At 42.8% G+C, this 144,179-nt stretch overlaps 2 protein-coding genes across 3 annotated transcripts; one reads left to right on the plus strand and one right to left on the minus strand.

Annotated features, from left to right (window-relative positions):
• Positions 1–4,556: 4,556 nt before the first annotated feature.
• Positions 4,557–37,106, minus strand: lgi1b (leucine-rich, glioma inactivated 1b). The gene is made up of 8 exons (XM_055646599.1): positions 36,638–37,106; positions 36,177–36,248; positions 24,307–24,378; positions 24,130–24,201; positions 18,444–18,515; positions 9,710–9,879; positions 7,691–7,855; positions 4,557–7,598 (listed from the first exon to the last, which is right to left on the minus strand). The coding sequence occupies exons 1-8, from the start codon at positions 36,829–36,831 to the stop codon at positions 6,778–6,780; spliced, it is 1,638 nt and encodes a 545-aa protein (XP_055502574.1). The 5' UTR covers positions 36,832–37,106; the 3' UTR covers positions 4,557–6,777.
• Positions 37,107–49,740: 12,634 nt separating this feature from the next.
• fra10ac1 (FRA10A associated CGG repeat 1) lies at positions 49,741–119,147 on the plus strand. Of its 2 annotated transcripts, none has more exons than XM_055646601.1 (14): positions 49,741–49,874; positions 62,619–62,689; positions 66,146–66,253; positions 68,678–68,723; positions 71,628–71,704; positions 74,361–74,444; positions 81,536–81,620; positions 81,758–81,803; positions 86,801–86,914; positions 89,731–89,773; positions 99,206–99,312; positions 103,332–103,382; positions 112,708–112,786; positions 117,760–119,147. In XM_055646601.1, exons 1-14 carry the CDS (start codon positions 49,827–49,829, stop codon positions 117,800–117,802), a joined length of 1,002 nt encoding a protein of 333 aa, XP_055502576.1. In that variant the 5' UTR covers positions 49,741–49,826; the 3' UTR covers positions 117,803–119,147. The 2 variants fall into 2 exon arrangements, with proteins under 2 accessions (XP_055502576.1, XP_055502575.1); XM_055646600.1 differs by having other exon boundaries at positions 49,764–49,874; positions 66,158–66,253.
• Positions 119,148–144,179: the final 25,032 nt, after the last annotated feature.

Raw genomic sequence — 144,179 nt, forward strand, 5'->3', positions numbered from 1 at the left:
TTGTCTTGATTCAAATCTATGTTCACTACCTTTCCCAGTAACTCCATCCTCCCTCCAATGCAACCACTACAGCATCACCTGACATTCATAAATTATGTTGAAGTTAATAAATTTGACTCAAATCGTCAATTCAGAGATGAAAAATACTCCATTATTCCTTCCGACATAAATTATATGAAATTGGGTGTTACTGACCTGGAAAATTAACCATTTAGAATTCAGAGATGAAAAATACTCCATATATTAAAATCAATTTTGAGTATGCATAAAATTTTTGAAGACCCCCCCCCCCCCCCCCCCTTTACATTGAACACATTCTGGGTTTGTCAGGACAATGGACTACCATCCATGCGGAGGGTGGAATGACTTCTTCAAAGAGGAAACTGCTTCTTTCTTGTGTCAGGTGGGGGCTATCTCACTTCACTGTAAGTGCTGCAATGAAATGCATGAAAACGATAGCTCCAGGTCAGTATTTAGGTGAACCACAATACAATATTCTGATAATGAAATGTTATCAGTTACATTTTTAGTCACAGTTTATCTCTTGTAAATGTGATTTCTTTGTTAGGAATTTGTTAATATAAGATATCAATAAATTCACTTTCACAGCAACATTGTTGATTGTGTGCACTTTAATACATGATGAAATGAGCAAATAGTTTAAAGCTTATCATAGGAATAAGTATGTTAAACAATCTTGTAGCTCCCAACGTCGCTTGCCCTCTTGTTTCCTCCCTTTCCACTGTTTTCACATGAAATTGTGAAATGATTCAATCATTCCTTAGTTGTTTGTTATTAGTGATGCCTGAAAAACCGGGAACTGGAACAGCGACCGTCAGAGTGGAACACACACACACACACACACGCACACATCGCAAAGGCGGGGGACAGGGAAAGCACGGGGAACGCTGTCTGAAATTCACACGGTGCAAAGACAAGGTGATACAGACGCACACTGCGATGAACAGGAAGGTTAAAGACGGCTAGCACAGTGTATAGTAAAGGGCCTGTCCCACCAACAAGCGATAGTAAGCATCTAATGCGACCAAACGTGGTCGCTTGAGGCGTACGGCCTCGCGGGGCCGGTCCCACTTCGATCGGCGGATGCGTATGGAGTTGTGCGGGGCTCGTCCCGACATCACGCGGGTCTCCAAAAATCTTGCACTGTCCGAAAATCCCACGGGACAACGGCCTGTCGACCAGCAGCCGTATTGAGGCCGTACGCAGCGCCTCGACGGGCGTACGCAGCGTCTTGATGGCATTGCACGATGCCCGGCGTGCCGTTGCGTGATGACGTCACCGCCCAACGCCGTGCGACGTCCAAATTCAGTCGGCCCGCCTCCTGCCCAGCTGATTGGGGAGTATGATGTCGGGACCAGCCCTGCACAACTCCATACGCCTCCGCGGTTCGAATTGGGACCAGCACCGCGAGGACGTACGCCTCAAGCGATCACGTTTGGTCACGCTAGACACATACAATTGCATGCTGGTGGGACAGGCCCTGAAGTCCTATAAAAGAGCGGGGGAGGGGGGGGGGAGGGGTAGAAGGGGGGAGAAGTGGGGGAGAAGGGGGGAGGAGGAGTGTCTGGCTTCTTAAAAGTGTCTCCAACTTTAAATAAGTCAGAGATACACAGTTGTGAAGTTAGGCGGACATTTAACATTACCGGTCGGTTATCCTTGGTTCTGAAAACTCGTGGGTTTTTTTTAAACGTAGATTAACTAAAACTACCTACGGCTACCTCGACTACCTACAACTACATGGTGACCCCACTACAACTGCACGTACGACTACAAAAATATCGATTTTCTCCATGGCGATCAATTTTTGGTTGCAGAAATATTTTCGACGTTGAAATATTTGCGGCGATCATACTGAGGCCGCGACTAGTTCCCAGAATGCGGGAACTCCTCGCGACCATGAAGGAGACTCACCAGAGACCACCAGCGAACATGTGGCGACCATGAGGCGAGCGCAGAGTCTCCTGCACTCGCCTAACAAGTCACCTAAGTGGAACAGGCCCTTAAATCCAGATTGGGTGTCATCTGGGATGTCATGGGCCTAACTCAATGAAACACCAGTGAAGGGAGGTGCCAACTTGATAACCCCAATGATATACTTCCATCTACAGGATTAGATTTTTTTTAAAGAGTTAGTTAATATGTTGACAGCTGTTTTTTTGCATACAGAGTTATTTATTGCAAGTTGGTATATTTAGTTAGATAGTTAGATAATAATTTGGCTTTGGGCTTGGTTTTCTTAGTTGAGCACTTATCCTGGAGTTTTAACACAAATACTTTGTGTTTTAATTGTAATCCAGAGCTGATTTACAGAGAAATACAGAGACGGTTCACCAGACTGATTCCTGGGATGTCAGGACCGTCTTATGAAGAAAGACTGGATAGACTTGGTTTATACTCTCTAGAATTTAGGAGATTGAGAGGGGATCTTATAGAAACTTACAAAATTCTTAAGGGGTTGGACAGGCTAGATGCAGGAAGATTGTTCCCGATGTTGGGGAAGTCCAGGACAAGGGGTCACAGCTTAAGGATAAGGGGGAAATCCTTTAAAACCAAGATGAGAAGAACTTTTTTCACACAGAGAGTGGTGAATCTCTGGAACTCTCTGCCACAGAGGGTAGTTGAGGCCAGTTCATTGGCTATATTTAAGAGGGAGTTAGATGTGGCCCTTGTGGCTAAGGGGATCAGAGGGTATGGAGAGAAGGCAGGTACGGGATACTGAGTTGGATGATCAGCCATGATCATATTGAATGGCCGTGCAGGCTCGAAGGGCCGAATGGCCTACTCCTGCACCTAATTTCTATGTTTCTATGTTTCTATGTAATTTCCAACATTCCCGGTATTCTGCATCCATAATTCAAGTTTGTATTTTTCCAAACTGATCGATGAGTGGACTAGTGGCTACGCTATTAAAGCTGCCTGTTTTTTCCAACTATAACTATCATTCTCCGCAAATTCAGATTCTGAGTGGATTTGCTTCTTTCAAAATTACACCTTAAAATCAGAAGAAGCATTTAAGATCATCAAATGTTTCAATGTACCAAAATAATCCAATTACATGGTTTACTGAGAGATGATTTCTAAATCTCACAGGAAAACATCGGTAATTATTCTGAAAGTTCAGTGTCCACTGTCTTCATTCAAAACCTTTCAACCTAACCTGTTGCCCCCGTGATTCACTTTAAAACCAAAGGATTTACAATAAATCTGAGAGTTTTGTGGTGTAAAATGCAGAATTTAAAGAAAATAATAAAAAACGTAGCACGTGAAATTATATTGCACTTTTACCTATCTATCATAACTTCAGCAGAATTCTGGAACAAAAAAAATGGTGAAATCCATCAAAGTATAAATTTCTGTTAACCAAAGAAATCTTGTAATATCCATGGACCAATAACATATGCATGCTCAGAATACTCCTCAAGATTCCATTTCAACATTTCCACAATCATTTTTTAAATTTCTTGGTAAATAGTAGTGGGAAGTTATTTCAAAGATGAAGCATTCATTCATTAATATTATCATTATTCCTTCATTATTCGTTCATTAATATTATCCATAGTGATTTCTAGTAATTGCCACGTATGGCAATGATTGAAAGAGAGAATGAAACAAAGGAAGGATATACAACACCATGTGGTTACATTGTAAATCCACTGTACGCATTTAAGGGCCTGTCCCACTTAGGCGATTTTTTCGGCGACTACCGGAGATTAAGCTGTCACCACAAGGTCGCGGGGTGACGCCTGTATGGTCGTGAGTAGTCTCCTCAAGTCGCCTAAAGAGTCGTAACATTTATTTGGTCGCCGCTGGCTTTTGAAATGTTCAAAACTTTTCGACGACTGTGGGCTTGACGTAACTTGTCTTCTCCTGTGGTAGGTGCTGTTGTAGGATGTCACCAGGATGACATTGGTTGTCGCTGGGCGCTGACTTTGGCGAATTCCATTGGCGACTACCTACGTCAACCTACGTCAACCGGCGACAGGTACCGGCGACTGAATTGTCTTCAGTTGTCGCTGACAGGATCATTGCTTGGCGTAGCTTGTCACGGGTGGACGTAGGTTGACTTTGGTTGTCACCTGTGTGGTCGGAGTGTGGTCGTAGCTTGTCATAGGTGTGGTCATAGGTGGATGTCCTTAGTCGTGACGATTGGGTCGCCAGTTGTCGGTAGCGTGATGTCGACTAGTTGGTAGGTTGTCGTAGACATTGTCGTGGGGGCGTCCAGCCGCTGCTTTTTCTGCGGCCTGCTACAACTGTGACAGTCGCTGGCTGTCGCCGAAAATATCGCCTAAGTGGGACAGGTCCTTTAGGCATATTAATAGAACGGTGTGCAACAAGTCAACACATCTTATACAAAGTGTGCTAATGAATATGTTTTATACAATGCAAGGCTAACATTCATACACTCTGCCGCTGGGGAGGACATGTCTAGTAGGATGGGATGCATAACGGGAAGAGAGGCCATGTCTAGCTTCAGTTCCTGGGAGTCAACATCTCCGATGACCTCTCCGATGACCTCAACATCAACATCTCCGATGACCTCTCTTGGACCCACAATACCTCTACTCTGATCAAGGAGGCTCATCAGCGTCTCTTCTTCCCGAGGAGACTGAAGAAGGTCCATCTGTCTCCTCAGATCCTGGTGAACTTCTACCGCTGCACCATCGAGAGCATCCTCACCAACTGCATCACAGTATGGTATGGCAACTGCTCTGTCTCCGACCGGAAGGCACTGCAGAGGGTGGTGAAAATTGCCCAACGCATCACCGGTTCCACGCTCCCCTCCATTGAGTCTGTCCAAAGCAAGCGTTGTCTGCGAAGGGCGCTCAGCATCGCCAAGGACTACTCTCACCCCAACCATGGACTGTTTACCCTCCTACCATCCGGGAGGCGCTACAGGTCTCTCCGTTGCCGAACCAGCAGGTCGAGGAACAGCTTCTTCCCGGCGGCTGTCACTCTACTCAACAACGTACCTCGGTGACTGCCAATCACCACCCTCATTATTACACTTATTATTATTTATTCAAATCATTTGCTATGTCGCTCTTCCAGGGAGATGCTAAATGCATTTCGTTGTCTCTGTACTGTACACTGACAATGACAATTAAAATTGAATCTGAATCTGAATCTGTAGGAAGGAACTGCAGATGCTGGTTTACACCGAAGATAGACACAAAATGCTGGAGTAACTCAGCAGGACAGACAACATCTCTGGAGAGAAGGAATGGATGACAACATTTAGGGTCGAGACCTTTCTTCAGACTGCGAGCCAGGGGTGAGGAAGACATGGAGATATGGAAGGGTAAGGTGTGAAAACAAGAGATCAAAAGGGACGAAGTGCAAGGAAAATGAGGAATAGATCATTGTTAGCTGAGGGGAAGTTGACAATGAGGCATACAATTATTTGGGGCATCTGTTGAATGGGATAAGGTTTTGAGGATTAGCCCTCCCGATAGTGCGTTGGGGGTAAAATTTAATTCTCCACTGTTGGGATCATTTGTCTGAAACTATTTTTATTAGCTCCTAACATCATTTTTAAATGATTCATTTTAAATGTACAATTGATGTAACCGAGCTACTAAAATTAAACAACAGGCATCAAACTAAATCTGAACATCTTTCTGTTTCTCAATGGCAGAGAACATTAGTTTCCCATCAGATCATGTAGGATACACAAAACAGAAACAGGCTGTTTGACCAACCAGTTCATGCCATTGTTTATGTTCTTCCTGAGTAACGTTCTCAATCTATCATTAATACCCCTCTATTCCATATTTCCTCATCTTCCTGTCCAGCTACCTCTTATAGGTATCCATGCTGTTCATTTCATTCACTACCAGTGATAATACGTTTCACATCCTCACCAAACAGGGCAGCACAGTGACACAGTGGTAGAGTTGCTGCCTGACAGCGCTAGAAACCCGGGTTCGATCCTGACTACAGGTTCTGTCAGTACAGAGTTTGTACGTTCTCCCTCTCACCGCATGGGTTTTCTCCGGCTGTTCCGGTTTCCTCCCACATTCCAAAGACATACAATTTGTAGGTTCATTAGCTTTGGTAAGCTGTAAATTTCTCCCTAGCATGTGTAAGTTATTGTAGGGGGGTGATTGCTGGTCGGCACGGACTCGGTGGGCTGAAGGGCCGAAAGGCCTGTTTCCGTGCTGTACCTCTAAAGTCTAAAGTCTACGGTAAACTGGGCCCCACGTGAATGCCAGGTTCAGGGTACAGGTTAAACACAAAATTCTCCCCGACATTCTCTCCCAGCATTGTGATGATCTGCTTTTGATTAAGTGGCCCACACTGGATACCGGAAACACTAAAAGATACAACATCTCATATGATATTCAGCAGCCTCTGTAAGATGTCTATGTGCATGACTGAGCTCTTTTATTCAACAGTATTTCAGACCTATGAATGCAGTCTTAGTCTATGGACTTAGATTTAGTCTTAATCATGTCTTAGCAGATCAATCCAATCAGTTACCTCAGCAAATTCCAACCAACTCTGGTGATTTTGCATAAAGGTACCAATTCAATATGCGCAGATTACTTTCAATTTTCTGAAGTTAGAAATGTTACTTAAATGCAAGGTTATTGAAAAGTAACAGAAATTAATGATTTATTTGCAGTGTTGACTACACCAGACTTTATGTTAACACAGAGCAATACAAAATCACACATGGATTTCATTAAGATAAGCATTTGTATACGTGGTTCCACAAATCTTCCCGTAAACATAAGCAGATCAAGGTCAGCTTTTTTAGATCCCACTTGTGTCAATCATAATGTGTTCATATATTTGCGTGGTTCCTTTAAAGCTTGATGCAAACAAAAACTCACGGCTGTCTGCCAACACAGAGGTGAACGCTCGTGGAGCCTGGATAAAGACGTCATTAAATTTCACAAATTGCTTTTTGTCCATGTCCCATTGAAAAATCTGGGTAAATGAATAGTCACTTCCCAGAAAGGCGTATTGCCATTCATTCATATAAAGAGGTTGCAATACCATGGAGCCTCTTGATGGGAATGTCTGTACTTCCACAAACATTGAGCCTTCCCATTTCATTACTTTAGAGTCACCAAGAAACCTTGTTAAGCAAATGTATAAGTTATCTTTCATTTTAAAATGTTTGACCGCGTGTACATCTTCTGAATCTGGGATATCGATACGCCATATAAATTCCTTCTTCCCTTTGTTCCATTGATAGACAACTGGCCGTTGGGAACTGCTTAACAAGATCAAGTGTGGGTTGTTGGCTATTTCCATGTATTCCACATCTATATCCCTGTACCAACGATGCAATAATTGATGGGAATAAAATCCATTTCCGTTCCATTTGTAGACGGTGGTGATTCCACCCTTTGAACTATCTGCAATAATGAAGAACCATTCTCCCTCTATTTCAAATGATTCAATGTCATTTGGTTTTCTTATTTTTAAGATGTCTATGTCCTGTATTTTAATAAACTTATTGGCAGAAGTATCTCGTTTATATATATAAGAGCCACCAAAGAGCTGGGCAACAATAAGAAAGAGCTGTGTCCCGACGACCAACGGCTTACAGAAAACTGTTGAAGTGCCTGTGTAGAAATCCAAAAAGAAAATCAGAAACGATGAACAGAGACCAATAATTTTGTTCCCCAATTTACAAATGACAACCAGACATCCATACCAGTGATGTTGTCGAAATTCCGAAAGACCATTTCCACGTGATCCCACTCCAAGATGCTGCAATTCCCAGCAACAGGTTGAGCAATTACTACATAAATATCGGTCATGTAATTGAAGCTTTCAATTGACATGGATTGAAATTTCAGAGTTTGGTAAGGAGCAAAATCTATGAAAAGGAAAGCAAACACCATACATTATTTGTGACTATCAAGTCAAGTCAAGGGAGTTTATTGTCATGTGTCCCAGATAGGACAATGAAATTCTTGCTTTGCTTAAGCACAACAGAATATAGTAGGCATGAATACAGAACATATCAGTGTGTCCATATACCATTATGTAAATATATTTACACACATCAATAAATAAGCAGATAGAGTGCAAATAAACAGATAATGAGCTATTAATGTCAGAGATTTGTTTCAGTGGAGTTTAATAGCCAGATGGCTGAGGGGGGGTAGTTATTTCTGAACCTGGACGTTGCAGTCTTCAGGCTCCTGTACCTTCTACCTGAAGGTAGCGGGGAGATGAGTGTGTGGCCAGGATGGTGTGGGTCCTTGATGATACTGCCAGCCATTTTGAGGCAGTAACTATGATATATTACTGAATTGCATTTCATGCATTACTGAAAATAGGAATTCTCACCACAACTAGGAATTAGATAACCATCTTAAAAAAATACTACAAGTGAAATTAAGTTTACTTTGTGATTCTGTTAAATTCCCCAGAATGTACAGCAGTTATCAATCTGGGAACAAGCGTAGGATGTGGAATGCACAAGGGAAGATCACTGGGAATTAGGGGAAGCACCAGTGCTCATCAGATAAAGTGAATGTGGGCCACATACCCAACTTCATTCTCCACAAGTATAGTCACACAACTGATAATCTACAATGCAGTTCCATGGTAACAAAACGATAGGAAAGAATTCTGGAAACAAATAAATAAAATCAAAACTGGATTTTTAAAGGCCTGTTTATTCCAAAAGTGTCGGGCTCTTCTGTGGCAAGCATGTTCAAATGGATACATCCCCACATCACACACTGGTGTTCAACAGTGGTCCACTTTCACCCCCATCACCGTAGAGGGTATAGAGGGCTCATTTAGGAAACGAAAAGCAAAGGCAAAGCAATGACAAATTCAACTCACCTCAACTCTCTTCCCTCGTAAATGACTTAAGAATCTCATTGTGGCAGGAAACACATCAGACAAACCAGCAAGATTGGCAAATATGCATGTTGATGAGACTATTTTGTTTTCTATAGTAACCTGTCTAAATGTAGGACTAGAGATGTCTGGTTCTCCAGGGACACTTCAAGTGGAGAATCTCTGGGAATTTTTCTGGTTTGTTTTTGTCTACTAATAGCAATGCTTAAAGAAATATAATCAAGTAGAATCAAATCAATAAAATGAGAACAATATTTTTCCAAAATATAGGTACCCAGCTGATGGCATCATCTGTGCTACTGGATGGGGAAGTGACCATTGGGAATCAAATCCACTACAGTGTACTCCTGTTGATCAATCTGATGGAAACATTGATCATTGCTTTGGTGGCATCCACTACCCACATCAGCCTCTCTCCCCTCATAAAAAGAGCCATAGATGGAGCCATCGACATGTAAATAGCAAATGCAATGCATCATAAAAGGTCTCAGTTTACACTGACATTTGCAATTTTCTGGTTGCATCATACCACCAATTTGGAAATTCTAACTACAACTAACTTCTAACTACAACTACTACGGGTGCTGTCTGTATGGAGTTTGTACATTCTCCCCGTGACCGTGTGGGTTTTCTCAGAGATCTTCGGTTTCCTCCCGCACTCCCAAGAAGTACAGGTATGTAGGTTAGTCGGCTTGGTGTAAGTGTAAATTGTCCCTAGTGGGTGTAGGATAGTGTTAATGTGCGGGGATCGCTGGTCGGTGTGGACTTGGTGGGCAGACGGGCCTGTTTCCACGCTGTATCTCTAAACTAAACTCTATGCCATGTACAAATATATCTAACAGTCTGATTGAGTCACCTGCAATCATGCAGTCAAATTCTTTCAGTGAGAGGTTGCTTATCTTCTTTCCCTTATACTGTACTGGACTTGCACAATAGATCTGATCAACTGTTGCATTGGTGTTCATCAACCATCCCACCAGCCATTTCAATTTGCAATCACAGTGGAATGAATTGCCGCCAAGTTCTCTGTGAAGAAAAGCAGTTTTAATTGATGACACGAGGCATATCCTATGGTTACATTTAAAGCATGATATATTCACAAAAGTAGAATATATATGTAGGTATATGTAGAATACACTACATTGTTGGGACCTAGCACCGTGGAGCGGCCTCTAACCGGATCGACCTGGGGGCTCCAGTCATGGAGTCCGCGGACTTTCCATCGTGGGGCTGGCCAGCTTCGGAGCGTGGGGAGCGGTGGTGGCGCGCGGCTGCGACCCGACTCCGGAGCTCGGAGTTTCCAGCCGCAGGCCCAGTGGACGGAGACATCGGGAGCTCACGGGTCCCTGGCGGGAGACCACTTTTCGGAGCTGCCGCAATGGCAACTTCTCCCGCCCGAGTTGCGGGGTTGAAAATGACCTGGAGCGGGACCTTACATCACCCAACGCGGCTTTTACGGCCGCAGGACTTGCCATCGCCCGCCGGGGGCTTTAACATCGGGAGAAGAATGCAACACAGGGGAGAGACAAGACTTTGCCTTCCATCACAGTGAGGAGATTCACTGTTTGTGTGAATTGTGTTGGTTGTGTGTCTTGACTTTTTTCTTTTTGTATGACTGCAGAAACCAAATTTCGTTTGAACTTCATTTGAGGTTCAAATGACAATAAATTGTATTGTATTATATTGTATCATTGTCTATAAAACATTACAAACATCTCAAGGTCATAAAAGCATATCTTTCTTTCCACTCTACTTAAAGAAAATGTGTTTTAGCATGGAAGTAATCTTTGCAAACACTAGTAATCCCTTATTGTAATGAACCATTAGGGGGGATTAGTGTCCATAATTGCCCATTGTCCGCCATAACCGAGTACGGTATTATCATTGGATGCAGTAGAATCAAAGAACTGCAGATACTAGTTAATACGCTCACAAATTGCTGGAGTAACTCAGCAGGTCAGGCAGCATCTTTGGAGAACATGGATAGGTGATGTTTTGGGTCAGGACCCATTTTACTGACTGATTCAGTCTGCTGAGTTACTCTAGCACTTTGTGTCATTTCACGTTAAGTCTCAGCATCGATGCCGTTGGTCTGCACCAGCGAGTCCTTCTTCACCCGCTGCACCAACGCCTGGTCGATGCAGCCGTTCTTACGGCTCACATTGTAGCCCCTGGCCGGCAGAGTTTTCTTTGGGCCGCCACCACCAACAGGATGCCCTCGGTCACCGTGGGGTTCCCTCCTCTCTCACCAGCTGCCGCTTCTTCCTGTCGGCTCTCGCTATGTCCACTTCCCATTCCCACCCCCCCCCCCCCCCCCCCCTGCAGTTGTTGCCATTATCCAAGGTGGAGTATGTCAGTGACTCTGGGCGAGAAGGAGGAGGTGGTGGAGTGAACAAGGGACCGAATGGACAAAGCGACGACCAACAGGAAGAGGCGGCAGCTGGTGAGAGGGAAAGGAGTCCCATGGATCCCAATCGCATTGTGTCAATGGCGGCAGCCTGAAGAAAGCCCTATCCCCAGGGACTACAACGTGAGCCACAACAACAGCCGCATCAACTGGACGGTGCAGCAGCTGGTGAAGAAGGGTTCACTGGTGCCCCTTGTGAGACCGGGGTGGCGTTAGTAGGTGCATCCGCTCTCTGTTATCAAGGGGTTGGTTAAAACGGGGGTTTACTATAATGTGCAAATTCACACTTTCATTATTCTCGCAATTTGTAATCATTATAAAAAGATTAAATGCAGGAATACATATTTTATTTTACAACTACTTCAGAAAATAATGGTTACACTGTGAATTCAGCACATCATCTGACCTCAAATCAAAGCACTCATAAGGGAGGTATTGTGGACATATTACAGTATCTTCATCCAGATGAGACATCTAATCAAGATCTTATTTCTTACTTAGGTCAATATTAGAGATCCAATGTTAGTATTTTATGAAGGTACACAAAAAAGCTGGAGAAACTCAGCAGGTGCAGCAGCATCTATGGAGCGAAGGAAATAGGCAACGTTTCGGGTCAAAACCCCGGCCCGAAACGTTGCCTATTTCCTTCGCTCCATAGATGCTGCTGCACCCGCTGAGTTTCCCCAGCTTTGCGTACCTTCGATTTTCCAGCATCTGCAGTTCCTTCTTAAACACTTAGTATTTTATGAATTGTGTGTTATTCTCACCAATTTTTATCTTTCTGTTGTATTTCCAAAGCAGACTAAATGGCCTGTCCCACTTTCACGGCCTAATTCATGACCTTTTTTACTCGTGGACATTTTTCATCAGGCTAGAAAAACGCCCCGACCTACTTGATGTCATGAGTACCTACGACTAGCATCACGACCTGTTACGACCTACCTACAACCTCTGACGACCTCCTGACAACCATGCTGCTGCGAGTATGAGTCAAGGGCAAACTCGGCAGAGGTCGTGAATTAGGTCATGAAAGTGGGACATGCCCTTATCTGGTTGGTCATCTTATTGCAGTTTGTCATAACTTGCATAGCACAAATATAACATTGTCCTCAGTTCTCAAAACCCCTTCAGGGTTACACTTGATCCCACCTGCCTATACCTGCAACATGTCTCCTTCTTATTCTTCATCAGAGCCTTAATTTCTCTCATAATCCAAGCTTCCTTATACCCTTACTGACGTGACATTCACTCTAACAGGAACATGCATGCCCTGAACTCTAGTCACTACACTTTTGAAAGCATTACACTTTCTGGATGTTCTATTTCCTCACAAACAACCTGCTCCAATCAAATTGAGTGAGTTCCCGTCAAATACCTTCAACGTTGGCCTTGCCTCAATTTAGAATTTTAACTGGCGGGCCCACCTGTCTTTATCCATAACTATCTTAAGTCTAATAGAATTGTGGTCACTGGTCCCAAAAGGCTCATCCACAAACACTTCATCCACTTGCAACGCCCAATTTCCTAAGACTAGATCAAGCGTTGCCTTCTCGTGTGTAGGACCCTCTACATATTGCCTGAGGAAATTTTCCTGAACACGTTTGACAAATTTAGCCCCGTCTAAACCATTTGCACTATTACAGTCCCAGTCTATATAGAAAATGTTGGATTATCCTTAATAGTATCTAGCAGAGCTATCTCCTGCCCCCCTTTTTGCCCTGCTGATTTCCTTCTTTAACATGTTTAAGAAAGAACTGCCAATGCTGGAAAAATCAAAGATAGGCAAAAGTGCTGGAGTAACTCAGCGGGTGAGGCAGCATCTCTGGAGAGAAGGAAAATACAACGTTTTGGGTCGAGACATCTGAAGAAAGGTCTCCACCCGAAAAGTCGCCTTCTCCTTCTCACCAGAGATGCTGCCTCACCCGCTGAGTTACTCCAGCATTTTTGTCCACCTTCCTTCTTTAACATGTTCCTTAGTTGTGAAAACTCCTCCAGGGATACACTTGATCCCAAACTACCCCTACCATGACAACCTTATTAGTCTTGCATCTGGCTGTAATCCCCTGGCACATTTGGTCTTCTAAATCCCTTTGACTATTTGGAGTGCTGTAGTACTCTCCCAACAAGATGATCATTCTTTGTTTATTTCTCAGCTCCACCCATATAGCCTCACTGGACAAACATTAGTAATGTCATTTTGGCCTACTGCCGTGCCATTCTCCTTAATCAATAAAGTAACAACTCCTCTTCTTTTACCCCCCCTCTCCATCTCTCCTGTAACATCTGTACCCTGGAACATTAGGCTGCCAGTCCTGCCCCTCTCATAACCAGGTGACAACATCCCAGCTGCACGGAGCTATCCACACCCCTTCACCTGCCTTGCCCGTCAGGCTTCTCATATTAAAATACGTGCAATTCAATACAACAGTCCTTCTTCACTCTCTGCCATGCTCCTGCCTATTCTCAACTTTCACTGAACTATCTCTCATCAGGTCCTGTAAATAACAATGAAGCAGGTGTCTTCTCTCCATTTCATAAGTATTCCTTTTGGAAGCCTCAGCTTTACAGTGCAATATTGGGCAATTAATACAAAAACAAACTTTATACACCACGTGATTGCTCAGTGCATTGCCTTGTGGATGTGTGTCATACTAAGGGAAAGTACGTTGTTCATTTGTGGAAGAAGGTACTGGCCCAGGAATTCCCCAATCATCCTTTTAATAATAATAATAATAATAATAATAATAATATCTTCTATAGTCATTGCACATCAGTGCAACGAGATTTAGTATGCAGCTTCCAACCGATGTAAAAGAAAAGAAAAATAAATAAATAAACTGTGTGACGTGACCATCTGAGGGAGACAGTCCAGGGGGGGTGGGGGGCACTCAGCAGGGCCGGTTCAGAGCCGCTATAGCTCTGGGAATGAAGCTGTTTCTGAGTCTGGAGGTTCGGGCGTAGAAGGCCTTGTAACGTCTGCCGGAGGGAAGTAGTTCGAACAGTCCGTTACAAGGGTGTGAGGAGTCTTTATGGATGCTGACGGCCTTCCTGAGGCACCGTGTGTGGTAGATGCCCTCCAAGGCTGGTAGCTGTGTCCCAATAATCCTCTGCGCTCTGTGGACGACGCGCTGAAGAGCTCTCCTCTCCGCCTCCGTGCAGCTGAGATACCACACAGAGATGCCATACGTTAATATGCTCTCTGTGGTGCAGCGGTAGAAGGTTGTCAGCAGCTGTTGGGGCAGACCAGTCTTTTTTAATGTCCTCAGGAAGAACAGTCATTGCTGTGCCTTCTTGACCAGCGCAGCGGTGTTGGTGGACCATGTGAGGTCCTCTGAAATGTGAGTGCCCAGAAACTTAAAGCTGGACACTCTCTCCACACTTTCCCCGTAAATGGAGATTGGGGCGTATTCTCCATTATGGGACCTCCTGAAGTCAATAATCAGCTCCTTGGTCTTGGAGGTGTTTAGTGACAAGTTGTTACGTGCGCACCAGTCCGCCAGGTTCTGCACCTCCGCTCTGTATTTTGTTTCATCACCGTTGGTGATCAGCCCAATCACTGTTGTGTCGTCTGCAAACTTCACGATGGTGTTGGTGTCGAATGCAGGAACACAGTCGTGAGTGAAGAGGGAGTAGAGCATGGGGCTTAGTACACAGCCCTGTGGTGTGCCGGTGCTCAGGGTGATAGTGGAGGACAGGTGCGGGCCCAGTCTCACTGCCTGCGGTCGCTCCGTCAGAAAGTTCAGGATCCAATCGCATATCGGCGAGCTGAGGCCCAGCTGGTGGAGTTTGGTGGTGAGCTTGGTGGGGATGACCGTATTGAATGCAGAGCTATAGTCAATGAAGAGCATCCTCACGTACGTGCCCTGTCTGTCCAGGTGAGTCAGGACAGTGTGAAGAGCCAGAGAGATGGCATCCTCTGTTGATCTATTTGCCCTGTATGCAAATTGATGAGAGTCCAGTGAGGCAGGGATGCTGGATTTGATGTGGGAGAGGACCAGCCTTTCGAAGCACTTCATTGGGATTGGAGTTAGGGTAGTCGTTCAGGTTGGTGACTTTAGACTTTTAAGCACTTATATTAAGTTGGCACAAAAATGCTGAGCTGTGCGAGAATTTCAGAGTCAAGATCTCGTGGCCCTTGTAAAGAAGTGCATGGTAGCATGTTTGGCCCTGTCATTGGCATTTGGAGGCTTGGGTTTTTTGGATGTGGGTTGCAGGGAGGAGTTTAGTGGTTTGCTGAAGCTTCTAATTAGCATTTACAGGTTTGATTCAGAAGCTCATTGCAAATAGGTTTTAATTCCCCAATTTGGAAAAGCATTTGATTTTTGCAAATACGCTAATCAGCAAAAAATAAGTTTGATAAAACATCAATATGGATGAAATATTTTGAAGAACATTAAACATGGCTATGTGTGTGATTTTTGTATGTGTTGAGCAACATTAAATTTGAATCATGGAGTCTTTACTTTAGACTTTAGAGGTAACAGGCCCTGTGGCCCAGCGATCTCCACCAACCACCAATAACCCCATACCCTGGCACTATCGCACAAACACTAGGGACAATTTACATCTAACAGAAGCCATTTAACCTACAGACCTGTACATTTTTGGAGTGTGGAGCATCCAGGGACACTCTGCACCCACAGCACCCGTAGTCAGGATCGAACCCGAGTGTCTCACACTGTAAGGCAGCAACTCTACCACTGTGTTGCTGTGCCACCACTCTCCTGAGCACAAAAATGGGCTCTTCACCCACTATGTCCATGCTGGCCCTTCTTTCTACACTAATTCCATTTGCCTGTATTAGATGAGACCACAGATGTTTGAGATGAAACAAAGCATGCTGTAATTACTCAGTAATATGTCCTGACATAGTCCCCTCTGCACTGGGGCAAATTGACTGCAGGTGCACAGTGGTACAGGGCTAGAGTTGCTGCCGTATAGAGCCAGAGAGATCCTGACCTCGGGTGCTGTCTGAGTGGAGTTTACACGTTCTCCCTCTGACGGTGCTTCGGTTTTTTCCCACATTCCAATGACATGCAGGTTTGTAGGTTCATTGGATTCTGCAGTATTGCCCCTAGCGTATAGAATGTGAAACTGGGATAACATAGGAGTTGTGAATCGCTGGTCGGAGTGGGCTTAGTGAGCTGAAGGGCCTGTTCCCCACTGTCGCTCTGTATTTCTACACTAAACAAAATGCTCTGTAGCACACTTTTATCCAGAAAGGGGTGGAAATGGGAAGATGTGGCCAGTGGTGGGATCCCGTTGGAGGTGGTGAAAATGGTGGAGTATTTATATGCGGCAAGCGATGGCTGATGGGGTGGAAGGTGAGGACAAGGGAGACTCTGTCCTTGTTACGAATGGGGGGAGGGGGAGCAAGAGCGGAGCTGCGGGATATCGAGGAAACCCTTGTGAGAGCCTCATTAATAATGGAAGAGGGGAACCCCATTTTCCGATATATTTCTTACATATGTACGTATGCATATGTGTGTATAAGAAGGAACTGCAGATGCTGGTTTAAACTGAAGATAGACACAAAAAACTGGAGTAACTCAGTGGGACAGGCAGCATCTCTGGTGAAAAGGAATTGGTAATGTTTTGGATTGAGACACTTCTTCAGATTGTATATACACACACACACTAAAAAAATTTCTCTCTCTCATTTATTATATTGTTTACTGTACTATGTTTACATGTTCTGTTGTACTGCTGCAAGTGAGAATTTCATTGTTCTATCTGGGACACATGACAATAAAACACTCTTGACTCTTGATACGCAAATGTTGTCAGTCTCTTCTGGATTAGCCTGTGCAATTCTCCACTTGGTCTTCAGTAAGATAAGTCCTATTACTTAACATCTAACCTTCACACACACCCACACCCACACCAACCCAGCAGCGACTTCCTCGCTGTATTGCCTTTCCCAACTTCTCCCGCCCAGTGATCTTATCACCTGACACCCCCCCCCCCCACTCTTCTACTGCCCCATCATCGACACATCCTGACTCCAAGCTGCCATCATTCCCCGAACATCATTCCTGATCCCTGACTCATCAGATGAACTGCCGCATCTGAAATTCATAAATATATTGAAAGTAGTTAAAATTATCCAATTCGGAAAAGCTGAAATAATGTAATGACATAGAAATTCCATAGTACATCAAAAGTCCACAGAAAGATTAATTCATTTAAAGGGCCTGTCCCACTTGGACGACCTAATCCACGAGTTTAGAAGACCCTAGACGAGTTGAAAAAAATGTCAAGGACATGTTGACGCGCCAAAGTAAAAGACCTTCTACTACCTCCTACGACTATGTCTACGACCTCCTATGACTAGGTCTACAACTATGTCTACGGCACCCCTCGACATCAGTCTTCCACACCTAAGACCAACTACGACGAGTGGAAAATGATCACATGATAAAATGATGTCATGTTTGCATTTTTTTTCTAGGGCCAGTTACCTACCTACGACTACTATCACGACCTACGTATGACACACCTAAGAGTAAAAAGTATCAATTTTTTCCATGCCAACCTTTTTTTTAAACTCGTGGACATTTTTTATCAGGCTGGAAAAAACACCGCAACCTACTTGAGGCCACGAGTACACGGAGACCACTCACGAGCATGAGGAAGAGTTACAAAGACCTCCTGCGACCTCGTGGCAACCATGCTACGAGTAAGGGCAAACTCGGCAGAGGTTGCCAATTAGGTCGTGAAAGTGGTACAGGGGCTTAAGTTGACACAATCAATTTTTAAAAAGTACTTGCAATTTGCAAACATTACACAGAAAGCTCCCGATCCACCGCTGGAAACATTTAACGGAAAGTTCCTGTTCCCTCACTGGAACCTATGTCGGAACACACCATACTTGCCAGTTTGATCAGTTGTATGGGATTTCAGGATTTCCGCATTCATAAACATGCCTGCACAGGAGTCCTGACCTTCACACCTACCCACACCAACAAGAAGGGTTCTAATCTGTAGTGTCATCTATCCCTGTTCTCTAGAGATGCTGCTTGACCCACTGAGTTACTCCACAACATTGAGTCCTGAATTTCCTTTTGGTTACAAAGCTACAATATGTAACCACAAAACTGCCTGCTCTTTCTGCAAACTATTCTTCAAATCATTCAGCACTAAAACAATGCACAACGTTTTACAAGGCACCAATAGTTCTTACACGTTGGTTAATGCATCCAGGTCTTTAAATAACTCTTTAGGAAGTGTTTGAAGGTTATTATTCGCCAAACTTCTGTTGAAAGCAAAAAAAAAGTAAAAGACAAATATTAGTAAGCTATAATTCTTGAACTATTACCTTATTTATTTTCCTTCTACATCTATAAAAATAACTATGTAGGAAAGTGTGCATAGACTTTATTTTGTATCATTGTGTGAAGATAAATTGCATATTCTGAATTGAATAAGTTCAATTATAATGTCTATTTGCATGCTCCTGAGATAAAGTCGTTTATCAGTTCCAATGAAGGCTTATCTCAGAATGGCTGGATAAATACATTTACAGAAGATCTGATTGTCCAGTCCATGTCATAAGGGAGTACTTAGGTCACACCTTAGATTAATAACAGGCAGAGGAACGCGAGTTATCTCATAAAAGTAAGATTGTTGATTTATGAGTAAGAGTACAAATTTCACTGTTGAGCTACCAACATATCCACTCAGATGACGCCCATGATGCTACAGTGGGCAAGGAATTAATATTATCTTAACTGTAGAGAACAGATTTTAACCAAAGCACAGCCTCAAGAAATAGAGCATTTGTGTCTTAAATTAGCTTAAATTAATAATGTCAGAGAAGAGGCTGATTACTGATACCTTTCCGTGTTTATCCGGCACGTGTCCATTTAATGTGTCAAGAGTATGTGCTCATTTGTATTGCACGGCCAAAATATGAGATTCATTTTTGGTCATATTACAATGACAACATAATTGATGGCAGAAATTAAAATGTTAGTGATTAATACAATAGTGATAATACTCACAATAGTGAAAAGGGCATTGATTCTGCTAAGTTCGGAAATAGTGTATTACAATATAAACTACTCAGCTGATGACGATAAATGGATGATAATTGGGAAAAGTCTTATTATCAGCTGAATCCTTACTATCAGACACCTCCAAGTAATCTTTGCAGTGTTATGCAGATCCAAAACAAATTGACAATCAAAAAGTAATTGAAAATTCATATGCTGCAAATCGCAAATAAAAACGGAATTCTGGATATACTCTGCGCGTCAGGTAGCATCTGTGAAAGTGAAACAGTTAATGGTTCAGACATAAAGGGCCTGTCCCACTTGGGTGTCATTTGTGTGTCATGCAGTTGGTGCGCGAAGCATTTGTGAATCCCCAAATCCTGGGGACCGTACGTCACCTCCTACGTCACTGCCTATGTCACCATGCAGCATGCGAGCGTAATGCAGGCCATGCGTGGATCACATGCGTGTCACAACCCGCGCGCCGTGCGTCATGACGTGTAAATGATGTTGTGTAAACGACGCATCCAAGTGGGGCAGGCCCTTAACTCTTCATCAGAACTGTTCTGGTGATCGTTCTGGAATCTAAAGTGTTAACTCTGCTGTTCATTCTTCAGATGCTACATGAGATGCTAAGATTGTAAGGGGGGTGGGGGGGGGGATCCTATGCAGCACTGAGGCAGGTGAGAGGCCGGAGGTCGGTATGGATGGTGATGAAAGGAAGCTCAGTGGACAGAATAGGCAGGAGCATGACAGGGTGCAAGAAAGGACTGTTGGTTTGAATTACACTTAATTTAACATGAGAGGCCTAACAGGTAACGAGGATGAGCTCAGGGCGTGGATAGGTTCTTACGACGAGGAAGTTGTAGCCATTATAAAGGCCTAGTAAAGAGGAACAGGATTGGCAGCTTAATGTTACAGGGTACAGATACTGCAGGAGAGATAGAGGAGGGGGTAGAAGAGGAGGGGTGTTGCTTTATTGATTCAGAAGGATGTCACAGCAGTAGTCCGAGATGACAATACTGATGGTTCATCCAGGATATATGGGTGCAGCAGAGGAATAAAAACGGAATTATCATCTTGTTGGGAGTGTACTGCAGGCCATAAATAGTAGTAATTGGAAGAGTAAATTAGAATTACTCAAATTAGAATTAGAAGGGTAAAAATAATGGCCCTGTCCCACAGTACGAGTTCATTCCATGAGCTCTCCCGAGTTTAAAAAAACCAAACTCGTGGTAAGCACGGAGAATGAACGTAGCGGTACGTCGGAGCTCGGGGACGTCTCTTAGCAGCTCGTAACGCTAACAGCAGGTACGCGGGAAGACTCGCTAACGGCAGGTAAGCACGGGAAGACTTGTGAAGATTTTTCAACATGTTGAAAAATGTCCACGTGAGCCCCGAGTACCGACGAGTGGCCATTACCGTAAATCTCCAAGTTCGAATCAGGGCAAACTCGGGAGAGCTCTTGGAATGAACTTGTACCGTGGGACAGGGCTTTAAATATGCCAGGAGATTGCAGCCCGATGCAGGACTAATAAGGTAGTAATTGTAGAGGATTTTAACTTTCCCATTGACTGGGAATGTCATAGTGCAAAAGATTTAGACATGGCAGAATTTGACAAATGTATTCAGAAAAGTTTCCTCAGGCAATAGGCAGAGGGCCCAACATGGGAGAGGGCAAGGCTTGATCTTGTCTTAGGAAATTGGTAAGTGCAAGTGGCTGAATGGTTCATGGATGAGTCTTTGGGGACCAGCAACCACTGTTCTATTAGGTTTAAGATAGTTATGGATAAAGACAGGGTGGGCCCACAAGTTAAAATTCTATATAAGGGCAAGGCCAACTGTGAAGGTATTAGACAGGAACTCACTCAAGTCGATTGGAGGCAGTTGTTTGCAGAAAAAGAAACAGTGGGATGCGTTTTAAAAATGTGTTGACAAGAGTTCAGGACATGCATGTTCCTGTTAGAGTGAAGTGCAAGGCACGTGAACATAAGGAAGCTTGGATGACGAGAGAAATTGAAGCTCTGGTCAAGAATAAGAAAGAGTCATGGGACAGGGATAGGCAGCTGGGATCAAGTGTATGTGTGGGAAGGAACTGCAGATGCTGGCTTAAATCGAAGATAGATACAAAAAGCTGGAGTAACTCAGCGGGATAGGCAGCATCTCTGGAGAGAAGGAATGGGTGATGTTTCGGATCTGAAGAAGGGTCTCGACCCAAAACGCCACTCCAGAGATGCTGCCTGTCTCACTCAGTTACTCCAGCTTTTTGTGTCTATCTTTGGGATCAAGTGTATCCCTGGAGGAGTTTTGAGAACTGAGGAGCCTTCTAAAGAAGGAAGTTAGGAAGGCCAAAAGGGGGCAGGAGACAGCTGTGGCAGATAATATTAAGGAAAATCCAAAGAGATTTCATAAGTACATTAAGGGGAGAAGGTAGCCAGAGGGAGAATAGGGCCCTTCGAGAACCAAAGCGGTCGCCTCTGTGTGGAGCCACAGGAGATGGGCAAGGTCCTCAATGAGTATTTCTCCTCTGTTTTTACTGTAGAGAAATCATGAACCTAAGGGCAGTCAGGATTATGGTCGAGAAGGTGCCGAAAATCCTAACACGTATGGAGGTAGACAAATCTCTCTGGCCTGGTCAAATATACCCGAGGACACTGTGGGAAGCCAGAGGAGAAATTGCTAGTGCCCTGGCTTGGATTTATGAGTCATCATTAGATACATGTGAGGTGCTGGAAGTCTGGAGGGTGGCAAATGTTGTGCCTCTATTTAAGAAGGGCTGCAAGGATAAGCCTGGAAATTATAGGCCACGGAGTCTAACATCTGTGATCGGAAAGTTACTAGAGAGTATTCTGAAGGATAAGGTATACATGAATTTAGATAGTCAAGGGCTGATTTAGGGGCGGTCAGCATGGTTTTGTATGTGGGAGATCATGTCTCACGAATTTGATTGAGTTATTTGAAGGTGTGATCAATAAAGTTTGAGGGCGGAGCTGTAGACATTGTGTAAAGGGATTACAGCAAGGCATTTGACACGGTTCCGCATGGTAGGCTGCTCTGGAAGGTTGGGATCCAAAGAGAGCTCGCCGACTGGATAGAAAATTGGCTTCACGGAAGAATGCAGATGGTGACGATGCAAGGTTGTTTTTCAAACTGGAGGCCAGTGATTAGTGGTGTGCTTCGAAGATCGATGGTGGGCCTATTGCCTTATATATGTTTTATATCAACAATTTGGATGGAAACATACAAGGCATGATTACAAGTTTGCAAATGACACTAAAGTGGGTGGTATTGTAGATGGCGAAGTTGGTTATTGAAGGTTACAGCAGGGTCTTGATCATTTGGGCAAGTGGGCTGAGGAATGGTTAATGGTGTTTAATGTAGATACATGTCAGGTGTAACGTACATGGGTAGGAAAGGTTTAGAGGGATATGGGCCAAACATGGGCAGGTGGAACTAGTGAAGATGCGGCACCTTGGTCAGCATGGGCAAGCTGGGACGAAGGGCCTATTTCCATGCTGTATGACTCTATGACACTTGGAGTGTTTTCAGCATTTTTGTTTTTATGTTAGCATGATGTGCACTACTCTTTTATGTTATTTTAGTTTAATATTGAACGGAAAGTAGGTGATTTTAACAATGCAGAGTTCCCTCAGCGATCCATGGAAATATTAGTTTAGAACAGGAATATTAATATCATGAGATCCGAGCAGGAAGTGAGAGCTGATCTATGCTGACATGTACAAATGGAGGAAATAAACGGGAGAATGTAGTTGATGACAAAAAATAGGCTAAGTGGCTTCCTTCCAAAAATGTAAGAAATATTCAGTTCAGTTTAGTTTATTATTGTCATGTGTTAAATCGCTGCAAATGGTTAATTGCATCTTGTTAACATACATTGAAGAAGTCACTTTCAGGGTGATTAAATATCATTAGGTAATTAAGTAAAAGGCAAGAGTTCTTAGGTAAAAAACAGAAACGCCGAGGATAATGAAATAATTTGTTATTAATAAACAAAGCAGTAATATTGCAATTAATATTATTATAATAATAACATTGCAATTATTGCCTAATAACAGCAATGATTTTGTATTTTTAATATGTTTTGTTTACTTTAGTTTAGAGATACAGCATGGAAACAGGCCCTTCTGCCCACCGAGTCCACACCAACCAATGATCCCCACACACTAATGCTATCTACACACACTAGGGACAATTTACAATTATACCAAGCCAATTAACTTACAAACCTGTACATCTTTGGAGTGTGAGAGGAAACTGGAGATCCCGGAGAAAACCCACACAGGTCATGGGGAGAACGTACAAACTGTGTACAGACAGCACCCAAAGTCAGGGTCGAACCCGGGTCTCTGGCGCTGTAAAGCAGCAACTCTACTGCTGTGCCACTGTGCACCAATTTGCTGATAAACAGTCAGTAATTAGTTTGCATGGACACCATCATCTCTTTGAAACCTAACCATCATTCTGACTTCTGATTGCCCAAAATGTTAATTACCTGACATTACTCTTTATATCCCTGCCTGATTTGCAGAATATTTCCTGCACTATTTTGATCTTTTTTTTCTGGATTTCCTGCATCTGCAGATGTTATTTTTGATTATTGTTTAATTCACTGGCATATCTCTTTCAATAATGACCACCTTGAAGAAGTTGTGCCAAACAGCCCAATTCTGTGTGTACAAACTACGATTCCATATTCAAGATATTTCTTGAATCATTGATCTAATTCATTGTCCAATTCCTTTCTGTCTCTGTCCTCACCAGGATAACCCGAGGACATTTTGCTTCTTCTTTGAACAATTCTACAATTAAACTTACCTGGCTGTTAAACTGATTCATTAGCAGTAACATACTTACAAATGAGTAAGGGATCCGAGACCTCGAAGAGCATAGCTTGAAATGGATTGTATTTCATTGTTCTCTATAAAACTACAGAAAAAAATATTTATTACGGTACGTGGGTGATTACAAATAATCACATAATCTGGGGTGTCTAATTTTATTTATTAATAGAAAGATTCGGCATTTACTTACAGATATTTGAGATGATCAACACCCTTGAATGCATCATTGGCAATCAAATAAAATGAGTTTGAAGTGAACAAACTGTCAAAATAAACAATTTATTAAAGTTTACAAACCATTATAGCTCAATATAATTCATAACATTATTATTACTGCCTTAATGTTATATTGACCAATTTACTGTTGATGTTTCGGGTGTCACGACCTGAAACGTCACCTATTTCCTTCGCTCCACAGATGCCGCCTCACCCACTGAGTTTCTCCAGCATTTTTGTCTACCTTCGATTTTCCAGCATCTGCAGTTCCTTCTTAAACAAATTACTGTTGATGACAAGGTCCACCTTTGGAAATATGGCAGTATATTTTTAAAAAAGGGACGTGTATGATTTTCATATTAAGGTAATGACGAAGCAGTTAAATGTGGTTTACACTTCGCTTGACATTAATAATTTGAGATTGCAACCTTCATGTGGTCCGCCCTGTTTCGACGAATGCAATCAACCCCGTGTGCACAATCAAATAAGATCAAATAGAACAAGTTGTCCGACAATTTTAGGCTGTGCACGCCATACGCAAGAAGAAGAAGAATTTGGGTATTGTGAATCTTCATTCCTTTTCTTTAATTCCCAAGTTAACGTCGTGTTTCTTGATTTGTGCAGCCAATCACAAGGAGATTCCAGAGTTCAGTTATATACTTTGTCAATAGTAAGGTTAATTTAATATTTAAGATTATTAGTACAAGAAGGAATTGAAATACAATGGCCAAAGCAAGGATGTGTAATGAGGACAAAGGTGATTAATGGTAAAGATAGACACAAAAGCTGGAGTAACTCAGTGGGTCAGGCAGCATCTCTGGAGAGAAGGAATAGTGATGTTTCAAGTCGACACCCTTTATTAGACTGTGAGTCAAGGAAGGGGTTACTAGAGATATGGGAAGGTACTGGACAAAGCAGAGCCTGAATTGATGACTCGGGGAAGGTGGAGCCCACAATGGTCCACAACGAAGGATACAAAGGGTGAAATTAACAAGAGGACTAGACTTGGGGAGGGGTAGAATGAGAGGGAAAGCATGGGTTACTTGAAGTTAGAGAAATCAATATTCATGCTGCTGGGTTGCAAGTGGCCCGAGCGAAATATGAGGTGGTGTTCCTCCAATTTGTGTGTAGCCTCACTCTGACAGTGCAGGAGGTCTAGGACAGAATGGTCATTATGGGATTGGGAAGGGAAGTTAAAATGTTTGGCAACTGGCAGATCGCGTAAGCCAAGGCGGACTGAGTGCAGGTGTTCAGCGAACAGGTCGTACAATCTCCGCTTGGTCTTGCCGATATAACATGGTCGTATGGATTCGGAACGGGCTTACTGATAGAAGGCAGGGGGTTGTGGTGAAAGGACAATGTTTAGGCTGGAGGTCCGTGATTAGTGTTTTATACAGAGAGTGCTGAGTGCCTGGAACTCACTGCCAGGGTTGGTGGTTGAAGCAGATGCATTAGTTGCATTTAAACATAGGTCAGGAGGACGCATTATTGGCAACAATGATGAATACAAGATTCAACTGTCAGCTCCTTATGCCAGTTTACCCACTAAACAAAATTCAGATTCATTTCTGGTTTCTGGAGAGAGAGACAGATTGCATTTTGCATTGATCTTTGATCATTCTGCTAGAGCATCACCACTACATCGAGAGAATCAGTCTTCAAGTCTGTTGTCTATGGATATGCGGGTAATAGAGGGATACGTATTTTGTGCAGGTAGATGTGATAGTCTTGGCATCGTGTTCAGCATGGACATTGTGGGCCGAAAGGCCTGTTCCGGTGCTGTACTGTTTTATATTCTATGACAACAGGCAATATTAAACTGAATCCACAAGTATTCATAGCCTCAGTGATTCTAATATTAATGTTAGAGATTGGTGTTGGGAAATATTGGGTTAATGAAAGACCCAAAAAGGTAGAGGACCTGGTTAATGTATTAAATGAAATTGTGAATCAGAAAGAAGCAAGGATAAAGATGGCAAGGTTATGGAACCTTAGATATCAAAGTGATTGTAGGAAAAGGAAACATACAGTATGTAGGGTTTAAAAAGCAGAAATGAGACGGAGTATCAAGACATTTAAAGCAAACAAGAAATAAAGCCCCGTCCCACTTTCACGACCTAATTGGTGACCTCTGCCGAATTTGCCCTAGACTCGTACTCGCAGCATGGTGGCCACGAGTTCGTAGGAGGTCGTAGGTCACTCTTCTTCATGCTCGTGAGTGGTCTCTGCGTACTCGTGGTCTCAAGTAGGTCGCGGCGGTTTTTCCAGCCTGATAACAAATGTCCATGAGTAAAAAAATGTTGGCATGGAAAAAATTGATACTTTTTACTCGTAGGTAGATCATAGTAGGTCATGATGGTAGTCGTAGATAGTCGTGGGGAGTCGTAGGTCAGTAACTGGCCCGAGAAAGAAAATGCAAACATGACATCATTTTATCAAGTGATCATTTTCCACTCGTAGCTAGTCGTAGTTTGGTCTTAGGTGTGGAAGACTGAGGTCAAGAGGGGTCATAGGAGTTCGTAGACAGGTCGTAGGAGGTCTTTTACTTCGGTGAGTCAGCACGACTTTGACATTTTTTACAACTCGTCTAGGGTCGTCTAAACTCATGGATTAGATCGTCCAAGTGGGACAGGCCCTTAACTCAACTGGGCAATTAGAAGGGCCAAATGGAGCCATGAAATGTCATTGATGAGTTGGATCAAGGAAATCCCAAGGATTTTTGCACGTACTTGATTTTTATACATGCATTAAAAACAAGAGGATAACCAAGGAGCACATAGGTCTATGCGCAAGAAGGAAGTTTAATCCGAAAATAGACAAAAAAAGCTGGAGTAACTCAGCGGGACAGGCAGCATCTCTGGAGAAAAGGAATGGGTGACATTTCGGGTCGAGACCCTTTTATTCAGACTGGTTAGGGATAGGGGAAACGAGATATAGAAGGTGTTGTGGAGAGATGGAGGGTTATGGTCTGAGCGCAGGTATATGGGACTAGGGGAGATGATGTGTTCGGCACGGACTAGAAGCCATCGAGATGGCCTGTTTTCCCGTGCTGTAAATGAGTTATATGGTGTGATTATTGGGTTATATGGGAGGGATTTCGGGTCGAGAGGGAATTCAGACTGGCTACCTGAAGTGAGAGAAATCGCACTATACCACTGTTGTGTAGAGAAATGAACACCCAAGAAAGATATGAAAAAAGTTCCTCCAATTTGCATTTAAGCCTCACTCTGACAATGGAGGAGACCAAGGACAGAAGGCCTGTGTAGTAGGGAGAAAATGGAGAATTAAAGTAGCAACCGTGAGATGGGTGGGGGCAGGTTGATAGGGAGAGAGGGAATGATCGGCTAGTCTGAAGTTTGGTCTGGCACACTTACCACTGAGTCTATCTTGAACCCAAGAGAAACAGTAGATGAGGTTCCTCCAGGTTCAAGTTTAGCCTCTGCCTCACTCTGAAAGGGACTGTCGAGTCTAGGTAGAAAGTCGAGGGGGGAGGTGTAGCGAAGGGATTGCAGAATTTGCGTGTCCAGCAACTGGGAGGTACAGGGGGTCCAGGGGGTTTGGGTGGGAAGGGATGAGTTAACGAAGGGAGTTACGGAGGGGAACGGTCTCTGCGTTTGACAGAAAGGGGCGGAGATGTATAAGAGTCCACATCTTGAACTAGTGGATACAGGGGTCCCGTTGGAGGAGGCGGAAAGTTCTGCCTCAGGATTAAAGTGTTGGAGTCCCTGCGATGGCTGATGGGATGGAAGGTAAGGACTAGGGGGACTCCGTCTCTGTTGCGACTAGGGGGAGGGGGAGCAAGAGCGGAGCTGCGGGTACCGAGGAGACATGAATGAAGGCCTCATCTATGATGGGAGAGGGAAACCCCCCATTGGGAAAGAATGAGGACACCAGAAACATACGAAAATAGGTCTCTGCGGTAGGCCAATCGGGGCGGAGCCTGGGAAAATGTCAATATGTGGCATGGCTGATCATCCAACTGGAAATCCTTTGGAGGATTCTCTCCAAACCCCCTGATGGCTGATGGGATGGAAAGGGCCACAGGGGGACTCCCTCTTAAATATAGCCAATGGGAGGGGGAGCAACTACCTTCTGCGGCAGAGAATTCATGAGATTCACCACTCTCTGTGTGGGAAAGCGTTTTCCCCATCTCGTCCTAAAGAGATTTCCCCATCTCCTTAAACTGTGACCTGCTATGCGGCATAGACGGAGGAATTGGGAGTAAGGAATAGAGTCTTTGCAGGAAGCAGGGTGGGAAGAAGTGTAGTCAAGATAATTGTGGGAGTCAATTGGTTTGTAATAGACTTCAATCAATAGTCTATTTCTTGTGATGGAGACTGTGAGATCAAGAAAGAGAAGGGAGGTGTCGGAGATGGTCCAAGTATATTTGAGTACAAGATGAAAATTAGTGGTGAAGTTGATGAAGTCCATGAGTTCTGCTAGGGTGCAGAAAATAGCACCGATGCAGTCACCAATGTAACGGAGATAGAGTTCGGGGATGGGGCCAGTGTACGCCTGGAACAAGGATTGTTCAATGTACCCTACAAAGAGGCAGGCATAGCTGGGGCCCATGTGGGTGCCCATAGCCTTAGGCTTGGAGGAAGTGGGAGGAGTCAAAGGAGAATTTGTTGAGGGTGGGGACCAGCTCCGCTAAGCGGAGTAGAGTGTTAGCGGAGGGAAACTGGATCGTTCTGTGGTCGAGGAAGAAACGGAGGGCTTTAAGTCCTTGCTGGTGGGGGAAGGAGGAGTAGAGTGACTGAAAGTCCATAATAAAGATGGGGGAGTGGGGGCTCGGAAAGCAGGTCATTAAAGAGACGAAGGGCGTGTGAGGTATCTTGGACAGAGATTGGACCAGGGGGGGGGGGGGATAGGATAGAGTCGAGGTACGTGGAAATCATTTCCGTGGGACAGGAGCAGGCGGCAACAATGGGTCTGCCAGGGCAGTTGTGCTTGTGGATTTTGGGGAGAAGGTAAAAACGGGCTAGGCAGGACTGGGAAACGATGAGGTTGGAGGCTGTGGAAGGCAGACAGCCAGAAGTGATTAAATCAGTAACGGTGTTTGAGATTAAGGCCTGGTGCTCGTCTGTAGGATCATGGTCCAAGGATAAGTAGGAGGAGGTGTCTGAGAGTGCCAGACTACCACGGCACCCCCCTTGTTGGCGGGTTTGATTATAATGTCAGGTTTGCTACAGAGTGAGTGGAGGGTTGTACGTTCAGAGGGGGCGAGGTTGGAGTAAGTAAGGAGAGTGGAAAAGTTTGATGTCACGCCGGCAGTTAGAAATAAAGAGGTCTAGAGAGGGTAGAAGGCCGTTCTGGGGAGTCTAAGCGGAGGGGGGCCGGTGGAGGCGTGAGTAGGAGTCATCACTGGGTGGTGAGGACTCTTTCCCATAGAAAAAGGCACGGAAACGAAGACGACGGAAGAAAAGTTCTACATCGTTGCGGCGTTCCCTCTCTCTCTATCCCTCCCACACCCAAATCACACTTTCTTCTCATTTTTACCCCACAAACAGCTTACAACGCGTTTCCTTTATCATCGTTACTTTTTTGCATATCTTTCGTTCTTTATCTCTCCACATCACCGTCTATATCTCTCGTTTCCCTTATCCCGTACCAGTCTGAAGAAGGTTCTCAAGCCAAAACATCACCCATTCCTTCTCTCCGGAGATGCTGCCTGTCCCACTGAGTTACTCCAGCTTTTTGTGTCTATCTTCGAGCACACAGGAATGGTCAAAGATAAAAGAGGGTATTCATGCTTGGAGACAGAGGATGTAGGCGAGGTACTAAATAAGAACATTACATCTGGTTTCACCACGGAGAAGGACAGTGCATCACCGTGGGGAATACTAATATGCTAGGGCAGTTTGAGGTCAAGAAGGAGGTGGTGTTGGTGTTCTTGAAGTGCATTAAGGTGGATAAATCCTCAGGGCCGATGGGATCTATCCCATGTTAAGAGAGGAAAGTGAGGAGATTGCAGGGATCTTTGTATCTTTTCTAGCTGTAGTCGAGGACCTGGAGAACCACAGAGCAGTCAATGTTGTTCCTTTGTTAAAGAGGGGGAAGTAAGGTTGATCCAGGAAATTTAAGGCCAACGAGTTTCTTGTCAGTGGTAGGGAAACTAATGGACAGGATTCTTCAGGATAGCATTTACTCTCACTTGGAAGAGACTGGGTTAATTAGGGGACAGTCGTCACACCTTTGTCCAAGGCAGGTCATGGCTTACCAACATGATTTATTAAGAAGGTGACAAAGGTGAGAGTAGGGTAGGGCAGTGGATGTTGTCTACAGCCCTGTTTGCAGAGAAGGTTCACCAGACTGATTCCTGGGATGTCAGGACTTTCATATGAAGAAAGATTGGATAGACTCTGCTTGTACTTGCTAGAATTTAGGAGATTGAGGGGGGATCTTATAGAAACTTACAAAATTCTTAAGAGGTTGGACAGGCTAGATGCAGGAAGATTGTTCCCGATGTTGGGGAAGTCCAGGACAAGGGGTCACAGTTTAAGGATGAGGGGGAAATCTTTTAGGACCGAGATGAGAAAAACATTTTTCACACAGAGAGTGGTGAATCTGTGGAATTCTCTGCCACAGAAGGTAGTTGAGGCCAGTTCATTGGCTATATTTAAGAGGGAGTTAGATGATGCCCTTGTGGCTCAAGGGATCAGGGGGTATGGAGAGAAGGCAGGTACGGGACGCTGAGTTGGATGATCAGCCATGATCATAATGAATGGTGGTGCAGGCTCGAAGGGCCGAATGGCCTACACCTGCACCTATTTTCTATGTTTCTATGTCTACCTGATGATATAGGTAAGGTATTTGATGGAGTTTCTCATGGTAGGCTGAGTCAGAAGATTAAGATCACAGTGACTTGGTTGTTTGGATTCCACAGTGATTTGGATATTTGGATTCAGAAATGGCATACTCATAAAATACAGAGGACTGAGGTGGAAGGATGCTATTCTGGTTGGAGGACAATGACCAGTGAAGTTCTGTCGGAATCTGCACTGGGACCTCTGTTGTTTGTGATCTATAGTGTAATGTGAAGAGAATTGTGAAATACTTTACCATTAAATGCACAAAATTGTAGCAAGAGGAAAAGCAAGGCATACAAGGTTCAATAAAATGTAACGGGGTGGAAGCAAATTAAAATTGTGTAGATAATGGATACAAGGGTCGCACTCTATGTTTATTCCATGTTTCACTTATTGCTCGCTGTTTGCAAAATTCACGCTGCCTGCTCATTGTAATTATTTCATCACCCAGAAAGAGATGTATTGCTTCAGCAGATGACCTAATCTAGTGATTGGCTGGCAGCAGTTCAGGATAACTTGGACAGTTTAAAGCTATGCTGCATTTCTTAAAGAGGAGTTGCACTATGTTCTGGAAATCATTCTGGAAATTATAGTAATTTTGTGGAATAGTTTAGATTACTTTAGAGACACAGCACGGAAACAGGCCCTTCGGCCCACCGGGTCCGCGACGACCAGCGATCCCCGCACATTAACACTATCCTACACCCACTAGGGCCAATTTTTACATTTACCAAGCCAAATGACCTAGAAATCTGTACGTCTTTGGAATGTTGGAGGAAAGCGAAGATCTTGGAGGTCAAGGGGAGAACGTGCAAACTCCGTACAGACAGCACCCGTAGTTGGGATCGAACCCGGGTCTCCGGCGCTGCATTCGCTGTAAGGCAGCAACTCTACCGCTGCGCCACTGTGACTCCCTAATAGTCTTCCAAAACATGATCAAAAGGACAGTGGGAGGGGACAATTATGTTGATGTATGTCAGGGGTCAAGCTGCAAGGAAGTCAATGCAGAATGCAGTATACGATGAATGCACACACATGGTCAAAGTCAGAAAATCCAACTCCAAATACCATAACTATCGACTGCTACACAAGCCTTGTGTACTACTCCTACCCCACAACAGAAACCTGCATCAGTCGCTTTCTAATAATCCTTCTCAGATATTCATATGCTCCGTCATATCCCCTTGCATATTTCATACATACTTCAGACCTTACTTCTATCATTTCCTTGGCCTGCCACTTTGCTGTGGTAAAGCTCGTATATACTAAAGACAATCAGGTAGAATCACATGTGACAAGAAGGTACCAAACAAAATTCAGCCCAGCACTGATCTGAAGGACAAAAAACAATGGTGAAGGCTGCAAGGGTCACCTTTGCCACCAGGTACACACACCTTCTATGTCAAATCTTGTGTGGTCATTGGTATGAACAGCTCCCCAAACCAAACTATTCATGAGCAGGTTTCTTTCACAAGATTCTTCTTCTTGCGTATGACGTGCACAGCCTAATGTTGTACGACAATTGTTCTATTTGATCTTATTTGATTGTGCACGCGTGGAAACAGGGCGGACCACGTGAAGGTTGCAATCTACCACCTTTCACAGGATTGATTTGACAATAATAGAGGGGTTTGCAGAGGGGAAGAAGATTAGACTTTATTGCCTTCCATCACAGTGAGGAATCTGCGGTGGTGGGTGTTTGTTAACTTTTATGTAGTTGTGTGTCTTGTTGCTTTTTTCAGTATGGCTGTATGGTAATTAGCACATCACTGTACCTTAATTGGTACACGTGACAATAAAAGACCTTTGAAACCTTTGAACACTTTAGACGAGAAAGGAAAAACTTCATTTAGCTTAATTTAACTGGCAAACTAGAGAATGAGAACAGAATTGCCTGTGGCAACTTGCCTGCTGCAGCAGACACCGCTGTTGGATATTCAATAACAATGACATCAGAATACAAGTGTAAGAAGGAACTGCAGATGCTGGTTTAAATCGATGGTAGACACAAAATGCTGGAGTAACTCAGCGCGTGAGGCAGCATCTCTGGAGAGAAGGAATGGGTGACGTTTCGGGTCGAGAACCTTCTTCAGACTGATGTCAGGGGAGGGGGCGGGACAAAGATAGAATGTAGGCAGAGACATTAAGACTAGTGGGAGAACTGGGAAGAGGAAGGGGATGGAGAGAGAAAGTAAGGGCTATTTGAAGTTAGAGAAGTCAATGTTCATACCGCTGGGGTGTAAACTACCCAAGCGAAATATGAGGTGCTGTTCCTCCAATTATAACAGATTTTTAGTTTAAAGCTGGCAATTGCATCTCCTTTGTACACCTGCAATGTTTAGGCCACCAACAGAAAATATCCAAAAAACCTGCTTTGCCACAACAACATTTAATTTGGAAGCTCGTCAACAAAAGCTGAGAGGATTGCACCCAAAGAGTTGTGGATCTGTGGAACTCTCTGCCACAGAAGGCAGTGGAGGCTAATTCATTGGATTTTTTTCAAAATAGAGTTAGATATAGCTGTGTAGGAAGGAACTGCAGATGCTGGTTTAAATCGAAGGCAGACACAAAATGCTGGAGTAACTCAGCGGGACAGACAGCATTTCTGGAGAGAAGGAATGGGTGACGTTTCGGGTAGAGACCTTCAGATATAGATATAGATTTAGATATCGCTCTTGGGGTTAGCAGAATCAAGGGATATGGGGAGCAAACAGGAATGGGGTACTGATTTTGGATGACCAGCCATGATCATATTGACATACTGACATGGCTCGAATGGCCGAATCCTGCACCTATTTTCTATGTTTCTACATTTCTAACAAGAGACCCCTCAAGATAACCATTAAGAGATGCAGCTGAAATCACAAACTTGGGGGTAGGAGCCATGAGCAAGGCTTCAGAAAATGGGGGATACTTTTGGGGAAAATTGTCATGCCCTGGTCACAGACAAATACCAGAAAACAACACAGTCAAGGGTATCAAACAGCCGGCAACATTAATCTGCATTTTAGTTCTATCTGGTTTCACCAAAATAAGTAATCCTTCTCAGAACTGTTTTTACTGGAATCCTTGTTCAGGGCAACTGTCCGCCAGCATGTGAAGTCAGGCTGAATCTATTAACATTTCTCTGGAAGGCATCCCAATAGCATTCATTTTGATCTCTGTTTCCTTTCCCATTTGGTGTGTTCAAAATATACCAACCCTTCAGGGTGGTATAGATTTCACAACCTTGGATTGCTCAAGTAGATCAAGCAGATAACCATGTTTAACCTGATCTCGGTTTCAACTTTCCACAGCATTGGGCATGTGTTCAAACACCATATATGAATTAAACCCTTCAGGGTGTAGCATAGATTTCACGACCTTGGATTGCTCAAGTAGATCAAGCAGATAACCATGTTTAACCTGTGAATTTTGACACGGAGGCCAAAATACAACTTGGCACAGCATAAAGGCATCAGTACTGCTGCCAGAACACCAGATATGAATTAACCCGTGCGATGCACTGTATGTGTAGCTGTTGGAGAAGGCAGGTACGGGATACTGAGTTGGATGATCAGCCATGATCATATTGAATGACCATGGACTGAGTTTGGATGATCAGCCATGAGAATGGCGTGCAGGCTCGAAGGGCCGACCCCCTGCACCTAATTTCTATGTTTCTAACCCTTCCAATAATGACACATGCTTTCAATAGGTGCATTGTTCATCACAGCGATGTTCATATCATTGTGAATGTCGCTCTGTCTGCAGCTCGCTGGCAAGGAAGCATGATTTTCTAAAATTCTAGCAATAGAAAACATCCAGAAGCTAGTTTTAGAATAATATATGATGAATCGTAATATGTAGCAGGTATCTCCTGCTGCAGGAAGGTAACAGGATGTGGGCATCCTAGTATTAAGCTGCTGCTGTCAAAGTGGTCTACAGGCAGCTCTGAAGTTGGACTTATGGCTGGAATTCCTGGAAGATACGGGAAGACATCCGTACTGCAAGTTGGATGCCACTGTTCAATGGAGAGGCTCAGACAGAACAAGTGCTCACTGAATTCTCTGGTGCATATGACCTCCTGCTGAAAGCCCTAATCGTCCTCCTTCACCTTCTCCTCGGAAGGATAACTCTGATCTCATTCTTCATATCAACGTTCAGTAGCCAGGGTATAATAAAATGTTTTTTTTTTAGTTCCGCATCATGTAACAAAAAGGAATTACAAGTATCTAATTTGCAAAATTAAAAATTGGCAGATTCAACATTACTATTTGACATAAAGTATAATTTTGGTAGAATTAAATTTCCAAACGTTGTGATCATTTCCATTAAAGAATGTTTCAAAAAAACAAAGAAATATTTTAGCAATAACAGAAATGATTGAACAATTTCATTTTAATAGATTAAAATTTAAGGGTTTTATACACATTATTTTAATTTCAATTATTGCAATATATTAAAATGTCCTTTTGATGATGAAGGTAAATTAAATTGAATGACTATTTATAAAGTCTGCATTTCAAACAACCTGTTATTATGTAGAACCTTTACTATGGCAAGTTGTTCCAAGAGGTTTTACAAATAAATAATAAAGAATAAATGGATGCTAAGCCAATAGAGGGCAATATTATGACACTCAAGAAATGGTTAGGCAAAGAAAAAGCTTAATTACTACTATGCTTTGCAGCCTCTATACACCTCAGACAGCGGGCATTTTTTGTGTAACCTTGTTGAGAGGATATGGGTAACCAACAACAATTCTACAATTGCAAAGTATGTATTTTTCATATTGCACCTTTTTTCATTATTAAATCACTAGTTTGCAAACTAGCATTAACATTCATTACTCTCTAGGCATGATATCATAATGTCAGACGCTACACTTTCACCTAATCAACAGATAGAAAGAAAACATAGCCCTTATTTGAAACATTTCTACCTGTTGGTGCCACATAACTGGACAGTCACACAGTCACTCATTTTCATTCTCAAAGAACTGAGATACATTTTTGAATGACACAAAAAATCATGAAATAAGAACCAATCTCACAGAAGCTGGAGCGACTTTATATTCACAAAGCTTCTTTGTGGAATTTCACTGAAAGCGGAATTCATGAAAGACCTAAAAACAAAATGAGCTGACATGAGCTCAAATCAAATGGAGATGCATTATAACCAATAAATGTCTACTTTCTCATCATTTATATATATATTTTTTTAATTTGTGCACAAGCTCAAATAAAACATGATATGACAATTATAATAATGTGTGTTCTATTATTCCACATTGTTTTAAAATAAATGTTAATTATTTTAATTTAGAATGTATTCTAGATTACATCAACTGAATCAAAAAGCTAGGTTTATTCCAAAACACATACAAACTCTAGTGCCAGGGATTATAATTTTCTAGATATCATTTAAAAGTTGAATACATCTGTAGATAGAACACAATTATTTACATTTTCAGATTAGTCAAACTATTGCTTGATCTGGTGAAATAATACTTACAAATTAATAATTTCTGGGGGGAAACTCGGAGGAATCGATTTCCCATGGTCACACTGGGCTGTTTCTTCTATACATATACAACTTACAGGACATTTAACTGGTCTAGGTCTTCTTGCACCTATTTTTGAAAAAAACAAACTCAGCATCCAGACTAACAAAGCAAATCGTCCTGCAATTTTACTAGCATCTCCCATTATGAATCCTTTCAGCACAATGACCGTGGTTAAAATTCCTGAACAATTTAAACAATTCTTGGTGCTTTTGTGCCTTGCTTTCTTCCTCAGTATTTTGATCAAGCAGCAATGGTTGCACAATCTACTGAGCACATATTGAACTCAAGAAAACTCGCTTGTTGCTTGTTTGGCACAATGTATTCCATTCAAATGGCTTCTTTCCTCATAGCTTATAGGACTTTCCTTTTACAACTCCTTTCATATAAAACCAGTTCTGTACACATGCAAAAAATAGCCTTTATCTCAGCCAATGTATTTGGCCAGACCACTCCCAGCTAATGTGTTAGTCCAAAACTCTGGCATGGATCACAACAATAATAATTAAGCGCTTAAAGTAAGTTTCAAATCTTAAATTACCAAGACAAAATTATTGTAAACCAAAATGTGATAGGTTTTTAAATCTTCTCAAACACAAAAGGTTGTTTTAGTATTTACTTAAAACAATGATTAACAATGATATATTCACTTTGCCTAAGTACATTGAACAGACAAATCCGGTGCAAAGAAGGATGAGCAATAGCCATCACACCAAAATGTAACATTTCTCCTTTTTCTTGACTGTTTGCTATTTTCTACTACCAGTAAATAGGTCAACAGACAAATCTTGAAAGACATTGTGACCCGCTTTAAAAATTATTCCAGCATGTCTGGTAATGAGAGGGATGTTCATCTTGATCACACCTATGGCTTGAATTTAACTTACAAACTGATTCAGTAAAGTGTGGTAAACTGCTAGCAATGAAAACTTAAAAGAATAGATTTTACTGCTGGTTAAAACTGCAGCTCTGTCTTAAACAGATAGATAGTGCCTTTCAATAGGAACCTTGCTCTGAAAGGGGGGGGGGGGGGAAGGGGGGGGGGGAGGGGGGGGGAAGAAGGAGAGAAGGGGGGGGGGAAGGAGAGAGAGGGGGGGGGGGGGAGAGGAGTCTATGTCCATACAAAATTCCTGGTATTTCTCTGCATGTTTCAATACTTTATATATATATGTGTAAGTCTTGAAGTTAGTATCTCCACCATCAATTGCCCAACTGTTATTCTTTGCTGCGTGCCCCATGAGTGCAAAACATTATAAAAACTCTCCATCATTTTAGAGTTATAGGGGGATATGGTGCGCAAAAAAGCAATTCAACCCAACTTGCTCAAAATTTGCCACTCAGGCTCCTATTAAATCTCCCCCCTCCCGCCGCCATCTTAAACCTATGTCCTCTGGTTCTTGATTTCCCCATTCTGGCTAAAAGACTCTATTTACCAAATCTATTCCTCTCATACACATTTATAAGATCACCCCTCATCCACCTGCGCTCCAAGGAATAAGGTCCTAGCACGCTCCACCTCTTCCTATAGTACTGGCCCTCAAGTCCTGGCAAAATCCTCATGAATCCTCCCTGCACCCTTTCCAGCTTAACAACATCCTTCCCATAATAGGGTGATCAAAACTGAACGCAATACTCTGAATGTGGCCTCACCAATGTCTTGTTCAATTGTAATATGACCTCCCAACATACTCAATACTGACTGATGAAGGTCAATGTGCCAAAAGCCTTCTGACCACACTATATATCCATGATGCCACTTTCAAGGAACCATGCACCTGCACTCCTACACTCCAGAGCCCTGCCATTCAGGGTGAAGTGTAGGTCCTGCCCTGGTTAGACTTCCCAAAAGGCAACACCTCGTATTTCCCTGTAGTAAATTCCAACAAACTTTCCTCAGCCCATCTGCCCAATCGATGAAGATCCTGCTGTCATATTTGACAACCATTTTCACTATCTGCAAAACCACCACTTTAGCTCCAATTTTCTCCATTATTTATATGCATTTTGGTTAAATCTATTAATCATTTAAGTGTGCATTTACACTTTTAATATATTTTGTTTATAAAGTATTTTACGTTTAATTTTCAAGTTTTTAACTGTTTTGGAATATCAGAGAATTGAAAAAAATGTTGGCAGCATTAACAGATGACAAATCAGGATGCGTGCCTTTGCCATCTATCAAATGCTTCCAGAATAGTTTCATGGTTTGCACTTCACGCATTATTTTAATATAGAAAAGGTAAGGTTGAGAAAACAGGAACACTCAAGCAAGTCTTGGCAGTGGTTCCAACTCTGGAAAAAGTTGGGTCAACAAACCTTGCCATGTTACTGTTTTAACAACAATAATGTGGAAAGTTCAGCTGCTGGAATGAGGGTATGACTGGCCTGAAGAGAGTAACTGTGAAGTTGTTCAACATTCCCACATGGGAATTGCATGACTGGATTGCACCCAAAACAGAGAAAACTCCCTTTCACAGATGTTATTCACTTACGCAAAATTATCTGCAAATATAATTGCATTTAATCCACTTAGCGGTTTTATAAAATTCAATTCACGAATAATTATCCTCTTCTTTTTGCCTTTTTGGTTTAAATTATTGTGTTAGTGATACGTTTGATATATGCTGCTCAGGGTGTTTAATGACAATGTACCGCTTCTCGGAGAACAGGACATCTTATAGCATGCAATTCCTAAGAAGATCCACTAATATGTTTGAATCAGTATAACCACATCAGTACAATGCAGAAGATTTTATTTTTTTTTAAGTTAATATAACTTTATTTAGTTTGCTGAGACATTTTACACTGCAGCAATGAGAAGCAATGCAGAACACTGATTTGTATTGCATTATTGTTATTTAACTGAGGCAAAACCATTTTTAAACAAATACACGAAAAGAAAATAATGTGGATAAAACACACAAGGTATTGGGGTTGCAAATGTGCCCACTAAGATTAAATAAGTTGAGATGAAATTTTATTAGCAACACAACAACAGGAGTAGACTTTTCTTTTTAACTCTTTCAGGCTGCTTCAAGATCTAGTGTTTAAGAAGGAACTGCAGATGCTGGAAAATCGAAGGTGGACAAAAGTGCTGGAGAAACTCAGCAGGTGCAGCAGCATCTATGATGCGAAGGAAATAGGCAACGTTTCAGGCCGAAACGTTGCCTATTTCCTTTCCTCCATAGATGCTGCTGCACCCGCTGAGTTCCTCCAGCACTTTTGTCTACCTGCTTCAAGATCTACCCTGGCCACTCCTTTCTTCAACATACTGGGAGGTGTTAGGAGCTTGACAGCCCAGATAGTTGCTTCCCCTATGCTATCAGACTGCTGAACCAATTTCACTCTTTCACGCCCTTTCCTGCTGCAGATTGCAGTACAATACTTGCACCATTCTGCCGTTTTACTCTCATCGTTGTATTAATTGGTGTAGTTATCATTACCGCGTATGCGGTTTACTGTATGTGAACAAGGAATTTCATTCCGCTCAGGTATATTTGACAATCAGTTAGTCTGAACAAGATCACAAATAATGTGTAACCAAAACGATGTATAACTTATTTTGCCCCTTTCCCTTAATAACTCAGGTTAATAAAAATCTACCAAATCTCAGTATTTTTGGCCAGTTAGAGGAATGATGAAATCATCTGGAGCTGTTGCATGTGTTTCCTAACATTAACTCGGAAAGGTGTACCTCTAAATTAAAAATATATATATATTTTCTACCTACTCATCAATTCCCCTTAATTCTCTATCAATTTAAAATCGTTTGATGAAATCACTTAATCACATAAATTCCACAGAAAATAATTAGATTAACAGTGCATCAGAGCAGGGTTTGCCCCAGAGACATTTAAGGGCCTGTCCCACTTACGCGACTTTTCAACGGACTGTCTGCCATCTTCAAGCTCGGGGGCACTTGCCTGAATAATCGCGAGCTGGACAGACAGACAGACAGTCAGCACTGAACACACACACAAACACATTACAGAGGCGTGGGCCAGGGAAAGACGGGGAGCGCTGTCTGACATTCACACAGTGCATAGCCATGGTGATACCCGTGATGAACAGGAAGGTTAAAGACAGCTGTCACAGTGTAGGTAAGTCCTTTAACAGAGCGGGGAGGAGGGAGGGAGGGGAGAGAAAGGAGGGAGAAGGGGAGAGAGAGGGGGGGGGGGGGGGGGGAGAGAAAGAGTGGAGACATTTTTAAGAAGTCAGACAACTTTTAAAAAGTCAGAGATACACAGCTGTGAAGTTTAGCGGGCATTTAACATTACCGGTCGGTTTTCCTTGGTTCTGAAAACTTGTGCTTACATTTGTTTTTCTCACAATGAATCAATTAAAATGCCCGGTCAGCAAAGGACTACCTATAATGACATGGCGACCCCACTACCACTGCACTACGAGTCAAAAGTATCGATTTTCTCCATCCCGCCCAATTTTTACTTGCAGAACAATTTTCCGCGAATAGTAACCACTATGTGGGAACTCCTCTCAACCATGAAGGAGACTTACCAGAGACCACCTATGACCATGTGTCGACCATGCTGTGCCTAAACTCGCCAATAAGGTCGCCGTAGTGGGACAGGCCCTTTAGCCTCTTTAACCTGTTCCACTGTAACTTCTATCTTCTGGCACTCTATCTCCTGGAGAATATAGATCTCAGAATTAGTAGTTTTGATAATTTCCTATTTTATTAACATTAACATGAGTTAGGAGCAGGAGCTATGAGCAGTTCTGGGCCCCATATCTAAGGAGGGATGTGCTGGCATTGTAGTGGGTGCAGAGGAGGTTTACGAGAATGATCCTGGGCCATGATAAATGGGTTAATGTATGATGAGTCTTTGAAGGCACTGGGCCTGTACTCGCTGAAGTTTAGAAGGATGAGGGGGAACCACATTAAAACTCTGAGGTTTTTGTCAGTCTCCCTACCTGCTTTCACTACCTGCAACCTCCAGCAACCATCTGCAACCTCCGGGAACCGCATGGAAACCTTGGGTGGGGCCCAAAGTCTCCAGAGGTTTCTGTTCAGGTTTCCTAAGTGGGACAGGGGCATTGGGATAAGATTTAGGTTTATTATTGTTAGGTTTACTAAGGTACAGTGAAATGCTTTGTTTCCCATGCCATCCAAACAGATCAGATAATAAACATACATAAATACAATCAAGTCAATCTCAAGTGTAATAGATGGAGTAAAGGGGAAGAGTGCATCATATAATTCTCAGCATTGAAGCACGCCAGTTCCATACACAAAATCCAATGTCCTCACTGGCGAAGAGGTGAATCAGACAGCACCCTGGTTTATGGAAGGACTGTTCAGAAGCATGATAACAGAGGTGAAGAAGCTACACCTGAGCCTGGTAGTACACACTTTTTCAAGCTTCTGTACCTTCTGCAGGATGGGAGCAGGGAGAAGAGGAATGACTGGGGTGGGCCAGGGTGGTCTTTAATTATGTTGGCAGCTTTTTCCAAGGCAGCGTGAAGCGTAGATGGAGTCAATCCTTGGTGGCAAATCTGTCTATGTGATGGACTGGGCTACATCTACAACTCTCTGCAATTTCTTCGGTGTTGGACACAATTGTTCCCAAGCCAAATTGTGATGCAGCCCGACCGTATGCTTTCCATGGTGCATCTGTAGACTTTTGTAAGAGTCATTGGAGACATGCCGAATTTCCTTAGTCTCCTCAGGAAGTTGAGACATTGGTGTGTCTTCTTGGCCCTCGCATCAATGTGGTTGTTCTACGACAGATGATTTGTAATATTAATGCTAAAAACCTTGAAGCTCTCGTTCATTTCCATTTCCGTACCATTGATGTTGATTGAGGCATTTACTCTCGGAAGTTGATAACTAGCTCCTTCATCTTGCTGATATTGTGAGAGAGGTTATTGCCCTGACAACACATTATTACATTCTCCATCTCCTTCCTGTACTCTGTACTCTAAAAGACATTGGGCTAAGTACTGTTTGTGGATAGGAAAGGTTTAGAAGCCTACGGGACAAACATAGGCCAATGAAACTAGCTTAGATGGGGTGTCTTGGGCAGTATGGACAAGTTAGGTGAAAGGGTCTATTTCCGTTCTGTCAGACACAATGGCACTATGTACTCCCGGATGCCACTTGTCAGAAAATTTGGAACTCCGCATATTTCCAGAGATCTAGGACCATCCATTCGCATGGAACTGTGGAATTCCACTGGCAACCCATTGCGGTACTTTGCATAAAGGAAAGTACAGACTTTATTCATTCATGCAAAGTCAGCAGCCGATCTGCACTCTAACATTTCCCACTGAACTACGGGATAAAGAACAGCAATGACAGATATTTAGTGTTATTTATATGATTTGCATCACACAGCCAAGTAAATTGTTCTGCAAAAGTATTACTGGGCTGTCTTTCCCTCTCAGCCTGCTGATCACAATGCTTCCACATTCCGCTTTTGAAAGAAGCATGTATGATTTTTGCTCTTATCCCTAATGAGTGCTCTGGATTGAATAATGCAAACAGAATAATGTTGGAAACACTCTGCAGATCAGGAAGCAACTGTAGAAAAAGGTACCCCAATCAATGATTCCGATGAAGATCTTTTTGTCAGAACTGGGAAAGAGAGAAAATACAAGTTGGTTTAAGTTGCAGACAAGGTGGTTAAGGAATAGATCCCTTTCTTATCTTCTCTATAACTTACAACACAATTGTACTGAAGAGGGGTCTTTGACCTTAGCTGTTTCTCTTTTCACAGATGCTGCCTCACTACAGAACTTTTTATGAAATGACTTTTTACCAGCTTCAGCAGCTTTTTAATTAAACAGCCTGGTAAGCTTGTTTAAACTGTCTGCTTCATCTCTATGAGGATACTGATTCCGTTCCTCCTGAATCTTCCGTTTCTGCAAATCAATAAGAAGCTGTTTAATGCCCAAGTCTTCTGCAAGATTGGAACATTCTGCTGAATGTCATGGTCATGTGTATCCCTGGTGAACAAACCGGATAGAAGACATAAAAGGTGCTCATCGTCTGGGCCATGTCTGCCAATGAGGCTTTTCTTCTTAAGTCCTTTGCATGTCCCAGATTTTCTTCCTGAGGAACATCAGCATATCAATTCTGATCATATGTATAGTCGGTTTCTTCTGTTCTCCTGAAAAGGAACCCTATCAATCATAGATCATATAATCAGATAATGATCCACACAAATTGTACTTAGATGGTAGTGGAAGGGAGTGGATTCAATTAAGCAGTTCCTTGACCGATACAGTGTCGAAACAGGCTCTTCGGCCAAACTTGCCCACACACCGGCCAACATGTCCCAGCTATACTAGTCTCACCTGCCCGCGTTTGGTCAATATCCCTCCAAACTTGTCCTAATCATGGACCTCTCTGTTTCTTAAACTTTGGGATATTCCCAACCTCAACTACCTCCTCTGCCAACGTGTTCCGTGCATCCACCACCCTTTGTGTGAAAAGGTTATCACTCAGAATCTTTTAAAATCTTTTCCTCTTCTTCTCAAACCTATGTCCTATGATTTACCGACTCTGGGCAAGAGAATCTATGCATCTACCCAATCTATTCCTCTCATGATTTTGTATACCCACTATAAGATCACCCCTCATCTTCCTGAGTTCCAAGGAATAGAGTCCATTAGCCATTCAATAAACCAATCATTAAATTCTATCAACCATTCCTCAGCCCACTTAGCCAATCAATCAAGATCCTGCTGCAATTTTTCACAACCATCTTCACTATCTGTATGTTCTCATCCAAACCATTGATATAGATGACAACCAGTAACAGGCCCAGCATCGAACCCCGAGGCACACACACCACTAGTCACAGGCCTCCAATCCGAGAAGCAACCTTCCACCATCACCCTCTGCGTCCTTCCATGAAGCCACTTTTCTATCCATTCAGCTATCTCTCCTTGGATCCCAAGCAATCAAACCTTACAGAGCAGCCTACCATGCGGAACCTTGTCCAATGCTTGGCTGAAGTCCATATATACATCTACAGCTCTGCCCTCATCGACCTTTTTGGTTATGTCTTCAAAAAACAATCAGATTTGTGAGAATATACAAGAAATGGTTGGTAAGTTTTCAGATGACACGGAAGTGGGTGGTATCGTAGAAAGTGAAAATGGTTATCAAAAATTACAGGAGGATCTTGATCGGCTGGGAAAATGTACTGAGGAATGACCAAAGGAGTTCAAAGGAAGATGAGTGCAAGGAGTTGCACTTTGGGAAGTCAAACCTGGGAAGAATCTTCACATTGAATGGCAGGGCCCTGGGGAGTGTTGTAGAGTAGAGGAATAGACAATAGGTGCGGGAGTAGGCCATTCAATGTGATCATGGCTGATCATCCACAATCAGTACCACGTTCCTGCCTTCTCCCCATATCCCATGACTCTGCTATCTTTAAGAGCCCTATCCAGCTCTCTTGAAAGTATCCTGAGAACTGGCCTCCACCACCCTCTGAGGCAGAGAATTCCACAGACTCACAACTCTCTGTGGGAAAAAGTGTTTCTTCATCTCCATTCTAAATGGCTTGCCCCTTATTCTTAAACTGTGGCTCCTGGCTCTGGACTCCCCCAATATCGGGAACATGTTTCCTGCCTCTGGCGTGTCCAAACCCTTGATAATCTTATGTTTCAATAAGATCACCTCTCTTCCTTCTAAATTCCAGGGTATACAAGCCCAGCCACTCCATTCTCTCAGCATATGACAGTCCCGCCATCCTGGGAAGAAACCTTGTGAACCTACGCTGCACTCCCTCAATAGCAAGAATGTCCTTCCTCAAATTTGGGGACCAAAACTGCACACAATACTCCAGGTGTGGTCTCACCAGGGCCCTGTACGACTGCAGATGGACTTCTTTATTCCTATACTCAACTGCTCTTGTTATGAAGGCCAACATGCCATTCGCTTTCTTCACTGCCTGCTGTACCTGGATGCTTACTTTCATTGACTGATGAACAAGGACCCCCCAGATCCCGTTGTACTTCCCCTTTTCCCAACTTGACTCCATTTAGATTAGGGGTGGGAGATTGCAACCTTCACGTGGTCCGCCCTGTTTCGACAAATGCAATCAACCTGATGTGCACAATCAAATAAGATCAAATAGAACAAGTTGTCCTACACCACTCACCCGTTCCCCCAACGCAAGCCTTTCCCCCAATGCAATATTGCACCACTCACGCATAGCCCCCAACTACGCAGGCGCGACTCATTCCTCCTCATCCCCCAGCACTCCCTCCTCCTCTTCACCATCCCTCTTCAATCCCTAGAGAGGGAGGGGTGGTGGAGAGGGGCAGAGAGGGAGGGGGAGGGCTGTAGAGGGAGAGGGAGGGTAGAGAGGGAGAGGGCCCTGGTCACGGCCCCATCCCAAGTCTCGGGCTCGGCCCACACTCCAGCACCACCCTCCCCACCGAGCGTCGCTCCTCGTTCACCACAAGTGCTGGAGTGCCCCACCCTCCCAGTGTGTCCCGTCCTACTTTGCGAGTGCATTGTGACGTCACTCATTTTGTTTCCCGAAATGGGCGAGTTTTCGGGCTGTTTTTAAAACTTTAAACGATTAAAAACTTAGGAAATATAGGTGGGAATGAGAAGGCTGTGGCCTACCGTTTGGAAGAAAATAGGAATTAACCAGATTGACATGCACACAGAGCCACAAACAAGACGAAAACATTTAGTATTATAGAGATATCCCAGATAGAACAATTAAGTTGTTACTTGCAGCAGCACAACAGAATATGTAAACATAGTACACTGTTAATATAATAAATTAGAAAAAATATATAATAAATGAGAAAGAGGTTGTGGAACTGGAACCAATATCAGGCACATACACTATGACCAACAATGTCCCAGCCCAGCCTCTGGCTGTTTGAAGTAGAGTGAAGATCAACAGCTTAAATTGGGTAGAGTGATTGTGATAAACTGGGCATCAATGATTCCTGCAATTTTGGATGCTTCTGCGTTTAAAATAATGTGCCATACACCTAAAAGCACTGGAGAGCTGCCAATGCTATTTTGGCAAAATCTTCTAAAACCACTGGCAAGATAAACAACCAACCTCAGTTTCAACTCTCTGGCCAGAGGCAACATTCAGAGCATTGAGGCTGCAATTATGCCAAGTCAGTTCAGATGAAGAAGTTGTGTTGCTTTCTGTCCAAAGTGGTTTCCTGATGTTGGGGGAGTCTAGAACCAGGGGTCACAGTGTCAGAATAGGGGTAGGTCATTTAGGAATGTGATGAGGAAAAACATTTTCACCCAGAGTTGTGAATCTGTGGAATTCTCTGCCTTAGAAGGCAGTGGAGGTCAATTCACTGGAAGCTTTCGAGAGTTAGATTTAACTCTAGGGCTAAAGGAAGCAAAGGATATGGGGAGAAAGCAGGAAAGGGATACTGATAGATGCTGCTGCACCCGCTGAGTTTCTCCAGCATTTTTGTGTACCAAGGGATACTGATTATGGATTATCAGCCATGATCATAATGGAAGGCGGTGCTGGCTTGATCTGAAGATCTTTCCTGGTCCTGATGCAATTATAAAGAAGGCACATCAGCGCCTCTACTTCCTGAGATTACGGAGAGTCGGTATGTCAAGGAGGACTCTCTACAACTTCTACAGATGCACAGTAGAGAGCATACAGACTGGCTGCGTCGTGGCTTGGTTCGGCAACTTGAACGTCCAGGAGCGGGGAAAAATGCAGAAAGTTGTGACCACTGCCCAGTTCATTATCGGCTCTGACCTCCCCACCATCGAAGGGATCTATCGCAGTCGCAGCCACAAAAAGGCTGCCAAGATCATCAAAGACCCACACCATCCTGGCCAAAGATTATAGAGCAGAGCTCCTCTAGTATCTTTGATCCTGGCCACACACTCATCTCTCCGCTGCCATCAGGAAGAAGGTACAGGAGCATGAAATCCGGAACATCCAGGTTAAGGAACAGCCATCAGGCTATTTAACACATCAACCAAGCTCTGAACAATAACAGCCTATTATTACTATTGCACTTTGTTTATTTATTGTGTATATAGTCTATAGTATATAGACACACTGAACGTTTATCTCATGTTCTGTATTACGTTTACATATTCTGTTGTGCTGCAGCAATCAAGAATTTCATTGTCCTATCTGGGACACATGACATGAAACTCTCTTGACTGGACCGAATGGCCCACTCCTGCATCTATTGTTCGATGTTTCTACAGATGTTGGCTGATATTCTAAGATATTCCTACACACATTTTTTTATGTAGGTGGGGGGGGGGGGGGGGTCTCCATTTCCAGCATCTGCAAGTTTTGTTGTTTTATTTTGGGCGCTCGGTGAGATAATTTTTTGCCGGTCGTTGGACAACGGCCGCTCGCGCGCTCCCGCTCCCTGTGGACCAACGGCCGCTCGCGCGCTCCTGCTCCCTGTGGACCAACGGTCGCTCGCGCGCTCCCGACACTGGACAACGGCCGCTCGCGCGCTCCCGCTCCCTGTGGACCAACGGCCGCTCGCGCGCTCCCGCTCCCTGTGGACCAACGGTCGCTCGCGCGCTCCTGACACTGGAAAACGGCCGCTCGTGCACGCGCTCCCTGTGGACCAATGGCCGCTCCCGCGCTCCTGACACTGGACCAACGGCCGCTCCCGCTCTTCTGACACTGGACCAACGGCCACTCCCGCGCTCCCGACACTGGGACCAACGGCTGCTGCCCGACACTGGACCAACGGCCGCTCTCGCGCGCTCCTGACACTGGACCAACGGCTGCTCCCGACACTGGACCAACGGCTGCTCCCGACACTGGACCAACGGCCGCTCGCGCGCTCCCGACCCTGGACCAACCCAACGGCCACTCCCGACACTGGACCAACGGCCGCTCCCGCGCTCCCGACACTGGACCAACGGCCGCTCTCCGACACTGGACCAACGGCTGCTCCCCCGCTCTCCCGACACTGGACCAACGGCCGCTCCCGACACTGGACCAACGGCTGCTCCCGACACTGGACCAACGGCCCTACTCCCGACACTGGACCAACGGCCGCTCGCGCGGGCGCTCCCGCACACTGGACCAACGGCCGCTCCCGACACTGGACCAACGGCCCGCTCGCGCGCTCCCGACACTGGACCAACGGCCGCTCCCGACACTGGACCAACGGCCGCTCGCGCGCGCTCCCCCGACACTGGACCAACGGCCGCTCCCGACACTGGACCAATGGCCGCTCGAGCGCTCCTGACATTGGACCAACGGCCCGCTCCCGCGCTCCTGACACTGGACCAACGGCCGCTCCCGCGCTCCTGACACTGGACCAACGGCCGCTCCCGCGCGCTCCTGACACTGGACCAACGGCCGCTCCCGCGCTCCCGACACTGGACCAACGGCCGCTCCCGCGCTCCTGACACTGGACCAACGGCCGCTCCCGCGCTCCTGACACTGGACCAACGGCCGCTCCCGCGCGCTCCTGACACTGGACCAACGGCCGCTCCCGCGCGCTCCTGACACTGGACCAACGGCCGCTCCCGCGCTCCCGACACTGGACAACGGTCGCTCGCGCGCTCCTGACACTGGACAACGGTCGCTCGCGCGCTCCTGACACTGGACAACGGCCGCTCGTGCGCTCCTGACACTGGACCAACGGCCGCTCGTGCACGCGCTCCCTGTGGACCAACGGCCGCTCGCGCGCTCCTGACACTGGACAACGGCCGCTCGCGCGCTCCCGACACTAGACAACGGCCGCTCGCGCGCTCCCGACACTGGAAAACGGCCGCTCGCGCGCTCCCGCTCCCTGTGGACCAACGGCCGCTCGCGCGCTCACGACATGTGGACAACGGCCGCTCGCGCGCTCCTGACACTGGAAAACGGCCGCTCGCGCGCTCCCGACACTGGACCAACGGCCGCTCGCGCGCTCCCGCTCCCTGTGGACCAACGGCCGCTCACGCGCGCGCGCGCTCCCGACACTGGAAAACGGCCGCTCGCGCGCTCCCGACACTGGACCAACGGCCGCTCGCGCGCTCCCGACACTGGACCAACGGCCGCTCGCGCGCTCCCGACACTGGACCAATGGCCGCTCGCTGGGCGGGTGACAAACTGCGCGCGCGCTCCCGCGCCCCAACGTCGCTGCCGTGTGACGTTAGCGGCCGCGCAGGCCGGCCGGGCGGGCGGGGGAAGGATGCAAGGAAGGATGAGCGGCCGCGGGCCCAAGTTGGATCTTGTTCAGGTCTGGAGACTTACATCGGTTTCAGGGGGTGGGAAGGGAAGGGTGCACCCAAGTAATCCCGTGAAATGAACCAGAGGATGACACGTTGAACAATGACGGGTGGTGCCCGTCCTAAGGGTGCGATTCAGCAGAGGCTTGATTAAATTCCCGGCGTCATTCCCTACAGAAATAGGCCCACAGTGGCCCATTACATTATATTGTATTAACGATAGCCACAAACATGCTGGAGTAACTCAGCGGGACAGGCAGCATCTCTGGAGAGGAGTGGGTGACGCTTCTTCAGAGCCTTCTCTCCAGAGATGCTGCCTGTCCCGCTGAGTTACTCCAGCATGTTGTGTCTATCTGCAGTGTAAACCAGCATCTGCAGTTCTTTCCTGCACATTTGGATTAATTCAATTTACCAGCACTTTGTCCGTAACCTCTGCCCTGTACTCGACTAGTTCTCGGTGCAAATGCCAACCTCTCAGACATCGCATTCCAGACTCCAACCATCCTCTGGGTAAAAAAATAATAATCTTATTTCCCCACTAAACCTCTTACCTCGATTCTATGTCCTTTGGTTTTAGACTATACAATTGAGAAAAGTGTCCTATCCTATCAATGGATCTCATAAATGTGTGTATCTCTATCTCATCCCTCCTTTGCTCCAAGTAAAACAAAGCTAGTTTTCCCACAAAGACGCAAGAGACTGCAGTTGTAATCCCGAGCAACAAAGTGCTGGAAGAACTCGAGACACAAGAGATGTTACAAAATTTTGAGATTTAAAAAATCAAGCCTGCAATTTATCCCATCAGATAAAGCATAACAATAAGTTTAATTTGACACCTAATTCACTTTCATATCTCAAGTAATAAAAAAGTTATGGCCATTTTCATACTCGGAAATTAGCATCTTGTTCCCTATTGATTTTCTATGGACATAACAAAAAAGCTGTGATTGTGGACAGTCAAAAGCCCATAACCTTCTTAAAAATTAAGAGAACTGAATGAAATTTTCAGTTATCATAGATTGAAGCATTCTGAAACAAATATAAAATAATCTTACTTGGATGACCTGAAATTAAAGCATATAATTAGTTAGTTACCCAATTGTAGCTAATTTCAAACTTCAATTACTAGTCTAAACATCTATCCATTTCTTAATAAATGATTAACATTTTTAAATAGCCCAAGTGTCCAAATAATATTCACAATAAAACATGATTTTTAAATCTCATTTACATCAATTTATAGGCCAAATGGAAGGAATTTAGCGTTCATTTGCTGTAAATTAAAGTCAATTTAAATCGGCTTTCTAGTGGGTTCCTGTGAACGCGCTGGTTTAGAACGTTCACATTGCGCTGGATTTGTGCCCTCAAGTGCCCAGAAAAATACTGCGGGATATAAAGAGCCCAAAATGAACTACTCGCTATAGAAAACTTTATATTACAGGGTTATATACAAGCCCCATTTAATGTAAAAATAAGGTACATACCTTTAATTGTTTGCTTTATAAAACCCTGGGGCTGCGAGAGGTTGCGGAGTGAGAGAGTGATTTTTAAACTACTATAAATATTATACAAGGCCATAAAAACTAATAATACCTTTTGCGACGGGGTCTTTCAGCGATTTTCCGTTAATGATTTACTAGGCTGAACATTTTCGATTGGAACAGCCTAGTAAAAATGGCGTTTTAAACCCGCCCCCTCTAAACAGCGCCAAAATCACACACACGGGGTAGGGCAGATGCTCAGCCACGATTCAGGTAGGTTTTGTAACATACCTACAAGAGACCGTAGTTACTGGAATCTTGACAAAAAAACAACAAGGAACTCAGCAGATCAGGTGACATCTGTGAAGGGAATGGACAGGCAATGTTTATGGTAGTGACTCTTCATCTTTTTCTGAACTTTTTCCCTCCATAGATACTGCCTGACTTAATAAGTTCCTCCAGCATCATGTTTTTGCTGGTCTTTCCAGTTTCTTATGACTGAACCTCAGTACCACCCGGGTGATTTTTCTCTATCCTCTCCTGTGCACTCTTCTTTGAGGTGACAGTCAGAACTGCAGATAGTACACTCGCTATGGCCAACCAATGTTTTCTAAAATTCTACAGTAGCATCCCTGCTCTTTCCTCTGCTCTGGCTAATGAAAGCCAGCACACTGTAAGCCTTCATCACCTTATTACTGATGCTGCTATCTTTACAGACTTTTGGTCCTCCGTTCCACAATATTCCCTGCTATTCACTGTATGTCTTAGCCTGATTAGTCCTGCTTAAGCACATCATCTCATACTTACGAAGATTCCTTTTCCTTTCAATCTCGTTTTGCTCTGCCCATTTTACCAACATTTTATCATCTTTAGCCCAAGGTCATCTTCCACACATTCAACAAGACCACTATCTTATGTCATCTTTTGAGCTTACTAATTTCTACCTACATATGTATGTAACAAATAGTCAGTCACAGCACTATTCCCTGTGATAGACTTCTGTTCGCAGGACAGCCCTCCACCATTGCTTGCATTTATTTTATTATAAAGCTGGATATTTTAATTATCAAGTAGGATCCAAATAAAATGCTGTAAACTCTCAGCAGGCAGGTAGCATTTGTGGAAAGAGAAGTTGTTAATCTTTCAGGTCGACTTTGTCACAATTGGGAATGAGAGCAAAGCAAGTTAGTTGTGCAGGAAGGAACAGCAGATGCAGGTTTAAACTGAAGATGGACACAAAAAGCTGGAGCAACTCAACGGTGCCAGATAGCATCTCTGGAGAAAAGGAATGGTTGACGTTTTGGGTCGAGACCCTTATTCAGACTGAGTCAGGGGAAAGGGAAACGAGAGATATAGACGGTGATGTAGAGAGAGATACAGAACAAATTAATGACAGATATGCTTGTAACCATCCCCCATTAACCTGACAAGTTTCCCATGTGGAAATCTTTGAAGGATACTGAAAACGTATATCGACAACATCAATCACATTGCCCTATTCCTAACCAACGTCCCCCCAATGGAAACACCAGCTGAAGCTTGCCTCCAGATGTGGAAGAACAGACTAGCCACTGTCCCCATTTCCACCAAGATGCATATACCAGCAGCAGCGCGCTTACCACCAGGTGCTGATGAACACTGGCAGAAATGGAGATGTCTCAACCGACTGCGAACTGGGGTCGGGCGGTCAAGGGTGACAATGCACAAATGGGGCTACATCGAGGGTACAACAACCTGTGATTGTGGCACACAGACCCAGACAATGCAACACCTACTGCAATGCCTTCTTGCATATGGCGTGCACAGCCTAAAGTTGTAAGACAACTTGTTCTATTTGATCTTCTGTTTGTGCACACCAAGTTGATTGCATTCGTCGAAACAGGGTGGACCACATGAAGGTTGCAATCTCCCACCCCACTGCAATGCCCATTGCTGGATAATCCATGTACTACTGCAGACCTTGCACTTAACACTCCAATAGCGCAATGATGTGTACAGCAGTGGCAAGCCACTATCTAGCATAAGGACATGAAAGAAGAAGATTGCATTCAACATTCCTTCTTTAAAAAAAAAATTGTCAGACATGGGGCACCCCCCCCCCACCACCACCACTTCAGAAGTCCTTAGTGAATGAAAACCAATAAACAGCATATGCAGCAAAACTGAAATGAAAACAGAAAATAATGGAAACACAAAGTAGTTGAGGCAACATCTATGGAAAGAGAAACAGTTAACTTTTCAGGTTTGAGACCCTTTCTCAGCAAGCTCCTCCCTGCCCCCCCCAGAGAATCCTGAGATATGTCTCATTAAAGGGACTGTCCAACTTGGATGACCTAATCCACGAGTTTAAAAGACACGAGACGAAAAAAATGTCAAGGTCGTGTTGACTCGCCGAAGTAAAAGACCTCCTACGACTATGTCTACGACCCCCCCTCGACCTCAATCTTCCACACCTAAGACTAGCTACGAGTGGAAATTGTCACATGTTAAAACAATGTCATGTTTGCAATTTTTTTCTCGGGTCAGTTACCGACCTACGACTACCATCACGACCTACCGCCGACCTACCTACGAGTGAAAAGTATCAATTTTTTCCATGCCTACCTTTTTATTTTACTCGTGGACATTTTTTATTAGGCAGGAAAAAACACCGCAACTTACTTGAGGCCACGAGTACGCAGAGACCACCCACAAGCATGAGGAAGAGTGACCTACGACCTTGTGGCGACCATGCTGAGAGTATGAGTCAAGGGCAAACTCGGCGAGGTCGCCAATTAGGTCGTGAAAATGGGACGGGCTTAACTGGATATTGATCCACCATTAACCCTGTGAAGGTATCTAATATAGAAACATAGAAAATAGGTGCCGGAGTAGGCCATTCGGCCCTTCAAGCCTGCACTGCAATTCAATATGATCATGGCTGATCATCCAACTGAGTATCCTGTACCTGCCTTCTCTCCATAACCCCTGATCCCTTTAGCCACAAGGGCCACATCTAACTCCCTCTTAAATATAGCCAATGAACTGGCCTCAACTACCTTCTGTGGCAGAGAATTCCAGAGATTCACCACTCTGTGTGAAAAGTGTTTTCCTCATCTCGGTCCTAAAAGATTTCCCCCTTATCCTTAAACTGTGACCCCTTGTTCTGGACTTCCCCAACATCGGGAACAATCTTCCTGCATCTAGCTTGTCCAACCCCTTAAGAATTTTGTAAGTTTCTATAAGATCAGGCCACTGGAGATAGGGGGCGAGGAGGTGGAGAGGGTGCCTAGTTTTAAATTTCTGGGGATCAACATCAGTGAGGATCTTAAATGGTCTGTGAACTCTGCTATAGTTGTAAAAAAGGCGCAACAGAGACTACTTCCTTAGAACACTGAGGAAGGCCCATCTGTCTGCTAAACTGCTGGAGTTTTTCTACCGCTGTTCGGTAGAAAGCATACTGACTTACTGCATAACTGCCTGGTTTGGGAACTGTTCAGCAGCTGACAGAGCAGCTCTCCAGAGGGTGATAAAAACTGCCCAGGGTATCATTGGACTCCCCCTGCCCCCTCTGGAGGACATTTACCACTCCAGATGCCGCAGCAGGACCTTTGATATCGTGAAAGACATTACACATCCTTGTCACCACCTTTTCACACTGCTGCCCTCAGGAAAAAGGTACAGGTCGCTAAAGTCACGCACTGCCAGACTCAAGAACAGCTTTTACCCATCAGCAAACTTGGAACTGAACTCGGTCTCGGGAGCAGGTTATGGGGAAGGAGGTGGGAGGTGGGAGACAGTGTTAATTTATGTAAATGTGAATCCATGGGTGGGTTTGGGAAGGGAGGGAGTTTAAAAAGTATGAGTATGTGAATGTTTGAAGTTCTTTTAAATGGAGAGACACAGTAATCTCGTTGTATGTGACACATGCAATGACAATAAAGCGTTCTGATTCTGATTCTGAAGATCCCCCCTCAATCTTCTAAATTCTAGCGAGTACAAACCGAGTCTATCCAGTCTTTCTTCATATGAAAGTCCCGACATCCCAGGAATCAGTCTGGTGAACCTTCTCTGTACTCCCTCTATGGCAAGAATGTCCTTCCTCAGATTAGGAGACCAAAACTGTACACAATACTCCAGGTGTGGTCTCACCAAGACCCTGTACAACTACAGTAGAACCTCCCTGCTCCTATACTCAAATCCTTTTGCTATGAATGCTAACATACCATTTGCCTTCTTCACTGCCTGCTGCACCTGCATGCCTACTTTTAATGACTGGTGTACCATGACACCCAGGTCTCGTTGCATCTCCCCCTTTCCTAATCGGCCACCATTCAGTTAACAGTCTACTTTCCTGTTTTTGCCACCAAAGTGGATAACCTCACATTTATTCACATTATACTGCATCTGCCATGCATTTGCCCACTCACCCAGCCTATCCAAGTCGCCTTGCAGCCTCCACACAGCTAACACTGCCCCCCAGCTTTATGTCATCCGCAAATTTGGAGATGTTGCATTCAATTCCCTCGTCCAAATCATTAATATATATCGTAAAAAGAGGGGGTCACAGCACTGAGCCTTGCGGTACCCCACTAGTCACTGCCTGCCATTGTGAAAAGGACCCGTTTACTCCTACTCTTTGCTTCCTGTCTGCCAGCCAGTTCTCTCTCCACATCAATACTGAACCCCCAATACCGTGTGCTTTAAGTTTGTATACTAATCTCTTATGTGCAACCTTGTCGAAAGCCTTTTGAAAGTCCAGATATAACACATCCACTGGTTCTCCCTTATCCACTCTACTAGTTACATCCTCGAAAAATTCTACAAGATTCGTCAGACATGATTTACCTTTCATGAATCCATGCTGACTTTGTCCAATGATTTCACCACTTTCCAAATTTGCCCCGTTTTCTCTCCCCCTCCCTTTTTAAAAAGTGGGGTTACATTAGCTACCCTCCAACTCTCAGAAACTACTCCAGAATCTAAAGAGTTTTGAAAAATTATCACTAATGCATCCACTATTTCTGGGGCTACTTCCTTAAGTACTCTGGGATGCAGCCTATCTGGCCTTGGGGATTTATCGGCCTTTAATCCATTCAATTTACCTGTCTTGTTACACCACTTCCCGGCTAACCTGGATTTCACTCAGTTCCTCCATCTCATTTTACCCCCGGTCCCCTGCTATTTCCGGCAGATTATTTATGTCTTCCTTAGTGAAGACAGAACCAAAGTAGTTATTCAATTGGTCTGCCATGTCCTTGTTCCCCATGATCAATTCACCTGTTTCTGATTGCAAGGGACCTACATTTGTTTTAACTAATCTTTTTCTCTTCACATATCTATAAAAGCTTTTGCAGTCAGTTTTTATGTTCCCTGCCAGTTTTCTTTCATAATCTATTTTCCCTTTCCTAATTAAGCCCTTTGTCCTCCTCTGCTGGACTGAATTTCTCCCAGTCCTCTGGTAGGCTGCTTTTTCTGGCTAATTTGTACACTTCATCTTTTGTTTTGATACTATCCCGGATTGCCCTTGTTATCCACGGATGCACGACATTCCCCAATTCATTTTTTTGCCAAACTGAGATGAACAATTGTTGTAGTTCATCCATGCAGTCTTTAAATGCCTTCCATTGCATATCCACCATCAACCCATTAAGAATCAATTGCCAGTCTATCTTGGCCAATTCACATCTCATACCCTCAAAGTTACCTTTCTTTAAGTTCAGGACCCTTGTTTCTGAATTAACAATGTCACTCTCCATCCTAATGAAGAACTCAACCATATTATAGTCACAAAAAAGCTGGAGAAACTCAGCGGGTGCAGCAGCATCTATGGAGCGAAGGAAATAGGCAACGTTTCGGGCCGAAACCCTTCTTCAGACTGATCGGGGGCGGGGGTGGGCAGGGACAAGAAAGGAAAAAGGAGGAGGAGCCCGAAGGCTGGGGGATGGGAGGAGACAGCAGGGGGGCTGAGGAAGGGGAGGAGACAGCAAGGACTAACAAAATTGGGAGAATTCGATTTTCATGCCCCCAGGATGCAGACTCCCCAAACGGAATATGAGGTGCTGTTCCTCCAATTTCCGGTGCTGCTCGCTGTGGCCATGGAGGAGACCCAGGACAGAGAGGCCGGAGACGGAGTGGGAGGGGTAGTTGAAGTGCTGAGCAACTCCCCCTCCCACTCCTTATGGTCACTCTTGCCCAAGGGGCCACGCACAACAAGACTGCTAACTAACCCTTCCTCATTACTCAATACCCAATCTAGAATGGCCTGCTCTCTCATTGGTTCCTCTACAATTTGGTTTAGAAAACTACCCCACATATATTCCAAGAAATCCTCTTCCTCAGCACCCTTGCCAATTTGATTCACCCAATCTATATGTAGATTGAAGTCACCCATTATAACTGTTTTACCTTTGTTGCACGCATTTCTAATTTCCTGTTTGATGCCATATCCAACTCCGCTACTACTGTTTGGTGGCCTGTATATAACTCCCACTAGCGTTTTTCTGCCCCGAAGTGTTTCGCAGCACTACCCATATCGATTCCACATCCTCCAAGCTAATGTTCTTCCTTTCTATTGCGTTAATCTGCTCTCTAACCAGCAAAGCTACCCCACCTCCTTTCCCTTTCTGTCTATCCCTCCTGATTATTGAATATCCCTGGATGTTCAGCTCCCAGCCTTGGTCACCCTGGAGCCATGTCTCCGTGGTCCCAACTATATCATAGTCATTAATAGCTATCTGCACATTCAACTGATCCACCTTATTACGAATGCTCCTTGCATTGAGACACAAAGCCTTCAGGCTTGTTTTTACAACACTCTTACCCCTTATACAATTATGTTGAAAAGTGGCCCTTTTTGATTTTTGCCCTGGTTTTGTCTGCCTGCCACTTTTACTTTTCACCTTGCTACCTATTGCTTCTACCCTCATTTTACACCCCTCTGTCTCTCCGCTCACACATTTAAGAAACCCTTTCCCTTTAACTCCATCCACAACTATCCTATTTGACACCCCACTCCCCTTATTCAGTTTAAAACCACCCGTGTAGCAGTGACAAACCTGCCTGACAGAATGCTGGTCCCCCACCTGTTAAGATGCAATCCGTCCTTTTTGTACAGTTCCCCCTTACTCCAAAACAGATCCCAGTGATCTAAGAATCTAAATCCCTGCCTCGTGCACCAGTTCCACAGCCACACATTTAGGTCCCGTATCTCCCTGTTCCTGCTCTCGCCAGCACGAAGAACTGGAAGCAAACCGGAGATAACAACCCTGGAGGTCCTGTTTTTCAGCATTTTTCCGAGCTCTCTAAAGTCACGCTGCAGAATATTCATCCCCTTCTTTCCGACATCATTTGTGCCGACATGCACTATGACTTCCGGCTGTTCACCTTCACCCTTGAGGATTTTCTGCACTCTGTCCGTGACATCCTGGATCCTGGCACCAGGAAGGCAGCACACCATCCTCGAATCCCGTCTGTTGCCGCAGAAACCCTTGTCCGTACCTCTCACAATGGAGTCTCCCATTACAATGGCGTTGCCTGACTTTGGCCTATTTGGTTTTGGCTCAACATCCCTATTTGCATCGCAAGCCAATCCGCCGCTCGGTGTAACAACGTCTTCGGTCCCGACAGCTTCTAAGTGGGTGAACCTGGTCACAAGAGGTACAACACCCGGGGATGTTTGCATTCCATGCTTCCCTCCCTTTCTCACCGTCTCCCACCTGCTCTCTTCCAGTACCTTAGGTGTAACAATCCTGCTGTAGGACTTGTCGAGGAACGACTCAGTATCTCGGACGAACCAGAGGTCATCCACTTGCTTCTCTAGTTCCCCAACACGGTCCTTCAGGAGCTCTACCTGGATGCACTTCTCAAATTTGTAGCAGCCAGAGGCACCAGCAGTGTCCTTGACCTCCCACATACTGCAAGCATCACACTGAATCAGCTTGCCTGACATCTCCTTCTTTCGTCTCTCCCTCTCCAGTGTTTTGGTAAGCCTCCTCTCCTCAGCCTCCTCGCCGAAGACTCTCAAGCCAAAGACTCACACTTTTCTCACAGGGCACTCGAGCCAAAGACTCACACTTTTCTCACAGGGCACTTCCCTCACAAGGCCGCTCACTCACTGCCTCTCCCTTATAGCCGTCTTGCTTATATTGACTGATAATTTGCATAATTTACCAATTTACAAACCAAATTCCTCAGTTTTCAACTGTTTTCACCCCTCTGACTCACTTCTCTCCTCCCACTTGGGCTAGAGCCAATCAGTGTTTTCTCTTGCTAATCTTCTCCTGCTGTTGCTTCCAAATCTACAGCAGCTCTGAGTCCCCAAATATCCCCATTTTAATGATAACTTCCAGAATTAATAATGTTCCAGAATTTAAAAAATGCCATTCCTTCAATTGTCCAACTACATTGTCTTTTTTAGCTAATTCAGATGTGAAGTATTCATTTCAGTTGGAGAGCATGCAACAAAAGCTTTTCATTGTACCTTGCTTCGTGTGACAATAAACTAAACTGAAATTGAACCTCAAAAAGTTTCACATACATTGTCCCTGATAGGCCATCTTCTTTTCCTGGTTGTCCTCTTAAAATACTAATAAATGCTCTTGGATTTTCCGTAATCTTGCACACCAGTGCTATTTTTTGCCCTCTCTTTACCCTCCTATCTTTGAGTCCCATATACATTGTCTGCATTCCTTTTAAATGACTCCCTTGTTGAATGGAAATTTAACCTGTAAATAACTATTCCAAGTCTACCTTTTAAAGCATTTATCAGCAAGACACTGTTGAGGAGGAAAATAATTGCTTACTTTTGAGAGATAAATCTAATTATGCATTTGTTCTTAGTTAAAAATTGCTTGTCACATTTGTGAACCATTTCTAGTGATTGAACTATCTGATGCAGGGTATTGCCTAAGCGTAAAACCTAAAGGTGCTCATCACGTCATACCGCCTTTGTAAATAAAAACAAGAGTTTTGTTTTGGGCTATCAAACTCTTCTGATCAGGGCTTACGTGATCTCCCAGTTGCTAAACACTTTAACTCACCCTCCTATTTCCCACACTGACCTTTCTGTCTTGGGCCTCCTCCACTGTCAGAGCGAGGCCAATGCAAATTGGAGGAACTGCAGCTCATATTTCACTTGGGCAGCTTACAACCTAGCAGTATGCATTTTGATTACTCTAACTTCAAGTAACCCTTACATCCCCTCTCTCTCTGTCCCTCACCCACCCTCGTCATTGTACTAGTTTTACTGTCATCCTGGTGAGTTTCATTGTCTATAACTCCACAGCTAACAATGGACCCTTTCCTTGATCATCATGACTTTTTTGCATATCTTTCATTCATTTCTTCTATATCTCTCTATATCACTGTCTAATTCTCTTGTTTCCCTTTCCCCTGACACAATTACAAGAAGGGTCTCGACCTGAAACATCTTTTCTCCAGAGATGCTGCCTGACCGACTGAGTTATTTCAATTTTTTGAGTCTACGGTTTAAACCAGTAAGAAATGAAATTAATGCACACGTGGGATTAGTAGGCTGGCTCATAGCTGGTTCGAAGGGCCGAATGGCCTCCTTCTGCACCTATTTTCTATGTATAAACATTTGGAATAGTCACCGTGGGCCAAATAGCCCGTTTGCATGTTGTATTACTGACTGAGAGAGAGTTAAATCTTTGACTTTGAGACAATGAGCAGAGTTGACGGCAAGGTTGTTCAGTGCACAATAGTGTGAGCCAGGTGAATAAAGGTGTAGGTGGTCTGGTTGGACCTCTGTTACAACAGCTTGACTAAAAAGCCCCTAGATAAATGATTATAGGATTGGTGAAAAATCAGCTTATCGTCCTTAGATTAAGCTAACACAAGTTTATGGATTTATTATTGTAATTTATTTTAGATCGTTTGAGGATCTTTATAATTTGGTGTTAAAGGGTGGCATTGAGGATCGGTCACATGGCGATGCGGATCATTCACAAAACAGGGAGCTCATATTAGAATTATACAAAACAATAGTTAGGTTGCTGCTGGAGTCCGGATACTATTACAGGAAAGATGCAATAATACTAGAAAGAGTGCAGAGATGATTTATGAGAATGTTAGCAAGACTAGAGAATTATAGTTATGAGGTGAGACTGACTAGGCTGGTTTTGTTTTCTTTAGGTCAAAAAAATCTTGGGGTAAATTTAATTGAGGTTTAAATTGTGTTTAAGAGATCTCAAATGCAAATAAATCACCCTTGGGAACCATAAATGGAAAGGGTTTGTTTCCCTTGGGGAAAATGGTTGCTAATTAAGGGATATAAATTTAAGTTGATTGGTAAATGAATTAGTGGGAAGTTGAGAAAAAAACATTACGGCAAAAGGTTGGGAAAGGTGGTGGGACAAAAACCTTCATCATGTTTAAAAGGTGCCTGGATGAGCACATGAAGAGCAGGATGGAGACAAAAAGCTGTAGTAACTCAGCAGGTCAGACAGTATATCTGGAGAAAACAAATAGATGATGTTTCTGAAGAAGGGTCTCGACCTGAAACATCACAAATTCCTTTTCTCCAGAGATGCTGTCTGACCCGCTGAATTACTCCAGCTTTTGGTGTCTATCTTCGGTTGAAACCAGCATCTACAGTTCCTTCCTACACATGAAGAGCAGGAATATGCAGTACTATGAACTGCGAGAACGAAAGTGGGATCAATCAAAAAAACTTCAATTTGCTCAGTATGGACTATGCAGTATATTTTAATTATTCTGAACTCTAGATAATATTAAAACTCTGTGGCTGGCTGGCTGTGTGTGTGTGTGTGTTTCTGCCTGACTTGTGGGTGCCAGCCTTTGATTTGTTGCTACGCCAACACCACACCCAGAAACGCCAAGATTTTTTCCATTTCGGTAGAGATTTCACTTTTCATTCCAAGTATCCACTCATTAAATTTTGTCATGTTTATGTACACATTTTTAATAAAATCCTTCTCCCCCCCCCCCCCCCCACTCACTCATTTTGTCGCCTCCTGCTGGCCAGCGACCATAACGGCTGCTGGCGCCCGCCTCTCACCTCAAAGACGCCATTTAAAAACAGCCGCACTGCTGAGTGCTGGAATCTTATGTTCGGGAATGGCTTGAGTTGGAGGACCACGTCTCCCGTGGGGGTTACGGGTAGGGAACGGCTGCGTTGGGGGAGCAGACCCAACCGGTCTGCTCTTGGTCTAGTATATCTCTAAAACTTAAGTACATGATCAATAAAAAATTAAAGTCCTGAAGTTAGATGGGCATGTTTATTCTATAGTTATTATTTCCTTTTGTCCATAGGAGCGTGGTTATGATTCAGAATTCAGTGAGGATGAACATGAAGCAGAGACATCTAACTGTAAAAGTCAAAGGTAAGGTTTATTTGCCCTTTGTCCAAAACATCACAGTATAAGAAATACTTCCTCTGGAACTGTTTATTTTTTGATTATTTTAATTATGAGCAAACAAATACTTTAATTTGAGATACAATTTCAAATTAAAAGTTTGACATAAATCAGGTCATATGCAGGTTACCTAAAGTTATCTAAGGTACGTTATATCCTTTCCGCCAAAAAGCAAGAAGATACATTTCTACCTATATTGAAAGAAATTAAGAAATTGAAAGAAAGCAATAAAGAGCATAATAATATCAGAAAACAAGGGTAGAAAGGATGAAAAATAGTTATATGCATGTGTGTAGGATGTTTATTTTGAACTGTGGCTTGGGTTTGGGGAATAAAAAGAAATGACAATAAGCGAATTCGGTATTACAACTGCGCATGCTCAGGTCATGGGGCATTCGGGATAAACATTCTCGCCAGCTGAGCTACTGTGTGTGTATGGACCTGCGCTTCATACGTATTTTCCAGTTTTGCTTCTTCGAAGTAAGAAAATACTGCTTTCAAAACTATTAACCAGAGGTATTTATGGTTCATTTGTACAAAACTACGATGATTTTGGTGGTTTTATTGCTTTATGCTTCGGTGAGTGAGCGAGATTGTGACGATGAATAACAACCATTTTTTATTGTTTTTGTTTTTGGTGGGGGGGGGGAGAATGAAATGAAATGTATCAAATCTAAGACTATCAGTAGATAATATGAAAAGTATTGTGGGGTTTTCACCTCTTACTATACTAGTCCACGGCCACGGGCTGTATGCACGTTTGTTGACTTCTGAATGAGTTCTGCATGTACAGGAACATGTGTAGGTAAAGTTGTGTAGTACAAAACTTAGTCACGAGTCTCCTGACTAATCACGTCTCTTCTGATTCCCATTACATTGGATAATTTTAATCAGTACTAGACTATGTGCAGACACATTGGGTCTGCTCCCCCAACGCTATATTCCACCACGCACCCGATCCCCCAACACAACCCGTTCCCCCAACGCAATATTCCACCAACTGCATAGTCGCGGCTCTTTTCCCCTCATCCCCCAGCACTCCCTCCCCTCTTCATCCTCCCTCTTTCCCCTCTCCCAATCCCTCCCTCACCTCTCCCTCCCTCTCCTTTCCCCTACCCTCAGTCACTCCTTCTCTCCCTCCATAACTCCTCTCCCATCCCTACCCCCTCCTATCCCTCTATCCCCCCACTCTCCCTCCTCACCTCCCCAGGATCTTTCCCCTCTCCTCCTCCCCTCCCCCAATCCCTCCCTCACTTCTCCCCCTCTCCTTTCCCCTACCCCCAGTCCAGACACATGCCGTGAGTAATTACTCAGGGTAGGCAGTCAGTCGGCTTCCAAAAAATCTTAAACCGCGCATGCGCAGATTGTTCTCCTCTCCGTAAGCTCTCAGTCGACTTTTATAAAGTCTTCAAAAGCCATATCACTTAATAAAGTACCGTATTTCCCGGCAATGAAGACTCACCTGCGTCGAAGACACACCCCCATTTTGAGTTGCTAAATTTTGAAAGAAGGCTGGCAGGACATAGAATTTCTCACGCTCAAAAAAATAAAAAATTAAAATAAAGAAAGTAACAATTCAATTTGCCCAAGGCTTCCAAATCTTCTTCATTCTGAATTACTGAATGGGTGGGGGGTGGAGGGTGACGGCAGGTGGAGAGATGGTGGGAACAGACGCTGTCCTGTTATCCATCGCCCGCTGACCCGCTCTTGAGCTGGTTGCTGGCATGATCCCCGACCCCCTCCTTCTCAACGCTCCTGCCCTCCCGCAACTTTACCCCTGGCCAGACTCCCCACATGCTGTGAAAGGAACTCTTATTCCCCCACCCCCCCCCCTCCCCACCGGCACTGTCATTTTTACACCGCTTCCCACTTTACAGCCGCTTCCCATCAGCTGCCAGCAATGAGGGATAGACTTGGCTATCCCTCAGTATAGCAACGTTGTTCTTGATGTTGCTGCACTGAGGGATAGCCAAGTCTATCTTTCTTGGCTAACAACCCAACCTTCGGCCTCCAAGACGCAGGTACATTTTCGTGCCCTATTTTTGGCTTGACCCTACCACCAGTGAATGAAGAAGTAACTTTTGCAATTTACCCGGCAACAGCTGCAGTAAGCAGAGTGAACATCATCAGATATGGGATGAAAGAAGACTTCTTTCAGCCGTCTAGCATTAAAATAGCTATTGGCCTTCCCTTCTTTGTAGTTGCTAAGCATGCGAGACTTCAGTGAAGTAGCTGGCTGGTTAACCTCAACATAACTGGCAAGATGATTTGACAGGTCGACGATGGATGTGGGAGGTCAGCAGTTTAGTCCTTTAGGCTCTCCAAGCCACCCATCTTTCAGTTTGCTCATGGGATTGGGAAGAATTTTGTCTCCACATTTCAAGAGTTCCTCGTATTGATCAGCATGACGACGTTTTTCTTCACCGGCAGTCGGTAGCATGGGCTTCTTCATGTACAATGCAGCGTATGCAAGAGCAGCGAGTTTGTGTTTTCATCCCGTCTTTTTCAACCCCCTGTCCGCTAAAAAATGCTTCAAAGCTTCGACGTTTTATTGCAGAAATTCATTCAGTGTCATATCGTCGTAATTTGGGTCAGCCATTACCAATATAAGGTTCAAAGAGGACAAAAACTCAGACCGAAAATGTACACACAGTTTATGCAATGCTGCGTTTGCTTTTTTAAAATCCCGAATTACTTGACAAATCCCATGATTCCTTGTGTTTATCGAGATACCGAACTCACTTGTACTATTCAAGAGTAGAAGGGAGATGGAAGATAAACCTCTTTGGTATATTCGTGGGAGGAGGGGGAGAAGAGGCAAGTGAATATTTATGAAGGTTCAGCTTATTATGGTACAGAGATGGAATAGACATCTGAAAATAGAGTGATTAGTACTTTTAATTTGACAATATTTATGTTGCATCTATTTCATGCATAAAGTGCCTATCATATAGCTAAATGTCCCAATGTACTTCAAGAAAGGTTATTGGGCAAATTTTGGCAGCTTATTTTATGTAAACTGATTAAAGTCAGAGTAGTACAGCATAGAACAGATCTTTGGCCCACCGTGTCTATGCCAATCATCATGCCTTTCTCTACTTATACCACAGGTCTTATATTAAATCCATATCTCTCCACGTCTTCCTCATTTATGTGCCATCCAGTCTGTTTAAGACCTTAGTGTTTGTCCAATAGAAAAGAGTATTTTTAAGCAATGCATTTTTCATTTAACACTTTTAAGGGTATAAATAAATATGAATAAATTAGTAGTGATGGTTTTCTCTTAAGGTACACCTCAAATATTAATGGTGATTTGTACCATTTGTTTAGTATTGATAGTTTTGATTTTAATTTGTTGATTTTAATGCCATTGTTTTTTTTGCTAATCATTGTGATGTTCTAAATAGTTTAACATGTATGCAGTTTCAATTCCAGGACAAGAAATGATGCTGCGGCATTTAAAAAGCCGTTCCAAAAGGAGAAATACACCCAATTACCCCACAAGCAACTTGCAGCTAATGAATGCGACAGGTAAAACTTTTGTTGAGAATTCTGACAAAAAGTACATTTTTAATTCATGTTTTTGCTTCAACACTTTTTAGGAAAGGAGGGAGAGGGAAAGCAGGGAATTATAGACCAGTTAGCCTGAAATCGGTGCTGGGGAAGATGCTGGAGTCGATTATTAAAGATGTAATAGTAGCACATTTGGATAGCAGTAACAGGATCGGTCCAAGTCAGCCTGGATATATGAAGGGCAAATCATGCTTGACTAATCTTCTGGAATTTTTTGAGGATGTAACAAGTAAAATGGACAAGGGAGAGCCAGTGGATGTAGTGTACCTCGACTTTCAGAAAGCCTTTGGTAAGGTCCCACACAGGAGATTAGTGGGGGAAATTAGATCACATGGTATTGTGGGTAAGGTATTGACATGGATAGAAAATTGGTTGGCAGACAGGAAACAAAGAGTAGGGATTAATGGGTCCCTTTCAGAATGGCAGGCAGTGACTAGTGGGGTACCGCAAACTCGGTGCTGGTACTGCAGCTATTTACAATATACATTAATGATTTAGATGAAGGAATTAAAAGTAACATTAGCAAATTTGCAGATGACAAAAAGCTGGGTGGCAGTGTGAACTCTGGAGAGGATGCTATGAGGATGCAGGTTGACTTGGACAGGTTGGGTGAGAGGGCAGATGCATGGCAGATGCAGTATAATGTAGATAAATGTGAGGTTATCCGCTTTGATGGCAAGAACAGGAAGGCAGATTATTATCTGAATGGTGTCAGGTTAAGCCCCTGTCCCACTTACGTGTCCTTGGCACGATAATTACACGACCTCGTCGTCGCGTTGAGGCGGGACGGTCCCGCGAAGGTCGCAAGCGTCATCATGCGCCCGCACAGCCGTCTGGAGTGTGTGACGTCATTTGAAGATGGACACAAAATGCAGGAGTAACTCAGCAGGACCGGCAGCATCTCTGGAGAGAAGCAATGGGTGACGTTTCGGGTCGAGTCTCTTCTTCTGTCTGAAAGAAGGGTCTTGACCCGAAACATCATCCATTCCTTCTCTCCAGAAATACTGAGTTACTCCTGCATTTTTTGTCTATCTTCAATTTTCTTGGCCCCGCTCTGGGAGTAGAAGTGGGAGCGGATCCGGACCCGCAAAGGCCGTGAGCCCCAGGCCGAGTTCAATGATCGTTTGCCTTCTTCTGCTGCTGTTGGAGGTGAGACGTTGCCTCGCGCCAGGGTCTTGGGCCTGTCCCACTTTGGCCGTCAGTTACGCGACAAGCCGGTGGCGCGCAAAGATTTTGTTCTGTACAAAATCCCGGAGCTCCGCGCGATACCGTGCACAGCTCCATAACCCTCCGCGCTTCTCAGTGAGACCAGCCCCGCGCAGCCACACGATGCCCATGCACCTCAACGCGACGGCGAAGTCGCGCCATTTGTGTGCCAAGGACATGTAAGTGGGACAGGGCCTTTAGGAAAAGGGGAAGTACAACGAGACCTGGTTGGCCTTGCACATCAGTCCCTGAAAGTAAGCATGCAGGTACAGCAGGTAGTGTTGGCCTTCATAACAAGAGGAATTGAGTATAGGATGTGGGGGCCGATTCACTGGATGCATTCAAAAGAGAGTAGATAGAACTCTTAGGGCTAGCGGAATCAAGGGATATGGGGAGAAGGCAGGAACGGGGTACTGATTGTGGATGATCAGCCATGATCACATTGAATGGTGGTGCTGGCTCAAAGGGCCAATGGCCTACTCCTGCACCTATAGTCCATGTATCTATGTAACAAATTATTTGAATTTGAAAAAACTGCTTTTGCCTTCAACAAACGAACTAAAAGAGCATTTAATAAGTATGCAGCATTTGAACTTTACCAGACACTTGTAACCCTTGCAATAAATTGTGCGAATCTAACATTTGATCATTTGGTCAAATCAGGAACCAGACCTAAGTTGAGAGGATCGGTCAAGCGGGTGACGGAATTGGTTGAGTTACAGGTAATGGCTTCTGCACTTTTTGTAGGTAAGATCAAGGGTAGCATCTGTTTTACAAGCCGGAATTAACCTGATACAGTGGAAGGCTCCATGAATCACTGCAGCCCCTCTGTTCCTAAGTTGTAATATCATCGGACAAAAGGTGAAGAACAATTTGTGGAGTTCAGGTCATGGGCATTATTGCAGCTGGATGTGAAGATTCTGTGGCTCTTTATTACAAAGCAGGGAGCACTTGGTTTTGGATTATAAGTCATACCGAACAAATATAAATGGCTGTGTGTGAGGCATTAAAGTGCACAAATTGCCCGACATATTTGCTGATTATACCCTATGTTGATTAAGAAGCATTTTTGGATATCACGAGAATGTGAAAAGCACTAAGTAAACTTTCGTTTGCTATTTATACTTTATCCAGATATATTATCTGTAATTCATTAAATTTTATTTTCTTTAAAAGGGAAGAAGCAAGAAATCGGCGTTACCATCTTATTGCTATGGATGCTGTATCCTTTAAATCAAAATTCATGGTAGTGAAAGGCGAAACAGCTGAAGAAGTTTACCTTTAAAATTCAACTAACAGAAAATGCATTGATCTTTCATATTATGGCTGTTTACATCAAAAATATTTCTTCAAAATATAATTTAAATTGTAATTAATCTATAGATACTATAAAAGGTCTATAAAACATAAGACTGACTCAACATTAGAAATGGGATTATTATTCCACAATTTTATAGAATTTCATAAAACAGTGGTGAAAGACGGAAAATTTATTGTGCGATTCCAGCAAGACTGTAAAGGAGAAAGCATATAGATAGTCCCATGCTTGAGTTTTCTAAACCTGTAAAGTTTCCAGTTGAGAGAAACACCTGAGATTGACTATTTTATGACCTTGCCAAAGACTGAGAAAGTAACTTTCAATTCAACTTTGTGAGGACTCAAGGTATGGAGTTGCACTATTCATCATGGAAGCAACAGAGAAGAAAGATTCAAACACGGTTACTGTTCTATCACTGAACTCCATCTGGAGTCCATCAGTGAAGCCCAGTTTTGCTGGATTGCCTCTCTGATCCAATGCCAGGTTCCAATACTTTATTCAATGGCAATTCCAAGTATACTAATAAGGAACTTTTATTGTTTAATGTATTTCACTCTGATTTAAATGTTTCAATTACCTGCTAATGAGGATGCTTTTTAACTAGCCTTTCAAAATTCTGTTTTAAATTGCTATTAATTTCAACAGTTTTTAAATCCCCTGGATCTCAGAAGCCAAAGCTCCATCCCAAGTGTTGCCTTGTCGGGGCATTCTGGGTGGGTCCTCCGCAGGACCCACCCAGTACATGATAACATCTCGTGGTCTGGCCTAGTGAGAGAAGCACTCGTCATCTGAAGAAGAGAGTGCAAGAGGGCAGGTACTGCAGGGAGAGGGTCAGATCCAGCACGATTTGCTATTTTATAAATAGTATAAAAGAACATTAGTTTACCAGTGATATGGGGCGAGAAGAATGGAAATAGAAACTCCATCTTCCATCTTAAGGCCATAATATTAATTTTATCATTATAATTCAAATATGATTCATAGTCTGAACAATGAATTTGCTGCTTTTGAACATTCGATTTGCTATAAAAGCTCTGCAATGTCAATCTTCTCACAGTTGATGCTGGCATGAAGGTTTAGATTGTTACTTAGATACCTTGAGTACAACTTTTGTTTATTGTCAAAGACCTGGGTTTGATTATAAGGAACAGGATAAAGGAATACTGGTTTAATAATTGGATTGAAATATTGCAGAATCCAGATGTTTTTCAAACACAGATGTGAATCATATCCTTGGATTTGCTGTTATGGAAAAAAAAATTGGAACCGTTGCTGGAAATCTATTATCCTTCTGACTTTGAACTAACGGTGGAACAACAGTTCCAGATTTTCAGCTGCAACATGCGAGAGTTTCATGGAAATATGGGACAGACATTGGCAGCACAATATCCACTTTCACAACTATAAGCATCTGATTGCACAACACTTAACAATTTACTAGTGGAGTGAAAGAAACCTATTGCAGAAAACAATAGCCAGAATAAAAACAGAAAATGCTGGATATACTCAGCAGGTTAGGCCACATCTGTGGGAAGAGAAACAGCCAACACCTTAGATCAAAGACTCCTCATCAGAACTGGTAACTTTGCCAGTCCTGACAAAGAGCATTCAACCTGAGACATTGGCTCTGTTTCTCTTACCACTGATGCAGCCTGACCTGCTGAATGTTTCCTGAATTTTCAGTTCAAACTTTAGATTTCCAGAATCTGCGTTTTTTTTTAATTTTCAAAACTCAGAAGTGATAGTGGTGCCACTGAACCAAGGCAAGCACTTCATTCAGAGGTGTATATTACTACCTATCAAAATCATACTTATGTGGGGGAAGGGGAGGGGGGGAAGATGAAAGGAAGAGGCGGAGACAGTATGCTGTGGGAGAGCTGGGAAGGGGAGGGGAAGGAGGGAGAAAGCAAGGACTATCTGAAATTGGAGAAGTCAATAGACAATAGGTGCAGGAGTAGGCCATTCGGCCCTTTGAGCCAGCACCACCATTCAATGTGATCATGGCTGATCAACCCCAATCAGTACCGCTTTCCTGCCTTCTCCCCATATCCCCTGATTCTGCTATTTTTAAGAGCCCTATCTAGCTCTCTCTTGAAAGCATCCAGAGAACCGGCCTCCACGCCCTCTGAGGCAGAGAATTCCACAGACTCACCACTCTCTGTGAGAAAAAGTGTTTCTTCGTCTCCGTTTTAAATGGCTTACTCCTTATTCTTAATCTGTGGCCCCTGGTTCTGGTCTCCCCCAACATCGGGAACATGTTCATGCAGTCAATGTTCATACTGCTGGGGTGTAAACTACCCAACCAAAATATGTGCTGCTGCTCTTCCAATTTGCGGTGGGACTCACTCTGGCCATGGAGGAGGCCCAGGACGGAAAGGTCAGATTCGGATGAACATTGACTTCTCCAATTTCAGATAGTCCTTGCTTTCTCCCTCCTTCCGCTCCCCTTCCTAGCTCTCCCACAACCTAATGTCTCCGCCTCTTCCTTTCTTCTTCCCGCAGCCCCCCCCCCCCCCATCTCCACATCAGTCTGAAGAAGGGTCACGACCCGAAATGTCACCGATTCCTTCGCTCCATAGGTGCTGCCCCACCCGCTGAGTTCCTGCAGCATTTTTGTCTATCTTCGATTTTTCCAGCATCTGCAGTTCTTTCTTAAACACCTGACAAGATCAGGTGTTCACTTGAATGATTGACTGCCTTGGGTTAGTGATGCCACTCTCACTTCTAAGTCAAGCTCCAGTTACTGTGTTGTAGGAGTAATATTTGTGGTGGTGCTGCCATCTGCAGAAAATACTTAACTTGGTGAAGTATGAACGGCACCAGAAGTACATCAATGATTATTTGCTTTATTACGGTGGATCCAAAGAAGATTTAAAGAGATCAACGTAAGAATTCAAAAATAAATGTTTAATAATTCATTTTTGGAGATAATGGTTGATTTCAATGCATGTTCTTCTGATGACATTGACATGTTCTAAAAATAAACTCCTTGATTTGAATTGCAAACAGTACCAAGTCTAGAATAAATATTTGGCTTAGTAAAGATTAAAGTGAAATCTGAATTAACATAAATTATTATTTATAACTTTACACCCATTATAATTAACCCATAAAGAAATAGATTAACATGTATTTTCATAATGGTAGGCATTTAATTTAATTTGTCTGTTTGATTCACTATTAATTCATGGTTAAAGTTACACCCAGTGCTACAAATACCCAATGTCTGGATAGCCTGTATATACAAATGATTGTGTGGGATATGGTGAATGGAGGGGGGATTTGTCATTTGCTGCGGAGCTGCAGGCATCTTCTGCTATGTGGGAATGGGGCATTTCCGCCTGCTTTCTCTTCCTGAGTCGTGACAGTGGGGAGCTTAGGTTGAACCAAGCAGAGGTCTAAGCATCGAGCAGACCCATGTGCACTCACTCACTGAGTCACTGAGGCTGACTAGTGGCCGCTCTTCTAATGCCTGCTGCTCTCCTGTCCCATTCATTTCTGTGACCCTCCTCCATACACTTTTTTTGATCATGTGCGACTTACAAACAGTTCTCAGAAGCTGAATTATTTTGTGACTGGTGACTGCCTGTAGGTTGTACTCTGGATCCCTCCTTAGACTCTTATCCCAACAATTGTCCATTAGTGTTCAAGAAGGAACTGCAGATGCTGGAAGATCGAAGGTACACAAAAATGCTGGAGAAACTCAGCGGGTGCAGCAGCATCTATGGAGCGAAGGAAATAGGCGGCGTTTCAGGCCAAAACCCTTCTTCAGACTGATGGGGGGTGGGGGGGAGAAGGAAGGAAAAAGGGAGGAGGAGGAGCCCGAGGGCGGGGTGATGGGAGGAGACAGCTCGAGGGTTAAGGAAGGGGAGGAGACAGCAAGGGCTAGCAAAACTGGGAGAATTCAACGTTCATGCCATCCGGACGCAAGCAACCCAGGCGGAATATGAGGTGCTGTTCCTCCAATTTCCAGTATTGCTCACTCTGGCAATGGAGGAGACCCAGGACAGAGAGGTCGGATTGGGAATGGGAGGGGGAGTTGAAGTGCTGAGCCACCGGGAGTTCAGGTAGGTTATTGCGGACTGAGCGGAGGTGTTCGGCGAAACGATCACCTAACCTCCGCTTAGATTCAGATTCAGATTCAGATTCAGATTCAATTTTAATTGTCATTGTCAGTGTACAGTACAGAGACAACGAAATGCATTGCAGAGACAACGAAATGCCCGATGACCATTAGTTATTAGTCCATTAGTTATTAGTTCAGAGATACAGCATGGAAACAGGTTCTTTAGCCCAGTGATTCCCAACCTGGGGCCCCTTTGGGGCCATGGCAAATTTCAGGGGGGCCACATAAAAATTTGGGGATTTAGGGGGCCACAGGTTCAATGAAGGGGGCCACTTTTTTCCGCTAATAATGTCAGGGGGGGGCCACAGAAAAATTAAAGAGCCCAAGGGGGCCATGAACTAAAAAAGGTTGGGAACCACTGCTTTAGCCCACAGAGTCCATAATGACTATAGATAAAATGTTCACACTAGTTCTATGTTATCCCATTTTCTCATTCACTCCTTACACATTAGGGGAAGTTTTTACAGAGATAACATCTAACATAGCTCATATCCTGTCCATGAAATAAATGTCAGTATTTAGATATTTTACTGCAACAAAACTCAAAATTAAAATCAGTTGAGCGACAAATATATCCATTTGTCAACCGTGAGAAGAACTAGTCTGATAGAGGATCAAAGCAGATCAGTTTATGTGATAGTAGCATAAGTTTGTAAATGATCAATGCAGTATGAAATCTCCTAAGAAGATATCAGATTGTTATTGTGTCCATCTCTTATAAATTCTGAAATAAAAATCTCTCCAAAATAGCCTAAGGTTTAGGCTTTAATTTAGTTTAGAGATACAGCGCTGATACAGGCCCTTCGGCCCACCGGGTCCACACCGACCAGCAATTCCCGCAAATTAACACTTTTCTGAACCAGGGACAATTTTTACATTTACACCAAGCCAATTAACCCACAAACCTGCACGTCTTTGGAGTGTGGGAGTTCTCGGCGAAAACCCGCGCAGGTCACGGGGAGAAAACCCGTGCAGCTCCCATAGCCAGGATCGAGCCCGGGTCTCTGATGCTGTAAGGCAGCACCTCGACCTGGGTGCCTTTTTGGGTTGCTTCATCTTGGCATCAATATTGTCCAATGAGGAAAAGTGAACCCCGCCATTACTTTGTAGCGAAAAAAAGACTATGTAAATGTAAACTTCAACATTTGAAGCTAGTAGTTATTATCGTTGAACTAATTTCTGTAAAACATTGGCTGCAATATAATCAAAACTTTTGTTAGATTGCCAGAAAACCTGCAGGGCTCCCTTTGACATGCTTCCTAACAAATGAATCCTTTCCCTCATTTTGCTGATCCAAATCAAACACTTATAGCCCTGATTTTTTGTTAGTACTATTTTTGAAGTTTGTAATGTATTTTATGTTTGCGTTTTAAGACTCCATGATTGCTGAGTCCAATGAACATTTTTGTTGGCAGAGTGAATGATAAAACGGATTTGGATGTTATAAAAGAAAACCATAGATTCCTATGGACAAACGACGATGAAGCTGATATGAACTGGTAATTACGGACAGTTTTTTATTTTAATAAATTATCCCCAGTCTGTGGCAGTTGTATAATGCATTCTATTTCCAAATTTCAGTTCCATTGAAGCAAAAGGATCAAAAAATGTAGAGATTACGTACAATACAATGAGTGAGGCATTTACCGAAAGGAAATAAATTCCCAGGTGTAAATCTTTAGCATTTAAAGCTACATTTCTTACTCTTACCAGCCAAAGCGTTTGAAAAACAAATAAACTTTGGAGTAGAGCTAATAGGACTTGATGTTTCAATCCCTGTAATAAGTCGGCATTCTTGCTATTTGCAGCGGGACTGGAGTGGTGAAAGGTAGGGTAGGTGCGTCATCGGGGTCATCAGGTGGGTACCCTCCTTTGACGTTTCATTGATAAACCCACAACATCTCCAGAGGGCTCAACGGTGATACCTGGTGTCCCAGTTACACCCCCCTCAATTCCATACCCTCCTGTCTTCATCTTGCAGCCCAATTGTTATCTCTCCTTTTGATCCAAATCCAATTGCAGCTTTTTTCTGCAGAATTTGATAATGATTTGATTGCTTGTTAGAGGGAGCGACCCCTCACCCCCCATTTTCTTTAATAGCCTGGTCATAGATGTAGCAACAAATCCCCTGCATCCCACTTCGACAGGGAAAATCTTGGTCTTCCAGCCATTCTGGGAAGCTTCAGTTGCCAGTTCAGAGTACTTGGTCTTTTTCCTCTCATAAGCTTCTTCAACACCATCTTCCCATGGAACTGTCAATTCCACAACGTATGCCAACTTGGCTGTTGTGGACCACAGGACCATGTCTGGCCGGACTGTTGTAGCCACAATGTCTGGGGGAAACACAATCTTTTGTTCTAAGTCCACTTCCATTTTCCAATCCCGAGCAGGCTGCAGAATGCTTGCATCCATTGATGTTATCTGGTGCTCTGGAGGTTGGCCTGCTGGTACAAATGTTGTGAAGTGGACATTTCCTGCCTATGATGGTGGGGAAGCATTTGTGATCGTTCGCCTCTGTTCCAGGATTTATGCCAGCTGTTTGAGAACTTGGTTATGCCGCCTAGTGTAACACCCTTGGCCGAGGCTCATAGTGCATCCTGTTAAAATGTGCCTTAGTGATGCAGGTGCTTGGCAAAGGGAGCAAGCTGGGTCTTCTCCGAACCACTGCTTCAGGTTCTGGGGTGATGGTTGAACATCATAAGTTGCTCTGATGACAAAACTTAGCCGAGATCCTTCCGTTTGCCAGATGTCACGCCAGCTGAGTTTCCTCTTTTCCAGGCTCTCCCAGTTAGTCCATTGGCCCTGCTTGGCCATTGAGACGGCCTTGGTGTGTCCCTCTGCCTCCTCCCGTCTTCACACCTCCTCCACCACAAGCCATCTTTTCTGCACTGATGTTGCCTTGTGCCATTGAGGAGCTTTTGGGACGAGCCCGAGTCCGGCTCTCCCGTGTTGGACTTTGCAAACTACATCCCGGAAATGAAGAGCAGACTTAGCACTCTGAACGGCTTCAGATGGGGTCCACTTCCTCCCCATTGCCACACTGGGGGCCACTGTTCGAATAACAATATCTTCAGTTCAGTGAGGGTCATGACCAAACTTGCTTTAAACTCTTCCACAAGTCCTGCAATGGGCAATTCCAATTTGCCACTCTCGTACAGTCCGACAGCACTTAAGCATCGTGGAAGTCCAAGCCACTGTTTCACATGTGTGCTGATCATTCTTTCCAGCTTTTCCACTTTGTTGATGGGGATTTCATGCATAGTTAAAGGTCACATGATTCTTGGTAGTATGCCAAATAGGAAGCACCACAGCTTGAGTTTTCCCTGTAGCAAGGTCTTGTTGATGCGAGCTATGTGTGTGATGGTATCCTTTTTCAGTTGTTCAAACAGCTCGGTGTCCTTGAGCTTTGCATCATACCATCGGCCCAAACTCTTCACTGGCATTTCTGAAACAGTTGGAACAGGTATTCCGTCAATATGAAACCTTTGATCCTTGACTTGACCTTTGACAATGGAGATGCTTCTGCACTTGCTGGGTTTAATCTTCATCCTTGTCCATGTGATGTTTTGGTGACGTTTTTCCAGAAGGCTCTTGGTGCGGGGGATATTTGTTGTTAGTGTTATATCGTCCATATAGGCTCGTATAGGTGGCAATCGCTGACCACACTAGTCTTTTCCTCCCACAACCCATTTTGACACTCTGATAATGAGCTCCATTGCCATAGTGAAGGTCAATGGGGAGATGGTGCACCCCACCATGATGCCTACTTCCAGTGGTTGCCACGCTGTGGTAAAGTCTGATGTTGTGAGAGAAAATTGCAGATCTTGGAAGTAGTTTTTTACCAGATTTGTTATTATTGCAGACACCTGAAAGAATTCAAAAGCAGTCCACAGTAGCAAATGAGGAACTGATCCATAGGCGTTGGCCAGATTGAGGAACAAGACATGCAGATTCTTTTGTTCTTTCTTAGCAGCCTGGATTTGATGCCATATGATGCTGGTATGTTCAAGGCATCCCGAGAAGTCTGCTATGCCAACCTTTTGGATTGATGTATCAATGAAATGGTTTTGTTTCAGATACTTTGTAAGTCTTTTCACCAACACACTGAAAAAGATCTTGCCCTCTATGTTAAGGAGGTTTATTTGCCGAAACTATTCGATGGTGCAAGAATTTTTTTCTTTTGGGATCAGGACTCCCCCTGCTCTTCGCCAGGCTTTGGAGATTACGTCCTTTTCCCATGCAACCCTCATGTTCCTCCAGAGAAATTTCAGAATATCTGGGGCATTCTTGTAGACACAATAAGGAACACCATTAGGGCCTGGTGCAGAGGCCGTTCTTGCCTGCCTCACTACTTCTTTTACCTCAGCTTGGGAGGGCTGATGTCAAATTGATGTTGTGGGGGTGAGATTGGTGGGATGTCAGCGGGGGCAAAAATCGGTTCATCTTTTAAGTCATCAGTGTGGATGGTTCTGATGTGTCCTTCAACCTCCTTTTTTGACGCTTTCAGGGATCCGCTTTTTTCTATTATGAAAATGCCTTTCACAAACTTAAAGGGATCTTTGTCGAAGTCTGTTCTTGCTTTTTCCTTTTTGCATTGTTTCCATAAATTCTCCGTTCTGTGCAGCTTCGAGAGCCTGTTTTAGGTCCTTTTGAAGGAGATTGATGGAGAGATTTTTCTGCTGTTGCTTTTTTCCACCCTCCCTTTCTTCTGCTGTTGCTTTTTTCCACACCTTCCTCAGGCTTCTTCTTTCTTTAACAAGTTGTTGGATTTCCTGGAGACGACGGGACTTGGGAGGAGGAGGCCTATCTTTCCTGCTGAGTTGGTCCTTCGCAACAAATTTCTCCTTTCCATAGCTGTAGACTCGATCACCCATCTCCTCCAACTTGTTTTCTGCTGATCCCTTGATTCCACTTAAGATTAAGCTCACATCTGCATTGATGATTTCCCACTCCTTGCTGTTAGACTTTGGCCATTTCACCAACGGCTTACGCCCTTGCATGTTCTCCACTTTACGATGTGCCTGGTTGCGTCTAGGTCTGTTGCCTGAAACGTCTGCCACATCCCGTAGGGTGCTGATGCTCTGCGGACTGTGGATTTCTTCCTGCCACTGAGTTTCATCCGACTAATTTGACCCCCTGGGTTGGGGATTTTCAAGCATTTCTTCTGTCCCTGATGAATTTTGAGACCACGAGTTGATGTTACTTTAGTCCAGCCACACCTGCAGGTCTGAAGAATGTGTCCAGCTGCTTGTTTTTCAAGAGTTTTGCCACTTACCTGATTCAATGTCGTGTCCGTTCCAAGGTTTGTTACCAGGTGGTCAGTTGATGAGATCTTGTGCCCCCGCTTTCACAGACTCTGGGGGGTATTCTTCTCTTTGAACTTTTTGTAGCCAAGTGAGGGAGGTTCTTGTGCCCTAACAAAGTGACGGAGCCAGCTTTTAAGGGTAGCTAGCCCATAACAGCCCCGTTGGGGTTTATTTCCTCCTGTCAGCTGTCTCTCCAAGCTGTCACACGGTCTTTCCCTTGTCGTCAGCTGCACTTTCACAGCAGTCACTGGTTAGTCCTCCAGAAGGTCAGTGGAGCTAATAGGACTTGATGTTTCAATCCCTGTAATAAGTCGGCACTTTTGCTATTTGCAGTGGGATTGGAGTGGCGAAAGGTGGGGTAGGTACGTCATCGGGGTCATCAGGTGGGCACCCTCCTTCTTTGACGTTTCATTGATAAGCCCACAACATCTCCAGAGGGCTCAACAGTGATATCTGGCGTCCCAGTTACACCCCCTTCAATTCCACACCCTCCTGCCCTCATCTTGCAGCCCAATTGTTGTCTCTCCTTTTGATCCAAATCCAAATAATAAAGTGCCAAGTGAAACATTTTTTTCTTGAATTGTGTATCAGCTCATTCTGTTATAATTTTTAGAAAAGCTTTAAAATTGATTATTATAATTTATTATGTGCTGTATAATTATTTACATATCATTCATTTTTTTATTAACGTGCATTAGATTTTAAAACATTTGTATTAGAATATTTATTTTGAGGTCATCTGGAGATATAAATTATAATATTCAAAGTTTTGAGTCATTTAGCAATATTTGATAGTGTGGTGCAGAAGTCCTGATCCAAAAACATCCTTGAAGGGCTAACCGTAATTCATTAATTTAACCGTTTTTAAATGTTTCTGACAAAAAGAGACATTTGAAATATATTTAAATTAAAGAAAACATTAAAAATTATTTAAAATGATTAAAAGATTTTTTATTGAGTTATATTTATTTCTTTAACAAGTTAAAAACATTAAAGCTAAATAATTAAAAATGGAACTTGATTGTAAAATGTATTTCGACAATCTCCACTGAGCCACTGGTGTATCTGATCATGCGATGGGTTTGATCTGGCATCCAACCTGAGTATCCACTCTAATGCTGGGGAATCCCAGCAAAATTGAACGCTGCCACTGGATTCCATGGGACGTTTAATATAGGTCCCAGATACTTGTATCTTACACACCAATTGGCAGCTCTAAGCAAATAACCACACAATTCAACTCATTACTTTGAGATTCTCCATCATCCAACTTTTATTTGAGGACATTTTAAGTCTCCTTTGATTATCTCCCCTTAGTGACTGACAAATAATGGAAAATCTAGAAGTATGGTGGATCTGTGTTTATCACTTGAGCAGTTAGGAATAGAAGCTCTGGATTATGGTAGAACTTGATTTGATACTACAGGTGCACAACCTTTTATCCGAAGATCCAAATAACGAAAAGCTCCGAATAGCGGACATTTTTTCAGTCCTTTAAGAAAGGTCCTTGAAAACGTTCACCGAGGGCGGCCCGCAGAGATGACAGCGGAACCTCCGGTCGGTCCTCGAAGAAAGGGGAACTAAATCCCCATTCATAAAAGAGAAGGTGAGGGTATATTGCGCGGGAGGGTTAATAATTGACAATATGCTGCTGTCTGCCCGCTGAGTTAAAAAGTTCCCACGGTAGACTCACGATACACAGTGTATCGTGAGTCTTGCGTGGGAACTTTTTAACTCAGCGGGCAGGGAGCAGCAGATTGTCGCTCCCTTCAGTTTCACCCCACCTACACCCCTCTGCTTCCTGGCCATGTGTGTGACCCCTTCCCTCCCCTCTCCAACTCCCCGCCCATTGCACCGGCGTGGGGGCTTTGCACTGTCACATACAATGCCAGTCACTGGAGACGTCAGGACCAACGGGACACCGACCCCCAGGCCCACTGCAAGCACGGAGATCCCAGAGACCCACAGCCAGCAGCAGCCCAGCCCCGTTCCAACTCCATAGGATAACTGCAAACTAGCGGGAGACATCAGGACCACCAGAAGCCGCTCCCCAATGGGCCGCTACGGCGACAAGTGGCAGTTCGCCCACAGCCCGAGCTGTGCCCCCTCATCGGGACACCGACCCCCAGGCCCACTGCAAGCACGGAGATCCCAGATCAGCAACTCCAGCCCAGCCCCGCTCCAACTCCAGAGGAACATGCTCCCCGTAGGGGCAGAAGCTGATGGTGTGCAAGGTACGTCTTGTTCTTGGGGTAGCGCAGCTCGGGCTGTGGGCGAACTGCCACTTGTCGCCGTAGCGGCCCATCGGGGAGCGGATTCCTCTGGAGTTGGAGGGGGAGGGGGGTATTGTGCTGTTTGATCGCCCCCTGCTATTCCAGGGACAGGGAGACAGGACGTTCACCGAGGGCGGCCCGCAGAGGTGACAGCGGAACCTCCGGTCGGTCCTCGACGAAAGGGGAACTAAATCCCCATTCATAAAAGAGAAGGTGAGGGTACATTGTGCGGGAGAGTAGGAATCCCAAGACAAAGTTGAGTGAGCGTTCACTGAGGGTGGCCCGCAGAGGCGACAGCGGAACCTCCGGTCGGTCCTGGAAGAAAGGGGAACTAAATCCCCTTCATAAAAGAGAAGTGGAGGGTATATTGCCCGGGAGGGTATATCGCCTACCTGGAAGAAACCGGACATTTTTTCCAGGATGTCGTCTGCACACCAAAGCTCACGTTTGGCGCCAAACGCACGTCGCCTCTGCTGCACATGGATATAAGAGTGTGAAAATGTCGCCTTAGGCCGCCTAAGGGCATGTAGCCCCGCTAGGGTGACATGAGTGCGAGAGGTGATTCAATGCTGCGGTCACATTTACAAATTCAGGAATTCATTCAACACACTGCATTTCATACAGACATTTATTCTGCAAGAAAAAACTACATTGAAGACTCAAACTCGCGACCGAGGAACTGCCGGGATCAAGGCGCAAACTCGCGACCTTGCGGATATGAGCCGAGCACTCTACCACTGAGCCAGCAATTAAAATCTACGCTAAAAAATTTCCATTCCGAAAGCCGACAAATTACGAATTACGAAAAGTGTCTGGTCCCAAGGCTTTCGGATAAAAGGTTTTGCACCTGTACTGGAAAAATATTTAATATGTGGTTAGGTGGTTTTTGCTTGTTCAGGACCTGACCATGAAAAAGCAGGTTGATTTGAAGGAAATTTTCCTTGAAATATGTACCTGTATATGTAAATGGTTTTCCTTCTCTTATCTAACAAAGATCTTTTTATCTTCTAGGGAGAAAACATTGGCAAAGAAATACTATGATAAATTATTCAGAGAATATTGTATTGCTGATTTGAGCCAATATAAACACAATAAGGTATGCTGGTTGAATATACATGTCATCAAATGGTTCCGCAGAGACTTACTTTAATGGATTTTCCTTAGAAAAAAAAAAATTGATCACTTTGACTAAAGTATGTACTAATGTACTAGTGTTATCTTCTCATCTGACAGATTGGATTTCGGTGGCGAATTGATAAAGAAGTAATTTCAGGAAAAGGTATTTTTTTCAAAGACTTTTTTCATTATTTGCTAATGGGATTTTAACCTTGTTGGCAAGGCCTGTGTTTATTGCCCAAATCAATTTGTCACTAAACTGAATGGCCTGCTAAGTCTATTCATAAAGTATTTAATTGTTTTAGGTTCTGGGGAGACCAAGTAGGGGTGGCAGGTTTTCTGAAAGACATTAGCGAACCAGACGGGTGAAATTTTAGAACAAATGTTATAACTCATGGCAGATTGGAGCAATTGCCATTTATTTAAGAGATTTGAATTATCAGGTCAGTCCAATGTGGATTGTATGGCCATGGGAGTCTGTTTAATTTTATGGTTGTAAGATTCCTAATCAAATAAGTTTGGGTAAAAATGGTGTTACTTTTTTTAATGGTATTAAGCCAATATTCTTTTGCCACTTCAGAAATCTGTGAACCCTTTCACCAAGGAGGACAAGGGCAATAGGCACATAGGAACACAATTTGCAGGTTCCCCTCCACGATGCATATCATCCTCAGTTTCACTATTCCTTTGTCATGGTTGGAGTCCAGATCCTGGCACTCCCTTCTCAGCAGCATCATGGGATTACCTTCACCAGAAGAACTGCAGTGGTTTGGAAATGTGACACCATCAGTTCAAAGACAGTTAGCGATGGATAATATGTGTCCAACCACCTACCTATCAAATAAGCCTGCTCACTTGTGTCAGCCTAAAATCTGCCAGGCTTCATTCTACCCCTCTTCTCTTTCAGCTTCCTTCCCCCTCACAATCAATATGAAAAAGGGTCCCGACCTGAAACGTAACCTATCCATGTTTGCCAGAAATTCTGCCTGAACTGCTGAGTTACTCCAGCATTTTTTGTCTTCTCTTGCAAACTAGCATCTGCAGTTCCTTGTCTCGACAATAAATGCTTGCTTTGTTAGCAAACCCACGCCAAAAAATGAATAAACAAAAAGACTCTAACACTGTTTGCCAAGGTTGCACAAAGCTCGAAGATTTCACACACGCAGTGTTCATTTCTCTCGGTATTTCCATCCTAACCCGAAGCTGACATTCAGTCAACAGGTGTGACCTTTTGTAGCCAGTTTTTACAAACACATAGATCTTCCAGTTATGGAAGAGGGTTGTAATGATGAATGAAAGGTGCAGAGTGCTCCCACATGAACAAAGTGACCTGGACATGCTGGACAAGTGGCAAGCGTGTTATTTGTCAAATGGGCCCATGGAGACCATCCAGGATTGAAGCCAGGGTGGTCTCTGCAAGGACATAAGTCCTGTCCCTCAATGCATGCATCTGGCAAAGTTTGCAAAGCAGAAAAATGCATGTGAATGCTTCTGTTTGACTGTACGATGAAAGAATCTTCTTGGGTATGGAGTTTGAAAGAGTTCACAAAAGCAGCAGGCTTTGAGAAATGGCAGAGATTACTGTCAGCACATTAGAATGATCGGAGGCCAGGACGCTGAGACTCAAATTGACTTATTTTGCAAAGCAGTCCAAATTCATATGTAACATTGCAGAATGTCACAGATCTCAGAATGCAATTTGAACATTCACCATTTATGTTACACGGTTTCAGATGAAAACAGGATTAGCAAAACTTGTTTTTGGGCAAATAAGAACTATTTATCACACCAGTGATGTTGAAAATCACACTGAAAATATTGCCTTTGTGTGTTGCACACATCTGGAAACGTTTATGCTGGAAAATAGATACCACGGGAACCATAACTAGGCTGAAAGGTCAGGTCCCTCAGTGGCTAACTGGCGTTAGTACATCCAGAATTGTGTTCTAAATTGCTTTTCTCCCAAATCGTTGCTGTAGAACATGTAGAACTTTATATTTTTTGGAATTCTGTAAACATATTTTGAGGCGTGAGTTCACTGTTCAAGACTGCCAATAATTGACACAGGCTGCTAATCTGTATGAACAAAATAGAGAAACACGACTTCAGTATTGCTGCGTATGGATGGAGGGAAGAAGGGATGGGTGAAGTGTGCAATAATGAGATAATGGAAGAGTGATCCCAAGAATGGAATGGCACACTTGTACAGCTTAAAAATCTGCAGCCATGCATTTCCGATGTTAGGTCCTGACCTGTGGTGCTATTCACAGTTCATGTTCTCCGCTTGATCTTCTGGTTTCCTCCAAGTGCTCTGAATTTCTAACATAGACAAAATGCTGGAGTAACTCAGCGAGACAGGCAGCATCTTTGGAGAGAAGGAATGGGTGATGCTTCGGGTCGAGACCCTTCTTCAGAGTGATGAACGTACAAGCTCTACAGACAGCACCTATGGACGGGACCAAACCTGGTCTCCGGTGCTGCAAGTGCTATAACGCAGCAACACTACTGCTGCGCCACCATAACCGCCCTTATCTCTCTGTGACTGTAATACACTGGATAGCACTTCAAAGCTGGACTAATATCTCAGATGTTGTTTCTCTGGTGTGCTCATCCCTCCCCACCCATCCTTCCTCGACACATGGGATCTCATCCCTCACTCACCACCATCCAACACTTAAACAGTCCTTCCAGGTAAGGCAAAGAACCACGTGCACTTCCCCTAACCTTGTCTACTGCATTTGGTGCTCCCACGATGTGACCCAATGTAAACTAAATGAACAATGCGCTATTTTCTGCCTGGGTAGTCTACAACTCAATGGTATGAACATTATATTTTCCTTATGTCCTGTGTTTCCCTCTCTCCTTTCAATCCAACTCCAATCCTCCCGTATTTGTCGCCTCTACCATTGTCTCCAACCCTACTATCCCACCTGTTATCTTCCACCTATTACCCACACACTCTATCCACCGGATCCTCTCCTCCATCTGGTTCCATCGGCCCTTCATCTCTCCCTAATGGTTCCCAGTGTCATCTTCTTTGACATCAGATTCCAGTACTGGTAACATTGGTGTTCCTGCAAATCACCCTCCAGTAGTTGTCTCCTCAGTCAACCTTCCTTTCCTCAACTGGTTCCATCTGCCATTTTTTTCTCTTTACTTCCAACAGTCGCCCACCTTCCTCTGTCTCACAACTCCATCCCGCTCCACCTAGCCCCACCTGTCTGCTATGCTCCACACCCCTCCTTGTTTCACCAATCACAACACCTCTCTGCCTAAACACCCCCACCCTTTTTTTAACTGGCTATTTCCCTCTCCATTATTGACAATCCATCCCCCACAGATATTACGTTGTTACAAAAGTTAGTGGTTTTGCAGATAGTGAAGAAGGTTGCGAACTATTGTAGCAGGATTTGGATCGATTGGCCAGGTGGGCAGAGGAATGGTTGATAGGATTTAATACAGAGCAGCGTGAGGTGTTGCATTTTGGGACGTCGAACAAGGGCAGGGCAGGGCCTATACAGTAAATGGTGGGCCTCTGGGTAGGGTTGCAGAGCAGAGGGATCTAGGAGTACAAGTGCATGGTTCCTTGAAGGTCGAATCGCAGGTCGACGAGGTGGTCAAAAAGGCTTTTGGCACTTTGGCCTTCATCAGTCAGATTATTGATTATAGAAGTTGGGAGGTCATGTTGCAATTATATAATATGTTGATAAGACCACATTTCAAATATTGTGTTCAGTTCTGGGCACCATGTTATAGGAAAGATATTGTCAAGCTTGAACGGGCTCAGAAAAGATTTACGAGGATGTTGCCAGGACTAGAGGGTGTGAGGTATAGGGAGAGGTTGAGTAGGCTGGGCCTCTATTCCATGAAGCGTAGGAGGATGAGGGGATATCTTATAGAGGTATATAAAATCATGAGAGGAATAGATCGGGTGGATGCAGAGTCTTTTACCCATAGTAGAGGAATCGAGGACCAGAGGACATAGGTTCAAGGTGAAGGGGAAAGGATTTAATAAGAATCCGAGGGGTAACTTTTTCACACAGGGTGGTGGGAACAAGTTGCCAGAGGAGGTAGTTGAAGCTGGGACTATCCCATCGTTCAAGAAACAGTTCGACAGGTGCATGGATAGGACAGGTTTGGAGGGATATGGACCAAGCGCAGGCAAGTGGCAAGTGAGACATTGTTGGCTGGTGTGGGTGAGTTGGGCCGAAGGGCTTCCACACTGTATCATTCTATGATTCTATGAGTTCTATGGAAAGATAAGTGAACCAACATCTGGTGTCTCTCTGTGTTCAACAGGCCATGTGATTTAGGTTAGTTTAGTTTAATGTCACATGTACCTAGATACAGTGAACAGCTATTTTTGCACGCTATCGGAAAGACTACATTATTACAATCGAGCCATTCACAGTGTACAGATACATGGTAAAGGGAATAATGTTCAATGTAAGATAAAGTCCGAGGGTCTCCAATGAGGTAGATAGTAGCTCAGGATAGCTCACTAGTTGTTGATAGGATGGTTCAGTTGTCTGATAACAGCTGAGTAAAAACTGTTCCTGAATCTGGAGGTGTACATTTTCACTACTTGTATAAGCCACAGCAGAGTTAATCTGGGCAAATGCAGGTTATGTTATTGAGAGGGTAGTACAGGTTTGACAATGTATCTTAAGTACTTTTAAATCATGGTATTTCAAACCAAACATTGGGCATCAGAAACATTTATTTAATCTATATAAATCAGATTTTGGATATGACCATTAAGCATAGATTCTTAACAAAATTGTCTGCAGTTTTGCGTTTTTTTCAAATGTTTGTTAGTCTGTGAAGTCTAGAATATTAGCAAATGGTGGAAAGAGAGTTATCCTGATCATTTAATAACATTTGTGTTCTAAACACACGTTAAGCATTTACACTTCAACAGAAATCCTCGTTCATATATTTTATGATGAAAAAAAGGATAAATTCATCTCTAATTCTAAACTTACAGAGAAATACCAGTGCTGAAACATTATTTATTGCCTTGTAGTGTTTTGTATTACTGCCTTGAGTTCTACACATTTGAGAAGATTGAGATGGCTCGAATGTGAGAATGTATTCTCTTATGTGACAACAATTTTGTGAATTAACTAAAATTTGTTCATTTGATTAATTTTCCTTCAGGGCAATTTGGCTGTGGAAACAAATATTGCGATGTGAAAGATGGTCTGAAAAGTTGGGAGGTTAATTTTGGATACATGGAACATGGGGAAAAACGAAACGCACTTGTGAAATTGAGTGAGTCATGTCTTTGTCACTGTATTTCTATATTTGGGTCTCACTAGAAATTATTAGTCCAGATTGACATTTCTGAATAAATCTGTTTACAGTTGATTCTATTAGGTAAATTGCAGGACCTGGTGGATATATATTTTATGAACAGTTACTTGTGTGAGCAGTTGGTTTTGTTTAACTCTGCTTAAAAGTTTCATTATTTTCTTAAATTTAGAATGCACAATGTGAAATGTAACTGTCAGGAACAGGAACAGAAATAGAAAAATGGCCTTCTTCGTTCCTAAATTCATCTGAATTTAGGGCAGAACAACAGACAGCCAACCATGTCATCTCTGATTGCCCGCTCTACCACCCACCAAATGGAGCTCAGGGCCAGGCAGACATTGACGCAGAGACAACAGCCAGGCTGCTCAACACCCAGCTTGAGATCTAACCCGAAACGTTGCCTATTTCCTTGGCACCCACTGAGTTTCACCAGCACTTTTGTCTACCTTCTAACTATTCCTTTGGTTTATGTTTCATTCGCAAGAAGAAGAAGAATTCATCTGAATTACTGACCATTACACATGTAGAACAACATTTTGATGTTCTTGAGGAACATTTGTCAGAGTTCTTGGACTGGTACATGGTTGGGATAGGTTTAGATGGATATTGGCCAAACGCAGGGACAAGGTGGGACTAGTGTAGATGGGGCATGTTGGTGAATGTGGGTAAGTTGGGCCAAACGGCCTGATTCCACGCTGTATGACTATAACAGCTATCATGCTAAACTCCTTTAACAATGAAACAAAATATAATCAGCTGGTGTGGTAAGAAAGCTGATGTTTCATATTCCGTTTGTGTGGTTCAAATCTCAGCTTTGACGCTGCCAACAGCTCCACTGAACAGGTAGTGACCAGCAGATTGTTTAATTGGTCAGTGTGAGTGAAGGAAATGGACAATAGTACAAACTGGGAAGAAAGTAGAGAATGGGAAAAATAAAGTCGAAATTCAGATTGTTTTGGGCTGCCCAGCCATAAACACTCCACATGCAGCACAAACATTCTTGAAAGAGTGAACAAACTGTCTTTGACTTTCAGTTACAATGTCCCAATGTGCTTCACAGCTAATTACTTGTTATGGAGCCAAAAACAAACGCCAATTTGCCACAATGTGATCCCACAAACAACAGTGAGATGATTGACCAATTAATTTCTTGTTTTCAATGGTGTTGAATGCAATAGATTAAATTACCTCCCAATTTTTTGAATAATTCAATGATTTTTTTAATATCACCAGAATACACAAAGCCTCAGTTTAAAGTCTCTTCTGTAAAACAGAATCCTCAGTTGAATTGAAATCGGTGTAAATATGACGTTCTTACATAATGCGTATATATAAAACTTTTTTTTATGGTTATGTGTGCGGAGATTATGTGGGAGAGGGTAAAGGCAACTTAATTTGTATTATAGTTTAAGACTGTGCATTTAAATTTATCAATGTTAATACCAATGTTGTAATCCAATAAAACAACATACTGTCTGAGATTCCAAACAAGTTTAATGTTGCAGTCAGTCCTTTTTCTCTGCATTATCTCGTTCACCTTTTGCCTTGTCCCTGTACTTTTTTTTTCCTCCTGGCACCATTTTACACAATAATTCCAAACACTGACATTAAACAAAATAATGTGCTTGGTTTTTGATGGCTAACGATGCAGGACTTATCAATATAAAATAATATAAAATCAAAAAAGATGACTAAAGTGTACTGCACTTTCAGAAGTATGGTCCATCATATGTCTCATCTTCTCTCGCACATGAATATCACGAATTGGACTTTGAAAAAGAGCAGAGGAAATACAAAAAACCCTCGTTATAACGGACCAAAGTGGGGAGAATGGTGTTCATTATTGCCGATTGTCCATTATAGTCGAGTATGGTACAGGTCCACCATTGATTTTCTGGCAACTAGTGTTCTAGCACCCCCTTTAATCTGAACAAAATTATAAGAATGCACTTGAAAACTCTCCCAGTAGCCCGGGTCTGAAGAAGGGTTCCGACCCGAAATAAATTGATGGTGCAATTACTTAAATTATTTACTGCTATGATTATGAGTCTGGAAACAGGCAGGGTGTTGGAACGGTGATAAATGTTGTCATTATTTATTATAAGATATATATAAGATAGATAAGACATTCATTAAAAAAAAACATTATATCCATGGGTGATAATCAGAATGACCTGGAGCAAAAACACAAAGTGCTGGAGAACCTCAGCAGGTTAGGCATCATCTGAGAAGGGAATGGATAGGTGACATTTCGGGTCAGGAGCTTTAACAGTTTTAAGAAATATTAAATAAAGAAACTAAAATAATTAGGTTTGAAAGACTTTGAAATAAGACATTTACTAATATAAATATGTGAGTAGCTGGCAATCTGTAAGAAAGTACACTCTAAGAAAGGTTTGCATTCTTTTGGCCAAAATGATGTACTCAAGGCCTTCATATTTCAGTATTTTCCGTTATACTGATATATCAACCCACAGAACTTCAAAAGTTGTATCAATGCAGACAAGTCAGACCATGCCTTGTCAATATCATTCTAAACAGTGCGTAAACAATTTCACACCCCTGAGTATCTAAATATATATACTCAAGTACTATTATTCTGAAATGTTGTGCATTGAACAAGATAATGAGTCTACTATGTCAGCAAAAAATGTAATAAATTACCCAGTCATAACAGTCAGACAAAATGTTGTTTTTTTGGCTATCAAGCTATAATCAGATAATTTAATCTTTGAGATTTTGTGTTGTAATTGAAAATTGTGTTTCCTTCATAGGAGTGTGCAATGTGTGCTCCCGTAAGTTAAACTATCATCACAGGTAAGTTGCTCTATCCTATATTACCGCTTTAAACAATTGGAAAGAATATAACAAATAAGACACGGCCGATTGCTATGCTCAGTGCCAATTCCCTGCACAAATCTATTATTCCCTTGATCTAAACGTTTTGTCATTTGTTGTTATTATGAATGTACTCGGTGCTTGGTCTTCCATTTCGGAGAATTTCAAAAATTTCCCACCATTTGTGGAGAGTAATTCCTTCTCATACCTGGAAGGCCAACCCCTTATTTTGTAACAGTGACACCTGGAGAACCTAACTCTAGCCAGAAGAGCCATCAGTACTATATCTACCCTGACAAAAAAAAAGACACAAAGTGCTAGAGTAATTCAGTATCCCTGGAGAACATGGATAGGTGACGTTTTGGATCGTGAATTTTGTAAACCAGCATTTCCAGTTCCTTACTTCTACCCTGACAGGCCCTTAAATATTTTGTGCAGGTCAATGTATCAGATAACCTCCCACCTCCTTTTCCATTTTACTTAGCACTTCTAAAAGTTAGGTTTAATTTCCAATCTGATCACTTAGCGTCTATGTCTCTGTAATGGCTATTAGATTATAGCCATTTGGTGGAAATGCTGTATTCATTCATATAAACAGTCTTAGGTCTGAATTTGTAGCTATTTGATGTTGCAGATTATGAATTAATATTTTGGCTTTGATATCCTATTAGCACCATTTAGTTCCCTATGCTGTTTGCATGTTTTTCTTTTGCTTCGAGCAGTTAAAATCAAAAAAGATAAGTCAAGTGCAGTACTGCACTTTCAGAAGATGGGCCATCATATGTCTCATCTTCTCTCACACATGAACTAAAAGAGTTGCACTTTGAAAAAGAGCAGATGAAATACAGTAAACCCTTGTTGTAACGGATAATAGATGAGAGAATGTTGTCTATTATTGCCGATTGTACATTGTAACCGAGTAAGGTATTATCATTGTGTAAGTAGTAGGGGATGGTTAATGCACAAATTGCGAGTAACTCAGCGGGTCAGGCATCGCGAGTGAATATGGATAGGTGATGTCAGGGCCCTTCTTCAGACTGATTCAGTCTGCTGAGTTACTTGAGCATTTTGTGTTGGTTCACCTTGAACTAGGACCCGATGCCAATGGTGTGAACTAGTGAGCCCTTCTTCACCAGTTCACATGGCTGTTGTTGTGGCTCACGTTGTAGCCCCCAGGGATAGCGCCTTCTTTGCCACCAACACGACTTTCTCGGACACCGTGGGGCTCCCTCCCCTCTCACCTGCTGCTGCTTCCAAGGTGCAGTATGTCAGCGACTCTGGGGTAGAAGGGAAGAGGATGGGGGAGGAAGAGGCCAACTGGGCAGAGCGACAGGAGAAACAGGTGGCAGCGGTTGAGCGTGGAGTGGACAAAGCCACCACCCACAGCAACATGCTGCAACAGGTGAGAGGGAAGGGAGCCCCACAGTGGCAAACGCGTCTGTCAATGGCAGCAGCCTGAAGAAAGCATTGTCCCCAGGAGCTACAATGTGAGCCATAACAACAGCCACTCAACGGGCAGTGCGGAGGGTGAAGAAGGGCTCGCTGGTGCACCTTGCGTGTCGGGAGTGACATCAGAAGCCGAGACTCTAAGCGGCCGGGGAACACTGCGATTCAGGGTGGCATCGGCAGGTCATCCAATATATCTAAAATCCATTATAAACGGGTGTGTTAAAACAAGGGTTTCGTCTATGTTGGATGTCATAACCGCAACAAGGCAAATTCCTTGTATGTGAATACTTGGCCAATAAACTCATTCACTCATTCATTCATTCATATTTATCTATCAATAAATATCAGAAGTGGGGAGATGGCAGGCACGGGTTATTGATAGGGGACGATCAGCCATGATCACAATGAATGGCTGGCTCGAAGGGCCGAATGGCCTCCTCCTGTACCTATTTTCTATGTTTCTATGTAAAAGACAGGTGATCTGATCATTATGCTACCTTTGTGAGAGCTTGTTGAGCACAAATTAGCTGCTGGGTTTCTTACAATGCAACAATAGCAACTCTTCAAGAGAACTCATCTGGCATAAAGCACTACAAAACCGCAATGTAAATATATTCGCTTTACAATTACAGGCACTCCCTGACTTACATAATAGGCAAAACGTAAACTCTCACTTACGTAAGCAATTCTTTAAGCCCACTGAGGGCCACGTGGTCTCCATGTCGGGGCTCCCCCGTGGTCCTTGTGTCAGGGCACCCCCGTAGTCTCCATGTCGGGGCTGCCCCGTGGTCCTTGTGTCGGGGCTCCCCCGTGGTCTCTGTGTCGGGGCTCCCCCGTGGTCTCTGTGCGGAGCTCCCTTGTGGTCTCTGCGCGGAGCTCCCTTGTGGTCTCTGCGCGGAGCTCCCCCGTGGTCTCTGCATCGGTGCTCCCCCATAGTAAATGTATGCATATGCAGTGGCAATTCCGTTTCTAACTAGTGTAACATCTGACTTACGCAATGGTCCATGCATTGTAACCCTTCCATAAGTCGGGGAGTGTCTCGAGTTTAAGAAGAATTTCTGTACTACTCAACTTTATGTACATAAAATGCCCTTCAAGCAAAGCTTTAAAAACAGAAAATGCTAGAAACTATCAACATGTCAGGTAGTAAATGTGGAAATAAAAACAGAGTTAACATTTTATTCCAGTGAAATGCTGTTTGATCTGGTGAATGTTTCCAGCATATTCCATTCTCATCTTAAATTTTTAGCACCTACAATTTTTTGGGATTTTCATTTGAGTTATGTATTCTTTCTTTGGCAGATGCAAATGCTGTCTTGAGTTTCTATGTGCTACACCAACTTGCATTTCTATTTGAATCCATTGGTCTAGTCCCCTGGGCTCCCAATCAAGCTGCTTCCCCACTAAAGTAAAAAATGACGACTTAACGGTTCAGTGTCAGACTGTCTCAAAACGGCCACTAAGTCGTCTCTTTGTTTCTAATGCTTTTAACACCAACATAGACCCGTACTTCTATGCTCAAGCCTGTCAAATACGTTGCTGCCTACTGCTATTCTTCATGTTGGGACTGGAGATGCCCTCTGATGGTTCTAGCTCCTGTCTCCTACTTCTAACCAAGGCCTTTCCTTGCATCACTTCTCCTATCCTGCTCTGTGTTCTTGGCAGTAATCATATGTAGCCTTTTAATGGTCTTGCATGTGGAAGATAAAATAGCAGTAAAAAAAGAGAATATCCAAGGTAAAATGTAAAATAAAACTGAAATTAATGTTATGGAACAAATATGGCCCCGTAATTAATACATTGCAATGATCAATCTAACCTTGACATACAGATGTCTTCACTTGGTTTCAAATTAGATGCTGAACAACAGTTTAAAATACTGATGTACCAAACCATACACCTCTTGTTCTATTTTAGAACTGGGCTATGTTGAGAAGCTGTCATGGACTGGATAAGTTGCTGACTTTATAAATGGAGTTAGTTATATACAAACAATGAAAACAAACCTTCCCGTCCATTACTATATTTTTTCTGCACTTTTATAGCGTTAACACGTTATGAAACATAAACATCATACCAACTTTCAGTTTTTATCCATTTTGTAACTCCATAAATCATAATTTGGAATGGTGAAATGACATTAATTCCAATAAAAACTCCCTCAGTTTACTTTTCTAACCTTCTTTAGTAACTTGTCAGTTTCTTTGTTGAACTAAGTTAAGGCGCATGTTGCAATCAAAAGCGCTTGAACAATTGGTTGGGAAGTAAGCCAAACTGTAAGAAAGAGGACTGTTATCTGTTGTCAATATGTGGTATGAATTATAAGGTTGAATTATTTCTAAATCTAAAAAATGACCATTTTGCTCAATCAAATCATGAGTTTGGGTATTTTCCCTTTCCCATGCTATCTGAACTGTTCGAAGTTATGTTAAATTCTAGTTTTCTTAAATGAATCACATCCTTGGAACTTCCTTGCCCCATAAAATCTTAGATCCCGCTCGTACCAAGTTTTCACGTTATCTTTTAAGCAAGCAAGCAAGTTTATTTATATAGTGCATTTCATCAACAAGACAATTCAAAGTGCTTTACACAAAGCATTAAAGAACAATCAAAATCAATTTAAAACATTCATTAAAAAGAATAGAAAATAAAAACAAGCTAAAATAGAATAAGACAGTATAAAATACAAGAACAAAAGTTACAGTGCAGTGTAAGAAACGAATATTTATGTGATTTAATTAAAGGCAGCGTCAAACAGGAAAGTTTCCAGCCCCGATTTAAAAGAACTGAGAGTTGGAGCGGACCTGCATTTTTCTGGAAGTTTGTTCCATATATGTGGTGCATAAAAACTAAACACTGCTTCTCCATGTTTAGTTCTGAGTCTGGGGACAAACTGTTAAATTAAACAGTTTCCCATGATTGCCCAGAGCTAATATTCTTCCCATGTATTCATAATTTAACTGACCTTTTATGGTTCTGTGCTCTGAGACTTATACCATACTAACCCTTTTAATTTACTTCCAAATTCCAGGGCCTTCTGGAGTCAGATATACCCCATGCTGTAGCCTCAAATTCAGAATGTTCCTGAGGGTATTGCAAAAATCTCAGCCTGGCAGGTAGAACCAAGCTAGATACTCTCTCCGGTATTTTAAGACCTCAGGATATTCCTCTCATTACTGCCAACACAACCAACATCCTCTAATTTGGCACTAAATCAAGTATCTTCCTGTGGTGCAAAACTGGAGATGCAGTATCAAGCTGCTGTCAAGCTTCCAAAGAACACTGGAAAGACAGTGCTATTTTCTCAAAATGCTTCATTGCCATGTTGGAAGTGATCATAGTTCAAGTTAAGGAAAGATTAAACAAACAGCAAGGTCCATCAAACATCATCTGGAACCCATCTGGTGTATTCATATCCCATCGACTAGGAAATCTGGTGTATTCACAGTCTGCCCAGTTTGAGACTATTTAGTTGACTTTAAACAGTCCTTTGAAAATCAAGACACATTCTGGACCACAAATTATTACATACTCTGTATAATACACTCATATTGCCATATCTGAGTTACCGTGTGGAGATATGGGGTAACACCTACAAAACCAACCTACAGCCGTTATGCACATTGGAAAAAAGAGTAATAAGAATTATCAATAATGTTGGATATCTTGAACATACCAATTTATTATTCTTCAAGTCACATACACTGAAGTTCACCAATCTGGTTAAATTTAAGACTGCGCAAATCATGTACAAAGCAAGAAATAATTTACTTCCAAGAAATATACAAAAACTGTTTATGGAAAGACGGGGGGGTATAATTTGAGAGGGGAACATAATTTAAAAAAACTCAATGTCAGAACAACTCTTAAAAGTATGTGCATAGCAATCTGTGGTGTGAATATGTGGAATGGTCTGGAACAGGAGATAAAACTTAGCACAAGTATAATTCAGTTTAAAAAGATGTACAAAAACACTTGTTTAAAAGGATATTGGGATGAGGATAGGTGATTGTGAGTGGGATATTTGTTATACTGATTGGTATTGGGAAGGGTGATTATGGGTTGATGGGTTGTATATATGACTAAGATACTGTAGTTTATGAGGTTTTTTTTTTCTCTTTTTTTTTTTTGTTGTATGGCTTTGTAAATATTTGATTAGTGTATAAATGTAAATAATTTGGTGTACATATGGCTGCTGGTGTACATATGGTGTACATATAGCTGCTAAATTTGTATAAGATAATTACAAGCAGTTGAATAAGGGGTGGGAATTAATAAGCTTTGGCTTCTTCCTGCTCCTTTTCGGACACATACGATTTCATTTATTTATAGATATTGATTATGACACTTTATAAATATTCTTGTTTTGTTTTTTGTATGCTGTTTCACACTTGCTTTTTATTCTTTTATTCTGTTCGAAATAAAAAATAACTTGAATCTCATTGAATTGTATCAAATTGCTGCATAGAAACACAATTAGAATCAAATCAAACAGATCACTTAGCATTTACCTAGACGCTAAAATTAGATTCCTTTTATGACAAACTTGGAAAGTCTTCCTCGTGAACATTTGATACATCATGGGCATTCAAACAGTTGTAGGAATCCGGTCACTGTATGCGCCCACAGTAATCAGTGGGAGTTCAGTCTTCCTCTGCAACTGTCGGAATCAGCCAAGATCCAATTTCCTTTGTTCTTACTGATTTATTTGAGTATATGCACATGGAAGCCAGCCAGATACAGAGCTTTGGAATGCTTTGAAAATCATAACTCGCGCAACGATTATATTATTAGCATAATTACGTGATATGTGTCCTTCATTTCAAAGTTACTCATCATAGATGAGCATTTTCTTGATCAATGCATGAACATTATTTCTCATACCTTGACCAACCTGAGATGACCCCCATATCCCTCCCCAGGACAGTTTCCAATTGCAACATCATATCCCTTTGATTTATTTAATCAATCAATGTTACATCCTTTCTAAGGTCATTTGGACTCAACAGACTTGTTAACAGTTGCAACATTTTCTCTGCGACCTTCTGTGTTTACAGATCTGTTCCAACTTCCCACATTGCTGCGGAGGTTCATTGTTTTAAGGACAAGCGTGGGCCCCCATTTATATTTTCTACATCCTGCAACTATTTCATAGCCAGCCTATCTAGAGACAAAAGGTTAATTAAGTCTGATCTGAATCAGTATTGCAAAGGATGTTACTACAAAGACTGCTGCAGCCCTGGAACCTCCTTGGTTTTAAGAGAACATTCCAGTATACTGTTTGTTATTATTTGTACTCCCATCAGGTCTGACTTGTTTAATGGGGCAAGGACATTTGTTTTGCTACAGATTGCTTGGTGCCAGCAGCATCAAGAGTCAAGAGTGTTTTATTGTCATATATCCCAGATAGAATAATACAATTCTGATTTGCTGCAGCACAACAGAATATGTATACATATAATACACTGTAAACAATATGATAAAATGGGAGAGAAAATAATTCAGTGTGTATACATACATACACACACACACACATATATAATATATATACATATATTTACATACACATACATACTCAAAAAACAAACAATAGTAGTGCAATAATAAAAATAATAATAGTCTATTGTAGTTCAGATCTTTTTTGAGGTTGTAGTGTTTCATAGCCTGATGGCTGCAGGGAAGAAGCTGCTCCTGAACCTGGACGTTACAGTTTCCAGGCTTGTGTACCTTCTTCCCGATGGCAGGGGTGAAATGAGTGTGTGGCCAGGATGGTGTGGGTCTCTGATGATGCTGACTGCCTTTTTGAGGCAGTGACTCCGATAAATCCCTTCGATGGTGGGGAGGTCAGAACCTGTGATGGACTGTGTTCACAACTTTTTGCAGTCCTTCCCGCTCCTGGATGTTCAAGTTGTCGAACCAGGCCATGATGCAACCAGTCAATATGCTCTCTACACCTGTGGAAGTTCAAGAGAATCCTCTTTGACATACCAAATCTCCTTAATCGTCTCAAGGCGTTGATGTGCTTTATTTATAATTGCATCAGTGTGCTGGTTCCAGGACAGATCTTCAGAAATATGCACGCCCAGGAATTTGAAGTTTTTGACTCTCCTCCATTGTCCCTTTGATATAAACAGGATTGTGGATCCTCATCCTTCCTCTTCCAAAGTCCACAATCAGTTAATTGGTTTTACTGATATTGAGAGCCAGGTTATTGTGCAAGCACCATTTGGTCAGTTGATCAATCCTACTATACTCTGACTCATCCCCATCTGTAATCCGTCCAACACCGGTGTTGTCGCGGCGAACTTGAGGATGGAGTTTGCACTGTGTCCGGCTACACAGTCATGAGTATAGAGTGAGTAAAGCAGGGAGCTGAGCACGCAGCCTTGAGGTGCTCCCATACTGATTGTTAATGAGGGAGAAGTATTTCTGCCAATTCGAATAGACTGTGGTCTGTGGATGAGGAAGTCGAGGATCCAATTGCAGAGGGATGCACAGAGACCCAGTTCCGTGAACTTGGTAACCAGCTTGGAGGGGATGATGGTATTGAACACCGAGTCTATAAACAACAGCCTGATGTGTTTTTGTTGTCCAAGTGGTCCAGTGTGGAGTGGAGAGCCAGTGAGATTGCATACTCCGTTGACCTGTTGTGACAACATCTAGTGCGCTATAAGAATTTTTTGTTTTGTACCAAACCCGGTAAAATCCAAGCACTACCCAAGCAGTTCCATCACAGCTATAACACTAGACATCTTCCATCTGGACATTTTAGAAACTTGCGAGCACAATATTGAATTATCCAACTCTCCAACTCCATTATTGAATCCTTCATCAATCCTGGCTGCTTATGTCGAAATCAGACCTGGCCATTTCTACGTCATCATTTTGGCTCAATTTTTCTTATTCTATTTGTATATTGTGGCCTGCTGGGTTTGTCCCTCAGCCTCTCTATTAATGGTATGTTACACAAACAAAGAAACAATGTCCTTGTAACTGCCACAATTAGCCGGTTTGGACTTGCCCTTTTCCCAAACTTCTACCCATCCTTCTCCCCCTTCCTCTACTGCTGAACAGTAATACTTTTCTCTCTCATTCCAACTAAATGTCCCAGAAATGAAACATTATCTGTTCCTCTCTCCACAGATGCTGCTTGACCTACCGAGTCCTTCCAACATTTTCTGTTTTTATTTCAGAGTTCCAGCATCTGCGTGTTCTATGATTTTCAACACACATGCTCAACTTTACTTCGACTTTATTAATGCCTTGGTCAAAACACAAAAACATCTGAATAGCAGATGTGAAGTAAGAGAAACTGCTTTTGGTACGATGGCAGCATTTTGACATTAAAAAGCCTTGGTAAAATTAATGTAAGTATGAATCAAGAGCAGAACTCTCTCACAGACTGGAATCATACCTCTCACAAAACAACGTGATTTTATTTAGTTTGGGAACAATCATCCCAGGTTCAGGGCATTGCTACTTGATTCTTCAGAACAGCGTACCAAACTCGTCCAGTTTTAGATGCTTCATCGTGACCTTTTATATTGTAAGGGCAAAGTGAGAATGTCCTCTGATGATTGCAGACTACATCTCTTTCAACTCTTACAGTAATGATTGAGATTTTTGATCAGTAACTTGCTGCCTGTTCCCCAAATCCATTACCCATCCTATTTCCACACAACATAGAAGGAGGACATTTCTGTTGTATGGAAATATGTTTGACACTTCTGACGTTGCAGCAACCGTTCATATACAATGTGAAGAGCAAGCCATGATCAGGTTTCAGGGAACGGGTTAGTACATGTGATCTATTGACTTTATTGGCAGGGCTAATGCCACGGATCAGTAAAAGCGTTCTTACCTAAGTATGAAGTGTTTCATTTATACGTTGCATAAAGTAGTACAATGTTTGCAGGAATCAGATATTTTTTTACATTGTATGTTTTTTTAATATTGGTAAAGGAGGAAAGAAGTAAAAGCTGCAAAGAGGAAATCTACAGAGGAACATCATAATGCTCCAGCAGAAAAAATAACCAAGACCAGAGAGAAGCAAAGTTCTAAAAGCCAGGGTAGGTAACAAGAACATTTAGCGCGGTGATTGCAGCTATCATTCAGTTCATTGAGGCTATAATGTTCCCATTTGTTCAATAAATAGACACATTTCTCTCATCTCAAACCAATGTAGTTCAATGGGACCCAATATGTATGTGGCACGTGGAAAACAAGAAGCCCACTTACTGCTGAGCCCAGATGCTTGGTAGTTACAATAGTTCCAAGGGAAGCAAGTGAGCCACCAACAGGGATAAACCTTGACCTTATCATAGAGTCATAGAGTGATACAGTGTGGAAACCGGCACTTCGGCACATCCTTCCCACACCAGCCAACATGTCCCAGCTACACAAGTCCCACCTGCCCGCCCCCATATCCCTCCAAACCAGTCCTATCCATGTACCTGTCCAACTGTTTCTTAAATTTTGGGATAGTCCCTGGCTCAACCACCTCCACTAGCAGCTAGTTCCATACACTAACCACCTTTGTGTGAAAAAGTTACCCCTCAGATTCCTATTAAACCTTTTTCCCCTTCACCTTAACATTATGGCCTCTGGTCCTCAATTTACCCACTCTGGGAAAGAGATTGTGCATCTATCCGATCTATTCCTCTCATGATTTTATAAACCTCAATAAGATCACCCCTCATCCTCCTCCACTCCAAGGAGTAGAGTCCCAGCCTACAGCAGGCTGCGGAGGCCAAATCAGTGGATATATTTAAGGCAGAGATAAATATAGTCTTGATTAGTACGGGTGTCAGAGGATATGGGGAGAAGGCAGGAGAATGGGGTTAGGAGGGAGAGATAGATCAGCCATGATTGAATGCTGGAGTAAACTTAATGGGCCGAATGGCCTAATTCTGCTCCTATCACTTATGATCTTAACCTCTTCCTATATCTCAGAGCCTCCAGCCCTGACAACATGCTTGTAAATCTTCTCTACATTTTCCAGCTTGACAATATATTTTCTATAACATGGTGCCCAGAACTGAACACAATACTCTAAATGCGGCCTCACCAACATCTTATACAACTGCAACATGACCTCCCAACGTCTATACTCAATACTCTGACTGATGAAGGCCAATGTGCCAAACGCCTTTTTGACCACCTTATCTACCTGCGATTCCACCTTCAAAGAACCATGCACCTGCACTCCTAGATCCCTCTGCTCTACAACATTGACCAGAGCCCTACCGTTTACTGTGGAGGTCCTGCCCTTATTAGATTGCCCAAATTGCAACATCTCACATTTCTCTGTATTAAATTCCATCAATCATTCCTCAGCCCACCTGGCCAATCGATCAATTTTTTACAACCATCTTCACTATGTGCAAAACCACCCACCTTTGTAACATCTGCAAACTTGCTAATTTTGCCATGTATGTTCTTATTCAAATCATTCATATGGATGACAATCGGTAACGGGCTCAGCACCGAACCCTGAGGCACACATATCACTAGTCACAGGCCTCCAGTCCGAGAAGCAACCTTCCACCCTCTGCTTCCTTCCATGAAGCCACTTTTCTATCCATTCAGCTATCTCTGCTTAGAACCCATGCAATGTAACCTCCCAGAGCAGCCTACCATGCGGAACCTTATTGAATGCTTTGCTGGTCCATATATACAACATCTACAACTCTTGCCCTCAACAACAGTTTTGGTCACATCTTCAAAAAACTCAATCAGATTTATGAGACACGTCCTCCCATGTACAAACCCAAGCTAACTATCCCTGATCAGCCCTTGTTCATCTAGATGCCTGTATAACCCATCCCTTAGAATATGCTAGTGATGTTAAGCTCACTGGCCTATAGTTCCCAGCATTTTCCCTGCAGCCCTTCTTGAATAGAGGCACAACATTTGCCACCCTCCAATCTTCTGCCACCTCTCCTGTGTTTAAAGACGACTCGTAAATTTCAACCAGGGCTCCTGCATTTTCCTCTCTGGTTTCCCACAATGTCCTTCGATATATCTGACCAGCCCTGGTGATTTGTCTACCTTCATACACGATAGTACCTTTAGCACCTCTTCAACCGTAACACTGACTGCTCACAAGATACTTCCATTGACTGTCCCAAGTTCTTCTGTCCTGTCTTTTTCCTCGGTAAATACAGAAGAGAAATACTCATTGTCCTCAGCAGATACATTTATTTATAATGTCAATGATAGGGGGTGATTACGCAAAGTCTTCATCTTCAGCCAGAGCACAGCTTTCATATTGTGCTGCATTACAATCTTACTAAATGGGATAGAAGCAGAATATATCTGGTTGCTCAAAATTGTTTATCCATTCGATGCTCTTAGTTATTAGAAGCTCCAGAAAAGTATTACACCCCAATTTGTAATCCCCTGGCTGGCATATCCTGCATTCAACCATTTCAATGAAACCAGTCCAGCTCTAGTTTAGTGAGAAGTACAAATGGTCAGACAAGAAGCAGCAGCATATGTATCTAACAATGAAGTCCCAACACAGCTCTAACACAAGACATAATGTCTTGGCATCATGTACAGCACAGACATGGCGGGCCAGAAGGCCTGTTCTTGTACTGTACAGTTCTGTGTTTTATAAGTGCTCAACAAAATGGGACACCTCATCTAATCAAGAACAGTGTTGGACAATTAAATCACTGTTGGGAGAAAACTCCAAGAATAACCCCATCTTCAACAATTGTGGTGCCCAGCCAGTGGATGCTAAAGACAAGGCAGAAGCATTTGTAATTATGTCCAGCGAGAACTGTCGAGTGGATGCTCCAACTCAACTTCCTTCCAAATCCTCACCATCACAGAAGTCCTTCTTCAGCTGATTCAGTTCATTCCACAAGATATTATGAAATTTAAGTGAGCAATAGGCAGATACATAACTAAAGTTATAGAGCCATCCAATGTCAGGTTCTCGCTGCATCATTTGCCAGGCTGTTTCTGTACAGACACCACATTGACATCTCCTTGACAATGTGATAAATGTTTGTGGTGTGTCCTGTCTGCAAAAAGTAGAAAGAAATCCAATCCAATAAATTATTGTCTAATCCTTTTCAGTCATCAGCAAAGTGATTGAAAGTGTCTATCAAACAGCGTCCATCTACTCTTCAGTAACATGTTCACCAAGATCAAATTTAAGTTTCATCAGGGCCACTTGGCACCAGATTTTATCAGGGTCTTGGCCTAACATAGACCATTAGCTGAATTAAAAATATAAATTGAGAATAACTGCCCTTCATATCATGTCTACATTTGACTCTACGGAGTTTGTACATTCTACCCATGACCTTTGTGGGTTTTCTCCGAGATCTTCAGTTTCCTCCCACACTCTAAAGACGTACAGGATTTTAGGTTAATTGGCTTGGTATAAATGGAAAATTGTCCCGAGTGTGTATAGGGTAGTGTTAATGTGCGGGGTTTGCTAGTCGGTGCGGAGGATGCGCTGTATCTCTAAACTAAACTGAAATAAGAAATTAGATTGGGCTTGAGACCCGAAATAACTGTCCCATGGGCCTGGCCTGATCTTCTGAGCACAAATCTTCTGAGTATCTTGTTGCCAAGCCAATTACAAGCCCCACCCACATCCACCTCCCTACTGATCAAGGGGAGTAGAATATTGGCAGCCCTGATGTACACAGCATCATCCCAATTTGAGTAGAACATTGCCTCAATGTAAAGCTTTCATCGAGCAGTAATAGTTACGGAAAAGCTAGTGCTGGGTTTACGTGCAACAGTTAAGAAACTCTTATTTAGGACCATGCCCTGTTCATTTGATGCAACCTTCTCCTCTGAAGAATAACAACTTGGCCACTATAGATATAGGAATGTCCATACAATTTCTAGGATCATTACAGAATTTAAGATTACTGAATCAACTCCTTCGAGGGAAGGTAAGGGGAAGAAGTTCAAAACGGAGTTATCAAAAGTTAAACTCAAAATTTAAATCTCACAGGGCTCTAATAAGATAAATACAACAGATATCCTCTACGTGGTCATTTGTTGAATTACATCTTATATTTAACTAGTTATATATTGAATTTTTTGTTCAATTGTGTAGGTAAATCTTCCACCAGCAGAACAGAACAAGATGACGATGATTCTAATAAAGGTAGCTTTACAAAATAATACTTACAATTCATTTTTATGTTGTGTTAAGTATTGTTTTATTTTATGCAGTCATTCCTTTCATAGGCCATTAATTTGTGTTGGTCTCATTAGAATTAAACTTATTGATAAGGTAGCTGTTTTGTTTAAGAAAGAATTGCAAATGCTGGTAAATCGAAGGTAGACACAAAATGCTGGAGTAACTCAGCGGGTGAGGCAGCATCTCTGGAGAGAAGGAATTGGCGACATTTCGTGTCGAGACCCTTCTTCAGACTGATGTCAGGGGAGGGGGCGAGACAAGGAAATAATGTAGGCAGAGACAGTAAAACTAGTGGGGGAACTGGGAAGGGAGAGGGGATGGAGAGAGAAATCAAGGGCTACCTGAGGTTAGAGAAGTCAACGTTCATACTGTTGGGGTGCAAAACTACCCAGGCAAAATATGTGGTGCTGTTCCTCCAATTTGCGCTGGGCCTCACTCTGACAACGGAGGAGGCTCAGGACAGAAAGATCAAATTGGGAATGGGAGGGGAGTTGAAGTTCTGGGACACCGAGAGATCAGCTTGGTTAAGATGGACTGAGCAGAGGTGTTCAGCGAAACAATCGCCGAGCGTGCACTTGGTCTCGCCGATGTAGAGATATTTACACCTGGAACTGCAGATGCAGTAGATGAGGTTGGAAGAGGTGCAAGTGAACCTCTGCCTCACCTGGAAAGACTGTTTGGATCCTTGGATGGAGTTGAGGGGGGAGGTAAAGGGACAGGTGTTGCATCTACCTGGGGAGGGGGTGGTTTGGGTGATAAGGGACGAGTTTGCCAGGGGGTTGCGGAGGGAACTGTCTCTGCAGAAAGCAGACAGTGGTGGAGAAGGGAAGATGTGGCTAGTGATGGGATCCCTTTGGAGGTGGCGAAAATGTTGGAGAATTATATGTTGTATGCGACGGCTGATGGGGCGGAAGATGAGGACAGGGGGGACTCTGTCCTTGTTACGAGTGGGGGGAGGGGGAGTAAGAGCGGAGCTGCGGGATATCGAGAGACCCTAGTGAGAGCCTCATCTATAGTCAGAAGGTTATATGTTAAAACCTAGCTGAAGTATTTGAGCACAAAATTGATTTTGGGTTAATGCTTAGTATTTAATCTGTAATCAATATATCACAAAGTTATTACCTAATCCTTAATATCACTGTTGTGTGGAAGATAGCTTGTAAAACAGTAAGTACATTTCGCATCGTTGTCTGTGAAGCACTTTGAGACAAAATGATGATGTGATGGGATCTTTATAAATGCAAGCTTCATCAATCTCCCTTGAATCTTCAAAAAACTCAGTCACTTCTTACCCCTCCTTCGCCTGCTCTTTCACCTCTTACTCTCCTTCCCCACCTCTTCCCTCTCATTCTCCACCTGGTTCTCTTCCACCATCTCTTCCCATCCTCCATTTATGCCTCTCCTTGCCCACTCCTCATTCTCCAGTTCTTTCTCCTCTTCCTCTTCTCCACCTCCTCCCACTTCTCCGCCACTCCTTCTCTACCTCTAGCTTCTCCTTTTCCACCTCTTCCCCTCTTTCTCTGTCCCTTTCCCCATCTTCACCTCTTCCTCTCCTTCATCACTTACCCCTCCTCTTTTCCCTCCACAACTTCTGCCCATCCTTCACATTCCCTGCCTTCACCTCTTACTCCTTCTCCACTCCTCCCTCCTCTTCCTCCACCTCCATCACCTCTCCCATCTCCTTTACCACCTCTTCCCACTTCTTCTCAACTTCTTCCCCCTCCTTCACTTCTTCCCCCCTTCCCCACCTCCTCCCACTTCTCCATCTCTTCCCCCTCCTTCAGCCCCCTTCTCTACATCCTCCCACTCCTTCTGCATCTCTATCTACTCCTTTTCCACCTCGTCCCTTCTTTCTCTACCCCTTCCCCCCTTCATCACTTCCTGCCCTTCACCACTTACCCCTCCTCCCCTTCATGACCCCTTCCTATCCTTCTCCCATTCCCCTCCTTCTCATCCTCTTACCCCTCCTTCTCTGCTCCTCCACTACTCCCACCTCAATTCCCCACTGCTCCCACTTCATTCACCCCTTGTTTACCACTTCCCCCAACGTTTCCACCTTCTCCACTTCTTCTCCTCCATCTCCACCTTTCCTTTTTCTTCTTCTCTGCCTCCTCCTCTACCTTTTCCACCTTCCCCCCTTCTCCACTCCTTGCCTCTCCTTGTACACCTCCTCCCCTTCCACTATGTCTTCCTGTCTTCTACATCCTCCTTGTCATTTATTACCCTCCTTTTCACAACTTCCCGCACCTTCCCAATGCTTCTCCTTCACATCTTCCCATTCCTTTTGAACTCTCCCCCTTCTTTTCACCCCCTCTACTCCTTTATTCCCCTTTTCCACACCTCTGTGACTTTCTGCTGGCATATCTTTTCCTCCTCTATTTTTCCTCTCCATCCACACTTTTGGTTCTACTTTTTTACGTCTTTTTATTCCCCCTTCCTTCCCCCCTCCTTCCGTTCTTCTATGTCTTTCCTCCACCCTGTCTCTCATCCAATTTTTCCCACTCCTCCTCCTCTTGCTATCTCCCTCTTCTCTCTGGTTCTCCCATTCTTCACTTCTCCATTTGCCACTTCTGCTAATTGCATTCTTTCTCTCTCCCTCTTTTTCAATTTTACTCTCATAAATATTTTCATTAGTAATTTTGAAACTGATCAGTCTTCCATTGTTTCCTGACCATTTTGAAATAGCTTAGTTTTGTTTCAGATTTCCACTTTTTACAGATTTGCAAAATCCTGCCATGTTAACATTGTTGATCGCTTTGTAACAAGTTCAATGAATCAACATTCCTAAGTGGATCCTACCTTTTATTATTTCTTATTTTAAAACTAGCCTAAATTAAATAGACTGATCATGCTATCTGAAGCCTGAGGTCTTAAGGAATCCAGAAGAAACGTTCACAAGTTACATTAACAACAATGTCCAGTTTGTGCCTTGGAAAGCTGCACTGTTGCCAGATATATCTGCAAAATCACACTGTTCATTTTGAGCAAGATTTGCATATATAGAAATAAAGCTAGGCATTGTGCACATGATCGAATTAATGATAGTAATTTTGTTCACCGACTGTGATTTATTGCACCTCTTATATGGAACGTTTGTAAAAATCACAATGTGCAGGCATAATCAAAATGTTCAAAAGTTTAAAACATAGAAAGAAAGTTTGAGAATGAAGATTTACAAAAATCTCCATGAGACTTTCTGAAATGAGGATGAAGGAACTTGTTGCTTGAGATGATCGAGCATCAGTGCCACTCGGTGGCAAATTTGTGAAAGTGCAGCAGGTTTAAAACAAAACCTGTTCATGTTGAACCAAGCATTTGATGGATTTAAAATGGAATGTACTGTTAACTGTCCTGCCTGTATGGACACTTAGTACTGCAGGAGCTGTTACCATATTTACATAGAGTTTTACATGCTATTTTCAGTGCATTTTTTAAATGGACTCACCATTATAGCAATCCTAAGAATAGGTATAATTAGAAGTAGTTGCATTCAGGCAATTACTATTAAAAACAAACATTTCTTTAAAATCTGTAAAATAATATTCAGTTTGCTTTGAAGTGAATGGACAATGTGGAAATGATACCACTTTACCATGGACTCAAAACAATAGACAAGATAATGCTAACACACGGCTAGTTAGCACTACAAAGAAACAGGAGAACCATGTACAGGGTAATAAATCTACAAGTTATCCCTGGAACTCTCTTGGTGCTAAGCCTAAGAGTAAATCAACTCCCTGGGAAATGCGAGGGCGATTAACAGGCAGAGCCCAGCGCAGTGAGATTTGTGATGCGACTGGCTGGCCTGCTTTACCACCCCAGCATAGTGCCTCTTCAACCCCTGCTCCTAGCAGGAAAGAGCCCTGGACAGCTGCTAAAGGGAGGAATAACAACAAACCTCCTAAACAACAATGTGTACAACTGGAGAACAGATATGCTCCCCTGCTGCAGGATCCTGGATCCCCGTCTGACAACCTGGATAATTTTTCATCTGCTCACAATGGGGTAGGAGCTGAAAGTAACTCAGAAAGTAAAAGGCTACAGAAAAAGCTAAAGACTGGGCCTGAGACTCTGATTGTGGGTGACTCTGCTGTTAAAGATATGCAAAGCTTTTGCAGTAAGAACACCAAAGTTTTATGCTTCCCCAAGGACATGGTAACTGACATGAGAGAAAAAATCATAGATGTCGTGACTGAGCACCCAACGGTGAAATACATCATATTGCACATAGGGTCAAATGATGTTGTGAAACAGCAGTCTGAAGTACTGAAGCAAGACTTTATTGATCTGCTAAACACAGTCAGCTGTCTGAACATTGAAGTGTCCATCAGTGGGCCACTGCCGCCGGTCGGAAAAGGAGTCGAGAAATTTTCAAGACTTTTGAGTCTTAACACATGGCTTTCAACTGCATGTGCCCTCCTTTCAGTTACTTTTACTGACAATTTTAACGCAGACATCTTTTTAAAGCAGATGGACTATGCCTAAACAGGCTGGGAATACAACTTTTCATGTCAAACCTATTTTATCTCCTGTGTCACCCATCTGTTCCCTCTGCCAAGGACAGGAGACAGGAGGAATCAAAACATGAAGATGCCAAAACAAAACTCCCTGAAAGAGAGCCTGTTCAGCACCCGCCTGAAGAGAGCTTTGGCCATGACAGACATCAGCGCAGAGAGGAAGAGTCCCCACCTCCCACCTTACCAACAAATTCATCTCCCTCCACTCCCCAAACCCCATCCAGGTCACCCTTCTCTATACCCACCCTTTCCCCCTCTTCCCCTCTCTTGGAGTTCACTGACCATATGAAACAGCTGGTCACTGCTGGAACCAAATTCACACCCCGCCCTACTCCCAGGTTCCGTCCCTCAAATGCCCCACTGCCCCCTCTCCCACCATTGGCTCTAAGTCCTCATCGAGTTCTGGCAAAATCGCCAAAGGAACGACCTGCACCACCCCCACCTCTGCAACGAGGGCAGAATCATCCTCTGTCTCCACAGGTACGGCACATTCCGTTACTTGTGTACAAAATACAGCAAGCTCTAACTGATATGTGCTGGGCTCAGGCTACAGGACAGATTGCACTCATGACTTTTTCCAGGATAAGTCGGGGCCCAACACGCTGGTAGCTTGCTCAGTTCCAGTCTTAATAAGTAAACGAAAAAGGCAAAACAAGACGCACTCAACTCATTCTGCTAATTTATCGAATTTAGCACCCATTCCTCATCAGCCACAGCCAGCAGATAATGATTTTAACACACTAAACCTAGCTTTATTAAATGTCAGGTCTTTGGCAGGAAAAACATTTTTAATCAATGATTTTATTATCAGGCACGATCTTGATTGGCTGTTCTTAACTGAAACCTGGTTAGATCAAAACAACAGTGCTGCTGTTCTTATTGAATTAACTCCTCCCAACTTCAGTTTTATAAGTGAGGCCAGAGTGCATAAGAAGGGAGGAGGAGTGGCTGTTCTGTTTAATGATTCCCTCCAATGCAAGCAGATATCTTATGGAAACTTTGCCTCCTTTGAATATGTGGCTGTTAAGTTGAACTCTTCTTCCCGAGTTATGTTCCTAAATATCTACAGGCCACCAAAATACTATGCAGCCTTTTTTGACGAATTTTCTGAACTACTGTCTACAATCTGTATTGACTTTGACTGTGCAGTTATTGTTGGTGATTTTAACATTCATGTTGACAAACTCCATGACAAAGGGACTAAAGAACTGTATTGTGTCTTTGATAACAATGGACGGAATCAGCATGTGACGGAGCCCACACACAACAAAGGTCACACTCTGGACTTAGTCATGTCCAAGGGTGTTAGCATTTCTAAGGTTGTTGTGATTGATGCTGCCCTCTCTGATCATTCATGTGTTTTCTTTGAGAGTGCTATCTCTGAGCAGACTAATGTTCAAAGAAAAGTAATCACAAAACGGTACATGACAGAAAACACCTGTGGAACATTTATTCAGGCTTTCTCCTCCACGCCCACTCTCCCTTGGGTCTCAGTAAATGAGCTTGTCGATAATTTCAATGTGAAAATTACAAATATTATTGATGCCATTACACCCACTAAGGTGAAAGTGGTCCCTGGCAAAAAGAAGTCTCCATGGAGAAACGCCACGTTGGTAAAAATTGAAAAAAGAGAGTGTCGGAAAGCTGAACGTAGGTGGCGGAAAACAAATCTCCAGGTTCGCTATTACATTTATAAAGAAAGACTTTGAATCTACAACTTGGAACTGAGAAATGCAAGGCAATCCTTCTTCTCTGACATCATTACCAAAAACAATAATAATGCACGGGCCTTGATTACTACTGTCGACAGGCTAACAAACCCTCCTGTGTCAGTAGCCCCTGAACTGCTTTCCACAAGGGCCTGTAATGAATTTGCCTCCTTCTTCACCAACAAAATTCAGAAAATGAGGCAAGCAGTCAGTGCCTCCACATCAGGTGCAGGACATGTGTTGTCCATGTGTCCATTTATAATCAATTTATAATCAATTCAAATACCGACACAATTTTATGTTATTAACCATAAAACCTTGGAGGACATTATACAACATTTGAAATCCTCCTCCTGCTGCCTTGATATTCTACCAACAGGCCTTTTCAAAGGTGTATCAAACTGCATGACCTCAGACCTTCTACAGATTGTAAACACGTCCCTTCTCTCAGGTGTCTTCCCACAGGCCCTGAAAACTGCTGTTATCAAGCCTCTCTTAAAAAAGAACAACTTAGACATTTCACTACTGAACAATTATAGACCAATATCAAACCTCCCATTTCTCAGTAAAATCATTGAAAAAGCTGTTTTTAAGCAGCTGAACAATTTCATGTTAATGAACAGCTGTTTTGATGTCTTCCAGTCAGGATTTAGACCACACCACAGCACCGAGACGGCTCTTGTTAAGGTCTTCAATGACATTCACTTAAACACAGACAATGGCAAAATTTCAGTCTTAGTATTACTAGATCTCAGTGCTGCATTCGACACAGTCGATCACAACATATTACTAGACCGTCTGGAAAACTGGGTGGGACATTCGGGCACAGCATTAAAATGGTTTGAATCCTACTTAAAGGACAGGGACTACTTTGTGTCTATAGGTAATTACATATCTGAGCGTGCAAAAATTACATGTGGAGTTCCCCAGGGCTCCATTCTGGGGCCTCTTCTGTTTAACATCTACATGCTTCCACTGGCTCAGATCATGAAAAACATCAAAATACGTTACCATAGTTACACCGACGAAACACAAATCTACATAACAATATCACCAGGAGACTATAGTCCAATACAAGCACTGAGTAGATGCATTGAGCAAATCAACGATTGGATGAACCAGAATTTTCTCCAATTAAACAAAGAAAAAACTGAAATAATTGTTTTTGGAGCCAAGGAAGAACGATTAAAAGTTAGCACCCAGCTTCAAATGGTAATGCTAAAAACAACAAGCCAAGCCAGAAACTTAGGAGTAGTCATGGACTCAACCTGGACTTCAACAGCCACATAAAAACAGTCATAAAGTCAGCCTACTATCACCTAAAGAATATATCAAGGATTAAAGGGCTTATGTCTCAGCAGGATTTGGAAAAACTTGTCCATGCATTTATCTTCAGCAGTCTCGACTACTGTAACAGTGTCTTTACAGGTCTCCCTAAATAGTCGATCAGACAGCTGCAGTTAATTCAGACCGCTGCTGCCCGAGTCCTCACTAAGACCAAAAAAGTAGATCACATTACTCCAGTTCTGAGGTCTTTACACTGGCTTCCTGACTGTCAAAGAATTGATTTCAAAATACTACTGTTGGTTTACAAAGCACTGACTGGTTTAGAGCCAAAATATATTTCTGATCTTCTGCTTAGCTACGAACCACCCAGACCTCTCAGATCGTCTGGGACGGGTCTGCTCTGTGTCCCCAGAGTCAGAACTAAACATGGAGAGGCAGCATTTAGTTTTTATGCACTACATATCTGGAACAAACTCCCAGAAAACTGCAGGTCTGCTGCAACTCTCAGCTCTTTTAAATCTAGACTGAAGACTTTTCTGTTTGCCGCTGCCTTTCAGTAAACGATACAATTTATTAATTACCTATACTGCACTGTAACTTCTATTCCTGGTTTTATTCAATTTTAAATATTTTATTTGATTGCTTTTAATTTAGTAATTATTTTATCTGAATAATCTAATAATCGTTTTACATCTAGATGTCATTTCATATGTGTTTCTTTCCAATGCTTATAATGTTTTATGTAAAGCACTTTGAATTACCTTGTTGTTGAAAGGTGATATACAAATAAACTTGCCTTGCCTTGCCTTGTATATCACCATTTTCTTTGGCTTAAGAAATGCAGGCATTCGGTCCTTTTTATTGCATTAACAAATTTTGTGTAAGCAATGTGCTTACACCATGAATAGGATCTTTAATCATATTTACCTGTTGTGCCCAGAGATCAGTTAGTATCATATCAATTCAGTCCCTTACCTCTGAGTAAATGGGAGTAAAGAGGAGTTTCATTTCAATTGTTGGCTACTTGAAAATTATGAATATAAAAGTTCTAAATTAATCCACTAGTGTAATAAAATCATTGTTTATTTTCCATGGATTGTGTTTTAGTCATGTTAACATTTGAGTATAGAAGTTGGGATGTAATGTTAAAATTGTACAAGGCATTGGCGAGGCCAATTCTGGAGTATGGTGTACAATTTTGGTCGCCAAATTATAGGAAGGATGTCAACAAAATAGAGAGAGTACAGAGGAGATTTACTAGAATGTTGCCTGGGTTTCAGCAACTAAGTTACAGAGAAAGGTTGAACAAGTTAGGGCTTTATTCTTTGGAGTGCAGAAGGTTAAGGGGGGGCTTGATAAAGGTTTTTAAAATGATGAGAGGGATAGACAGAGTTGACGTGGAAAAGCTTTTCCCACTGAGAGTAGGGAAGATTCAAACAAGGGGACATGACATGAGAATTAAGGGACTGAAGTTTAGGGGTAACATGAGGGGGAACTTCTTTACTCAGAGAGTGGTAGCTGTGTGGAATGAGCTTCCAGTGAAGGTGGTGGAGGCAGGTTTGTTTTTATCATTTAAAAATAAATTGGATAGTTATATGGATGGGATGGGAATGGAGGGTTATGGTCTGAGCGCAGGTATATGGGACTAGGGGAGATTATGTGTTCGGCACGGACTAGAAGGGTCAAGATGGCCTGTTTCCATGCTGTAATTGTTATATGGTTATGGTTAACATGAGTGTTTGATCACTTTTTTATGAAATGTAATTATTGAATCAGAATCAGAAGATGCTCCAAATGCAGAAGATCCCTCTGAATATTGGAAAGGACCAAGTCAAGATACTGAAGATAAGACTAAGTATGCTTACCAATTTATCTACATTGAAATGTCAGGAACAACCATGAATTTTTAATAGAGTTTCTGTAGAATAATGCTGATATAAATATTTGGTATTTCATATTCACTGATGTGAGCCCAGAATGTATTGCCCATTTCTAATTGTCCACAAATAGAATGGCTTGCTGGACCAGATAGCAGAAGAACCAGTCACATTGCTGTCAATCTACAGTTGCATTTGGGCTAGACCAGCTAAGAAAAGAAGAATTAGTTTCCGAAAGGGCATTGGTGAACCAGGTGAATCATTATGGCACTAATCACCATTACTGACAATAGCTTTGTCATTTCAACAATTCATTGAATTTCAATTTCTCCATTGTCATAAGGACATAAGTGATAGGAGCTGAATTAGGCCACTCGGCCCATCATGTCTACTCTGCCATTCAATCATGGCTGATCCATCTCTCCCTCCTAATCCCATTCTCCCGGCTTTTACCCAGAACCCTTGACACCTGTACTAATCAAGAATATATCTATCTCTCCCTTAAAAATAACCATTGATGACCTCCATAGACTTCTGGGGCAAAGAATTCCACAGATTCACCACCCTCTGAATAAAGAAACTCCTCCTCATCTCCTTCCTAAAAGAACGTCCTTTAATTCTGAGGCTACGATCTCTGGTTCGAGACTCTCCCACTAGTGGAAACATCCTCTCCACGTCTGAACTCATATCACTGTACTCATATAATTTGAACTCATATCACTGTGCTATTCATCCATGCTTTGGATTGGCAGTTCAGTATTTCAACCATTATCTAAAACATCACAATGTAATAACTAGAAGTTGCATTTCAATGCAGGAGCGTGATTTTACATAAACTGCCTCTGCTGTTTCCTTGGTAGTTTATCGTTTCCATCATTATTTGCTAAGATTGTCATTTGACCAATTCATTGAATTTCAATTTCTCCATTGTCATGAGTACATTGTACGAAAGTTGGATGATCTTAGAGCCTGGATTGACACCTGGAAGTGTGATGTTGTGGCGATCAGTTAAACATGGTTGCAGGAGGGCTGTGATTGGAAACTAAATAATCCAGGATTTCGTGTCAGGTGTGATAGAATTGGAGGGGCAAGAGGTGTTGCATTGCTTGTCAGGGAAGATATTACAGCAGTGCTTTGGCAGGATAGATTAGAGGGCTCGTCTAGGGAGGCTATTTGGGTGGAACAGAGAAGTGGGAAAGGTGTAGCAACACTTATAGGGGTGTATTATTATAGACCGCCAAATGGGGAGCGAGAATTGGAAGAGCAAATATGTAAGGAGATAGCAGATAGCAGATATTAGTAGTAAGCACAAGGTAGTGATTGTGGGAGATTTCAATTTTCCACACATAGTCTGGGAAATACATTCTGTAAATGGGCTGGATGGTTTGGAGTTTGTAAAATGTGTGCAGGATAGTTTTTTGCAGCAATACATAGAGGTACCTACTAGAGAAGGGGCAGTGCTGGACCTCCTGTTAGGAAATGAGACAGGTCAGATGGCAGAGGTATGTGTTGGGGAACACTTTGGGTCCAGTGATCACAATACCATTAGTTTCAAAATAATTATGGAGAGGGTCAGAACTGGACCTAGGGTTGAGATTTTTGATTGGAGAAAGGCTACCTTTGATGAGATGCGAAAGGGTTTAAAAGGAGTGAATTGGGACATTTTGTTTTATGGGAAGGATGTAGAAGAGAAATGGAGGACATTTAAAGGGGAAATTTTAAGAGTACAGAATCTTTATGTCCCTGTTCGGTTGAAAGGAAATAGTAAAACTTGGAAAGAGCCATTGTTTCAAGGGAAATTGGACACTTGGTTCGGAAAAAGAGAGAGATCTACAATAATAATAGGCAGCATGGAGTAAATGAGGTGCTTGAGGAGTATAAAGAATGTAAAAAGAATCTTAAGAAATACATTAGAAAAGTTAAAAGAAGATATGAGGTTGCTTTGGCCAGTAAGGTGAAAGTAAATCCAAAGGGGTTCTACAGCTATATTAATAGCAAAAGGATAACGAGGGATAAAATTGGTCCATTAGAGAGACAGCTATCTGCAGACCCAAAAGAGATGGGAGAGATATTGAACAATTTATTTTCTTCGGTATTCACCAAGGAGAAGGATATTGAATTATGTGAGGTAAGGGAAACAAGTAGAGTAGCTATGGAAACTATGAGATTCAAAGAAAAAGAAGTACTGACACTTTTGAAAAATATAAAAGTGGATAAGTCTCCAGGTCCTGACAGGATATAGTTAGTTTAGAAATAGCAGGGGCTATGACAGAAATATTTCAAATGTCATTAGAAACGGGAATAGTGCTGGAGGATTGGCGTACTGCGCATGTTGTTCCATTGTTTAAAAAGGGTTCTAAGACTAAACCTAGCAATTATACACCTGTTAGTTTGACTTCAGTGGTGGGCAAATTAATGGAAAGGATACTTAGAGATAATATATATAAGCATCTGGATAAACAGGGTCTGATTAGGAACAGTCAACATGGATTTGTCCCTGGAAGGTCATGTTTGACTAATCTTCTTGGATTTTTTGAAGAGGTTACTAGGGAAATTGATGAGGGTAAAGCAGTGGATGTTGTCTATATGGACTTGAGTAAGGCCTTTGACAAGGTTCCTCATGGAAGGTTGGTTAAGAAGGTTAAATAGTTGGGTATTCATGCAGGACTAGCAAGATGGATTCAACAGTGGCTGAATGGGAGATGCCAGAGAGTAATGGTGGGTGGCTGTTTGTCAGGTTGGAGGCCGGTGACTAGTGGGGTGCCTCAGGGATCTGTGTTGGGTCCACTGTTGTTTGTCATGTACATCAATGATCTGGATGATGGTGTAGTAAATTGGATTAGTAAGTATGCAGATGATACTAAGATAGGTGGTGTTGTGGATAATGAAGTAGATTTCCAAAGTCTACAGAGAGATTTAGGCCATTTGGAAGAATGGGCTGAAAGATGGCAGATGGAGTTTAATGATGATAAGTGTGACGTGCTACATCTTGGCAGGACAAATCAAAATAGGACGTACATGGTAAATGGTAATGAATTGAGGAATGCAGTTGAACAGAGGGATCTAGGAATAACTGTGCATAGTTCCCTGAAGGTGGAATCTCATGTAGATAGGGTGGTAAAGAAAGCTTTTGGTGTGCTGGCCTTTATAAATCAGAGCATTGAGTATAGAAGTTGGGATGTAATGTTAACATTGTACAAGGCATTGGTGAGGCCAATTCTGGAGTATGGTGTACAATTTTGGTCGCCTAGCTATAGGAAGGATGTCAACAAAATAGAAAGAGTACAGAGGAGATTTACTAGAATGTTGCCTGGGTTTCAGCAACTAAGTTACAGAGAAAGGTTGAATAAGTTAGGTCTTTATTCTTTGGAGCGCAGAAGATTAAGGGGGGACTTGATAGAGGTCTTTAAAATGATGAGAGGGATAGACAGAGTTGATGTGGACAAGCTTTTCCCATTGAGAGTAGGGAAGATTCAATCAAGAGGACATGACTTCTTTACTCAAGAGAGTGGGAGCTGTGTGGAATGAGCTTCCAGTGGAAGTGGTGGAGGCAGTTTCGATTTTATCATTTAAAAATAAATTGGTTAGGTATATGGATGGGAAAGGAATGGAGGGTTATGATCTGAGTGCAGGTAGATGGGACATGGGGAAAATAAGTGTTCGGCACGGACTTGTAGGGCCGAGATGGCCTGTTTCCGTGTTGTAATTGTTATATGGTTTATATGGTTGCTCATTTGCTATTTCTCCAATCTTAGCATTTTCAATTTGTTTTTCCTTTTATTGTATCCTGGATGCCTTGGTATCAGCTTGACTACTATGTTTAAAAAAATTAAAATCGATAAAAAAATCACCTTGATATGCTTAAAGGCAGAGGATTTGAGGCCACTGACTGACGCATGCAAATATGATATAGCTGTTACAGATTGTAGTTTATGGAAATATAGATCTAGAAGCTTAATGACCTAGATATTAAGTGGAAACAGGAATAGAAGGCAGGAGGGATGGTAATATTGGTTAAAGAAACTGGAACAGTGATGGAAAGGGATAATATGGAAGAATCATTAAACAAGACTAAATGGGTGGAACTATAGAATGAGAATGAATCGCATTGTTTGGTCTGAACTATAGATGTGCAGGCTGTGGAAGATAGAGGAACAAATTCAGAAGCACATTTCTAACATACTTCAGAGCAGCAATGATGTGGAATCCTGTTGTCCGAGTATTAACTGGAGGATGAGCAATCTAAAAGTGATTGAGGGAACAGAACTTTTAGCCAGTATATATCAAGTCCAACAAGAGGACATATGATTCTGGATTGAATTCTAGAGAATGAAGCTGGACACTTTGCAGTACTGATCACACTTCAGTTAGATTTAAAACAGTGTGGAAGAGGACAAAAATATAAGAGGAATAAAGATCCTAAATTGTGAGGAGGACAGTTTTATTAGGCAGAGAAATGGATTGGAAACGGTTCTTTGAAAGCAAAAAAGCCTCTGAACAATGTTAGGAGCTTAATGCCGCAGAACCCAGAAATATATAGAAGGTCTGGGAGTGAAAATGAAAGGGAAATTTGGAAAGCAAAGGAAATGTTTAAAAAGCATTGAACACTTTAAGATTTAACACATTAAATAATGGCACGTAAAATAAAAAAGCTGACAATATTTTATAAGTACAAGACAAGCAAGAGAGTAATAAAAGAAATAACAGGGCATATTATTAATTTTATCTCAGTTTGTTGGCATTCAGAAATAGCATTGTAAAGAGGCAATGATGGTTATACGTAAGAAACATGAAAAAATTCTGGTATACACTTGAATATAAGACGAATACTTTAGGCCATTTATATACTGAATGGGAGTAAAAGCAACAGGAAGAACATATGTGTGATCAATACTAAAGTAAAACAAGTAATGATATGAAAATGATATTAAACTCTATCCTTCGCCTACAGGGAGGAGGAATTTGATGAATATTTTGAAGACATGTTTCTGTGACCTGTGCATTGAAGAGGATACCGAAGGTTAATCACTTCATTCAGTTAATTCCAAAAGAAGATCTCTTAATCATTACTCAAATTCCGTATCTGCCTCATTCCGTAAGGGCCTGTCCCACTTAGGCTATTTTTTGGGTGACTACAGGTGACTAGGCTGTCGCCGGGGTGTCGCATGTATGGTCGTGAGTAGTCTCCTCTGTCGCCCAAAGAGTCGTAGCGTCTTTCTGGTTGCCGCTGGGTTTTCAACGTGTTGAAACATTTTTCGGAGACAGTCTGCGACAGTGGGTTTGACGCCAAAGATCATAGCTTGGCTTCTCCTGATGTAGGTGCAATCGTAATTGTTGCCAGATTAACGCAGGTTGTCGCCAGGTGACGTAGGTTGTCGCCGATGCTGACTTTGTTTTTTTTTGTTGTTAAAGTAATTTCAAATTTTATGGTGAAAGGGTTTGCCGGTTTTTCGACGACCTGCTACGACTATGACAGTCGCCAGCAGTCGCCTAAAAATAGCCTGTGGGACAGGCCCTTAAGACTTAAACTTAAATTTTATACCTGCAATGCATTTTCATTTTTCCCATTGAAACATCAATAAATCTGGAAGAATCCAAAAGAATGAATTGTGATGGTGAATAGAAATATCTTGCAGGGGTTAATTATATTGTAATATACTCTGCAGAACTGCTACCTGTAATATGTTGCGATCATTTTAAGGAAATTACAGATACCGATGCAGTTTCAAAGGTAATGATACACCAGATCAAGCAAAAAAAACTGTTTAACAACTCAATAGATTTGCTTAATGCCTTGGTTATTAATTTAACTTGTTCATTGATTAAAAATATTGATATGTTTCAGTTAAACCTTATTTATCAATGGAATCCTAAAGTGAAATCAGTCAAGTCTCTACTTTTTATATGAAGATACAGGTACACAACCTTTTATCCGAAAGCATTGGGACCAGACACTTCTCGCATTTCGGAATTTTTCGGATTTCGGAATGGAAGATTTTTAGCGTAGATTTTAACTTTTTTTAGCTAAAACATTACAGGGGACCGGGTGGCTCAGTGGTAGAGTGCTCGGCTCGTGGCCACAAGGTCGAAAGTTTGCGCCTCGATCCCGGCAACTACTCGGTGAGGGAGGTAGCGCGGGCGGCTTGGAAAGCCTGGAGCGGCTGCCTCCTCCTCGGAGACCGGGGCACTCGTAGCCCTCAGGCCGCGCCGGTTGTGGCTCCGACCCCGGCAAACTAAATCCCAGGCTCCGCGGCGCTCCAAATCCAGCGCTGCCCGCGGCCGGACGCCCGCAGCCCCAGCTCCGCGATGTTGGGAGTCGGTGATGACGCAGCACTGGGATACCAGCGGGGAGCGGGCATTGCCTTACCGGGTCGCCGTGCGGTAAGCTCCGGAGGGCTGTGTGGCCGCCGACTCCCAACATGCGGAGCTGGGGCTGCGGGCGTCCGGCCGCGGGCGGCGCTGGATTTGGAGCACCGCGGAGCCAGGGATCGAGTTCGCCGGGGTCAGAGCTTCAACCAGCGGCGCTCGCGGCCCCAGCTCCACGATGTTGGGAGTCGGCGGCCACAGCGCTCCGGAGCTCACCGCACGGTGACCCGGTAAGGCTTCGCCCGCTCCCCGCCTCTCCGACCAGGTAGGGGACTAAGAATTAAAGGTTTCCCCCTTCCCCCCATCCACGACATAAAAGACCTCCAAACTAACTGACTAACATTTAAGCAATGATTTATAGATGTTTAAGTAGCTACAGTAGTACAGACCTGGGTTGACCGCGGGTTGTTTCGGGTCAAGTTTGGCGCCAAACGCGAGCTTTGGTGTACAGACGACATCCTGGAAAAAATGTCCGGTTTTCGGAGCTTTCCGGTTTCCGGAATTTCGGATAAAAGGTTGTGTACCTATAGTACAAATTAAGGTTTATATTTCGTTTTGAAAGGGCAACACATTTGTACAGGTTTAATAAGTATGTCTCTTCTGCAACTTTTTATTAAATATTATGCATTATTATATATTAAATATTATGCATTATATATTATGCAAGCTCCCTCATAAATAAACCACTTTGAACATTCAAACCTTTTCACAATTGTCTAATAATCAGTTTATCCTTTTTGTACTATTTCCAGAGGCAAAAATATACTGTTCTCTTTACACACAACGACATTGACGGAATTAGAAAAAAAGAGTTAGAATAGTGGAAAAGTTCAGATCTTTCTCAGCTACTTGGCATATATCTTGCATTTGTTTTCAAACATAGAGAAATGTGAAACAAGAATTTTGGGTGAGAGAAAAAATCATAAGGTTACTGTTAAATTGAAATAGTGTAATCAAGAGAGTAAAAATAAAGAATCATCAAAAGTACTAAATGGTATTTGTATTTCTAAAGCTTGCTTGTTATATTATAACCAGTGGATGAAAATAAATGTCTGCCAAACATTAGTCCATGTTCAGTTTTGAAGTATCCTGAAGAATGTAGGTGTTTTGTTCATGGTGAAATGTTGCATATTTGGAAAGGAACCTGCATGAAATTGCATGATTTTGATAAGAAACTTATAATTAATGGAAAATGCTAAATTGTGTATGGAATAATTATGAATATTGTTCAAACTTGTGGGAGGTTGAATGATAATTAATAAAGTTGACAAAGGGACAGAAATTCTGTATTAGTATAGAAGCATTAAAAAAAAAGGAATAGAAAGGATATTTTAACCTTGTTATTGGTTATGTAATGCTTCACCTATATGGCAGTAGTAGCAAGTACAGTAAACCCTCATTTTATTGGAACCCTTTATAACTGTTTTTGGATATAGCGGATGGACCTGCCCAACCCATCACCGGCTCCCACCAGCTCCCTGGCTGATTAAAGCCCCAGCTTCCAACCCCACTCCCGACTCGTAAGTTGCACCAGTGAGACCTTCTTCACCCATTGCATGGTCTGGTGACACGGCTGTTGTTGTGGCTCACGTTGTAGCTCCTGTGGACAGAGCTTTCGTTGGGCCCCGACAGGATGCACACAGTCACCGTGCAGCTCCATTCCCTCCCACCTGCTGCTGCGTCCTGTGGCTGATGCTTTTCCACTCCCCGCTCGACTGTCGCCACCTCCTTCCCCCATCGTTCTGTCCACAGGGCCTCTTCCTCCCACCGCTGCTGCTCCTTTGTCCACTCCCTGCTTGACCGCCACCTGCTTCTCCAACCGCTCTGTCCATTCGGCCTCTTTCCTCCCCTTCCTCCCCCCACTGCCGCCACCTCCTCCTCTTCCGGAGTAGCCAACATACTCCACCTTGGTAGCGGCAGTAGGTGAAAGGAGGGACAGTGATAATTGCTCGTATCTAAGCTTCCGCCCCAGTCTAGTTTCAATAAAAACACTGAATCAAGCACTTGAACAACTAATCTTTATTTTAACACAAGCGCAATTACAGTTCATCTACTGTACCTATTCCACCACGGGTTCGATCCTCGTATCTGCCTGATCAATCCCTCTAGGCCTCGCTCAAACAGAGACAGTCCAGAAGGTCACACAGTCCCAAGTGCTTTCCCAGAAGATCGACGCTGGACCTCGTGGTAGCTGTCTTTTATATGTCCCGGGACCACGAGGGGCCGAACCACATGGGGGTGGTCTCTTAATAATCCAATTACAGATATCGATTAACCCCATACATAACAGACATTTCCCAAACCCAATAATACAGCAGCTCAATACATTGTATTCAAACCGGACTTCTCAAGGAAGCCAACTTAGAAACATTTACCCTGATCTACAGAAAACCCAGACAAGGCTCAACACCTCACCCAATCAACACTCGGCAAAGGAACTCTGCAACATTATTTACAATTAATTACAAGGTGTATGTCTGGTTTGCAGCCATCCAATCCATTCTATGCATTTTGCACCTAATTGACAGGGTCTGCAGATGTTCTTATTCTTTTCTTGCAAATTGTATCTGGACTCTAAACACACTGGCACCACTCCGCAGCCTGTCCCAGTTCTGCAGAAAGCAATTCCAAATTGACCAAATCTCCCAGCAGCCCTGAAGCTTTTACCCCATTTTAATGTCCTAGCCTCTTCAGTTTGGCCAGAATTAACATGCCTTCCTTTTTATCATATATGATAACCCATCATTTATGATAACCAAATAGTTCAATAATCTGCTAACCAGATATACTTATGTGTGTCCTTTACATTTTCCATCTATCAGCAAACACAAGATGATGATGCTTCTTCCCAGAATCTTGTCAAGCGTCCCGAGTTTTCATGGGCACAACTTCATAATTTCCATTTGATGAGTCTTCACCTCCCGAGTTTACGTGGGGACGAATTCCCTCCATCCGTGTTGCTGCCCTTTCTTCCATCACTTTCCACAGTTGAACCTAAAACCTAAAAATTCCTGAAAAACCTGGGACAAAACAAGTAACCATCACGCACCCATGCTTTCCCATTCATTCACTATCCCTATTCGAACCTGTTATATTAATCTATTACATAGAAACATAGAAACTAGGTGCAGGAGTAGGCCATTCGGCCCTTCGAGCCTGCACCGCCATTCAATATGATCATGGCTGATCATCCAACTCAGTATCCCGTACCTGCCTTCTCTCCATACCCCCTGATCCCCTTAGCCACAAGGGCCACATCTAACTCCCTCTTAAATATAGCCAATGAACTGGCCTCAACTACCCTCTGTGGCAGAGAGTTCCAGAGATTCACCACTCTCTGTGTGAAAAAAAGTTCTTCTCATCTCGGTTTTAAAGGATTTCCCCTTTACTGTATCCCTATTCCTATTCTGTTCCCTGATATACTCTTTATTATTCTAGGATCAACAGTAATTAGTCTTCTTCATACTCACATGATTATATAATATGTATATGTGATGACGGGTCCTCATATAAATTTCAGCTGGGTTCAGTCCAGATTTCCCTACAGGCGTGACTCTAAAGCAAACCATGAGGAATGTTCCAATTTAACCAAATTCCATCTCAGCCTTCAATTTACTATTTCAAATTTCAGTGTCCATCTCATCCTCATTCCACAGCATTGTAGCCGATAATACAATTCCATTCCAATTCCTGTGCAATTCCCAGCTGTTCAAATTTAAACAATCATTTTCCATATGTCGTCAATTTCATCATAAATCCAATCAAGATTTCCGAATCCAGGGACAATTTCTTCCCACCTTGATAATAGCCGCTTTACCATCAAGGGTTAAACAATTCAAATCCATCGGTCAAATATGCATCGGCTCTGCTATTCTCAATACCTATTCAAGTTTCTCTCTAATTTACTAAGTCTTTCCTCCAGTACCTCTTGTTCATGTATGCCTCCTCACTACGGTAACTTGTTACTGTGTTGATTCTCTACAATGTTGGCTCTTTACTATATTGGCTTCGTTCTCTGTCTAGGGGTTCTCACTTTTACTCTATTGGGTTCGGTCTTTGTCGAGGGGTTCTCGCTTGTACTAGTTCTTAACTACTGAATAATTCCTTAGTCCAGCCTCTTCAAGGGAAGTCCTGCTACTCACAGTTCCTCTTTTGACCATTTCCAATGCCAATTCCAATTCACATTTTAATTTTCAATTTTAAGTACAATTTCAATCCCGATTTTAATTCCAACTCTCATATTCCCTAAGTAATTCCATGTTACCAGATCTTCCCAAATTCCATCCTTCTTGATGTCCTTTGAACAATCCTTCCCATCTTTGTCTGCCTTTCTGGGGATGAGGTAATAACAATATCAATTAATAATCAAACCTCAATTATTCTTAAGCCAGATTCCACATTTATTCCAAATCTCAAATTTAAAAATCCCTCCAATTCATTACCGAACAATTTCGAGACCGAATCCAAAAGTTATAAATTTATTTCTAATAACCATAATTTAAACGCAAATTAGGTATTTTACTCCAAACCACAGAGGGATGTTCTTATATTTGAAGTCAGTCCTTTAAAGTGAGGCTTGTCCCAGAGGTCATTAGAGGTCGTCGGTGTTGTTTCATTCAAAGATGATTAGAGCGTCCTTGACTATCCTTCCTTTTCTTTCTCCAATAGCTGGATGATATTAAAGTTGGGCACTAGAGTAGGTCTGCTTCTTCCTCTTTTCTGATGGTAGTTTCAATTATAAGGGAGTAGGGATACTGAGGAACAGCTTTCTCTGCCTGCTGGCCTTCCCAAATCTCTTAAAGGGGCAGGACAGTATCAGTTCCTCCTGCTGGTCACCTGTTTCTGGGCAGCAACATTACCTTTTGCTGTCTTCTTCCCGTTCTTAAGGGGTCTGTGCATTCTTTTACCTCACCTCTCGTCGATATACTGTCCTGCAGGCACAAACTCAGTAACACATTAATGTAATATCTTCTTTCCCCACTCTCGTTCCTCCTGCACAGTTATGCCCCTGTCCCAATTAGGAAACCTGAATGGAAACCTCTGGAGACCTTGCACCCCACCCAAGGTTTCCGTGCAGTTCCCGGAGGTTTTCATCAGTCTCCCTAATGGTCGAAAGTGGTTTCCGCTTCTTCTATGTTCCGGCGATTATTTCAAAAAATTCAAACCTGACCGCGACTAAAAATAGGTTGCCGTTTTAAAAATCGGTAATTTTTTAGTAAAAGCCGGGTGCGATGCTTGTTGAAGGTGGTTGCCGGAGGTTGCAGGTAGTGGATGGTAAGACCTCCCTAGTGGAATAAAACTGGGTGAAAAAAAGGCTAATATTAACATAAGCATGTGACCTCTGCAACTATGATTGAGCACGCCCACAAGTGACAGAGGTCACATGCTTAAGTTACTAAAGTTTATTTCTGTTTAAGATATATGAAAATTATATTAGTTATTATTTTAAAATGTAAAGACATATTAAGTGTTGAATATTAACATTAATGCATTGAAATTATAACACATTTAGTTTAATTCATTTGTTTTGCCAATTATGAAAATTTTGATATATACATCACTCATAGTATGGCGTCTTCGTCATTTTTTATTCCTATTGTAACATATCTCACCACCGGGTGGCGCCCGTAAAAGGCCGCCTCACCTGCAGTTCTTTCATTTCACTGCACATCTCGTATGTGTATGTGACAAATAAACTTCACTTGACTTGACTTGCAGTCTGTCTTGTCCCTTCTCTGTTTTTATTAATTTAAGTATGTCCTGAATGTTTGTTTTAATGTCTCTTGGTATGATTTATGTGGGGGGATCGGGGTAAACCTTTCTCAGTCACTTACCTGCACGGAGATGTGATTTTTCTCCGTGTCACATCTTCGTCCCCCCCCCTTTGCGGCCTACAACATGGAGTGGTGCCGCCGTTCCTGGAGACCGACCCGGAGCTTCAATCCGCGAGTGCGGCGCGGACTTACCATGGTGAGCCTGGGATCTTTTGCCGAGGATCGCCAGTGTTGGAGCTCCAGGCCTGTGGACTTTAACACTGTGAAGCAGCGGTCTCCGGTAAGAAGCGGCAGACTCGGAGGTTCCGATTCATCCCGACGCCAGAGTTTCGACCATCCCGACGAGAGGGCTTGAACAGCGGACCTTCGGCAACGGCCCCGTTCAAAGCCTCGACCACGGGAGGAAGGTGACTGAGCTTTATTGCCTTCCATCACAGTGAGGAATGTTGATTCCACTGTGTTGGATGTTTATGTTAAACTTTATTTATGTACTGTGTGTATTTTCGGTTTTTACTTCGTATGACTGTATGGTAACTCAAATTTCACTGTACCTTAATTGGTATATGTGACAATTAAATTAAATTGAATCTTGAATCTAGATATGGCTTGAAGCATTGAACCTAACCAATATTGTTATCTGAATAATATGTAAATGCCTTGTATCACAAGTTCTGAGTAAATGTGGATTGACATTCAGCTGCAAGATTTCTGATCTGCTGAACACAGATAGGCAAAACTAATACACTAGGCCTTTCTTAACATCTTAATCCTATTGCAGAAGGTACACGTACAAGCACAGTGTCCTGTGGTATGGTATTGAAATGTTTCTAAACTGCAGTTCTGCAAAATTGTTTGCTCGTGTCCTAATGATCACCAGTATAGAAATAGAACTACCACTAGACCAATTCTCAGAAAAGATTTCTGAACTAAGTTTATTTTTGTGTCTATAAGCAGAATTGCCCTGTAAAGAAAGGGCAGGAAATTAGAGAATTGGTTTCCTTAATAGGATTTTCCTCGTAAACCTATCTAGAAGATTGGCATCAGAAAGAAGACATTTATTCATTAAATACAATCAAGCAGCAGCTCTTAAAATATACAAAGTGAAAAATATATTTCTGAAGAGCTAAATTGTTCCGAACTAATAGAACTTACTTCAATATTTGTCATCAAGATATATTGGTTTATTCATCATTAGATGCCTCTAATATATTGAAACTATTTTACTGCAAATACTTCCAACTGAAAAATCTTAACTTTACAATGCTTCTGTTTGGTGTTGACTTGTTAACCTGGCCCCATTCAGAAGAAAACCTGTATAAACAAATTTGTCACATTGTATTTACACATTCTGCAAATGCTGGGGTTAGTTGTCCCCAATTCCTGAGAAAACATTAATGTTCCAAACATTTCTGATTCCAAATTACCTTTTATATGTTGTTTAACTATCTATTAATATGAAGTCAAACTATCATTCAAACTTGCAAATGCAACATTTAGGAAACTTAATGCTGTTAGTTTATGTCTTTGAGCAGTCATATCAACCAAACACCTGAAGGGTCTCAAGCCGAAACGTCACCCATTCCTTCTCTCCAGAGATGCTGCCTATCCTGCTGAGTTACTCCAGCTTTTTGTGTTTATCTTCAGTTTTAAATCATAATCTGCAGTTCCTTCTTACACCTTATTCCACTTATTTAGCTTTGCTTTCTGAAGGGACAAACTTTTTTTTTTACGCAGATAGAGCCACTGAGAAAAATGGTGCAGAAAGAGATATTACTAGAACTGGATATCCAAGTTATTGAGTGGCTGAAGGCTTATGCATGCAGAAAGTGACAAGAGAGAAAATCATGTAATCAAAGGCTCCCTTTAGCAAAGAATTGATAGCGGTAAGAAGTGGAAATAAAAAGCTGTGGATATTATGATTATTGAGAGTGAGATGAGAAGGGAGCTAGTGAAAGCCATGCATCAAATTATTTTTTGTGTGTGTGAAGGGGCTGAAATTAGATTCCACCTGAGACTCTGAGGGAAGTGGTACCTGCTTGAAAGGCTATTGTTACTTTAGTTGCAATTTCATTATTATAAATCAAAAATCATCTTTTGACATTGGAAAGACCGTTTTTCCTGTGTTATATATTCCTGTGTTATATATTCTTAAATCATTTATAACAACATTGAAATGCTTTCTAAAAAATCCTTGTAGAGTATACATTGCCGATCCTCCTTCAGTGAGGTTAAGTATACAGTGTACCTCAAACCAGAAGATTTAAAGATTAAGTCTAAATCCATCTTTAAAGCTTGGTTAAATTCCCAATCCAATTCAAAGCAATCTGTTTGCATCCACGTATGTGTGTGGCCTGTTGACATGGCTGCATCATATTTCAGTATTGCCCACAGTTGCATTATTTCAGTATCACGGGCAGCTGTACCAGTGTCTTTGCTCCATCATCATTAATGTGGTAATGGAATAGTCTATAACTCATTATTAAATTCAACCCATTTTGCCACTTATGTAAAAATTAAGATTCTAACTGAAAATTAACAATATATAACCAGAATTACTATCTGTTGCAAGGGGCAGTGGTCCAGTATAACAAGACAAACTGTCAAACGGCATCTAATGGAATTAGAATAGAATAGAGGTGTCGAGTACATCTTTGCCAGTCACAAAATTGAGCAAGTTAGAAGAATCAAATGCTGGGGTGCTTAACCTGAAATGTAGCATATTCCTCCTAAAGGTAATATTTATACCGCTGAATAGATGTTGAAAGCCTCAATATGGACCAAAATACCGTTTTCTTTAACGGTATTCATACTTTCTTCCATTTATGAAAAACCTTCAATAGGAAAAACATAACAGAGTGTTTCACAGAAGTAGAGGGATAGAGCCGTAGAGGGAGTACAGAGAAGGTTCAGCAGACTGATTCCTGGGATGTCAGGACTTTCATATGAAGAAAGACTGGATAGACTCGGCTTGTACTCGCTAGAATTTAGAAGATTGAGGGGGGATCTTATAGAAATTTACAAAACTCTTAAGGGCTTGGACAGGCTAGATGCAGGAAGATTGTTCCCGATGTTGGGGAAGTCCAGAACAAGGGGTCACAGTCTAAGGATAAGGGGGGAATCTTTTAGGACCGAGATGAGGAAAATATTTTTCGCACAGAGAGAGGTGAATCTCTGGAATTCTCTGCCACAGAAGGTAGTTCTTCTTCTTGCGTATGGCGTGCACAACATAAAGTTGTAGGACAACTTGTTCTATTTGATCTTATTTGACTGTGCACACCGGGTTGATTGCATTAGTCAAAACAGGGCGGACCACGTGAAGGTTGCAATCTCACACCCCAGAAGGTAGTTGAGGCCAGTTCATTGGCTATATTTAAGAGGGAGTTAGATGTGGCCCTTGTGGCTAAAGGGATCAGGGGGTATGGAGAGAAGGCAGGTACATGATACTGAGTTGGATGATCAGCCATGATCATATTGAATGGCGGTGCAGGCTCGAAGGGCCGAATGGCCTACTCCTGCACCTATTGTCTATTATCTATTGGCCGGATACGCCAGTCAATGACGCGGGCCGAAAAAATCGCCACGTGGGACAGGCCCTTTACAGCTTTTTCCTATTTAAGTCCTCTATTTCTATATTTCTGGACACTCCAGAAGGGAAAGCATTTATTTTTCCCATCCTATCAATCCTGCCAAGCATGTTATACAATCAAATGATTGAGATGATCTGCAAAAATATATATTTAGCATAAATATGCTGCAATAAAGGTGTGTTTTGGGAATGAGAGGATTGTTATGTGAGGAAAGATGGAATAGAATGGACCTATATGATGAACATTAAGAGGTTAACATTAATGGTTCCTCATATAGGATCATTCTATTCAATATTTTCTCACACGTAGCAGTCCTTCATTATCTAAACCCCCCTTAATGCAGCACCTTTTTGCCAAATATATATATTTGCAGATTAGGAAAGCATAACACAATTGTGTGCTGTTCTGGCCTTCCCATTATAGGAAGGATGTGGAGGCTTTAGAAAAGGTCCTTGTACACCAGTCACTGAAAGTTGGCGTGCAGGTACAGCAGGCAGTGAAGAAAGCTAATGGAATGTTGGCCTTCATAACAAGAGGATTTCAGTATAGGAGTAAAGAGCTTCTGCAGCAGTTGTATAGGGCTCTGGTAAGACCCCATCTGAAGTATTGTGTACAGTTTTCATCTCCTAATTTGAGGAAGGACATCCTTGTGATTGAGACATTTCAGCGTAGGTTCACGTGATTGATCCCTGGGATGGCGGTACTGTAATATGAGGAAAGATTGAAAAGACTAGGCTTGTATTCACTGGAGTTTAAAAGGTTGAGGGGATTCTTATAGAAACATATAAAATTAGAAAAACTAGGTGCAGGAAAAATGTTCCCAATGCTGGGCGAGTCCAGAACCAGGGGCCACAGTCTTAGAATAAAGGGGAGGCCATTTAATACTGAGGTGAGAAAAAACGTTTTCACCCAGAGAGTTGTGAATTTGTGGAATTCCCTGCCACAGAGGCCAAGTCACTGGATAGATTTAAGAGAGAGTTAGATAGAGCTCTAGAGGCTAGTTGAATCAAGGGTTATGGGGAGAAGGTAGGCATGGGTTATTGATTGGGGATGATCAGCCATGATCACAATGAATGGCGGTGCTGGCTTGAAGGGCCGAATGGCCTCCTCCTGCACCTATTTTCTATATTTCTATGTAAGAGGTTCACCACAATGCTACCATGATTGTGGGTACCAGCTATAAGAAGCTTTGGCACTGTTTTCTCTAGAGTATCAGAGGTTGAGAGGAGACCAGAGAGAAGTTTATAAAATTCTGAGAGTCATATATAGACGGCAACACCTTTTTCCCTGGGTAGAAATGCCAAATACTAGAGGGCATGCCTTTAAGGTCAAAGAGGGGAAAGTTTAAATGAGATGTGCAGGTCAAATGTATTTACGCAGAAAGTGGTAGATGCTAGGAGATGCTGCCAGGGCAGTGGAGAAGATATGATAAGGGTTTTTTTATGGGGCTTTTTGAAAAGCACATGAATATGTCTGGAATGGAGAGACGTGGAGCTTGTGCCGACTGAAGGGAAGAGTTTCATTTTGCATCATGTTCAGCATAGACCTTATGGGCCGAAGGACCTGTCCCTGTGCTGTGCTGTTCTATATTGTCTGAAACTTCACATATAGTGTCTGCAAAGCCCAATATTTTCCTTCATACTACAAAGAAAGGGCTAGCAGACCATTCATGTTCCTAATTGTGCTGTACCCGCATGTTAACATTATGTGATGTATGTATTTTATCACATTTTTAGAATATCAACATTCTAGAATAATTTTTAGAATAATCAACATTTATTAGAATCTTGAATTTAAAAAAATATTTTGCTTTCCCATTTTTCAAACCAAAGTGGATAATTACACTTTGCTGGCTAAGTTTTCTCTGTCATCTTCTTGTCAAATTGCTTCTCAGATTTCTTTAAACATGTAACAATAAGGCATTCATTCCATCTCGCCATGGAATTTGATCATAAGTGTTAAGACTGTTATTCGTCTAGAAAATAATTTCTGTTCATGGTGCATATAAATTATTTGGATGAGGGAATTGAAGGTTTTGTGGCCAAGTTTGCAGAAGACAGGAAGCAGTAAAATGGCTGACCTTAACCCAGATGTTTGCCAAGGGAGATAAATGAGCTGGAAAAGAAGCAAGAAGACTCCCCTCCTCTGATCCCACATCATGGCCATTGCACCTGGTCATAGATGGCCCATACTGCCAGTCAAACTCAAGGTGGTGTGGCTGTTGTCCACTAATTGGCATCAGTTCTAGAAAGAACATGAGGTCAGGCTGTGCTGTATATCCTGTGTAACATTGCAGATCCTTTACATCTCATTGCGTGAAATGGAGAGGTTTTGTTGGATCAGTCTGTGGAAACTATTATGAGGACAAATTTGGTGAGAATGCATCGGGCAAACTTTCCATCCGGGTCCCGACCGGGTTCTTTGAAAACACAGCAAAAGGATCTGGCTTGGAAAATGACTGACCATATCTTGAAGAGGTTTCCTGGAAAACATTTATGGCCCATCTGAAGTGCATTCAGTCAAACAATGCCAAGTGGAATGACTTTTCCCATCTGTCGGAGAGCACTAAGCAGAGGCTTGACACAAAACGTGGAGTAACTCAGCGGGTCAGACAGGATCTCTGGAGAAAAGGAATAGGTGACATTCATCAGTGACGTCAATTCCGACTTAATAGTTTCGGGTCGAGACCCTCCTCCAGACCCAACCCGAAATGTCACCTATTCCTTTTCTCCAGAGATGCTGTCTGTCCTCCTGGGTACTCCAGCATCTTGTGTCTAACTTTGGTTTAAACCAGCATCTGCAGTTCCTCCCTACACTGGGCAGAGGCTTGTTGGCTAGAGATCAGAGGGTTCAATCAGCCAATTGGTTGTGTGAGCCTGCCTCCCAGATTGCACACTGGAACCCAGTGAACAAACTTGAACAAAGGAGGACCGGGCGTGCGGGGACCGTCGTGAGGGAGGGGGAAGGGGGGAGAACAGACAATAGACAATAGGTGCAGGAGTAGGCCATTCGGCCCTTTGAGCCAGCACGGCCATTCAATGTGATCATGGCTGATCATCCCCAATCAGTACCCCGTTCCTGCCTTCTCCCCATATCCCCTGACTCCGCTATTTTTAAGAGCCCTATCTAGCTCTCTCTTGAAAGCATCCAGAGAACCTGCCTCCACCGCCCTCTGAGGCAGAGAATTCCACAGACTCACCACTCTCTGTAAGGAAAAGTGTTTCCTCGTCTCCGTTCTAAATGGCTTACCCCTTATTCTGAAACTGTGGCCCCAGGTTCTGGACTCCCCCAACATCAGGAACATGTTTCCTGCCTCTAGTGTGGCCAAACCCTTAACAATCTTATATGTTTCAATAAGATACCCTCTCATCCTTCTAAACTCCAGAGTGTACAAGCCCAGCTGCTCCATTCTCTCAGCATATGACAGTCCCGCCATCCCAGGAATTATCCATGTAAACCTACGCTGCACTCCCTCAATAACAAGAATATCCTTCCTCAAATTAGGGGACCAAAATTGCACACAATACTCCAGGTGGAACTGCACACAATACTCCAGGAGGACCTGGAGCGGGATACTTTGTAACTTGGTCGCTGCCCTTGATGTAGCGTCTCTTTGTATACCTTGGGTATGCAAAAACAAAGAATGCCACTGTGACTTGTCACATGTGACAATAAAGCATTCATTCATTAATTCATTCATTCAGTGGCAGAACCAATGACAGCTCAGCCTGCTTGCTGGTTATCAGAAATTGAGTAGTAATTCCTACTCTCAGTTCTCTATCCTCTATCTAATCTTTCATTTGTGAGGACATTATTCTCAAATGTTTGAATATATATCTTGAGCAGTAGTTTATTACAGTACTGAAAATCCATACTACATCCACTGATTTCCCCCATATCTAACTTCACAAATCTCTGAATGATTTGTCAACCATGTTTTCTTTCATTAAACTGTGATTGACCTGGACTAACCATGTCAAATAGAGGATTACATTGGTATATTTAGATGAGAAACAGCTGAACGAGGAGTCAAATGAAGCATGAATGCTAGCATGAAATGGTTGGGCCAAATGGCCTGTTTCTGCTCTGCATAATGTCATTGAACACAATATCAAAATGAACCATTCTACATTGATTCTTGATCAACAGCTGCTCTGATCAGTGGTTTTCACACCTTACTCTTCCATATCTCGAGTCTCCCTGTCCCCTGACTCTCAGTCTGAAGAAGTGGCTCGACCTGAAACGTTGCCCATTCCTTCTCTCCATAGATGCTGCCTGTCCCACTGAGTTACTCCAGCATTTTGTGTCCATCTTCGGTTTAAAACAGCATCTGCAGTTCCTTCCCACACATCATTATCTCTTTGTTGATTTTTATGCAGTGAGCATATAGATTAATCGAGCGATACAGCATGGAAAAAGGCCCTTCGAGTCAACATGCCCACACCTGCCAATATGTCCCAGCTACACGGGTCCCACCTGCCCGTGTTTATCCCGTATCCCTCAAACCGGTCCTATCCATGTATCTGTCTAACTGTTTCTTAAATGTTGGAATAGTCCCTGCCTCAACTACCTCTTCCATACCTCTGCCACCCTTTATGTGAAAAGGGCACCCCTCAGATTCCTATTTAGTCATTTCCCCTTCTCCTTCAACCTATGTCCTTGATTCACAATTCTGGGCAAGAGCCTCTGTGCATCTACCCAATCTATTCCTCTCATGATTTTGTACACTATAAGATCAACCCTCATCTTCCTGCACTCCAAGGAATATAGATTATGAAAGAAAACTGGCAGGGAACATAAAAACTGACTGCAAAAGTTTTTATAGATATGTGAAAAGAAAGAGATTAGTTAAAACAAATGTAGGTCCCTTGCAGTCAGAAACAGGTGAGTTGATCATGGGGAAAAAGGATATGGCGGACCAATTGAATAACTACTTTGGTTCCGTCTTCACTAAGGAAGACATAAATAATTTGCCGGAAATAGCAGGGGACCGCGGGTCAAAGGAGTTGGAGGAATTGAGTGAAATCCAGGTTAGCCCGGAAGTGGTGTTGGGCAAATTGAATGGATTAAAGGCCGATAAATCCCCAGGGCCAGATAGGCTGCATCCCAGAGTACTTAAGGAAGTAGCTCCAGAAATAGTGGATGCATTAGTAATAATCTTTCAAAACTCTTTAGATTCTGGAGTAGTTCCTGAGGATTGGCGGGTAGCAAACGTAACCCCACTTTTTAAGAAGGGAGGGTGAGAGAAAACGGGGAATTACACACCAGTTAGTCTAACATCGGTAGTGGGGAAACTGCTAGAGTCAGTTATTAAAGATGGGATAGCAGCACATTTGGAAAGTGGTGAAATCATTGGACAAAGTCAGCATGGATTTACGAAAGGTAAATCATAGAGAACTGGCTGGCAAACAGGAAGCAAAGAGTAGGAGTAAACGGGTCCTTTTCACAATGGCAGGCAGTGACTAGTGGGGTACCGCAAGGCTCAGTGCTGGGACCTCAGCTATTTACAATATATATTAATGATCTGGATGAGGGAATTGAAGGCAATATCTCCAAGTTTGCGGATGACACTAAGCTGGGGGGCAGTGTTAGCTGTGAGGAGGATGCTAGGAGACTGCAAGGTGAGTTGGATAGGCTAGGTGAGTGGGCAAATGTTTGGCAGATGCAGTATAATGTGGATAAATGTGAGGTTATCCATTTTGGTGGCAAAAACAGGAAAGCAGACTATTATCTAAATGGTGGCCGACTAGGAAAAGGGGAGATGCAGCGAGACCTGGGTGTCATGGTACACCAGTCATTGAAAGTAGGCATGCAGGTGCAGCAGGCAGTGAAGAAAGCGAATGGTATGTTAGCTTTCATAGCAAAAGGATTTGAGTATAGGAGCAGGGAGGTTCTACTGCAGTTGTACAGGGTCTTGGTGAGACCACACCTGGAGTATTGCGTACAGTTTTGGTCTCCAAATCTGAGGAAGGACATTATTGCCATAGAGGGAGTGCAGAGAAGGTTCACCAGACTGATTCCTGGGATGTCAGGACTGTCTTATGAAGAAAGACTGGATAAACTTGGTTTATACTCTCTAGAATTTAGGAGATTGAGAGGGGATCTTATAGAAACTTACAAAATTCTTAAGGGGTTGGACAGGCTAGATGCAGGAAGATTGCTCCCGATGTTGGGGAAGTCCAGGACAAGGGGTCACAGCTTAAGGATAAGAGGGAAATGCTGTACCTCTATCTCTAAACTAAACTAAGGAAGATGTGCCAGTCAAAAGGCAACCGTGGGCAGAGTTGAAATGAGAGTGTTTACCGAACAGAGTATATTATTCATTGCATAAGCTGCCCGTTCTGATGAGCTAAAGTTACTCCTCAAACCAATGCCGTGGAATGGTGATACAAGAAACTGCAAATGCTGGAATCCAGTAGAAACTAAGGGCTGTTGGAACTCAATAGGTCAGGCAACAACCGTGAGGGTAACCAGTCTGGAGAAGAGACCTAACCTGAAACGCCCCCATCCATTCCCTCCACAGAAGCCACCTGATCCGCTGAATTCCTCCATCACTTTGTTTTTTATTACTATGGAATAGTGCTTCGTACACAACAAGAAAAATTGAGATATTGGTTGAATGGCATTTTGAAATTTTGTTTTGGAAAGATGCCAATATAAATTACTTGTAATAAAGTCATGTTATTTCATTAGTTATGCGATATTCTTCAGGCAGGAGATTCTCATTTAAGCCAATTATTTTGGCTGTAAAATGGATTTGCAATCTAAAGTCTTAGATTCAACATTTTAAAAGGTTTCATTTCACCCATGCAGAACATAGAAACATAGAAAATAGGTGCAGGAGTAGGCCAGTCGGCCCTTCGAGCCTGCACCACCATTCAATATGATCATGGCTGATCATCCAACTCAGTATCCCGTACCTGCCTTCTCTCCATACCCCCTGATCCCTTTAGCCACAAGGGCCACATCTAACTTCCTCTTAAATATAGCCAATGAACTGGCCTCAACTACCTTCTGTGGCAGAGAGTTCCAGAGATTCACCACTCTCTGTGTGAAAAATGTTGTTCTCATCTCAGTCCTAAAAGATTTACCCCTTATCCTTAAACTGTGACCCCTTGTTCTGGACTTCCCCAACATCGGGAACAATCTTCCTGCATCTAGCCTGTCCAACCCCTTAAGAATTTTGTAAGTTTCTATAAGATCCCCCCTCAATCTTCTAAATTCTAGCGAGTACAAGCCGAGTCTATCCAGTCTTTCTTTATATGCAAGTCCTGACATCCCAGGAATCAGTCTGGTGAACCTTCTCTGTACTGCCTCTATGGCAAGAATGTCTTTCCTCAGATTAGGAGACCAAAACTGAACGCAATACTCCAGGTGTGGTCTCACCAAGACCCTGTACAACTGCAGTAGAACCTCCTTGCTCCTATACTCAAATCATTTTGCTATGGCATGCCAGCATACCATTCGCTTTCTTCACTGCCTGCTGTACCTGCATGCCTACTTTTAATGACTGGTGTACCATGACACCCAGGTCTTAGTGCATCTCCCCTTTTCCTAATCGGCCACCATTCAGATAATAGTCTATTTTCCTGTTTTTGCCACCAAAATGGATAACCTCTTCCATTCCATTATCTTCCAAGTCACAGTGAAATTCCAAGGTATGCAAATAGTTGCCACACAAAGGGTGCAGACAAAGCTACAAAGTATCCTGCACCTGGTCCCCCTTAGTTCTCCCCCCACTTAACGGAGGTCCCCCCCACGGCAGGTTCTTCGATCTGTTATAATCAATTAAGGAAAACAAAATAACATGGCCCCTTTAACACAAATGATCTGAATTCTGATCATAAATACCCTTGACTGCTTGAAGACACATTCACTCATTCAATGATAAACAGAGAGGAAGATAACTAATACCAACCAAGATAATCACTGCTTTTAAAAATCTACATACAAAACCATTTTCATCAACGTAAGTTGGCAGGTCACTCACAGGGGACCAGTGATCTGCAGGAGGGGACCTAAAGGTGTAAAATGACAGAAGAGTTACATGTTGTAAAAGTCCTGTCCTATGAAGTATGCTTTATTACTATGTATATACTGATAATACTTATGGGATTACTTTGATTTCTTCTTTTCCTACCAGCAAATAATCAATGATCTTATAAAAAATAACTTCCTGTAGAAATTGCGAGACAGTTATTTGTTAGAGGTACTATAGCATGCCGTAAATGTTGGGAATTTCAAGAAAGAGTTTGATGTAGCTCTTTGGGCTAAGGGAATCAAGGGATATGGGGTAAAAGCCCGAATGGGGTACTAATTTTGGATGATCAGCCATGAACATATTCGGCTCGAAGGGTCGAATGGCCTTCTCCTCCACCTATTTTCTATGTTTCTATGTAAAGATTGAGATTTTTTTATAAACTCACTCTGCCATCTGGGGTCGTTGGGCCTTTATATGGAGGGACATCACCCAGTAGGATTGGCCTTTCGTCAAACAAATTCCGAGGATATACAATGCATTTAATTAGAAACTAAACAAATCACATCCATGCTCTTTGATTGTGGATGCTAAGTTTAAAGAACATTCAAAACAAAGATATATAATTGAAAGAACCACTGCCTTTTGTTTGGTCATATCCAGAAGAGCAACTGAATATCTTTCAACATTTAAATAAATCCGAACTGTGTACAAAGCTTTGTGGAATTGGTGTTAAATGTCTGCGAGTTCTTCAAATACCTTGTTGTCAGACCATAACAGGATCTGTTGATAGGGACCAAAAATACATTTACTAGGATCCATGAAGAAAAGGCTACATCATGCTACATCTGCTTTTTACATCTCAAGTTGTGAAATACCAAAACATTTCAAATTCAAAGAGTTGTACAGAATTAGGGATCGCTTAATAGTGAGGCATTGTGTATTGTGGGTGAGACACAGTCTGATGAGTCAAAGAAAAGCATGCAAATTAGGAAACATAGAAACATATGTAGAACAAGACATTTCTGCCATTTCTTTCCCATCTTCCCTTGTGCACATGCCCAGCTAGTCCTTATGACATTCGTGGGGAAGAATATAGGGTTGTTTGGAATATAGGACGTTTGGTGAAATCTAACTGTATAGACGCGGAAAAGAAAGCCAATCACTTGATATTTTTTGAGCTCTGAGTGTAGCCTATCAAGACTGATATATTGAACGATTTAAATTTACATGTTGATTGTGAAGTAGTACAGAATTCTGAATTATTTACATCACTATCTTGACCAATTGGGTGGCCGGTGGGAAATTGCAGTATCTGTGAAAAGTACACAAAACAAAAAATGATCACAAATATACTTGGTATTGGTGTCACATGTACTGAGATACAGTGATATAATTTGGTTAGATAGTGATATCTATCCAGTTAAACCATACGATACATAAGTAGATTTGATTTAAACCAGCATCTGCATTTCCTTCCTGCACTATACATCAGTACAATCAATTAAAACAATACACCAGGTAATGCAAGAGAAAAAAAACAAGTTTGGAGATTATAGTGCCACAACGTCACAGTGTTATAGTTGCAGAGAAAATAAGGTATGAGTGCTGCAATAAGTAGGATTGGAAATTGGGACCACATTATTCGCTTGTCCATTCAGTAGTCTGATAAAAAAAGGGTAAGAAACTGATCCTGAGTCTTGTAGTACTTACGTTCAAGCATTTGTATATTCGGCCCGTGGGAGAAGGAGAAGGCGGAATGACTGGTCTGTAAGTGGCTCTTGATTATGTTGGCTGCTTTACTGAGACCATGGTGAAGTCAGTTTGTATGATGGACTGGCAGCATCCACGAAGCTCGGCAACTTTCTTGACTGGGATCTTCACAGCATAATCAGGAGTGGAAAGAAAGCTCTTGCATTTATTTATCTTCTATTTTTGCCATCACACCAAAGTTTCACCTATAAACTTTATGAACACCTGTAAAACTGTCATTTTCCTGTAATATTACAAAGATCATTGGAAATTGAAGGCCACAGTAACGTACTTTGAACATTCTAGCCAATCGTGTTATTCATTGTGTGGGAAGGCACTGCGGATGCTGGTTTAAACTGAAGATGGAGTAACTCAGCGGGTCAGACAGCATCTCTGGAGAAAAGGAAGAGGTGACGTTTCTTCAGTTGTCTGAAACGCCACCCATTCCTTTTCTCCAGAGTTGCTGTCTGACCCGCTGAGTTACTCCAGCTTTTTGTGTCTCTGCAGTGTTATTTCTTGCCATCGCTGGAGCTAAACAGCAGATTCTAAAATCCAGCAAAGAATAAATGCCACCTCCTGCATTGTTGCAGAAAAGCTGGAAACACTTTGCAGGTCAGGTAGCAACTGTGGAGAGAACAACTAAGCTAATGATTCAAATCAACCATCCTTCATCAATGCCGAAACGGGATCTTCATTTCTACCCCCACTAAGACCTGCTGCATGCTTCTGACATTCTCAGCTTTGGTTTCAGATTTCCAGCAAAATCAGCTTTGGTTTGCTTTACACAAAGTGAAAAATGACATGATATTTTTTAAACGCTCACAGATATTCTGAGCAGAAGGTATTCAATGGTCTCTGGAGCCTACCCTACACCTCATTCAATTTTCCTCTCCACATATGTAATTTGAAGTCTGATATATATATTAGGCAGACAATTCAAAAATCTGAGGTGCACAAAAATGCTGGAGAAACTCAGCGGGTGCAGCAGCATCTATGGAGCGAAGGAAATAGGCAACGTTTCGGGCCGAAACCCTTCTTCAAAAACCTGTCCATTTTCCCCGTTTTGTCCCAGTTTACACAGTGATTTATCAGGCTTGGGGATACCAAGATGTGCAGGAACTCAAAGGTTTCTGCTGCTAGCGAGTTCCCAGAAGAGAAACTACTCCAGACATTCCAAGCTCATGACAACACAACCTGCACAGATAAGACCACTCCTGAAAAATGCACATCCCCGTCATCCCTTTTGTTCTCCCACCCCAATCAATCTAATGATTACACATGGATTATCCATCATTGGCATGATTTAGCAAGCAGTTGTGTCAATAGCTGTAGAGATTGATGTAATAACACACGTTAACAAACTGAGTTAACAAATTCAAAGTATATTCAGTCCATCTACTCATAAATGCATTAATTATCAGGAATTAATATTTATTTAATCAAGCACATACCATGCTTGGATCTAAATAAACATGCACGCATATTAAATTTACATACATAATATTTAGGAAGGAACTGCAGATGCTGGTTTAAACCAAAGATCGACCTTCTTCAGACTGAAGAAGGGTCTCGACCGGAAATATCACCTATTCCTTTTTTCCAGAGATGCTGCCTGAACTGCTGAGTTACACCAGTTTTTTGTGTCTATCTTCAGATACACGATGCACAATGTTATGTATGTATCACAGAAGCAAGTTGTTCTGCCCACCCTGTTATACCAGCCATTACGTAGCCTTCTCTACTAATCCTATTTACCAGAATATTGGCTATAGACTTCTAATTTGATGACTCAATGCTCTCTGGATACTTGTTGAAACATTGGGAGACTACATGCCTCCACCACCCAGTCAGGCAATCGGTTTAGTCTGAAGAAGGAAGTGCAGATGCTGATTTAAACCAAAGATAGACCTTCTTCAGACTGAAGAAGGGTCTCGACCCGAAACGTCACCCATTCCTTCCCTCCAGAGTTGCTGCCTGACCCGCTGAGTTACTCCAGCATTTTGTGTCTACCTTCAATTTAAACCAGCGTCTGCAATTCTTTCCTACACAGTCAATGGGTTTAGTTTATTTTAGAGAGATAGCCCGAAAACAGGCCCTTCGGCCCACCCAGTCTGCACTGGCCTGCGACCCCCACACACTAGCACCATCCTACACACCAGGGACAATTTACAATGTTTACCCAAGCCAATTAACCTATATAGACACCTGCATGTCTTTGGAATGTGGGAGGAAACCAGAGCACCCGGAGTAAACCCACTCTGGTCACGGGAAGAACGTACAAACTCTGTACAGACTGCACCCATGGTCAGGATCGAACCTGGGACTCTGGAGTTGAAAGGCAGCAACTCTACCCCAGCGCCACCGTGCCATATGGCATTGATTTGAAACATTTCACCTGGTACTCTGGGTGAAAAACTTGTTCCTCAAATCCCCTCAAAATGTATTAGATATATATTTAGATATCTAAGCCTTGGGGCAAAGTTTCCTGCTGTTTTCCCATTCTATCCCACAGTTTTGTAAATCACTGCCTCCTCTCCTTTAAGGAAGTCCAACCCAATGAATTTAGCCTCTCCTCATAACTAAAAAGTCCCATCCTGTGAATTGCCTCTGCACCCTCTCCAGTGCATTGGATCAAATAGGATCCACATCTACAATAGGACTCACACACACAACATGTTTTTATAATGGCCCTAAGCAGTCTTGATGTGGACATTTTCCCCTCAATCCTATATCATTCATATATTTACACACACGTAACACATGGAGTGACTGTATCGACACAAAAATATATATTTTTAAAAAGCATAATAACATCACAGTTGCTGGAAATCTGATGTTAAAACAGAGAATGCTAGAAATTGTCAGCAGATCAGACAGTATCTGTGCAGGGATAAACAATAATAATGCGATGTCTTGATTTTTTGTGCATTTTATTTTCGCTCTCATTTAGAATATGTAATTTATGATAAATGTATGTAGAATTTCAAGTCTGTGATGCTACAGCATACAGGATTTTCTTTGCACATGTGCCTCACCCTATTTGTGGTTAAGACAATACAATAGACTTGGAGATCAGTGCCTTTCATGAGAAGAAATGAAGATCGTTGATCTGAAATATCAACTTTCTTTTCTCTTCTTAACAGCTGACTGGCCAACTGAATATTTTCAACATTTACCAATTTGGATTTAGAACTGATTACCATTACCATTTCTCTGTAACTCCCTCCAAGACTTTTATATCCTTTAATCTTGGCCTGCTCCACATTTTCAGTTTCTGCAAATCACTGTTGATTTCAGCTACACAGATTCTAAGGCTTGGAATTTTGTCTATGAATTGTTCCCCACCCGCTGCAGGGTAGTCCTTTAACCTACCACTCTGATAACGCTTCCTTGCTAACATCCCCGACCAGTTGTCCTAACCCCCCCCCCCCATTCTTTTACATTCGAATCGTTGAAGCAAAAGGGGGTGAAATGTTAACAGTGCCCAGTTCAGCAGATACTGTATGAACTGGAGGTAGACAAAAGTGCTGGAGAAACTCAGCGGGTGAGGCAGCATCTATGGGGCTGAGTTTCCATGGATCCATAGGTGCTGCCTCGCTCGCTGAGTTTCTCCAGCATTTTAGTCTACGATTTTCCGGCATCTGCAGTTCCTTCTTAAACAAACCGTATGAACTGAAGTCGTGTTAGGATTTCTCCCCAGTTCCACTCAACACGTTGGTCGAATCCCATCCTGCTTTCCAAACTTACCCAAAGGCTCCATGCAGTTCGTTATAAAAAACAAAATCTATATGTAGACTTACATTTCCTGCAATATTTATGTGTAAGTATATGAAAGACTCTTTAGACAAATTGCTGGAGTAACTCAGCGGGATAGACAGCATTTCTCGAGAAAAGGAAGTGGTGACGTTTGGGTCAAGATCCTTCTTCAGGCTGGATCTGACCTGAAACTCTATAGATAGAGCTCTAGGGGCTAGTGGAATCAAGGGATACGGGGAGAAGGCAAGCACGGGTTATTGAATGGGGACGATCAGCCATGATCGCAATGAATGGCAGTGCTGGCTCGAAGGGCCGAATGGCCTCCCCTGCACATATTTTCTATGTTTTCTTTGTTTCTGTGAAACATCAGCTGTGTGTAGGACGGAACTGCAGATGCTGGTTTAAACCAAAGATAGACCCAACTGGAGTAACTCAGCGGGTCAGACAGCATTTCTGGAGAGAAGGAATAGGTGATGTTTCAGGACGAGACCCTTCTTCAGACCCTTCCTTTTCTCCAGAGATGCTCTCTGACCCACTCCAGCTTTTTGTGTCTAACATTGATTTAAACCAGTTCCTTCCTACACACCTCAGACAATAACTGCTTCAAGAAAACTGATTGCAGAAATCTATATTCAAATTGGTTCATTATTCATTTTGAATTGCGTTGAAATATAATAATAATAATAATAATAATCTTTATTTATATAGCACTTTTCAACAAAACCAGTATTTGAACCAAAGTGCTTTACAGAGTTTGATTAAATTAATAGAACAGACCAAATGCCAATATATCCATACAAAACAAAAAAGAGAAAAAAGAAAAAAGACACAGAACAGTACACTATAGAAATCAACATGAAATGTCCCCCCACAGCAGAATTCACTGTGAGGGAATGCACTAAAAATATCCATTTCTCCCCCTCATAGCCCACCCGAGGTTGGGGTCTATATGTGGCCTCCTCAGCCAACTCGATGTTCTCAGGCCCTCTGCCGCGAAGCTGGATCATCAGTGTTAAATATAGTTAAATGTCATTGAAGGTAAGATATTTAAATAACTCACTCACCTTTTTAACATCAGCAATGTTCTACACCCTCTATGTGTGTGCCATCCATCCCACTATCCCCATATCCATTGGGAAAGCTATCTCGGCCTGCGAGCCACAAGATTACTTTCCAAACTGTAGTTCTTAGTCACATTAAAATGTCTTGTAGCCAGTTCAGCGCAGCCATTCCTCGACCTGAACGTGAACATGCTGCCTCTGGCTGCGTTGACCAGGGTCACAATCCTTCGCAGAATCGTATGCATCTGCTTGTCAACGTCGGAGAGGTCCTGCATCAATTTGACCAGCTCAAACACAATGTCCGACTCCTCCAACTTGCACAGGGCCTTGAAGAAAGCCTCATCCTTCAGCTCTACCTTGGTGCTGTTGAAGATTGCACTGACCGACTCTGGCCTGAGTGAGCTTCCTGTCAAAATATTATTTGGCAAACCGTGGGTTGTTCTCCAAATATTGCTCGACTGCGTCCTTGCTAACGTTGCCCATGTTTGCTCCAATTCCCTCTTTGTTTTAGATTCGCATCACTGAAGGAAGGGGGGAGGGGGTGGTGAGGATGAGATGTGAGCAGTGCCCTTGGCTGCGGCGGTCTGTGTGCGTTGGAGCTGCGGGGCATCCCTTGTCTGGACAGTTCTGACCCACTCTTTCCAAAGCTGCCACAATCTTTGGAAGGTTGACAGCAGGCAAAGACTGAGTGGTTTAGTGCATACTCTGGGACGCTGACGCTAAACGTAACGTCAGGAGGCTGAAAGAAAGACACAGAATGCTGGAGTAACTCAGCGGGTCCGGCAGCATCTCTGGGAAAGATGAATTGGTGACATTTTGGATGGGTACCCTTCTTCACCTATCCACTTCTCCAGAGATGCTGCCTGACCCGCTGAGCTACTCCAGCACTGTCTTTTTTTCATGAACCAGCATCTGAAGAAGGGTCTCGACCCGAAACATCACCCCATGCTTTCTCTCCAGAGATGCTGCCTGACCCGCTGAGTTACTCCAGCATTTTGTGTCTATCTGCAATTCCTTGTATCTCCTAAGTGTAGGCTGGGTTGCTCTATTCATCTAGCTCTACAGTCTTGGTATAATCAGTCAAATGCTGTTTGCCC

The sequence above is a fragment of the Leucoraja erinacea genome, chromosome 15 (assembly GCF_028641065.1).
Source record: "Leucoraja erinacea ecotype New England chromosome 15, Leri_hhj_1, whole genome shotgun sequence".
Taxonomy (NCBI): domain Eukaryota; kingdom Metazoa; phylum Chordata; class Chondrichthyes; order Rajiformes; family Rajidae; genus Leucoraja; species Leucoraja erinaceus.

Bases quoted from the DNA above. Each gene is read 5' to 3' on its own strand.
- lgi1b (XM_055646599.1), bottom strand. From the start codon at position 36,831: ATGGGAGATGCTAGTAAAATTGCAGGACGATTTGCTTTGTTAGTCTGG. The intron at 36,249-36,637 runs GTAAGTATTATT...TTTTGTTTTTAG, and splicing joins CCCCCAGAAATTATTAATTT to GTCTTTCATGAATTCCGCTT. The intron at 7,599-7,690 runs GTATGGATGTCT...ATTTCTACACAG, and splicing joins GAATTTCGACAACATCACTG to GCACTTCAACAGTTTTCTGT.
- fra10ac1 (XM_055646601.1), top strand. From the start codon at position 49,827: ATGCAAGGAAGGATGAGCGGCCGCGGGCCCAAGTTGGATCTTGTTCAG. The intron at 49,875-62,618 runs GTCTGGAGACTT...TTTTGTCCATAG, and splicing joins CCAAGTTGGATCTTGTTCAG to GAGCGTGGTTATGATTCAGA. The intron at 112,787-117,759 runs GTATGCTTACCA...CTTCGCCTACAG, and splicing joins GATACTGAAGATAAGACTAA to GGAGGAGGAATTTGATGAAT.